General features: G+C 57.4%; 5 protein-coding genes and 1 long non-coding RNA gene across 9 annotated transcripts; 4 read left to right on the plus strand and 2 right to left on the minus strand.

The window, feature by feature from the left end:
- The first annotated feature begins 5286 nt into the window (after nt 1-5286).
- HIP1 (huntingtin interacting protein 1) lies at nt 5287-55888 on the plus strand. Of its 3 annotated transcripts, XM_074595872.1 has the most exons (32): nt 5287-5467; nt 36906-36969; nt 37633-37775; nt 38217-38273; nt 38774-38854; nt 41185-41261; nt 41523-41584; nt 42910-43050; nt 43577-43634; nt 46796-46871; nt 47260-47391; nt 48276-48373; nt 48578-48650; nt 49069-49252; nt 49351-49439; nt 49531-49647; nt 49732-49833; nt 50660-50854; nt 50979-51126; nt 51263-51349; nt 51469-51576; nt 52674-52810; nt 52916-53026; nt 53140-53198; nt 53332-53425; nt 53815-53915; nt 54024-54129; nt 54304-54427; nt 54631-54692; nt 55226-55337; nt 55653-55701; nt 55793-55866. In XM_074595872.1, the coding sequence occupies exons 1-31, from the start codon at nt 5351-5353 to the stop codon at nt 55661-55663; spliced, it is 3126 nt and encodes a 1041-aa protein (XP_074451973.1). In that variant the 5' UTR covers nt 5287-5350; the 3' UTR covers nt 55664-55701; nt 55793-55866. The 3 variants fall into 3 exon arrangements, with proteins under 3 accessions (XP_074451973.1, XP_074451972.1, XP_074451974.1); XM_074595871.1 differs by having other exon boundaries at nt 5288-5467; nt 55653-55888; XM_074595873.1 differs by lacking the exon at nt 5287-5467 and adding an exon at nt 28945-29121 and having other exon boundaries at nt 55653-55888.
- A 3275-nt stretch (nt 55889-59163) lies between these two features.
- On the plus strand, nt 59164-72380 carry LOC141746774 (nuclear envelope pore membrane protein POM 121-like). Its single transcript, XM_074595870.1, has 13 exons — nt 59164-59441; nt 59550-59744; nt 60128-60292; nt 62107-62187; nt 62505-62676; nt 63717-63808; nt 64662-64732; nt 65443-65567; nt 65968-66070; nt 66396-66569; nt 66900-68603; nt 69312-69440; nt 69666-72380. Exons 1-13 carry the CDS (start codon nt 59164-59166, stop codon nt 69758-69760), a joined length of 3384 nt encoding a protein of 1127 aa, XP_074451971.1. The 3' UTR covers nt 69761-72380.
- A 209-nt stretch (nt 72381-72589) lies between these two features.
- On the minus strand, nt 72590-76445 carry NSUN5 (NOP2/Sun RNA methyltransferase 5). The gene is made up of 10 exons (XM_074595875.1): nt 76311-76445; nt 75838-75960; nt 75587-75761; nt 75397-75505; nt 74973-75111; nt 74461-74576; nt 73871-74049; nt 73585-73789; nt 73358-73510; nt 72590-73121 (listed from the first exon to the last, which is right to left on the minus strand). Exons 1-10 carry the CDS (start codon nt 76401-76403, stop codon nt 73019-73021), a joined length of 1395 nt encoding a protein of 464 aa, XP_074451976.1. The 5' UTR covers nt 76404-76445; the 3' UTR covers nt 72590-73018.
- A 2524-nt stretch (nt 76446-78969) lies between these two features.
- Nucleotides 78970-83119, minus strand: TRIM50 (tripartite motif containing 50). Its single transcript, XM_074593500.1, has 6 exons — nt 82715-83119; nt 81736-81831; nt 80620-80850; nt 80271-80293; nt 79888-80012; nt 78970-79577 (listed from the first exon to the last, which is right to left on the minus strand). The coding sequence occupies exons 1-6, from the start codon at nt 83117-83119 to the stop codon at nt 78970-78972; spliced, it is 1488 nt and encodes a 495-aa protein (XP_074449601.1).
- A 3664-nt stretch (nt 83120-86783) lies between these two features.
- Nucleotides 86784-107113, plus strand: FKBP6 (FKBP prolyl isomerase family member 6 (inactive)). 2 transcript variants are annotated; one of them, XM_074594508.1, is made up of 8 exons: nt 86784-87067; nt 88385-88474; nt 88956-89158; nt 90320-90439; nt 91496-91690; nt 92021-92130; nt 94701-94792; nt 106690-107113. In XM_074594508.1, the coding sequence occupies exons 1-7, from the start codon at nt 86863-86865 to the stop codon at nt 94777-94779; spliced, it is 1002 nt and encodes a 333-aa protein (XP_074450609.1). In that variant the 5' UTR covers nt 86784-86862; the 3' UTR covers nt 94780-94792; nt 106690-107113. The 2 variants fall into 2 exon arrangements, with proteins under 2 accessions (XP_074450609.1, XP_074450610.1); XM_074594509.1 differs by lacking the exon at nt 90320-90439.
- Nucleotides 107114-108487: 1374 nt separating this feature from the next.
- Nucleotides 108488-115533, plus strand: LOC141746645 (uncharacterized). Its single transcript, XR_012588429.1, has 3 exons — nt 108488-109076; nt 112793-112916; nt 114952-115533. It is a non-coding gene; the product is annotated as an uncharacterized LOC141746645 (long non-coding RNA).
- Nucleotides 115534-116281: the final 748 nt, after the last annotated feature.

Below are 116281 nucleotides of genomic sequence, written 5' to 3' on the forward strand. Positions count from 1 at the left end.
TCCCTGGACTGAAATTTATATATCAGGACATGCCTCCAGATGAATATTTTTGGTAAATGTCAGCAGAAAGACACCAGCAGTTTCTAAGCACACAGCAAGGCAGAAATATATTGCTGCAGTTTGTGCAATTTTCCAAGACAAATTTGGGGTGCCTGGAAAAGCCTCACTTTTCATAGAATCATAGAATCATAGGGTTGGAAGGGACCTCTGGAGATCATCTCCTCCAACCCCCTGCCAGAGCAGGGTCACCCAGAGCAGGTGGCACAGGATCGCGTCCAGGTGGGTTTGGAATGTCTCCAGAGATGGAGACTCCACCACCTCTCTGGGCAGCCTGTGCCAGGGCTCTGCCACCCTCAAAGTAAAGAAGTTCCTCCTCATGTTTAGGTGGGACTTTTTGGACCAAGAGCCTGAAGAGCGGGAGGTGGCCAGCTGCCGTGTCAGGATGTGGCCCTCACAGAAATGTGGCAGCACTTCCAAGGACAGATGCTGGCTGCCTTTGCAAAATTACAGCCTCGCATATATACCTTTGTTTCCCTGAAGATGCCCTCAGCACCGAGCACCAGCCTGCCTGGAGCCGAGCAGGGTTTGCCCAGCAGCTCTAGCACTGCGCGGCTGTGTTAGCTACGGCAGCTGAGGTTCAGAGAAACTAAGAGAAAAACAGTTGGTTGTTGGGTTTGAGACACCCAGGACCTGACATTTCTGAGCACTTGGCATTACGCGGTACTTTGTACTTGCAAAGTCTGCCTCCTGTTGTCTTCAGCTGGAGGTACGTGTGACGCCTGCAAGCCAGACCGCAGGATTTCAGGACTCTAGAAAACAAAGACAATGCTCCACAAGAGCACTTAGTGAACGTTGGGTTATGCTCATATCATAAAGGGAAGACAGGCATAGACTGCATCTCCACGTCTACAGCCCGTGCCTTCCTGCCTCATTCCCTACCCATGCTCTTCTCCTACACACGCCAGGTCATACACAGAAAACCTTTCCTCGGTGATCACGTTCTGGCAGCCAAAGGCTGTCTCATAACACAGAGGCAAAGCAAGCTTGCCATGTGCAACCTTGGGGGAGGCCAGCCTTTCCCACCACCTGCTCCTGCCACAAGCAGCCAGCGCGAGGTGGTCACCCCCAGGGTCGCGTGTTGGGCTCGGTGCAATGCTCCAGCTGGACCTGCTGCCCCTGCAATGGGGAAGCTCTCCAGCAGATGGCAAACACTTCCCACCTCCAGGCCTTGCTCCGGAGCAAGTTTCTCACCTAGGCAGCCCCCCGGCAGAACCCAGCCCCAAGGTTGGGTTAGGGTCCTCTCCTGTAGATCCAGCTGGAAACCATGCTCAGCTTTGTTTTTGGATTCTTGGTCAAGTGCAGGCAGTTGCTGAAGCTTTATTGCAAAGAACACACCAGGTGGTTACATCCTTCCTCATAAAAACTGGGCAAGCAGGAGATCTTGTCAAGGACAGAGGTGAGGGCCCCATTTTGGCTCCTAAGATGTTTTTGTCCCAGGGTCTGAGCAAATAGCCCTGTCACCAGGTTGACAGGATTGCATTGGTGGAAGACTTGTCACGGCCACTGCCCTCCCGCTGCGTGGCTTTCCAGAAGATGTGCCCTCCAGGGACAGCTCATGAGATTGTGCCTTGGGGTGCCTAAAGGGGCGACTGAAGGGGGTCTATTTGGGAGCTCACCTCCGGCAGGGAAGAGTGCGGGATCTTTGCAGAGAGCCCTGTGCCCGCCTGCTCTGGTGCAGCCAGCTGGATAACAGAGAAGGACTGTGGCGCTCTCTGTGCCTCTATTTTCTCGCTGAAACAAGGGGTATTTGTGCTCTCCCTGAGCCTGGGCCAGGCCATGGGAGGGTGAGGAGTGTTGCAGTAGCCCCCGGGACTCTCCCGGGTCTGGCTGGGGAGGGGAGTTGGAGAGGGAGTCTCTAGCTCCCAGCCCCTGGGAAAAGAGCATCCCTCAGCGCCAGTCAGAGCCCACAGCCCCTGCAGCCCCTCTGGCCCCTCTCCTGACACTTCTTCTTCCCCTTTGCTTGCAGGTCCTTTGGGTTGAGACCAAGAGAAGAAATGTCCTGGCAGAGAGGGAGCAGGGCTATCAGGGGCAGGAGCCTTGGAGCATGTGAGTAGCAAAGGGAGGCTGCCCTATGGAGCCCCACAACAGGGGGAAGGACCAGCTCCAGTCCTCCCTGCCCAGCCTGAGACAGCGCTTGATGGGTGTCACATCCTGCGGAGCACTAGGCTGCCCGAAGGGAAGAAGAGAGGGGACACACCACTGTCTCTCCATGTCCCAGCGGACGCCAGCCCTGTGGTCTCCATCCTGCAGAAGATACTGGGGTGCAGACAACCCAGGTAGCTACTGAAAGCAAGTAGGGTGACCGTGCTCCACAGCCCAAGCCCAAGGTCTCCCATCACAGAAAGTGGCTGCACTGGGGTGAGTGGCACTGGAGAAGGCAGTTTCTGTCTCTGTACAGGCCAGACACCCCTATGACAGGCTCTCCCATCACCCTTTGCCTCCAGGCTGCAGTCCAGCCTCTTGGACAGAAGTGAGAGGAGCACAGAACAATCAAGCAGATGAAACCCAGCCATGGCTTCTGAAAAGGACCTGCTGGGTGAGAGAAGGGGTGCCTAACCCACCTTTCCTCTGCCCTGCACACCAGCCCTTCCCCATCATCTCCCCATGGAACCTTAGGCAGAGGAACAGACCCCACACAGTGTGCGTTCCCCACTTCCAGAGCATCTCTCAACCTGCCTAAAAGCAAGGCACCCTCTCCCACCAGAAAGCAGCCCCCCCAGACCCTACAGAGCAGCCAGAAAATTAAGCACATGGTCCCACCAGAAGGAGCCTCCCAAATCCCTGCAGATCAGCCGATCCTGGGCCAGAGCCCCACAGCACAATCCAGCAGAGCCCCTGGGCACATTGGGCCAGCCCAGGGTGGTCTGACTACCTGCCCATGGCCATGATCCTCGTTCCACCCTGTTACACCCCCTGTCTTGGAGGAGACAGGAGCAGCTGGCAGAAACAGCCTGTTCTGGCCCGCATCCAGCGCTCTCCTCTGCTCCCGCCCAGGCAGGAGTCTCCCAGTTGTCCAGCCCAAGTCCCAAAATGGGCACTCAGCCCTATCCGTGGGAGAATAGGATGTAACTCCGCTCTTCAGTAAGAGGCAGCAGATAATACAAGCCCCGTGGTCCCTCACCTTGGGGTCAGCCCTGCCAGCCCCAGGCCTGCACGCTGGAGAGGTCATGCAGGAGCAGGATGCTTTTAGCCAGGCGGAGGGGTGGGAGAGGTAGGCAGGTCACAAGGACCTTGCTGTCCTTTGTCGAATGCCCTCCTCTGTTCTTTCTTTCTTCCATCTCTATTTGGCAATTACTTCATTTCTTCAATTATTAATCACCTCGTTGCAATAGTGGCTGAATTAAACCCATTACGCCTCCTCTGGGACCAGCCCCAAGGAAGGAGGCAGGTTTCCAGAAAGTACATTAGAGAGAAGGCAGACAGGGAGTCGAGACAAGCTGGGGTGGGAGGAGATGGCCTTGCTGCACACGGTGTAGGCCATTTCCCAGCAGCTGTGAATCTGATATCCAAGGCAGCGAGACGGGTAAGGACTATCACACAAACAGCCTGTTCACACATCCCACCAGGCCGTGACAGGAGAGTGCCTGTGTGGCAATTGTTTCAGCTGAAAAATAAGCCACAAAAGTGAGTTATGCAGGCAGAATTGCTTGCACAAGATCTCCTGACATCCCACATCCTAAAGAGTTGTTCCCAGATTGCGCCATCACCCCTAGCAGTGGCAGACAGGATGGTTTTGCACAGCTACTCCCCACCTGAAGCAAAGACACAGATTTTGTGTGACTTGGTTTTAAGGATCCAGGAACCCAGCTAGCACGACCCAGCACAGCCCCCTTTGGCATCGCTGGGGACTCACCAGGGCAGCAGTCTTAGTGAGATTTCAGTCTCTTTGCAAAAATACTTATGTGTCTGAATTTTGCAGAAACGTTCAAGTTCTGTCAAAGGACCCAGTATGAAATTCACCGCCAGAGTGGGATGGGATTCCTGGTCAAATCCACAGGAGCCGGTCGCAGTCCAGCAACGTGCCGGTTGAGGGAGGGCAAAGTCTCTGACAAGTGAAGGGACCAGTGACATGAGCCCGGATCAGGTTATGCAAAACAGCATCTCAGCCATCAATCCGCCAGCTGTTCAGGGGACGTGAAAACCTTCTCCCACTTCTTTTTCCTTGTTTTTCAGACATCTGTAACCATTTTTTTGCCCCTCTGCGGATGCTACCAGAGAAATGACCTATCCTCCTTGCTCTGCTCGGCCGCTCGTGCCTGCGGCTGCCTCCTCAGCTCTCTCAGCCACCTCTCCACAGCTCCTCACCCGCCTGGATGACACAAAGGACACAGCACACACAGCCTCCCCACAGGCCACCGTCGCCCTCTCCACGCTGGCACCTTCTCCCCTGGCTCCAAGCAGAGCTGGGAAGCCCCGAATCCATCCCATGATCCGAGCGAAGCCTGACAAACGCTGCTCAGCAGGATACGGGAGCGGAGCTCGGCCCAGCCGCCGCGCAGCGGCCCTGGGGCGGAGGCTGGAGGGGAGGGGAGGGGACGGAGACCCGCAGCCGGCAGGGCCGCATGCCTCCCTGCTGCCCTGTGTATGGTTTGGGCCGAGCCGCGGGGCCGGGACAGGGCCTCAGCGCCGCGGGAGCCGCGCGGGCCGCACGCCCAGGCCTGCGGGACCCCCCGGGCCTGTCCGCCCGGGCCGGCGCGGAGCACCCTTCGGCACCGGGTCACCCGAGCACCGGGGGGGTCGCTCAGCCCCGTGGCCGGCGCGGGTCTCGCCGCCCACCCCGAGCCCCCGCTGCAGCCCCGGCCCCCAGCGGCCCCGCCCATCCCCGCCAGGGGGCGCCCCGCGGCACACGGGCGCGGCGCGGGGCGGGGCGGCCGGCTGTGAACGGCAGGCGCGGCGACCAATCAGCAGAGCGCGACGGCAGGGAGGCGTGACCAGAGCGCCGAGGTGGGCGGAGCTAAGGAGGGCGGGACCCAAAGGCGGGGCAGAGGGCGGGACTCCCGCGGGTGGGCGGGAGCTGGCGTAGAGTGACGGCCCGACAGACCAGTGAGCTTGGCGGGGGGCCGGCCTTCCCGGGGGCTCCTCCCGAGTGGCAGCGCGGGCGGCCAACGAGAGCGAGGGGGCGGGGACGGCGGGCGGAGCCGCCGGGGGGGAGGCCGTGCCGGTGGGGCGTGCCCGCGCGTGAGTGGCGGACGGGCGGGCCAATGGCGCGGGGTCCGGCCAGCGGCGGCGCCGGAGAGGAGCGGTGGCGAGGGCGCGGCGGGGCCGGGGCGGCGGCGGGAGCGTCGAGGCCATGGACCGCGTGAGCAGCTCCATGAAGCAGGTGTCCAACCCGCTGCCCAAGGTGCTCAGTCGGCGGGCGGGCGGCGGCGGCCCGGAGGCGGAGCGGGAGAGCTTCGAGCGTGCCCAGGTACGGGGCGGGACCGGCAGGTGATGCCGCCGGGTGGGGCGGGGCCCATCGGGGGGAGGGGCTTGTCGGGGAGGGGCCCGGCGTGTAGCGGGAGTTGGTTCAGCCGGGCAGGGCTGGCCAGCTTGGGCGGGGCTTACGTGAGTGGGGGCGGCCGGCCCAGGTGAGCTGGGCGGGCTCCAGTGGGCGGGGCTGCCCCGCCGGGGGGGGTAAGGGGGCGGGGCGGGGCTGGCTCCGCCCCCCGGCGTAGCTCCGCCCCGCGGGCGGGGGTCGCCATGGTGGGACCCCTCGGGCCTGGGCCCCAGCTGTGGCCAAGCCTGATGGAGGAGCCTGGTGGGTGTCCCCTGGGGACAGCGGGGCGTGGTGGCACCCGGGGCCCTGGGGACAGCGTGGTGTGATGGCACCCGGGGGCCTGGGCCCTCAGCCTGCCATTCCAGCTGGGCCCTCAGCCCTGGCCTTGGCTGCAGGCCGGGGACAAACCTAGCCCCACTGGGACCACTTACGCGCCGGCTTGGGTTGCTGGCGTGGTACGGCCTCCGAGCCCCAGCCAGGGCCCTCTGCCACGGGCACCATCTTGCACCCTCTCCTCAGAGGCGCCCTCAGGACAGGGCAGCCTCTGCCGTGTGGGCTGGAGGGGACACGGGGACGGTCACCCCCTCGGGTGCTCCCCCAGAGACCTCCCGTGCGCTCAGGGACACCAAGCAGGGCACGGGACTGTCCCTGTGGGAGGATTTTGGGAAGAGGCACCAACGCGGTGAAAAGCGGACACCATTTGCTCCCCAGCAGCATCCAGTGTGCGGATGGGGCCTTTCCGCCCTTCACCTGTGTTTCAGTGACAGCTCGATGTCCTGCGCAGAGGGGAAGGTGGCAGCAGAGCTGGGGAGGGCAGCAGGGGTGCTGTGGGGTAAAAAGCTGGTGAACTGAGGAAAGGACGTGCTTGGAAGCAGCTGGGGAGATGCCCGGACAAGCCATGGGGAAGGGAAGAGGAGCTGGGGACAGGGATGGAAAGGGAAGGCCAAGCAGTGCCGTCCTGACCTGCCAAGGGAAACTGAGGCAGGAGAAGTGGTGGCCGGCGGGATCAGCTGCTCTGGGAGCAGGACCTGGATGAGACCAGGAGGGGAACGGCATGTGGGCGATGAAAATAAAGACCAAGGACCAGTTCTGAGGGCTTCTTTTTTCTAGAAAGAGAAACATGAAGAGTTAAGGTTGGGTGTGAGATTATGCACAGGGAGTCTTCTTACCTTCCTCGCTCAAGTTACCTTAAAAATTCATTATTTATAGCACTAGAAGTGGAACTGGGACTAGTTTGCATATTGCCTGCCTGGTCCTGTGTGCCAGCAAACGACCCCACGGGGTCCCCGAAGCTCCCACGTGCTCCCCGAGAGCTGCCGCTCCCTCAGGAAGGGCAGCCAGGCTCGGCTTCAGGAGCGGCACAAGCGGCACCTGGCTCCGCCAGCCCTCGTGCTGCCACCGCGTCTGTATGAGCAGGATTTAATCTTCCTCGTCCGATTTGCAGACAAATAACACAGCATGTGTTTTTAGGAGTTCAGTCCCTGCTTGGCTTTTCATTCTTCTGTGTGTTCAGCTCTGTGCAATTTCCTTTCTTTTTTTTTTTAAAATCCCCCCTTTTTTTTTTTTTTGCATAATTCTCTTTCTCTCCAGTTTAGGGAACTTGCCAGACACCCCTCAGATCTTCCACACATTGGTCATGAACAGTTTTTGTCAAACTTCTTATTTCTGAGGTTTTTTATAGAAACTTTGTGGGCTTTGTGGGTTTGGGTTTGGTTTTTCTTTTTTTTTGAAAGTGACTCTTCTTAAGAAAAGTTTAATTTGTTAAATGGCCTTTAAAATGAAGATTTTTACCTGTGTTTCTGCACTTACAGGCTCATTCCCTCCTTGCCTCCAAACCTGCCTGTCTTGTGACAGCAGCACATTCACCAGAAAGACTATTCTGGGCTAAAAGAGCCCAAATGGGTAGAAAGTGTGTCAAAGTGGGCATTTGGTGAGCCTGAATAACACCTGCTTGGGTTTGGAACCACCTGATTTATGTGGTTTGAGACTCATCTTGGAAAAATAAGAGCACTCTGTGAAGGTCTGGTGATGGTGGTGGGACGTTATGGTAGTGGGACACTCGCATGGTGGTGGGAAACTGTGGTGGTGGGATGCTTTTGTGGTGGTCATCACATTGCACAACAGCTCTGCCCTGACAACGTCCATATGTTGGCTTGGCGACAAATGGGAATAAATTTCCCGGTGGCCTCTTTTCTTCTTCCATGATTGGTCAAGTGTCTCGGTTTTCCTGGTGATGCAAATGTGAGAAACACGAGGACATGCCAAAACACGGTGTCCCTGCCATTGTGTTGCTGCGCATGTCCTTGCTGCCTGCTGGGCGAGAGCAGCTCGGTGAGAACCGCAGAGATCGGGCCATCTGGTTTGGACCCACGCCCAAGAGCTCCCCTTTTCTTTTGCCATCAACGCTGATGGTTTTCACAGGAAGTTGAGCAACAGGGACACCAAATCCTGCAGTTCTGCTGCCCTGCAGATGCACGGCTGTATGGGGTGCATCACTGCTGTGGAGGGGGTGGGTGCTGTGACAACTGTCTCCCTTTCGCTGGTGTTTCGCTTGCTGTGATTCACCACTGCTCATTGCCTCAACCTCGGTAGAATAAATCGTTGGGCAAAACGAAGGTCACCAAGGGAGGAGAAAAACCACCAAGAGTGAAAATTCTGCCATATGTTGAGATAAATGTTTGTTTCACATGGTACCTGAGTCTGACGTTTGCATCCCCTGCAAGTTCTCCTGGTTGTACTGAGGAGCATGTTCTGGTGTCAGAGCTCTGCAGGGAAGGTCTGAAGACCTCATTTGTGTCGGTGCATTGGTGTCTTCCCTCCTTGGGTCTCCCTCCCCTTCTCCTCAACGCAGTGGTCCTCAGCGGGCATCATTGTGCCACGATGGTGCCAAGGAGCGAATCTCGTTCTACACCGACTCGCTTGGCTGGTTCAGTGAAGACAAGATGTTCAGGGCTTGGATGAACCAAGATCTTGAGGGTGAAAACGGAGTCAGAAGGACACCACTTTTGTGGAGCATGAAGGATGCACACTGGGGTGAGACATCAGGCTGGCTGCTTCTTCACTCGTGTTTCAGACTGCCATGGGGAATTTCCCTTCATTTCCAGCAGGGACGTGGCCAGCGAGGCCAGGCGCTGCTAGGCATCAGTGCAGGCAGAATTCCAGACTCACAGAGGTGGTGCATGGCATCCCCAAGCACCACAGCTGGCCCGTGGAAAGCTGAAGGCGTGGGAGGGTCTTCCTGAGCCCGTGTGATTCTGTTCAGCTGCTCCTGCACAGGCCACTTCCCCCTTTCGAGAAACCAAACACTAGAGAAGGACAAATGTGCTCAGAAAGTGAAGATGGGGAAAGTGTCCTTGGAGTCCCAGCAGGACGTGCACTGAGCTCCGGTCCTTGTTCCTGTCCCCGTGGCTTCTGGGTGGAAGGAAAGCGGTATATTGTGATTGCGTGTTGTGTTCTGGGCTGCAAAGATGATAACATAATTCTCCTATATTTCCCCCTGTCCTGAGTGTTGCTCGGCTGCCTTGGCCATGCTTCATCCTGAGCATGGGCTGCCCGGTCCAGAGGCGATGCTGGGTCCCGGCAGTGAGGACATCCATGTGGCACTGGTGGAGACGGTGTCTGAGGTTGCAGAGGGGGACAGAAGTTTTGTGCTTGTCCCCCAGAGCTCGTGCCTGCTGGGGCGTTGGGCCAGGAGATGAGGTGCTGCCTTGTACCAAGGTTACGCGCCCATCAGGGTCCCTGCGTACTTGCCCCAAGGGTGATAGTTCTGATAGTGGTGAATGTTGGGAGAAGACACTTCTTTAAAATTCCTCCAGAAAATCTAAAAACCTTGCACTTTATCTTCTCTGACTGCAGTTTTTTCCTGAGGAAGTCACCGAGCAGCAAAGAGAAATGTGGACCGCCTGGGTTGCCCACGGCCACCACCTTCTCTTGCATGTTTACACGCTGCATCCTTAGGACCAGCAATAAAAGCAATTTTATGACTCAGAAATTACCCTGGAAAGACATATTTGTGGCAGAAGGTGATTGCTGAGCTGTCTGCATCATTGCTCCTATCATAAGAGGTCCCCGACGGGGTGCAGAGGGGCGTCAAACCCTGCGGCTGGAGGCTTCCTGGCAGGGAAGTGCAACGTGCTGAACGCAGCCAATGCCACGTCTCCTCAGAAAGGTTTTTAAGGTCCCCAGCATCCATGAACCATCCCACCACCGTCTTGGAGGGGCCGGAAAGCTGTTTTCTTTCCTGCTCTGCTGCTGTAGGAGCCCTCTCAAAAACCTGGCGTGCAGAGACCATGTGGAAGAAGGAGGAAACGTATTGGGCACAAAGTGATGTCAAACGAAATGGGCTTTTTTTTTTTCTTTTCTCCCCCGGTGTTGGTGAGTAAATCCTTTTGATGTCAGAACCAGAACATTTCACAGCCAAATGCGGGTTGAAAGCAGCTCTGTGCGTGCTTCAGTCCTTGTGATGGGCTGTGCCACTCTGGGCACTGTTGCAGCCCGACCACTGCTATTAATGCAATTAATCCCTTTCCCCCATCATTTACATAATTGGGAATATGGCACTGTATCTCCCGTCCACAGCAGCCCTGTCAGTTTCAGACCAGACCCGGCTCAGTACAACTCACAGTCGCGGAGGAAATACCATTTTACTACTGAAAAAAAAACAATTTTTGTGGTTCGGATGCTGCAGCCGCCGGCAGCTTTGCCAAGAACTTCAGTTCTTACACAGGAAATGAGGCTCCTTTCAAAGCACCAGAGTGGGGCTATATATATAGCCTCTCTGAAAAGATATTTAAAGAAACATATTGACACTAGCAAGAACAGGAAAAAATAGCTCCTGGCTGCGGGGAGCGAGGGCTGAAGGCAGCTGAGCCCATCCTGGGGGAGTAGGTGATACAGGGGATTAATTCATGGCTCTTTCATCTCCAGGAAAATGAGCCCTTGTGCTTTGTGCGGTGTGAACCCCCATGCTTTCAGTCTCCTGTCTTTTAATCGGAATTAGAGGTGCTTGGGATTGAATACAGCTACAGCAGCAAAGAAATGAGTCATCTCATCTCTTTTCAGCAAGTCCGTCTTAGGAACTTATTTCCATCCCCAGGGAAAGAAAATAGTTTGTCTTTTACCAGATTAGGGGCTGCTTTTCTCTTTAGTGCAACCTGGGATGGAGGGGGTTGGGGCTTTTTTTTAAATATATGCAGAAATAATGGAGTTTTTTCCTGTGTTGATGGTCTTCAGAAGTGGCCGATGCTCAGGAGGATAAATAGGTTTGGTGATGGAAGTGGGGGCCATCTGCCACCGAGTCCAGGGGGCTGCGATGAACACGGACGTGATGTTTTTGGACCATCAAGTGACAAGGGGGGACCTTGCCCCAAATCCCGCCGGAGGCTGAGCAGGGATGACAAGGGGTGGGGGATGTTGCTGCCCCAAAAACCATTTGCCCTCACTCAGCATGTGCTGCCCTGATGGTTACAGGAGGCTCTTTAAAATCTGATCTTTGAAATACAGATCAGCAGGAACGATGAGGGCCGGGGCGGTTGTAATTCGGTGGCTCTGCAGTTAGGAGAGGGCTCCCGGCCGAGAGTGTCCTGCACTGAGGAGCATGGGGGCTTTTGCCCTCTGAACTTCAGCCTGTTTAACTCCATCCTCCTGCAAAGCTGGGGAGAAGCAGCCAGCCAGGTGGATTATTTTTACCAAATTCCCCATTCCCCATCAGAGGACTTTGAACTGAGTGCGATCCCCTTCGCCAGCACCAGCAGCGACCCTTGAGCCCAGGGAAGGGCAGGTAGGATGCGGGTGCCTGTACGCAGGGTGGCTCATCCCAGCTTGCTCTTCCCAGGGAAAAAGCCTCTGAAGCTGCAGGAGGGGCAATTTTGGCTGAAGACTGAGAAACCAAGGATGGGGAGAAGGTGCCTGTTGCAGCTCCCAGTGCGTCGTCCCATGGGTGCAATGAGGGAACAGGCTGAGCACCGCCTGCTCCGGCACCGTCCCAGCATGAGCCCCAGCACCCAAATGCCGTGGCCGTGCTCAGCCCATCACCCACCTCCGGCTGTGTAACTCACTCGCTTTTCTGGCTGGTGGGCTGAAACGACTGCCCCAGCCTTTGGACGGATCCTGAGCTCGACAGACGCCCGGGTCCTCGGACACGTGTATTTCTGAACCAGAAAACCGGATGTATTCCTAACTCCAAGCAGGCAAGAACAGGGGCAGTGGGTAGAGCCAGAGGTTGCCACGTCTTTGCAGGCTTGTTCTTGCGCGAGCCTGACACTTGAATTTTTTAAAAAAAGTTCTTATATACTAAAAAATTATTTTTCATTAAGAATATTGATAATTACGTTTAAAAAAAAACATACTCGGCACACAGCGAGCAATGCTGGGAAAGCTGGTGAGGACTGCCCCAGAGACACTCTGGTGCAGGCAGAAGAGGCTTTGCTGGCAGCCCCGTGGCTCACTACTGGCATGGGGTGCGGAGAATCGACTTAAAACCCCTCTGTCCTAACGAGATTTGGTCCCTCTCCGCTCTCCCCTGAGGCTGACCCACACCAGTGGTGGTGGGGGATGTAGGGCCAGCAACCAGACGGTCACGCAGCAGCAGGAGAGCTGGAGGAAGGGCCGGATCCTGGCCCTAATCTCTGCCACCAGCTTGGCTGATTTATTTCGCACAGTCACCAAATAAGAAAACTTCCTGGGGACAGACTGTTCCCCGGGTGACAGCAGAAACCAGCAGCGCAGCCGGTATTTTAGCCCGGATGCGCAAGTCCCAGCCCACGGCTGGACTAATTATACATTGTGTGTTGTTCCGGGCTAATCACGGTGGAAGGTAAATGATCCCTGGTCTACATGCAAAAGGTGAACTTACTTTGTCAGAGGCATATATAGACATTTAATATTTTATCATGGACTCACAGAGTGGTTTGGGTTGGAATGGAGCTTCAGAGATCACCCAGTGCCACCCCCTGCCCTGGGCAGGGACACCTCCCACCAGCCCAGGTTGCTCCAAGCCCCGTCCAACCTGGCCTTGAACCCCTCCAGGGATGGGGCAGCCACAGCTTCTCAGGCAACCTGGGCCAGGGTCCCACCACCCTCATGGTATAACATTTCTTCCTTATGTCCAGCCTGACCCCACCCTCATTCTGTTTAAAACTGTCCTAGCACACAGAGCTTCCTTTTGTAACTGCAGGATTTTGGTCCCTTCTTTGGTGGGTCACCTTGGCAGCTTGACAAGTCTCATGCCGATGGGAGAGCGTGTGGTGTAGGTTGGTTGTGGTCGTGGTGGCGGTGTACCGCAAGAACGGGATGCAGCAGGGTATGGCCCTGGCCATGGCTTCCGACAACATCTTCAGTCCAGCACAGAGGTGCTCCCAGGTGGTCCCAGTCCCCACCACAGGCTTTGAGGTGGGTATGCCCATCAGCTGTGTCTTGGAACCTGCGCTCTCCCACGGGGCTTGGCACATGCTTGCTGATTCCTTCTTGTCCTGCCTGGCCGTGCTGGTTTGGTGCTCAGGCAAGCAGACACCGTCGCATTCTTTGTTCCCACCAATGCAAAAGCACGGTGGCTGCAAAAGCTGTTTTACTGAGAAATGAGGTATCTCCAGAGCTCGTTCAGCTTTATACAGCTTATAGTGATTTTCCCAGGCTTTTTTATGGCTTTGTCATGAAACTCAAGTTGTGAGGTTGACTTGAGTTGCCCAGATCTGCCATCCTTTGAGTCCTGAGGTGGACAAGATTCTTTGTTTCTTGGCCGTTGAGAAAACGAACAAAACTCTGCTAGGCATGCTTGCAGATCAGATGGCTGAAGCTGTGGTTACTTTATTCCAGGACTTTCATAATTTCACATGCTATTTTTACCTAGGCTGACTGGTAGCCAGCTTGATGTGATTGCAATAAATCCCAATTTAACAGCATCAGCCTGTGCCCTTCCTGGGTGGGTTTTCGGTCCTGCTGCCCCAAATGCTGCATCGAAGGCTGTTGGCGTCTGGGTTTCTATTCCCTGGGGGTCTCCTGGGGTCCAGTCGTACCACCCAGACCATCCCCACATGCAGCGCTTTGCCAAGTGACCCAATTCCTGCATGGGATGGTGCAGCCCCTCGGCCAGCCCCACTGTGCTGCCGGAGATGAGCCCTCAAAGAGGGCACGTTAAATATTTACCATGCAGAAAAGGGGCAAGTTGCAGCAAAGAAAGGGTCCCTTTGGGAGAACAGGCTTCTCTCACGAGGGCCAGGCTGGAGACTTGCTGTTTGTTGTTACCATTTGTCGCTTCTATTCCGTGCAAGCAGCTCGGTGCTCCCTAGAGAGTGCATGGCATTGCTTTTTATTTTAATTAGCAAATGCTGGCTGGAAAATAGTATTTTCCAGTCATTGTGTTCACATGGAAGCGGACAAGAATGCAGGGTTTCTTAGGCGCAAATGGTGTTGCAAGGTGCTTGTGCCAGAACATAGAATCATAGAATCACAGAATGGTTTAGGTTGGAAGGGACCTTAAAGATCATCTAGTTCCAACCCCCCTGCCCTGGGCAGGGACACCTCCCACCAGACCAGGCTGCTCAAAGCCCCATCCAGCCTGGCCTTGCATCAACATCGGGAACACCTGGGAATTGTCCCTTCTCCTCCTCCTGAGAGCCCCAGAAAAGAGGTGATGGCATAAGTGCTTAACAGTGGACCTCACCAACTTGGTGATGTGTCCTGAGATACAGCTCCCACCAGGCAGCGTTCCTTCAGGATCAGGTGTCTGGGTGCAGGAGGGCTCTGGGTACAGTTGCAAAGAGCAATTTGTATCTCCTGCACAAGCAAAATGTGACCCTCAGGTCCCCAACCTGCTGCTGGTGAAGGTCACTGTTCATCCAGGCGGGGACTAAATGCAATCTCTGCGATCCACTGGATTGAGCGCTGATCAGCACTTCTACATCTCAGTGGGCTTGGCAGCAGGTCACACTGGTGCAGGCCCTCGCCCTTGCTGGTCCATGGGCGTCGTGGTTGTCCCTTTCCCCCTGAGCCACAGTTACTGCATGCAGCAAGCATGCCGACTTCAGGTTGCTCCTTGCGGGCCACCGAGTCCAGCTCTACAGCCCTCAGAACTGCTCACAATGAAAGTCCCACCCCACTAATTAGTGGTGTGTGAAGACTTTGCAAGGTTGTAAGGCAACACTGAAGTGAAGGCAGCAGAAGATGGAAGACTTTCACCACTTCTGTGTTGAAGAAGTCAATGTAGACTAGGAATGGCTCCACCAGAAGAGATGACTTCTTCCACATTTAATAAGTCAATTAAGTCATTGAAGAAGACATCTCTTCTGGTGGAGCTATTCCCAGTCTGTGACCTGGTGGAGACCTTGTGTTTTCCCAGCCAGAATGGTTTTGTGTGCTGCACAAATGGGAATGAAATGTTCTGACAGAGTCATCAAGGTTTGGCTGCTTCTGTGGAGGTAAATACTTGTCTGGAGAGTGCAAAGGTGGGTGTTTCTGAGTTTGCTGAATTTTATGGACTCATTCTGTTACCTGGAATTTGCACAGTCCGCACTGTCCTGCTGGGATCTGTGGAGCGGGTGTCAGGTGAGGCTGTTAACCCCTTCAGCAGCCAGCCTGGGGCACGGGGAGCTGCATTTTGGTGTGGCTCGTTCCTCCCAGTGGTCCCAGGGGACACTTCATGCCCTGTCTCTGCTCGCGTGGTACCTGCTGCAGATGTTGTCGGATGTACCTGTGCCTTCCCCCAAACACAGACCGTCTCATGGCTGCGGGGACCCAGGCTTGTGTTGGGGTGATGGGTGGGGAGGGTCACGCACAGCACGCACGAAGCTGGACCTTCACCTCCTCCCCTCACGCAGGAGTGGGGAGAGGTGGTGGGATGACTTGGGACACGATACAGCTAACGTTGCGGTGAGTGGGATCCGACCTGGAGTTTGCCGTGCCCCACAGCCATCCCTCCTTGTGGGCGCCCCAAAAGGTGACATTAGCTGAGGAGCTGGGTTGGGCAAGACCATCTCCTGGCTTCGCTCATCTCCTGGTGAGATGCTCTTGGCCTCCACGGGAGGACACGCTCCCCTCTTGTTTGTCTTCCCAACTATTGCAGTCCCGCTCCAGCTCTTTTTATAGCTCGGAAAGAAGTGCCTTGAGTTTCTGAGTCGTCTGGGAGGCCAAGCACACAGGGAGGAGTCGCAGCTAGAAATAGGGCTGCTCTCTGCTTCTGCATTCCAGTTTTATTATTTTTTTAGCTGAGATGTACAAATTTGAAGAGTCCCACTGCTGTGAGCACTGAGCTGGGAACCATGTCCTGCATTTTTTCCACTCGGATTGGGTCTTCTTTCTTCTTTGCCTTATTCCCAGTGCCCTCACACCGGCCGTCAAGCCTCTGCGAGATGGCTTTCCCAGGGGAATGAGGTCTTTCACCCCTGCCTGTATTTTCCGTAACCCCCGGAATTTGTGCCTCGGCACGGATGGTTTGGCAGAAGAGCTCCCTGTGGCTGGCAGCGTTGGGCAAAGCTGCTGAAATTAATAATGTCTGGTGGGTAGACAAGTGATCAGGTATTTGCTAAAGCTGCTGGGTGGTGAGGAAAGAGCTCAGCCAAAATGTCCAGCGATTTCTGCGCACTAGGAGGGAAGCGAAGCTTTGTCTGCTGCACGGACATGAATAAAGTGGAGCAAAAAGGAGAGGACACTTGGTTTGATAAAACCTGTGCTTTTCAGCCCCTTAAAATTAGCTAGGATTTCGTCTGCGGTGCAAAGCCAGGGCAGGAGCACGCGGGCACATCCCAGTGGGTCTGCTCCTCTCTGCCACGGGAGAGGGGTGTAATTAACTGTATCACCTCTAGACTTCTCCTTCAATCCCTTACTACTTGGATACCATCTGGGGGCATGCCATGGCTGCAATCTCCCCCTCCAAGGGTTTTTATCACACGGGAACCATTTCGGGTCCCTGCTGCCACTTGTCTGCTGGCCTCCGCGGTCCCATGTGAGCAAGGGACCGGCACCACTGCTCGCTGGGAATGGGACATACCTGGGAAAAAACTCATCTCAGGTCAAATCTGAACCAATTCATTCTTCTAATTGGCCATTGCGTGGAAATGGCAATCATCCAGACTGTCCCTGTTACATCTTGTATGATTTTAACCCTTTCTGCCTTTCTGCTGCATTCACTACCTCCAGGAGCAATTTGCTTTCTAGTTATCCAGCTTCTCTTCCCGTCAGCAGGGAAAAGAGATTTTTGCACGTTGTGGAAATGCTCAGAACTAGCACAATCTTCTTTATTTACCCAATAATGTAAAAAAATGTCCTGATTCCCCGAATGACATAGGAACACGGAGGTTTTTCTCTGCAGGAGCACTGGGTGAGGCTCCTGCGGTCCTCGGGCTGGTGCCTCGCTCAGCCATCTATCTGCCTTCACCCAAATAAGTCTGGTCCCCGTGGCTTTTGTGTCCAAGAAGCTGGCTGTCACCTGCCAGCTTTCATGGGAGCCCTTGTCCCCGCGTCACGCCGGCCAGCCCTGTCCGCTTCCAGCAGAGCATATCCCGTGCAGGATGATGTCCTGGGCGAGGTGAGGACCATGGTCCCCTGTGCTGGGCTGGCCTGGCAGCGTCTGACAACCGCTGTATTGCTGAAAAAGAATGAAATCGGGTGTGTTTAGTAGGATGGTGCCCAGCGGTTGCCTGGTATGTTGCCCAGAGAAGCTGTGGCTGCCCCATCCCTGGAGGGGTTCAAGGCCAGGTCGGACGGGGCTTGGAGCAACCTGGGCTGGTGGGAGGTGTCCCTGCCCAGGGCAGGGGGTGGCACTGGATGGGCTTTAAGGTCCCTTCCAACCCAAACCATTCTATGATTCTATGTTTGATTTTAAGTACTTGATAAACTTCAGGGCTTTGCTGCACCAGCGGGACCCCTTGTTGCTGTCTCCGGGAGTTGAGTTGCTGCACGTGGCTCCTTTGCCGGCACGAGCGCTGTATCACAGATGGGGGTGACGGGTGGTTTGGGAAGAAGTGCCTGCTTGCACTTCAGTTCCAGCTCGGCTGTCGATACACGGCCAGGAGCACACGTTTTGTCTCTCGGCACCGGTCCATTGTTGGTTTGGCGTCCCGTGTGCCCCTCTGCCAGCGATGCATGCCCAGCGTCGGGCGGGCAGGAGGTGGTTGGCAGCGATAGCATCGTCCATGCTACAGATGCTGTGATTTGCTTTTGACAGCAGAGTTACACCCTCTGATTTCCTGAAACAACATGGAAATACTGGGGCTGCCCTTTCCTCTGCCCTATTTAACTGTGGCAGGGGCATCCTCAGGGTGCAGAGCCCTTCGGCCACCCTGTCCTGCCCCGGGTTGGGGCTGTGCTGCTGCCTGCAGCTGCAGTGTGCCAGCAGGGCTGCGTCCAGGGCTCTCCTGCCCCCGGGAGCCATGGGGACATGCGCTGCATCCCCCCGAATGGAGGGAGACCAGTGACAAGTAGCGTTCTTCAGGGGTCGGTACGGGGACTGGTGTTGTTTAACATCTTTGTCCGCAACACGGATGTTGGGATTGAGTGCACCCTCAGCAAGTTTGCCAATGACACCAAGCTGTGTGGTGCGGTCGACACGCTGGAGGGACGGGATGCCACCCAGAGGGACCTGGACAGGCTGGAGAGGTGGGCCTGTGTGAACATCATGAGGTTCAACAAGGCCAAGTGCAAGGTCCTGCCCCTGAGTTGGGGCAATCCCAAGCACAAATGGATGGATAGCAGCCCTGAGGAGAAGGACTTGGGGGTGTTGGTGGATGAGAAGCTCAGTGTGATCCAGCAATGTGCACTCACAGCTCAGAAACCCCGCACAGCCTGGGCTGCATCCCCAGCAGCGTGGGCAGCAGGGCGAGGGGGGGGATTCTGTCCCTCTGCTCCGCTCTGTGAGACCCCCCTGCAATGCTGCCTCCAGCTCTGGGGTATCAACAGCAGAAGGACACGGAGCTGTTGGAGCGGGGCCAGAAGAGGCCCCGGAGATGCTGGGAGGGCTGGAGCCTCTCTGGTGTGAGGACAGGCTGAGAGAGCTGGGGGGGTTCAGCCTGGAGAAGAGAAGGCTCCAGGGAGACCTTCCAGCCCCTTCCAGTCCGTAAAGGGGCTCCAGGAAAGCTGGGGAGGGACTCTGGATCAGGGAGGGGAGCCATGGGATGAGGGGAATGGCTTTAAACTGAAAGAGGGGAGATTTAGATGAGATCCGAGGAAGAAACTCTTTGCTGTGAGGGTGGTGAGCCCCTGGCCCAGGTTGCCCAGAGAAGCTGTGGTTGCCCCATCCCTGGAGGGGTTCAAGGCCAGGTTGGACGGGGCTTGGAGCAACCTGGGCTGGTGGGAGATGTCCCTGCCCAGGGCAGGGGGTGGCACTGGGTGGTCTTTAAGGTCCCTCCCAACTCAAACCATTCTGTGATTCTGTGATTCTATGGTTCTAACTGCAACCTGCTGCGGAGGATGCATCATCCCGCTGACGGGGCTGGAGGAGGCAGGGAGCATGTTGGTGGGTGCAGCCCCGTGACCCCCCCCAAGCCCGGTCCATGTCCCCGTGGGATCTCCCGTGGGTGAGCCATGGCCCACCAGTGACTCCCAGCGTGGGGGCATCTCCTCCTGCTGCCAGAGAGGCTCACGACGGAGCCACCTCTCGCAGCCTGTGCCATGTCCAAGTGCCTCTCATCTGTGTTCCCCACCCTGCCAGGAGGCACAGCCGTGTTTTCCACACACGGAGCTGCGTTTTACGCTCTCCATTCCTCTCCAGCTGCAGTGCCGGGGCTGGCAGGAGTGGGACAGTGCAACCCTTTCTTCATGGGCCGGGGAGGCCGAAGGGCGTGTTTGTTTTTGAACAAGGAAAATGAGTAAAAACTAATATTTAGATCTCAGGAAGGGGTTTCGCAGCCTTTCACACGGAATCATGCCTGCCATTCCCCTCTTGGTAAGCGTCAGACACTGCAGCAATAACACATGAAACACAGTTTCCTTTATTCGCTGGGTTTTTTTCCACCTCGGGCTCCGCCCTGCATCCCAGCGGAGATCCCTGCTCCGGCTCCGCGTGCTCCCGGCCGCTTCCCACACCCAGCGAGCGGGCGGCACGCCAGATGCTCCCACCTGGCAAAGTCACGGAGCTCCTTGCGGGGAGCATCACCTGCGGTGGGGAGCATCACCTGCGGTGGGGAGCATCACCTGCGGTGGGGAGCATCCGCAGGCACCGGAGAGGTGTCGAACATGGGCAGCGCAGCCCGCCAGTACTTTTAAAAGAGCAGGAGGAAAGCTTGAGCTCACATACCAGAATGGGACTGGTTTATTTTCCAGTTATACATCCATCAGAGAACATCCCTCGTTCCTCCTCTGGCCCATCCTGCTCTTCTGCACGAGGAACGGACGCCCCATCGCTGGGTGCTGAGCTCCTGTTGCAGCCACCAGTGCGTGGTGGCCTGGGCACCGGGGGGGCTGCCAGGGGCCGGGGCTTGGGGACCGCAGTCGTGGCTTTAATGAAGCTGGACGCTCCTTTCTGAAGTCCTGGGAGATCCCAGAGGGATGCACACGGAGCTCCATCCTGCTCCAGTGCTGACAGCCCTCTGTTGCCTTCAGGCTTAGGCCCTATGTATTTATTAAATATCTGTAGGCTTAGTCCTGTGTATTTATTAAACCAGTATTTATTATTTCTAAAGGCCAAACCTTCCCAATGGCAGAGATTTGGATGCCGGGAGTGAGCTCTGTCCTTGTTGGGGGAGATAGGAGCAGGAATCAGCCAGGGGGTATCATCCCTGTGCTGGTCGCCTGCCGTATGTGGGGGGATGCTGAGCAGTGAATTAAAAAGGTCATTTTTATCCATCATTTGGACATGAGTTTGTTTGCTCTGCTGTTTTCCTCCTGGCCCGCAATGGGCACCGTGATCCCGCTGGGTCTGGTGGGAGGGAGATGAGCCGGCTGCCCCTTTGTAAGGCTGCAAACCCGCAGCTCATCGGAGCCCCTGGCACTTCTGGCAAGCGGCTCTCCGGGAGACAGGGAGGTGGACAGAGGTCTCGGCGGCCGGGTTGGGCAGCGGGAGAGCTGGGAAGTGGCTTGCAATGCCAAAGCAAGCAGAAAAACCTCCCGGAGCACTCGGAGGAGGAGGCGGCATTGCTGCGAGCTGGCATTGCCCGCTTTGCTCCGACCTCTCCCTGCGACCGCGCAGCGCTTAAATATGAATATAGCCAGAGCTGGAAGCTTTCCCGGGGCTGTAAATACGTTGCCTATTTCCTATAAATACTTCTGCTGCTGCCCGTTAGCTAGAGGCAGGCTCCGCGGCTGCAGCCCTCTGCGTCCCTCCAGCACGGCTTTGCGGAGCGCCGGCAGGGGCTGGCAGGGGCAGGCAGGGGCAGGCAGGGGCTGGCAGGATCTAGCAGGGGTCTCAGAGTATCTGGCCCTGCAGGGTGGGGTCCGGCCGCAAGGAAAACATTTGCTGTGGCATTTCCCAACCTATTGCATCAGGTGGTTTCATTTCCGAACGAGTCGGTTCCTCGTTCGTTGTGCGGTCGTGCTGAAGCTGTTAACAATTTAGGGCTCGTTGGAGGTGCTGAGGTGTGTGGACGCGTCGCAAGCCTGCTGGGAGCGTCCCCTCAGCCCCCTGCTCCCCCTTTACTCTGGGTCTGAGGCTGTGAGGCGTGAGAAGGTCCCCGGCGGTGGGTGTGCAAGTCCCGGCTGGGGATTCAGCTGAAGCATCACGCACGTGGCATTTCTACTGGCTCTGCAAGTCTCGATTCAAGGGACAAATGAAAGCAGATAATTAAAATGATTGATCTGATGGGGCAATTCAAAGGCCACCAAAGGCAGACGTTTGGAGACTACCCGAGGGAGGGGACTCCGTGTGCTTTGGGGAGAGGGAGGAAGTCACACGGGGACGGATGCTGAAGGTATTTTGGCATGGCTTTGTCTCCGGCCCCATGGGCACCGGCCGTGCTCCAGGTGAAGCCTCCAGCTCCCCAAACATGAAGCCACCAGGGCAGGACTTAGGAAATTGGTGGGGAGCCGTGTTTTATCGACCATCTCCTGAATCATTGCCGGCACTGATCCAGATACAGAGGGGCTGCAAAGTGGAGGAACGCAGGCAAAATCAGGGGCCATTGATTGGGGTAAATGGTCCCATCGACAGGGATTGATGCTGGGGGCATTTATCCCCACAGACCTCTGGGGCTTGCAGGGGGGTGGGTGACAGAGGAGCTCTGGGCGCTGGCAGCCCAGGGAGCAGCGAGGTGGCAAACAAATGCAGTGCTGACGGTCCGGTAGCGCGGTGGTGACCTTCGCTAACCCTGTTTCCTTCTTCTGGGCGTTTTGCTTATCTCAATGGTGTCAGCGTTAGGCTTACAAGAAGGAAGCGGCGAACTACAGTGGTGCATTGTGCATGTGTAAAGGAAAACTGAGCCTCAGCTGCAGTCGAGAAGGGATTCCAGATAATCTGCACATACGGATGGGGCTGCAGGGGCACAGAAGAGATCTGCGAGTGATGAACGAGTGGTCACGTACATATTAGCTGAGGTTAAACATGCAGGTTTACACACTCGCTCACACACAGTTGTTACTATGGCTGCTGAAGGCTGTCCTTTTTAATCAAGGGCTTCAGGTGGTGCCTTCCCCATCCATCAGGATCATGGTTTGGGTTGGAAGGGACCTTCAAAGACCATCCAGTCCAACCCTCCTGCCCTGGGCAGGGACAGCTTCCACCAGCCCAGTTTGCTGCAAGCCCCATCCAGCCTGGCCTTGAACCCCTCCAGGGATGGGGCAGCCACAGCTTCTCTGGGCAACCTGGGCCAGGGTCCCACCACCCTCCTGGTACAACGTTTCCTCCTTATGTCCGACCTAACCCCAGCCCCGTTCAGTTCAAAACCGCTGCCCCTTGTCCTGTCACTGCAGGCCCTGGTCAAAAGTCTCTCTCCCTCTTTCCTAGAAGCCCCTTTAAGTCCTGGGCGGCCGCAGGAAGGTCTCCCTGGAGCCGTGTCTTCTCCAGGTTGCAGAAGCCCAACTCTCTCAGGCTTTCTCCAGAGTAGAGGTGTTCCAGCCCTGGGAGCATGTTGGTGGCCTCCTGTGGAGCGTCTCTGCCAGGTCCATGTCTGCCTTGTGCTGGGGAGCCCAGAGCTGGAGGCTTGCGGGGAGTGTGAGGAGAGCGGAGCAGAGGGGGAGCATCCCCTCCCTGTCCCTGCTGGCCACGCTGCTGGGGATGCAGCCCAGGAGACGCTTGGCTTTCTGGGCTGCAAGCTCATGTTGCTGGCTTGCGTCCCATTTGTCACCTGCCAGTATCTCCTAGTCCTTCTCTGCAGGGTACTCTTCATCCATCCATCCATCCATCCATCCATCCATCCATCCATCCATCCATCCCCCAGTCTGTGCTGGTACTGGGGATTGCCCTGATCCAGGTGCAGGACCTTGCACTTGTCCTGGTTGAACTTCATGAGGTTCACACGGACCCACTCCTCCAGCCTGTCCAGGTCCCTCTGGATGCCACCCCTTCCCTCCAGTTGACACAACTGCCCCGCTCAGCTCGGTGTCATCCTTTCTGCGGTTTCCTAGCCCTCCACACCAAGTGGGGAACGGGAGTTTCTTCTGCTCCAGGTTTGGACGGGAGGATCTGCCTGGCTCCTTGCAACACCGGCAGGAGGATGAAGCAGCGAGTGGGGAGGATGCTGCTTAGCTGGTGTCTCTCTTTCCCTCTTGCATTTTTAATCCCGTTGGCTTTGCAGAGCTGCTCGCTGAGCTCCTGCTAACCTTGGACCAGCCCCAGCCGCCGGCATTGTCTGAGCGATGCTACACGAGGCTCGTGCAGTTGCTGTAACACCGACGGGTATGGATTGAACAAGGAGCTAAAAATAACACGCGATCGATAATGGCAGCATGAGCCCGGCTTTTTTTTTTTTTTTTTTAAAGAAAATCTGTATATTGACAACACAACAAAGCGGCTTCCTGTGAAGGCAGGAGGGATAATGGAGCTGGGCTCCCTGCGCCCTGGGGTTCTGCACCCCGGTAGCCCTGCATTTACCTTCTGCTGGGGGCATGTGGAAGGGCAGCGCTGCTCCCCGACCCCCCCGTGCTGGCCCAGCCGCTGCACCCACTGAAAGAACCCCCTCGCCGGGAGACCGGGGCTGCCTGCTCCTGCCTGCCCTGCCTGCTCCCTGCTCCTGCCTGCCCCTGCCTGCTCCGAGCTCCTGCCTGCTCCCTGCTCCTGCCTGCTCTGAGCTCCTGCCCATCCTGCCTGCACCCTGCTCCTGCCTGCTCCCTGCTCCTGCCCACCCTGCCTGCTCCAAGCTCCTGCCCGCCCTGCCTGCTCCCTGCTCCTGCCCACCCTGCCTGCACCCTGCTCCTGCCTGCTCCCTGCTCCTGCCTGCTCCAAGCTCCTGCCTGCCCTGCCTGCTCCCGGCCAGCACAAGCCCTCAGTGCAGCCGCCAGCCCTGGACCTGTGCCCGCTTCAGACTGATCTGCTTTTTCCTCTCGCTTTCACATGCCCAGGAAACTGCCGCATTACAAGGATTTGAAAATGGCCTTGAGCTTTTTAAGCACCGCTCTGGAGCGGATATTTTGCCTAAACCAAGATTTGCAAAGGCATTTGGGCATTAGTCAGCCAGGGGGATTTCCAGAAGTATCGGGGCCCCCAAACACCCTTTAAATCTGCCTCCCATGCCAGTGCAGATTCGGTACTGAAAAAGCAGCTGGTTCACCAAGACTGTGATGATTTTGGGGATATTTTTTTTACATCACAAGTGTTAGTGTTTTCTGAAGGTTGGTGGATCCTTTCTGAAAATCACAGTGGTGTGGGATCAGCCCGGAGGGGTTTGGCCGTATTGCAGTGTCTGAGTCCAGAGAAACTCATCACGCCTTCAGCTTCTGCCGATGCGGCTCCTCCATCCCTGCCTCCCAGCTAACCTGTGGTGCGATGCCGGCCGTGGGGAGGGTGCCCGGGGCAGGTCTCCGCTCTGTTTCAGCAGGACGTGGAGCAGCGCAGCGGGTCGGTCAGGAAAGCTGGTCAGGGTTATGGTCCTCTGACCTCCCAGCTCCATGGGGAAAAGAAAGCCATTGTCACAACCGGCGATGGCGAGGTGGGTTTTTCCTCTAAATCACGCTATTGCAAATACACCTGGTGCCCGGAATTCGCTCCCTTCTCCTAAAAACCAAAACTCCTCACACAGCCAGTGATGCTCACCCACCTCCATGGGCCAGAAATGAAATCCAGCCTAAGGAGTCCTCGAAAGCGCGTCCCCCGAACGAGTGCCCCAGATCTGGAGAGATGCTGAAAAGAGCCGAAACCCACAAAATAGAAAAGAAATAGATTTCTAAGCGCTCGGTGGTTTTCCGAATGAGCCTGCTATTCTGCTTTATACCTAGAGCTCTGAAAACCCCAGGATCCTGGAGATCCCATATCAGAAAGATGCTCCAGCAGCATTTTGCATGGTTAAGCCATGGGACAGGACTGGTTTATTGCGAGCTAAGAAAGCCGCTCGGGGAGGTGGGTTTAAACTGCTCCTGCACTGGAGCACCTGGAAAAAAATGCCGTTCCCAGAGGAAAATGAATTTAAGAGACTGTGAATCCGAGGGGTGGTTTGAGAGCGCGGCTCCTGTTTGGTTCCTTCCCTCGGGGAAGACTTGAGAAATGGAGAGAGATCAAGAGGGAGCAACAGATATTATTAGTCATCCAGGCGGGAGGCGGCTGCAGGGGAAGAGGGTTTAAAAGGCTTCGGAGTATTTTTAGACGTGGTAAAATGAACAGTAGGGGGGAAAAAAAGAGGCAAGGAGACCTTTGAGAGAGATGTAAATGCTTCACGGAGCAGAGTGGCCCGGGCTTTCTGCTCCATCCTGCCCCGAGCACCAGCTCCAGCGCAGATTTGCTCAAAGTAGGGGATGTAAAACCAATAAAGGAAAATGCCTTCAAGATCATTACCCGACGAACCTCGTCAAGCTGGCTGTAATGACAAAAGGCCACGTTTGCTGAGATGTTTTAGCCCTGATTCCCTTCATTTTAGCGGGAGTCAGCTGCTGAAATAGAGTTTAAAAGCTGCTTGCAGAGCCTCTGGCGGGCTCAGGGAAGATGCTGAACGTCTCTTCCTTCTTCATCCATCACAGTCTGGACCACATGTACCGTCCCGGCAGCTCGCAGGAGAATAATGGAGCTGCGGGAGGACGGAGGGTGTTTCCAGGGTGGCGTACAGGGTCCCAGAGCACAGCACCAGAGGAGGTTAAATACTGCCGGGGGAGAGGAGGGGGCTCTCCACCTCTCCGGATCAGCCGGGAGGATGATGAAGGTACTTGGGGGATGAGTTGAAGCAAGGGGCTGCCTCTCCCCTGGTTCTCCAGGGAAGCAGCCCTTGCATTGCCTTCCCCATTCCCTGCTGGGAAAGACCCCTTCCTACCCCCCCCCCGAGCCGGAGGGACTGGCAGAGGCAGCGCCTTTGATGCCCTGGGGTTTTGCAGCAGACCCAGCAGCATCCCACCTCCCCTCACTCCCTCCATCCCTACCGGAGTGCATCCAGCATCTCCGCCCGGAGAGGCCGGTCCTCCGCAAGCTCATCCCGAATCGTTGGGAAGGGATGCAGGACCCTGGGATGAAGCATGTGGGGTTGCACACCCCGCTGGGATGCTCTATATATCCCGCCCTGCTCCTGCCACAGCGGCACGGAGCTTTAGAGTAAGTTGTCTGACTGCACAGCCTTCGGTGGATTTGTGTGAGCAAGTTAAATATTTTTTATATATATATATATATGTGTGTGTGTGTGTGTGTGTATCTGTAGCAGTTGAAGGAAACGAGTGTGAAAGCAGAGCTGAGCTGATGCCAAGAGCAGCGGGTTGGTGCCTTTACGGGAGCCCCTGGGAATAACCCCAGAGCACCGCACGGCGCAGGAGCGGCTCTCTCTCCTGTGCCGGCACCAGCATTTCTCCACGGCGACGCGGTGAACCACAGCAGGGAACTCCCCTGGGCTCGCTAAAGAGAGAAGGAAATTCCTTTCAACCCGATGCACCCCCGAAGTGGTGGGATTTGTCCCCACACGTCACACTGGTCCCTCCCAAGCCATCCCCGCTCGGTGCTTTCAGCCTGGGGAGCGCAGCTTTGCTTGCCCCTGGGGAATTTGGGTTTCCCTTTGCCCCAGGAACCCTCTCCAAATTGCCTTTCAATTAATTTTCAGGTTTTCTTCTAAAGCCGCCTTTGGGTCCTGTTTTTGCCCTCTCGCTGATCCCCCCCTTGCTGTGAGGCCGGGTGCACCTGGAGCTCTCTGCCCTTCCTCGACGGCTTCCCGCTGGCCCACAAAATCCGGGCTTTGCGAGCCCAGAGCGGCTCGGCCACGAGGAGCCGGGCAGCAGCCGTGGCCGTGCCGCACCAGGCGGACACTGGCGTGTCCCGGCTCTGCAGCATTCCGTAGGAGACCAGCAATAACGGCAACAACCATCTACTCTCTCACCTGGCTTCAGCACCAGCTGAGGTGTTTGGTTCAGGGCTGAGCTTGCCTGAAAGCTCGATTTTTGGAAAAATAAGGTTAATGACGATGAGCTGACTTAATTTGTGGGATTAACGGAGGGATGTTGGGAGCACAAAGCCTGTACGCGGGCGGTGGGGAGCTCGGCCTGGCTGCACACAGGTTTTGATGGTAGTACAGGGTGTTGCCAGTAAATACGGCCACAGGATGGACCCTGTGTATTATTTCCCAAGCTCTCTATTTCCCACGCAGGTGGCATTGTAGGAAAAGTCACATCCCTCCTGTCGGGGAGGGATTTGGGTTTTGCTACAGAGGATGCTCTTTGTTTTCAGCTATGCCCATGCTCTTTGCAATACCTGCCTTCAGGTCTCTTCATGCAAATGAGCCATTAAAACCTGATCGCCAAGCGCTAATTGCAGCCTCTGGAGAGGGTGATCTGGGAAGCATGGATGGACGGCATCCGCGGGACATCCTGGGACAGCAAGGCATCAGGTTCAGAGCAATGCTAAAGCCAGCTAAAGGTGAATTCATTAATTCCAGGATCCCATTAAGCCGGGGGTAACACCAGGCTGGGGGCTGTGCGGCGAGGACCCGAGCTCCCACTTTTGATGCCGGGAGCGCGGCTGGGAATCACTCGCCGTGTGGGGAGAGCACAAACCCCATTGCCCCTTCCTGGTGCTCCATTGACCGGGTTTGTCCCCTCTGCTTCAGGGTCTGGGTGCCCTGTCCCCGAGTGCCGGGGTTGGTGCTGTGCCTCCTGTTCCTGCCACGCACACGTGCTGTCACGCCTGTCGTGACAGGGGCTGCTGAGCCCCGTCGTGCCTGGCCACGATAGGGGCAGATACCTACAATCGGGACAGGTGCCTGTCCCCAGAGCGCTGCCACCCCCGGGCTCAGAGCACGGAGCAGAGTCTGCTCCCGGAGAAATTCAGCTGCTGTTTAAAACCATCTGGTCCAGCAAAACACGTTTGGTCCAGTGAAAAAACGACGAGCCGTGCACCTGCAGCACTGCCGAGCCGTGTGGCTCTCCGTCCGTCCGTCCGTCCCAGGAATCGCAGCCACCCGAGGAAAACACGACCTGGGTCTTGGCCCTAAAAGCTGTCCCCCTCCTCCCCACCCCGGGGTTGGGATTCGGTGGTGGGTGCGGAGCTGGGTGCTGGCAGGGCGCGGGGGTGGCAGTGCTCTCCCGCAGGGATGCGGGATCCCATTATCTTATTAAGAGTGGCCAAGTCACCGTCCGGGAGTAAGTGGCTGAGCCGTGACTAGACTATGGTAATCCCGGGGGATTAGCGTGTTCGGCCAGGGCCAGCACTGCAGGAGCATTTTTTTCCTTAGAGCCGTGAAGCTTCTTCCTCCGCCTTCAGCCGAGGGGCGGCTGCGATGCTTTTCCTCCTCCCTGCTTTGGGGCTGCTTTTGGGGGGATCACAGAAGAATAGAATTGTTTGGGTTTCTTTTCGGAAGATGCTGAAGTGCTTCTTGAGCACGGGTAGGAGCTGGGAAAAACCAAACTCCCCGCCTGGGTGGTTGCCTGTCCCCCGGTGGGGCCGTGCCGAGCCTGCCCGAGGGCGGTGGACTGCGGCCGCGGGGGCTCGTTTACCACCACCGCCCCCAGTTTAATTGCCTTTGTTGTTGGAACCGAGATGGCGACGGCTGAGCGGGTTCCTGGGCGAGGGGAAACCCCGCGCAGGTCACCGGCCAGACCCTCCGCCACCCACCCCCCCCCCGGCAACCCCCGGGTGCAACTGCCCACCCCGCCCCCCCCGACCCAGAGATGGGGCAGGGGCTGGGACAGGTTGCCCGGGGGGGGGCGCGGACCCCGCACACCGCCGCTGCCCCGAGCCCACCCGCGGGGGGGGGGGGCGCTCCCGGGGGCGGGCGATTCGGTGTGGGCGGTGGCCTCGCCCCCCCGGCCCCCGCTCCCACGCGCGCCCCCGCGGGGCTCCTTTGTTATTCCGGCGGAGAGCGCGCCCCCCCGTCCCCTCCGCCCCTCCGCCCCCCAGCTCGGCTGTGCCGCCCCCCGCGGGAGCGCGCCCGTCCGCGGGAGCGCGCCCCCCCTCGCCGCTCCGCTCCGCTCCGCTCCGCCACCGCCGCCCGGCAGAACCTTCCAGCGCCGCCGCCCCGCGGGGCCGCCGCCATGGGCGCCTCCGCGCCGCGCTGAGCCGAGCCCTCCGCCGGCCCCCGCCGCCGCCCTCCGCCATGGAGCTGGGCAAGGTGGTAAGTGCGCGGCCGCGGGGATCCCCGCACCGCCCCCCCCCAACACCACCTCCGCGGACACCCCCTTGCCCCGGCACCTCGGCATCCAGGTTCGTTGCCGGAATAAGGGTTTGCATCCAGCGAAACTCGTTCCCCGGGGAAGTTTGGGAACCATCGGAGTCTCCGGGTGTAAAATCCGAGGGGAGCAGGGGCTGCGATTGGCGTGGCGGCGGGCGCCGGGAGCCCCCCTCCTTCGGTTACCGGGGGGCTCATCCCCGCGGTTAACGCCGATCCCCCACCCCCGGTGCTGCTGCTGCAGCCGGGGTCGGGGTTTGCTCCCGCCCACCCGGTTTCACTTGCTCTTCCCCGGTCTTCTACTCGGCTGGGCTCAGGTGGCACCACGAGCACCGGTGTCCCCACGCACCAGTGGCACCACTTGGGGGCAGCCCCTAACCCGGCCGTTAGGGATGGAAACACGTTTGGGGTGAAAAGTGGGGTTTTTAGGGTCCATTCGTGTAGTTCATCCCTTGCGCTGCTCTCCTGGGCACCAGCACAGCCGGGTTCGGTTTGGGACGGGGAAGGTCGCAGGGGTGCAACGAGGGACCCGTGGGGTCCTGGCTGTCTTCGGCTCCCTTACAGGATCCAGGCATCCTGGAGGGAAAAGGGGCAAGGGACCCCCCAGGCCTGCCGGCGGGAGCTGCCGCGCGGTGGGAGGCATTGCTTGGAAAGGTTTCCGCCAAAGCTACCTTGGCCACCCCCAGCCTCTGCATCCTCAGGGCATCCCGGCTCCGCAGAATTTGGGAGCATCCCACTGGGGCAATACCCCGCTGGGGTGACACTTCGGTCCTAGGATGGCAGCTGATGGAAATGTGCGTCCGGAGATGAACTCCTGGCGTCTGCTCCCCGCATCCTCCAGCCTCACTCCTCTGTTTCCTCTTGTTCTGAAAAATGCCTGAATGTTTGCGTTTGCTGGGAAGCAGAAGACTCTGGTTGGGACCATTTGGAATGTGGTCAGGCGTATTTGAAGGCGGTGGAGGACCTTCCTGAACCACTGACCCTGGAAAACACAGCCATCCTCCCTCCCCAGATAGAAATCACCGCTGCTGGAAGAGATTATCTTCGCATAAATCCCCACTTAAAATTAAAAGCCTGGCTAACGGGGCAGCCCGCGGGAAAGGCTCCGGCCGTGGCCCAGCTGGCTGGGCAACGTGGGGCAGGAATGACGGAGCGCCCATAGCAATAATTAAATGAGAAGAGTAACAAGTGGTTTTTTTTTTTTTTTTTGTGGGGAGCAGGCACGGAGGGGTGCAGGGATCCTGGAGAGCCTCCTGGTTTTCTGCTGCTCCTCGGATCCCACCACTCGTGCTGGGGGGGATCTCCGGTTGCGGCAGGTCAGAAGTGCCTGGCAGTGGGAGCTGGGGTCCATTCTGGCCCTTCATGGTGCCGGAGGAGACCAAAGCACTATCCAAGCTCTTCTGCAGCCTTGGATGACTTCTCTTTTGACTGTTATTTCAGCCGGAGGCTTCGAAGGGATCCGAGTTTTATGGCGTCGACTTCCCCAATGGTCATTGATGAGGTTTGGTTTCTTCTGTAGCCTCGCTTTTTGCCAGCTGTTATCCCCCAAAATCAGTTTTCTCTCTGTCCTTTTTTTTTTTTTTCCCCCAAAGGTTTATCTGTGTATTGGAGAAGTCCATATTCCTTAGACTGCATTTAAAAAACACATGTCCAAGTAATTAACCTGCATAAATTGTTTATGGCACTGGAGAAGCCCAGTGGCCCAACACTTTGGGTGCCAGTCCCCCGATGGTGGGCAGCGGTGTTCAATGTAGCAAGCTCTGGCCTCTGGTGTTTGATGGAACCAAACCCTTCCAACCGCTGGTGACCAGCCCAAGTCCTTGTCTCACTCGAGTCCATGGGACCCACCACAAGTCTGTTGGCTGGTTGTCTTCATTCTTTGCCTGCCTCGAAGACGGGGAAGTGATGGGATTGCACCATCTCATCCTGCCCCAGCTCTCACGATGGTGTTGAACTCATGATTTTTGCTGGAGGCTCTGGAAAGGCCAGGAGGAGCAGTGGGTTAAGTCCTTGCACATGCAGCTCATGGGCGCGTCGCCCTGTGGATCCCAGCCTCTGCTTTGATGCCACCCTGCTGCCGTCGGGAGGAGCTGGGAGCTGGTGGGGTGGTCTGTTCAGATACACTCAAAATGTCTATCCTTCAACCTTTTCTACCATGATAATGGTACTGCAGTTCACAAGGCGAAGGCCTTGGTGGGACTCAGGCAGCAGCTGCCGTCCTCTTGTGTCTCCTTGTGGAGTGGAAACCTCTGAACATCACATCACCCTTCCTGGCCTGGCCCAGGTGGTTTCTCCCCTGGAAGCACCATGTGTGCTGGAAGAGCTTCTCCATAACGTTCACATCGGGCTTTGCCGTGTGCCGGAGAGTGCTGACAGTGGGTAGACCAAGCGTGATGTCAATCTGAAGTCATCATCCTCCCACCCTCGGGCGAGCAGAACCGGAGGCACCGATGCCAGGGCAGGTCTCTGCCAAGAAGAGCCTGGTGGCAATGCCGTCAGCTTCCAATGCGGCTCGCAGAGCCCGTGGCCATCTTCCTGGTGACTCCGTTTTTGAGCGTCCCATGCGCCACGGGGTGGCAGGGAGAGAGCAGGGCAGGATGTGGGGCAAGGTGTCCCCAAACACCCCCCCCAAGAACCCCCATGCTGGTGTCACTTGGCTTTCAGGGCTGTCTCTGGTACACCTTGGTCCTCCTTCTCCTGCTGGCATCCCAGCTGGTGGCGTCGGCATCTCCTCCTAGAGAGGTACACCTCGAGCCACTGCCACTGGGACCAAACCCTGGTGGACACGGCGAGGTTTCGGGGTTTTTAAAGCTGGAGGCCAACGTTGCTTTGAGGGAAAAGTGGTTGTTTTTATCGCCCAGATGAAGGGAAGTCTGAGATTTGTGTGGTTTTGGGGAATTATTTCTCATCTGGCGGAAGCAGGAGGCAAGAAGGGCAGCAGCACCTTCAGGTGCTCACACAGCCCTGGTGCAGGTGCTTCATCTCGGTGTGTAGCCGGCCAGGCGAGGAGCGCTTTCTTTCTAAACTCACGTATCCAACAGCAGGTGCAGCCAAATAGGTGCTTGCCTCGGCATTTTGCAGGAGAAAAACCTTCCCCGAGTCCCGGCGAGGCGGTGATTTGCTTTTATCTGCCATTGGTGAGCGATGTCCAAAAGAGACGTGTGCCCTCGGAAGAGCTCACCCGCACCCCCGTGTCCTTCACACCTCCAGGGCCGGAGCGACACCTTGCTATGCTGAGATTTGCGTTTTAGTTAAGCTCACGGATATTTTTTTCTAGGCTTGTTGCGGTCAGGTCTCCTTGCTCGCTCACTTCCCCCGGAGCCCCTGTGTCCGCAGGGCTGGGTTGCGAGCGGTTTTCCGGAGGTATGGTTCGTCCCAGCTCTCCATTTATAGAAAGGAATTAAGGAGAAATGAGGGAGCATTACTAAGAGGATTTGCACTGCGACTTACTCTGTTTCTCCAAATAATTTGCAATAGCTCTGGATTCTTTAATCAACACTCATTTCCTTTTGGAAATAAGCGGGAAGGTGCCGTGCAGCTCCTGAGCAGAGCCAGGCTCTCTGCTGCCGGACGGGAGGTTTGCGGTTCAGAGGAGCCTGAGAGCGTAATTTGGGGAGATGTGGCGGGGGGGCGAGGGGGTGTCTGTGCGAGAGAGGAGTGTTTGTGGGTGCTCAGGAAGCCTCGGTCGCTCTGTCCCGCGTCCCTCCGTGCAGTTTTGGGCTCCTCTGTCCCTGTCCGGACCCTGCTCTCCGCACGCCTGAGGAGGTGTTTTAGTTGACGTGAGCCAGGTCGGGGCAGGGAGGGGTGGGGGGATCACCCCCGCGCAGAGCTGTGGGTGGCTCCGCTCTGGTGTTGCATCTCCCTGTGAGAGTCGGGAGTCGGGGGGATGCCATGGGATGTGGTCCAGCTTGCTCCTTGCCAGCGGGACTCCCGGAGTCCCGTGGGAACGGCGCTAAATTCCCCCGGCACGGGGCTGCGATGGCTGAAGCAGCCACAGCTCGGGCAGGTCCCGCTGCTCTGGGGCAGAGGTATTAGGTTGGATGGTCCCTGGTCTGCGATACCTGACTCTGCTCCTCCTGTGGGTGGCCTGAGCCTTTCCCAGCTAGTGGCAGCGGGGTGCCCTCGCCCCGACTCACGAGGTGTATGAAACGCTAACAATGATGCTCGCAGCGTTCCAGCCTCGGCTGAACGCCTGCAGCCCGGCGCTGCTCCGCCGAGCTCTCCCCAGCCCCGTGGCCCTGCTGGGGGGAGGCCGACATGGCAGTGTCACCCCCTCGCACCTCCCCTTGTGCAAACGGGGCCCCCCCACCCGGCCTCACCTGGTCCTGCCGCCGGCGTCGTTGCACAAGAGGAAACCGCGGGGTTTCCTTTCCCAGCATGGTGTCAGGGCTGTGGGGCCGGAGGAAGGGCCTGGCTGCCCCACGCTGGCTCCCTGCCCCACTGAGGTCCCGTGCCCAGCGCTGGTGGGGGGGCAGCAGGAGAGGAGCCCTTTGGGGACCGGAGGCCGGCATCCCTCCATGGGCAAGAAACGGGAGACGGGCCGGTGGCACTGCCGAGAATGCGCTCGTGGGCTGGCAGGTTAGAAACAGCCCTTGAGGTTTACAAGCTCGTAATAAAATGAAAATTAAAATCCCATCAGCTGGACGGTGTTGGGAAGCAGCTCCTGCGGGTCAGGGTGGAAGACCCTCTCAGTGGCAAAGAGGTTTCAGGTTTCTCTCCAGGCAGTCCCAAATTCCTCTTCTTGACCCGGTTTCACAGCCAAAACTCGTGGACAGGAGCGTATGCCGCTGTCACCCTCCCCGACCCGCCTCGTCCCTTGGAGGTGACACTCACAGCTTTGGTCCCTCACTGCTGCCCTACTCTCCTCCAGTTTGCTTGTGCGGGTGCCGGCAGCCGGTGGAGCGGCGGTTTGTGCATCTCCGGAGCCCCAGCGCCTGCCCCGAGCGGCTCCCGGGATGAGACCCTGCCCTCCCGGGGGATGCAGCGGGGAGGGGAGGTGCCCACGGCACCCAGCAGGACCAAAGTGTGAGATCCGTCTTTTCCTCGGAAAACCTTTCTGCCATCCACACAAACGTCACCCGTGCTTCAAAGGGAGTGGGGGGCTTGGGGATGGAGGCTCCTGGAGACCACCACCGCCTGTCACCCTCTCACTGTGTCTCCCCATGCTGGGGGGTCACTGCGGGCTTCTTCCTTTGGAAAAAAAGTGTCCTTGCTTTACCAGGAAAAGCCAGCAGGAAAGAACACTTAAACTGGGAGCTCAGTTTCCAGCTTTCCCGGGGATGCAGCAGCCCCCAGCACTGCTTCCCTCCAGAGACCACCCCTGTCCGGTCTTTCAAGGATGGCAGGAGCAGACACGTGCCGGGGTGAAGCCACCGGCTTTGGGACAGTGGTGGCCTCATCCTACCTCCGACTCCGAGCTTCCACTCGCCAGCTCCAGCTTTGCACTTGGCTGGTTACTTGTGGTCCAGGACTCCCATTTCAAGGCAGGGTGTGTGTTTAAACGCTGATCCAGGCGCTCCTCACCGTGCCGGGTGGCTCGTTGTGACCATCCTACCCATCTGCACCTTCATGGCTGTGGACTGGGATTTTGGAGGTGGACAAGCTGCACCTGGAGCCAGATCCATGGCGTGTGTCACTGATGGCTGGCTGGGATGTGGGCATCACCCTCCGGGCTGCCACTGCTGGCAGAGAGGTGCCTTCCTGAGGATTTTGTTGGAATTTTTAAAGAGGAAAATGAGCTGAATTTTATTTTATGGTTTCATGAATGACAAGGGGCTGCGGCCGTGGGGCCAGGCTGAGCTGCAGAGGTGGCTCCCACCTTGGTCCTCCTGTGTTGGGAACCTGCTTGTCTCCATCCATCCCCTTGGGAAGGGACGTCTGATGGGGTCATGTTTCTCCACTGCCAGTGTTTCTTTCAGCTCTTCTTAAAACCGAGCTAAGATGCAGGTTCTGGTCCATGTCCTCCCCGCTGCTGGACCAGGATGCTCGTGCCTTGCAGCTGGTGATCTGGGTCCCTTGCCACCCCGAAATGAGCCTCCTGCATCTTACTGATGACCTCCATGGTCACCTCCGGGGTCCTTACTGGTCACCTCCATGGTCACCAGTACGCAAGGGACCTGGTGGTGAGTGTGGTGAGCAGCTGGGAGCGGCTGGAGACTTGCCGTGGTCCCCGGCAGACCCAGTGCCCTGGGGTCGGGGCTGCAAACACCGCGGGGCTGCGTGGCCTGGCCCTGCTCGAGAGCGACCAGCGCGGCCGTGTCCCCGCAGCAGAACTGGTTCGTAGCGGGACATGAGGACCCAGCCCCTGTGTTTCAGCGGAGGGGGTGCTCGGCCCTGGGATGGGGGTGCAGATGGCAGCAGTCAGTGGACGAGATCAGAAGCCATCTCAGCCCTTCAGCACGTTGTCCCTGCTCCGGCTGGAGGATGCTTTGGTGGCAGAGGGACGTCCTGGGGAGGTGGCTTGGGCTCAACGCTGGGGATTCTGGGCCATGCCCAGCCATGCGTGGGGTGCCAGTGGCTGGTGCCCGTGGGTCCCCCAGCCCCGCTCAGCACAGAGTCATCGGGGTAGGCCATGATGAAGCCGCAGCGGGGCGGCCTTGGAGAAGGTGAGGAAACAGGGGTGCAAAAAGCATTGCAGTGAGGAAGACACTGGGATTAATCCCACTGCTTTAATTGATTTATATCAGTAATTAACTACTTCTGGCAGTGCTGAGCCACACAGTTTCTTCCCTCGGCAGTGGGATCCTCGCAGAGCAGGTGCCAGGCAAGCGCTCGGCATCACCATGAGTGATGCAGGAGCTTGGGGAGAGGGCGACCCTGTGCCAGCATCGCCGTGCTCCCCCCAAACCGCGACCAAATAGGAGCAGCCATGGTGTCCCCCCACCGCCGACACAGCTCCCCAAGGGGCAGGAATGGCGTAGGGTTAAAAAGCCTGCCCAGCAAATGCTTCCAGAGGCCGAATGGAGCGCTGGCTCTGCCTCAGTGTGGGCTTTCCGTGGTCCTCGATATCTGCATGGCGAGTCTTGCCTGTCCCGGCCCAGAGCAAAAGGGCGGCTCGTGGGCAGGGTTGTGCCAGGGAGAGGCCACCGGCCCCTCGAGGGGGTTGCGCGAGAGCTGCGGGCGGTGGGCAGCAGTGGTGCCGTGGCTTTTGTGCCCGTTGGTGGTGGGGTGGCAGTGGGCACCAGCCAGGGCAGCTGCCTGCACCGTGGGCAGCGTGTCCGTCTCCTGCTCCTCTGATCCTGCAGCTGGAGCCATGTCCTTTCCTGCCAGACCTCTGTGCAGTCCTCTGCAGCACGCGGTGGTCTCACCATCCTGCTGCCGAATTCCCCGTGCCCCCTGAAATGCCATCTCCACTCAGTTACCCCTGAAAGCAGAGCAGGAGCCGCCGGCTGCTGCCCCGTGATCCAGAGGGATTTGCCTTCCCTCTGCCCATCCCATCGCTCCAAGGGCAGGAGAGGGTCCTTTGTGGTCGCTGCTTTAATTGCAGCGTTATTATGCCGAGTAAATGAGTCCTGGCAGCAGCTGAACCTGACGGATGCCAACCACATCCCAGAAAGGCATCCGGCAACGGGCAGCATCCAGCTGGCACGAGCAGGGGCCAGGGACCTGGATGGGACCCAGCCACCCACAGGTGCCGGCAGAGCCGGGGGGTCCCAGCGGGTGAGGGGGGACCAAAGGGGGAGCTCGAACCCTTCCCATCTCACCCCCCTTCCACCGCTTCTCTTTTGCAGACTGTCAGCATCAATAAGGCTATTAATGCGCAGGAAGTGGCTGTCAAGGAGAAACACGCCAGAAATATCCTTCCCAAAGTTGGCCGTGGGACAAGTGAGCGTGGGAGCGGGGCTGGGGCTGCCCGGAAAAGGGGCAGCGGCGAGGCGGCGCGTGGGGAGAGGTGCTGGCACAGGCGGGCCAGCGCCGCACGCTGGCTATTGGGATGCCGGGGGCTGCTGGGTGGGACCCTGGGGGACTTAATGACGGTTGGGGGTTTTCCAGCACATCACGGGGTCCCTGCTCAAGCTGGAGCAGCCTTTGCTCATCGGTGGGGGCCCAGCCTTGTGCTCCTGGCGCTGCCATCCCACTGGAGGGCCGGAGGAGCAGATGCTTGCAGGAGGTTGTCTGCCTGGGGCAAGGATGCCTAATCCCCGAAGGTGCTTGTGTGAGCGTGCTGCCATTGAAAGCGGATCGTCAGCATCCAGCATCCCGGCAGGGCAGCCAGGAAGGCTCGGCGGAGGCACAGCCCCAGCCCTGAGCGTGTGCTCCCCGGAGCAGTGATGTGGGGCTGGAGGAGAGGGGATGGCGTGTGCCATCCTTGGGGACAGCGTGTACCCGGCTTTGGCAGCTTATCAGCTCCCCGCAGTGGCCCAGCTTCCCTCGGCTCTGCGGGTACGAGCCGCTTTGGGGTGGCCACTCTCCGTCACTGCCGAGGGGGAGAGGAGTGTTTCCTTGACCGGCCACCACCATGCATCCTGGGCACACACCACGAGAAGGGGGCACAGACCTTCTGGTCGGTGGTGAACCGCCTGCCGCTGTCAGGCAATGCCGTGCTCTGCTGGAAGTTCTGCCACGTCTTCCACAAACTCCTCCGGGATGGCCACTCGAATGTGAGTGCTACCAGCTCAGCTCAGCAGCTGTCCCGGGGCCAAATCCTTTCCATGGTGGGGTGCTCGGGGTGGTGGGAGATGCTGGCGGGTCGGTGCCCTCCTGGGTGGGGACTGGCGCAGGGACTGCTGACTCTGACTGACTTCCCCGCACTGCTCTGCTCACAAACCCCCCTGCGCTACAACCCCCGGTGCCGGAGGAAACGGCGGGGCATCGACATGGGTGCAGCAGCCATCAGCAAGGATCCTCCTGCCCCGTGTGCGGATGAGGAAACTGAGGCGCCCTGGGGCTGGCGGTAGTGACACCACTGGCAGGCTGCAGGGTCGGGAATGCGTCAAGACCTCCCATTCCTTACCCCAGTTTGCCGGTGCCAAGTTTAGCACGCCTTGCTCTGGTGCTGCTGTGCCTGCGCTTCCTGCTTATTTTCATTGTCGTTCCTCCAGGTCCTGAAAGATTCGGTGAGATACAAGAACGAGCTGAGCGACATGAGCAGGATGTGGGTAAGCGGACGATCCCACCAGCCATTGCGGTGGGGACACCCTGGGGGTCCCTCAGCGACACCTGGCGCCCTGGCTGGGCTGGGGGGTGCTGGGCCGGGACGGTGGGCTGGCCCAGGAGGAGCCAGGCTCCGAGGGCTGAGCAGATGCTCAGCTGTGGCTGACCCGTGACCACTGGGACCTCCCCCGGCAGGGTTTGCTGGTTGTGTTCGATATCCCCTACCATCAAAATCAAATGCCTCCTTCCTATTTCATGGCAAAACCCACAAAACTCATCTCTGGCAGTCAAACACAACATTGAAATCTGCAAAGAAGGTGATGAGAAGGTCTTGACCCAATCCTTTTGGCGCATTTCCTACAAGCCAGGTTGCAGCCCTTGTGTTGGCGAGGAGGGTTTTGGCTGTGTTTTTTGGGGAGCTGAGGGAGGGGTCGCTCACGCTGCAGGGGGAGAAGGCTTTTTCACAGCCTGCAACCAGGTCTCAAGAGCTTGTTGGTGTCCCCAGGGCCACTTGAGCGAGGGCTATGGACAGCTCTGCAGCATCTACCTCAAACTGCTTAGAACCAAGATGGAGTTTCACACCAAGGTGAGCATTGTCCTGTCCCTGTCCCTACGGCCACAGCAAGGGGTGGGTGATGGGGTGCTGGGGCAAAAGCGGTGTCAATGTTACGGTGCAGGACAGGGGCTGGCAGAGTGGTCCCAGTGCTGTCACCCCCGAGGGTCCTCTCCTCTGTCACAGCCACCCTGCTGCCTCCGTGCAACATGTCCCAGGCTGCCAGGGTCCATCCTTAGCCTGGTTAAAAAGTGGCCCAAGGACCAATGCCTCAGGGATGGATGGTTTCATGGTGGATCAGGGCTCCTTGGAGGCACCTGGGCTGGCTTGGGAGTTGGGGGGCTACAAGAAGCAGTAAGAGACCCCCCAGGTTTGGGGTGTGCGTCCCCTCCCAGGTATCCGGGATGGGCAGAGGTGGAAGAGGCCATGGGGTTCTGGAGCGAGGAGGGCTTGTGGGGGCCAAGCCGTGACGCACCATAGGAGGCAGGAGGCAGCGCAGGCAGGGCAGGGATCAATTCCGAGGTGTAAATCTCCCAGAAAACCCTTCGGCAGAGCCTGGCTTTTCTGCGTCGCCACAAGTTCGGCGGGGGAAGCTGGGGATTTGGGCTGGGGGGATGTCCCTGTTGGTGCCTGGAGAAGGATGAGCAGCAGCCCCTGCTCCGACGAGCGTGCGAGCATGGAGCATTATTTGCCATGGTCAGCAAAGGAGAAATGAAATAGATGTGTGTAGAAACCTGCCTTTGATCAGGACTAAAGTTTGGGTGTAGGGCACTCTAATGCCTTCTGAAATAAGGTTTTTATATGGGCAGGCAAAGTGGAGTGGGAGCAACAAATCAGCCTGGAAATTCAAGAATGATGGGGAAATAACAATTAACTTAATCTGAGCACTGCTGAGCATGCACAACTTAGTTCTTCTCAGCAGAACTTCAACAGAGTCACAGGTTTAAGGTTTCCTTATGAGCACCCAGTTCATCGCAGACTGTAAATCTCACCTTAACGTTTACCAGGAAGATCAGGACGAGGTAGCACAGAACGAACCTCTCGGTCCCCAGCAGCCTCAGTGCTGGGGAGGCTTCTGCCCTCCATCTCTTGCCCCACTTGGTAAACCTCACTGCACACTGCAGGGACGGTCCCAGCTGGAGTCAGCACAATGTCCCATCCTGTCCCACCCAGTGCTGTCCCCAGCTTGAAATAATCAGTGCTGGTCACCAAAATCCATTTTTAATCTCCTCCCTTTGGGCTCTTGGGCCATGGGTGCTGCTGGGCATGGGAGCATCCCGGGGAAATCCCATGGCACCATCCCAGAGTGGGTTTTCTCCCCATTACCAGGAGCTTGTTCCCAGCCTCTGGAACAGCGCTGCTGGGCAGGTCCCTTCTTTGGGCAGGCCAGGGGGTACCCTGGCTCCGGGTCTGCTCCATGCTGTGCCAGCTGCCAGGGTTGGTGGGGAGCATGTATGACAGAGAGGGAAAAGTGTTCCTCTCCTGCCTCAGGAAGCTGTGCTCGCAGCGATGGAGATTATTATCTAGGCAGATGGAATAGAAGGAAGGGAAGAGAGGAGGGAAGGGAATGGAGGGGAGGGGAGGGGAGGAGAAGGGAGAAGGGAAGAGAGGAGAAGGGAAGAGAGGAGAAGGGAAGAGAGGAGAAGGGAAGGCAAGGGAGGAGAAGAGAAGGGAAGAGAGGAGAAGGGAGGAGAAGGGAAGAGAGGAGAAGAGAAGAGGGAAGGGAAGGAAGGAGAAGGGAGGAGAAGAGAAGAGGAGAAGCTTGTGGCATTAAGATCACAGCATGCTGCCAGGAGGACAGTGGGAAGTCACTTGGAAGCCCTGCGCGGCGTCGAGGGCCCTCATCCTTATTGTCACCGTCTGCGGCAGGCTTGGTACCTGTGGTGTTTCCTTCCTTTCCGAGCTCTGCTGGCAAGAGGTGTTTTCTGAAGCCGGGCTGTACCCGTCATCCCCGATTTGTTTTGGAGCCGTGAGGTGACCTTCCCCGAAACCCCTGGGCAGCATGAAGAGGCTTTGTCCCCGGGAGCAGATATTGGCTCCTTCCCCGCAGCTCTCGGTGATGCCACGTGTGGGCTGGCAGCCCCGTCTCTTTCCACTTCAGCAGGTTTCTAAGCCCAGGGAGAGTTGTCTTTTCTTGCTGGGGAGAATACGGGCACCATGGATTGGGGATGCTGCGGTCACCGGGGACTCGTGTTAGCCCCCTTTCCTCCCCACATCACTCTCATCCAAAAGCACATCCAAAGAGCCGTCCCTGTCTCTAGCACTGAAGCTACTGGCCGGATGGGCAGCCCTGGTGCTCCTCGCACTGTGGCCGGAGCTGTGGTCCTCTGAAACCCTTCCGCAACTCTTGTTTCCCCACGCAGAATCCCCGCTTCCCCGGCAACCTCCAGATGTCCGACCGGCAGCTTGACGAGGCCGGGGAGAATGATGTCAATAATTTGTGAGTGCGGGGCAGAGGTGGGAGATGAGGCGGGGGGGAGGTGGGGGGGTGGATGCAGGCAGGGTGACACGGTGCTGCCCAGCCTCACCGGCAGCGCCACCGAGCTGGGGACAGAACCTTGCACCTTCTCCCCAGCCCTGCCGTGGGTGCTGGGAGCAGGCAGAGCCCCTGGGCAAGGCTCGTTCCTCTGGGGTGGCACCTGGCACAGGCTGAGGTGGCCATAAGGATGCTCTCCAACCATCTTCATCCCTTTTTCCTTAGTTTCCAGCTGACAGTGGAGATGTTTGACTACCTGGAGTGTGAGCTGAACCTCTTCCAGACAGGTAAGCTTCTGGCGGTCAGGTTGGGGGTCCACGGGGGCTGAGCCAGCTCCAGGGAGGATGCAGTTGGAGAGCATCATCACCTCATCTCTTTTTCTGGGTGCTTCACCCGAGTTATTATTAGCTCATGCTTTTATTAGTCCCTGTGTGCTAGAGTGATGCTGCTTCACGGCAGCACCGTGGGGCCGGCTGTACCGCACCACCCTGCTGCCCCTGGCGCGACACCCCTTCCACCGCCCCATCTTCGGGCTCTCCCGCTCCGGCAGTCTCCCCGGCCTGAATTTCTTCTCATCTTACTGGTGGGCTCGCGACAGGTTTTGGCTTTTATTAGCAGCAAACTCAAGCTGCCGTGGGTGTTTGCGGAGGTGCTGAAGCCAGGGGAGGCGTTGGGGCACCCTGTCGTCCTCCTGTGCGAGCGAGCCGGGGGGGTAAAAACAAGCCAGTGTCAGGACTGTCACGCACCTTTGCGCACTTGAGCAGGATCACGGTTGGGGTACGTTAAAGCAGTTGTGGGGTGAGCCTTCATCTGCAACAGGCCATGGGTGCTGGCGGGACGGGGTGGTTTGGAGGGCGCTGGAGCAGCGCCCTCGTCTTGGGGCCGTGTGCTGGCACAGTGAGGGGCTCAGCCCTTCCCGGGAGCGCTCCGGGGAGCTCTCACTGCTCTGCCTGTCGGAGGGGAGTTGCTGGATGGAGGGAGGTGGAGCCTCCATCTTCTCCAGCCGCCCTGCCTTTGAGGGCAGGCGGCCCATGGCTCAGGGGAGACCCGCGAGGCTGGACCATGAAGCAGTCACTTGGACACGGCTCCAGCAGCCCGGCATCCCGTGGCCCTGCCAGAAATGCCTTCATGGCCTGGAGTTGCGGGGCACATCCTGCACCCCCGGCACGAGATGCACTTCACCGTGATGCGGACAAAGGATCACGGATGCTGCCGGCTGCTCCCGGCTGTTTCTGGAGCGTCTCCCCGCCGGCACGCACAGCACACCCGAATGCCGGCGGGATGGCGGTGACGGGCATGGCACAGGGGCTGTGTGTCCTCGGGGACCGGGAGCTCTGCCCGGCGACCCGGCGAGGGCTCAGGACCAGGCGCCTCCAGCCCACAGTGCCAGGCTGAAGTGTTCCCATGCCTGCGGGGGAGTCCCGGGTGGGAATTCCCCCTTCCTGCTGGGCCAGCAAATGGCTACGGGGTGGTGGGCTGGGTCCCCGAGGGCCAGCGGGTGTCTTGCTCCCGGTGGATGTCTCTTGCTGCAGGTGATGTTTGCGGACGCGGCTGACACAGCGTGGCACCCTGCAGTGCTGCCAGAGCCTGATCCCGTGCTCCTTCCCCGCAGTGTTCAGCTCCCTGGACATGTCGCGCTCGGTGTCGGTGACGGCCGCGGGGCAGTGCCGCCTGGCCCCGCTCATCCAGGTCATCCTGGACTGCAGCCACCTCTACGACTACACCGTCAAGCTGCTCTTCAAGCTCCACTCCTGTGAGTGTCCCCGGCACCAGCTTGGGCTTAGAGGGGACACAGAGGAGGACACCGGGGGTCCCCACCCTGCTCAGCCTGGGCCGTTCACCCCCCCATCTCCTTCCCAGCCTTTTTGGGGGAGTGGAGGGAGTCACCAGGGCAGGGGACAAAGATGTGCAAGCACTGGGGGACCGAGCCTGCCCTGCCAAATGCCCCTCGGCCACAGGGACGGTGCCCACCAGGAGCTCCCCTGGCTTCAGACAGACACTGGCTGCAAAATCGCATTGCCCGGGACCTCAAATTGTGGTGGCAGCCACCTGAACACCAGCTCGCTGCCTTTCCCTGCCCTGGGGGTGTCTGGGGGAGGATGTGCTCCCCTCCTGCAGGGGAACCCTGAGCCCAGAGCGTTCAGACCCTGGGAGGAGGGTAACCATCTGTGGGAAAGGCCCATCCCCAGATGGCCATGCCAGTGGGTTGTTCCCCGATTTCGTGCTTCTGTACCAGCATGGAGATGCCCAGTGATGTTTCTACCTGCTGCTTCTTCCAGGTTTGCCAGCGGATACACTGCAGGGCCACCGGGATCGCTTCCTGGAGCAGTTCAGAAAGTAAGTGCCCAGACCCAGATGCTCAGGGGCTGCTCCCGGGGCGGAGGGAACGTGGGGGGGGCACCAGAGCCCCTGTGCCGGCGCTCAGCACAGTCGATCTTGCTTGGGGCTCTGAAATCCAGCCCACTTCGACCTCTCGGCTTTCCCTGGGGCTTCGTCCAGGACAGCCGCTCTGCTTGGTTAATCCGCAGCTATTGAATTACCAGATAACGGCGTTATTAATTCTAACGAGGCGTTCAGCCGCTGACAGCACATCTGACGATTTAAAACCCTCAAACCCTTTAATTGCAATTTTAAATGCAGTTGGTGTGCTGAGATGAAAGTCTGGGCAGGGGCTGAGAAGCCAAGTGTGAGGGGTTGCTGGTGGGGACACCCCGGGCCGGGTGTCGGGTAAGCAGGGTGCTCAGCACCCTTAGCAGCGTTTTCGGCTTGTGATGGGTCTGTCGGGAGAGGGATGCGTTGATAGGAGGAGTGGGGTGGGAGAACACAAGAATACAAGCAGCACACGGAGGCAATTTGAGGTGATGCTGCAGGAGGGAGGGCCTACAGAAGCCCTGGGGAGGACTCATGGTCATGGCGCTGGGGGCGCGGCATGGGGAAAAGAGATTTTCCACCCAATTCTGTTGAATTTCCAAAAAAAAAAAAAAAAAGCCAGTTGCACAAACCCAGGGGAGCTTGGTAAAAGGGGGGGCAACCAGAGGATGAAACCTTTGGGTGTTGCAAAGCTGAGGAGGGGTCCTTGAAGAGGCCTGTGGAGAGCCTGGGTGCCAGGGATGCTGCTGGGTGGCTTTTGGGTGGGAAAAGCCGTTCTTGGGTGGGGACAGGTGGAAATGGAAAGGGTAAAGCTCATTTCACCAGTGTCCCCGTGTCTGTCCTAAATTAAAATATCAGTAAGAGATTTTAAAAGCAGCAGATAAAAGGTGGAGGACGAGACAGACAGAACTGAGTCGTGGTCACCCAGTTACCCAAGACCTTGGACGCGAGGGTGGCTGTGACGCTGCTGGAGTATTGCCAGCGCCCAGGGTTGAGAAGTGTTGTGGTGCTGGTTGATAAAACGGGCTTCAGGGAGAGGGGAGGGAGGAGGCACAGGGGCTGACCCAGTGCCTGGCACTGCAGGGAAAAAATGAGGAGTGGGAGAAGGTCTTCATGAAAAAGACAGGATGGGGTGGGTGCTGCCGCCTGCAGGAAGTGGGCATTGGGTTTGTGGGAGGCCATGAGCTGCTGCAGGGTGATGCTCAGTGGGAGCAAGGACATTTATTTCCAAAAGCTCTGGGAAAAAATGGAACTGTCCTGCGAAATGTGGGTGACACCGAGCTGAGTGGAGCGGTCAATATGCTGCAGGGAAGGGGTGGCATCCAGAGGGACCTGGACAGGCTGGAGGAGTGGGTCCATGTGAACCTCGTGAAGTTCAACCAGGACAAGTGCAAGGTCCTGCACCTGGATCAGGGCAATCCCCAGTACCAGCACAGACTGGGGGATGGAGGGAGGGAGAGAGGGAGGGAGGGAGGGATGGATGAAGAGCACCCTGCAGAGAAGGACTAGGAGATACTGGCGGGTGACAAATGGGACATCAGCCAGCAATGTGCGCTTGCAGCCCAGAAAGCCAAGCGTCTCCTGGGCTGCATCCCCAGCAGCATGGCCAGCAGGGACAGGGAGGGGATGCTCCCCCTCTGCTCTGCTCTCCTCACCCCCCCCCAGGAGCCTCCAGCTCTGGGCTCCCCAGCACAAGGCAGACACGGACCTGGCAGAGACGCTCCACAAGAGGCCACCAACATGCTCCCAGGGCTGGAACACCTCTGCTCTGGAGAAAGGCTGAGAGAGTTTTGAACTGAACGGGGGCAGGGTTAGGTCAGATGTAAGGAAGAAACGTTGTACCGTGAGGGTGGTGGGACCCTGGCCCAGGTTGCCCAGAGAAGCTGTGGCTGCCCCATCCCTGGAGGGGTTCAAGGCCAGGTTGGACGGGGCTTGGAGCAACCTGGTCTGGTGGGAGGTGTCCCTGCCCAGGGCAGGGGGTGGCACTGGATGGGCTTTAAGGTCCCTTCCAACCCAAATCATTCTGTGAGTCCATGGTCCTATGAGATGTGAGGGCAGGTCTCCCCTGCATTAGTAACTGCACAGAGGAGAGGAGACAAATGATGGCGTTTTGTACCAGGAAGTGTCTCGGGGTGATCCCAGTGACAGTGCCGGAACCAGTCCTCTCGATGTATTTTAAATGAGATTGAAAAAGGGCGAGCAGTGAAGTACAGTGGCCACTGGTACACCATTATTTAGGGTAGTCAAAATGAAAACTGGCTGCCAAGAGCAGTGGGATGGTGTAACGGCACTGAGGGACAGCTCAAGTCAAGGTCACAAACTGCAAACCAGCGCCTGTGGGGAAAACACCAGACAGGGACGTCAGCAGATAGCAGGGCTGTCCCTGGGCTCTGACCACCCAGGGCAGAGGCCCTGGGGCAGGTATTGGCAGCGCTGGGCTACCAACTGGGATGCCGGGGTTGACTGGAAGGGAGCGGAGCCGCGAGCGGCGCGGCTGGGCACAGTCGCTCCTCCCCAAAACTGGAAATCCTGAAGGGTAGCCCTCCTTCTGGGGAAGACATTCCCTCAAAGAACTGAAGGATGCTGCAGATGTGGCCTCCAGGCTGGAAGCCCCCAACCCACTGATGGCCGGGGCAATTACGATGTTTCGCAGCTGTCCCTTCAAGTCTTGGCTGTGGTGAGGACGGCACGGAGAGGTGGCTGGATCTTGGCGCGACTCAGTGCAGCCATTCTACTGCGGTTCATGGTTTCATAAGCTCACAGAGTGGCTTGGATTGGAAGGAACCTTTAAAGGTCATCTAGTCCAACCCATCTGCCATGGGCAGGGACACCTTCCCCTAGATCAGATTGCTCAAGTTTCAGGTCCTACTCTCTGCTCATCGGGTCCTGGGTTTATGGGAAAAAGCCTCTAGCAGGCGGTTTTTGCTAGAAGTGGGAGGCTGGTGATGGGGTCTCCTCAGGATCTGCCATGGGTTTGGTGGCAGCACACACCACCCTCCCCTCAGGCGCAGCACGGTGCCCTGGTGACACCCCCCTGGAGCCAGGCGAGGGGTTGGAGCTCCCCGCCTTCGGGGTGGGGTGTTTGTGTTGGGCAAGAGCCATCCCTAACCATTCCCTGTCCCTTGCAGGCTGAAGGACCTTTTCTACCGCTCCAGCAACCTGCAGTACTTCAAGCGGCTGATTCAGATCCCGCAGCTGCCAGAGGTGAGACCCCACTGGTCCCCACACTCACTGTCCCCGTGGCTGGGGTTGGTGGTTGTGGGAGATGATTGTCCCAAAAGGATCACGCACTGCCTTGCCCAGCATCCAGGGGCCAGTGTAATGTGGGGCTCGTGGAGCCTGAGGCTCATCCTGCATCCCTCCCTGGGTGAGATGCTGCAGGATGGAGCTGCCCCTCCAGCCAGGAGCTGAGATCCTCTGCTCTCATTGACCCTCAGCCCTTGCTGGGATCCATCCCCGTGGGTCCTTGCTCCATCCCCGTGGGTCTGGGCATGGCCAGCTCAGTGCTGGGGCAGGATTTTGACCAACTGTGCCCAAAGCCCTGCAGCAGTGCCAAGCCTCTCCACCCAGCCGTGCTCCCCTCCCTCCCCAGAACCCTCCCAATTTCCTGCGCGCCTCGGCACTATCAGAGCACATCAGCCCCGTGGTGGTCATCCCTGCCGAGGCGTCCTCACCCGACAGCGAGCCCATCACAGACCTGGTGGAGATGGACACAGCATCGCAGGTGAGCTGCCGCGGCACTGCCCATGCCCCTCGGGATGCAGAGGGGGCAGAGGGTGCCCTTCGACTCCAAGACCAGGGTTGTTTCTCCAAAACCGTGCCGTGGTGGAGGCTGAGACAGCGGGATGGCCTTGCGTGCTGAGGAGCATCGCTGCCGGGTGTGGTGTGGGTGCTGTGTGTCGCATGTGGGTGCTCCTAGGTCTGAGCCAGGCTGAGTTAGAATCATACAATCCCAGAATGGCCCATCCAGTGCCACCCCCTGCCCTGGGCAGGGACACCTCCCACCAGACCAGGTTGCTCCAAGCCCCATTCAACCTGGCCTTGAACCTCTCCAGGTATGGGGCAGCCACAGCTTCTCTGGGCAACCTGGGCCAGGGGCTCACCACCCTCACAGCCAATAATTTCTTCCTCAGATCTTATCTCAATCTCCCCTCTTTCAGTGTAAAACTGTTCCTCCTCATCCTATCACTTCATCTCATGGTACTTCTCTCAGTAGTTTGCTGCCCTCCAGTGATGGCCAGCTAGAGATGTCTGGCTTCCCAGCGTTGCCCCTCAGCTCTGTGCGCTTGCCTTAGATCTTCACCCCACCCTCTCCACCAAGGGTTGTCCCCAGGCGCTGAGTGTTTCTGGAGGGGAAGGGGCATGTGGTGACATAGCTTTGGCGATCTTCCGTCCCTGGCAGTTAGGTGAGGACGGACCAGAGATGCTTCACGTTCAACATGTTCAATGCCCTGGGAGCAGCAGGGGGGATCCAGCCCCGGCAGCAGGAGCAGGCAGAGCCCTGCTGGCATGTGGGCTGGCTCGGCGGTGCCGCAGGGGGACGTGGAGGGGACGAGGGCTCCCGGGTGGTGGTGGGTTCACTCCAGGTCCGTGCTGCTCTCCCCACAGAGCCTGTTTGACAATAAGTTTGATGACATCTTCGGCAGCGCTTTCAGCAGTGACCCCTTCAACTTCAACAGCCAGAACGGGATGAACAAGGATGACAAGTGAGCAGTCCCAGTGATGCCGTGGAGGCAGCCAAGATGGGACCGGGAACTCCCTCCCTGGCGCAGCACTGCAGCCACCTGCCAGGCTGCCGCGGCACAGCAGCCGTGGTGGCACAGGGGACACCTCCTCTCCCAGGATGCGTCCCCACAGCACCGACGCAGCTGGTGGCACTGAGGATGGTACCCTGTGTCTGTCCTTCCCAGGGACCGGTTAATCGAGCAGCTTTATGGGGAGATCGCAGCCCTGAAGGAGGAGCTGGAGAACTTCAAGGCCGAGGTGGGTGACAACCATCCGGTGGTGTCACGTGGTAAGCGCTCACATGGCAGTTCAGGGGCAGGATGAGACCCGGCAGCTCACACTGGGAATGGGGCTGGCGGGGTGCTGGCTGTGTCCCTGGCAAGGCGGTGACCTTGTCTGTCTCTCTCTCCTGCCCCGTCCCCGTTGGCTTCTGCATCCCTGGTGCAGCCATCCCTGCCCATATGGGGGGTTCCCAGCTGTGCCAGGGGGGTGCATCCCTGCCAGGGGGGACCAGGCTCACTCCCACTGCACAGCATCCTTAGTGTTTCACCCCACCGCTGTTGGGGCTCTGCGGGATGCTACCCACCGGGTGGCTGCCGGATGGTACCAGTGGGCATCGGCCGGTGCCGGCAGCCACCGAACGGTGCCGGGAGCTGCCCACCTGCCGTCCCCGCAGAGCGGCCGGGGTGCGGTGCAGCTGCGCGGCCGCGCCAGCGAGCTGGAGGCCGAGCTGGCCGAGCAGCGGCACCTGAAGCAGCAGGCACAGGACGAGAGCGAGTTCCTGCGCACGGAGCTGGAGGAGCTGAAGAAGCAGCGGGAGGACACCGAGAAGGCGCAGAGGAGCCTGACGGAGATCGAAAGTGAGCGGGGAGAGCCAGTACCCGGCTCAGGGAGGGAGGTGAGCCCTGGGGCTGGGGTCTCTCGGGTGCTCACCTCGGCATCCCTGAATGTGTGGCAGGGCGGGCGCAAGCCAATGAGCAACGGTACAGCAAGCTGAAGGAGAAGTACAGCGAGCTCGTGCAGAACCACGCCGACCTGCTGCGGAAGGTGAGCTTCCCCAAAACCTCCCCGGCATCCCCTTTCCCAGCCGTGCCCCCCGATACCGGGGGTCGCTGAACTTCCTCTCTGCCATCCCCAGAACGCGGAGGTGACCAAGCAGGTGACCGTGGCCAGGCAGGCCCAGGGGGACGTGGAGCGGGAGAAGAAGGAGCTGGAGGACTCCTTCCAGCGGGTGAGCGAGCAGGCTCAGAGGAAGGTGAGTGGGGACGGGGGGGACATGCTGGGGTGTAGTAGGGGGACTCCCCCATGGGGCGCTGGCAATATCTCTCCTTGCCCACAGTCTCAGGAGCAGGCAGAGGTGCTGGACACGCTGAAGCGGGAGCTGGCAGCCAGCAGACAGGAGCTGCAGGTCCTGCAGGGCACCCTGGAGTCCAGCACACAGGTGAGAGCCCATGGGTGGCCCCCGCCAACCCCCCCGCCGCCCCGGGATGGGCAGCCCGGGCCAGGGGGAGATCTGCTCGCTGTCAGGGTGCTCGGGTGAGGTGTTACCCATCCAGGCGTTACCCACTGTTGGCCTGATAACCAGCTCCCCGTCTTCTTCCTCCCCACCTCTGGATGGGTGTAGCCATTGTACCAGGGGGTTTAACGCTCCTAGGTGCAAGAGCGTGCAGAGCAATGGCCTCCAGCAGCAGGGATCGTTGAACAAAATCCCTGCAAGGGCATAGTCAGGCTGGGCAGCTCTGCCTGCTGTAAAACCCAGGCAGGGAGCGTGCCATCACGTCACAAGCCTTCATATGGGCTTGCAGCCCTACCAGAGGGTCTTTCATGCGTGTGAGGCTGTGGAGGACAGCAGGCGTTTCCAGGCTCGTTGGTGAAGGCAGAAGCTGGCAGGAAAATGGAGCTTCCTGTCCCCAGGGTGGGCAGACATGCCGCAGCAGGACAGAGATGGGGCAGAGCCGTCCCTGGGGACGGCAGCCAGCGCCCTTCATCTGCTTCTCCATCAGGATTATAAACAGTGATAACAAAAGTCAATTTTCGCCGATAAAAGTGAAAGGGCCTCCCCAGGGAGCCTCAGCCGGCCTCAGGCGAGGCCATCAGTGCTGCAAGGATGCTGCCGGGCAGCGGGCGATGAAGGGCTGTGACCTGTGTGGGTGCAGTGCACCGAGCAGGGTCGGTCAGGGTGGCTCAAGCTTGGACCCATGAGCAAATCCCCAAACCAAAGGGTTCCACCTCGGCACAGCCCCAACCGCTGTTTTGTGCCCACCCAGGCAGGAGCGCAGCAGAGCACCCGGATCGCCAGCCTGGAGCAGGAGAGGGACAGCCTGAGCCAGGCAGCGGAGCGGCACGGGGAGGAGATGGCTGCCCTGCGGGCCGAGCTGCAACAGCTGCGGGACACGTTCAGCCACGAGCAGGAGAGCAGCAAGATGGAGCTGGAGACGCTGCGGATCCAGCTGAGAGACAAGGTACCGCGGGGGCATCCCAGCATCCCCCACCCTGCAGAGCTGGGGACAGCGGTGACGAGGTGAGGTGCGGGGGTGATTCCCAGCTGGCATGGCAGGGGCTGTGACACCTGCACCGGCTTGGCAGGAGAGCAAGGAGCAGGCACTGCAGCGGCGCCTGGCCGAGGAGCAGTTTGCCCTGCTGCAGGGCACCGCGCGGGAGGCGGAGCAGATGGTGCAGGATGCCCTCGGTCGCCTGGAGGATCCTGCTCACATGGGCTGCACCGGCTCGGCGGGTGAGTTCCCCGGTGCTCACCAAACCCAGTGTTATCCCAACCTGCCACCGCGCCAAGCCCCGTTCCCCTCTGTCCTCTGGGTGGTGGAGAGCGGCTGTGCCACCGTGTTTGAGTCCTGCTCACTGTCTGCCTGCAGATTGCCTCCTCTCCAGGACGCTGGCAGCCTTCGAGTGCGTGGAGCGGCTGCGGGACGCACACAGCAAATACCTTTCCGATCGCGCAGGTGGGAGCTGGCAGACCCGGGCAGGGGCTGGGCTGAGGGAAAAGGGCAGCTCGGGCACCTGTGGGCCAGGTGAGCATCTCTCACTGGGGCTGAGGCTGGTGCCTGCTCTCCCGCCACAGCTGTGGGCTCCCTGCTGCCCTGCCTGGCCCTCTTCGCCCACCTCGTCAGTGACACCCTCCTGCAGGGCAGCGCTACCTCACACGTGGCCCCCATGGAGCCCGCCGACCGTGAGTGCCACCCCACGGGGCAGGCAGGGGCTGGGGCGGGCAGGGGTTACGGAATCACGGAATTTCAGAGTTGGAAGGGACCTCTAGAGATCATCCGGTCCATCTCCCCTGCTGAAGCAGGATTGCCCAGAGCACATCACTCAGGACTGCATCCAGGTGGGGCTTGAAAGTCTCCAGAGAAGGGGACTCCACACCCTCCCTGGGCAGCCTGTTCCAGTGCTCCGTCACCCTCACCGTAAAGAAGTTTTTTCTCATATTTGATCGGAACTTCCTATGTTCCAGCTTGTGCCCGTTGCCCCTCGTCCTGTCACTGGGAACCACTGAAAAGAGTCTGGCTCCATCCTTAAACCCACCCTTTAGATACTTGTCAACATTAATAAGGTCCCCCCTCAGCCTTCTCTTCTCCATCCCAGCTCTCTCAGCCTTTCCTCATAAGAGAGATGCTCCAATCCCTCCATCATCTTTGTTGCCCTACGCTGGACTCTCTCCAGCAGTTCCCTGTCTCTCTTGAACTGGGGAGCCCAGAACTGGACACAGTATTCCAGTTGTGGCCTCACCAGGGCAGAGCAGAGGGGGAGAATGACCTCCCTCCACGTGCTGGACACACTCTTCCCTATGCAGCCTTCTTGGCGACAAGGGCACATTTCTGGCTCATGGATAATTTACTGTCTACCAAGACCCCCCACATTCTCTTCTTCAGAGCTGCTTTCCAGCAGGTCCCCCCCTAACCTATACTGGTGCCTGACATTCTTCCTCCCCAGGTGCAGGACCCTACACTCGGCCTTGTTGAACCTCATGAGGGTCTTCTCTGCCCAGCTCTCCAGAGCTGGGGGGGTCAGGGCAGGGTCAGGGCAGATGGTGGCTGGGGCAGACAGGGTGCTTGGGGCAGGCAGGGGGCTGGGGTGGGCAGCGGTTGCTGTGGGCAGGATTCTGGGCTGAGCAGAGGCTGGCACAGGCAAGATGCTGGGGTGGGCTGGGTCTGGGGCAGGCAGGGGTCGGGTGGGCAGGGTGCTGGGGTGGGCAGGGGTGGACAGGGCAGGGGCCGGGGGTCTCTGTGCCCGTGTGCGGCACCCTCAGCTTCTCATGTTGCCCCGCAGGTCTGCTGGAGATGTGCAAGCAGTGCGGCAGCGAGGCCGTAAGCTACCTCAGTGCCCTGCAAGACCCGGGGACGGTGGAAGGCGCCGACTGCAGCCCGGTGACAACCTGCCTGGGCCGGATCAGCGCCATCGGGGAGGTGGGTGCCCTGGGAGGGCTGGCAGAACAGGGTCGGGCCATGGCGGGAACTGCCAGAGGAGCTGTGCCGCCCCTGGACGGTCCCTTTCATCCCGTCCCCTCCCAGGAGCTGCGGCCCAGAGGGCTGGACGTCAAGCAGGAGGAGCTGGGTGACCTGGTGGACAAAGAGATGGCGGCAACGGCAGCAGCCATTGAAACAGCAGCTGCCCGCATTGAGGTGAGGGTCACCGTGTGCCGCATGGCACCCATGGGTGTCGTGCATGCTGGGACCACCGGCACGAGGCCAGGATGGCACGCGGGGCTCAGTGCAGCCTCTCCATCCTCCACCAGGAGATGCTGAGCAAGGCACGGGCTGGTGACACTGGGGTCAAACTGGAAGTGAATGAGAGGTGAGTGGTGGCCGGGGCGCTGGAGAGAGCTGGGCAGGTGGGAGGAAACCCGGTGCCATGGGCAGAGCGGCTGCCCCACAGCTCTGGGGTCTCCCTGCCCCGCAAGCAGGGCTCAGTGGGGTTTGTCTTGCAGGATCCTGGGCTCCTGCACGGGCCTCATGCAGGCCATCCACGTCCTGGTCCTGGCCTCTAAGGACCTCCAGAGAGAGATCGTGGAGAGCGGACGGGTGAGCTGGGGGCAGGGGTGCAGGCGGGGTGCAGGCAGGACACGGAGCAGCGGGTGCTTGGCCAGCTGGGGGTCAGAGCACGCTCGCTGGGGACGTGCTGCTCCAAGAATTGTCCCGTTGGGGCATCAATACCAGCTGCCAAGAGCTCCTGCCCCATCCCTGGGGTCTCACCCTGGCTGTGGTCCCCAGGGTGTCACGGAGGTCCCTGATCTCCCTTCCCATGTGGGGGACACCATGGCCCCCCGCCCCGGGTTCAGTGTCCCCAGCTCCCACATGCATCCGAAATGAAACCCTGACTTGCTCCATTCCCCTGCAAGCCGGGGCTTAGCGGTCCCAGACCCTGCCGCCCCCCTGTCCCCAAGGCGTGACTGTGCCTTTCCCGGTGGCAGGGTGCGGCGTCCCCCAAGGAGTTTTACGCCAAGAATTCCCGCTGGACGGAGGGTCTCATCTCCGCCTCCAAGGCTGTCGGCTGGGGTGCCACCGTCATGGTGTAAGTGCCACCGTTACTGGAGTGGGATGGCAGGGTCCTGTTGTCCCCACAAGGAGGGCCCGTGGGGTAGTGGGAGGATGCTCCAGCCCCTTTTCTGCCCTCCCACAGCGACGCTGCCGACCTGGTGGTCCAAGGCAAGGGGACGTTCGAGGAGCTGATGGTCTGTTCCCGGGAGATTGCGGCCAGCACTGCCCAGCTGGTAGCAGCCTCCAAGGTAGGAGCCCAGCACCTCAGGAGGCTCTGTCCCCAGGCAGGCAGCAGCGAGGCTGCTCCCCTGGCCATGGTTTTGGGGTGACCTTGGGGCACCGTGTGGTCAACCCAAACCGTGGGACTGGTCTTCTGCTCGCCTGGTGGGGTATAAGCGCAGCCCTCTTCGCTGCTCCGGCAGGTAAAGGCGGACAAAGACAGCGTCAACCTTTGCAAGCTCCAACAAGCATCCCGGGGAGTCAACCAGGCCACAGCCGGCGTGGTGGCCTCCACCAAGGCCGGGAAGTCGCAGGTGGAGGAGAAAGGTAAGCATGGGGCTGCGGGAGCCCCGAAACCTCTGTTCTTCACGCTCGCCGTCTTCGGTGGGCTCTGCCCTGGTGGTCGCTGCCTGCGCTGCCCCTCGCTGCCTGCGCTGCCCCTCAGTGCCTGCGCGTCGCATGGGAACCCGTTGGGGGCTCTGAGCTGGGAAGCAGAACTTGAGGGGGGCCGGTGGTGTCTTTCTTCACAGACAGCATGGACTTCTCCAGCATGACGCTCACCCAGATCAAGCGTCAGGAGATGGACTCGCAGGTAGGAGGTTCCCCTGTGTTTTGGGAAGCACGCGTGGTGCGTGGGGGGGCACCCTGCCCCGCTGTCTGACCCCAGGCAGCACCAGCTGATGCGGAGAACCCAAGGTGTGAAGGCAACAGATGGGTTTGCCCAGGAGCCCTGTGCAGTTGGTCCTTGAGCCTTCCCCGACGCTGTCCCCATCATGCCACAACAGCCCATGACCTCGCCCTGCTCCTGCGTGCCCCCCCGGGCTGCCCCACAGCACCCACCTCCACCTGGCATGGGGCAGCCCCGGGGCCTTCCTCTGCCCTGGCTGCCCACAAGGGTCACTCTGCCTTCCCCTGCCTGCACAGGCAGCGCCCACCTGAGCTCAGTCCCCTGCCCAGGCCATGGGAGCACTCATGGGATGTACCTTGATGGTCTGCAGGCTCAATATCGGGGAGATGATGAGTGTGATAGGGGGGTGCCCAGCCCAGCACAGCTCCGTGCCAGCTGGAGCACGTGGGTGCTGTGCCAGGTTGGGGGGTGGCCATGGCGTGCGTGATGTCCTTCAGGTGCGGGTGCTGGAGCTGGAAAACCAGCTGCAGAAGGAGCGGCAGAAGCTGGGGGAGCTGCGCAAGAAGCACTACGAGCTGGCAGGAGTGGCGGAGGGCTGGGAGGAGGATGGTGAGTGGATCCCAGTCCTGCTCCGGCTGGGAAGGTGCACCGGGCAGGAGTGGGGCAGGAAGGATGGGGAAGCCCTGACTGCAGTCCAGGCAACGCGCTCTAGCTGGCACAAGCAGAGCCTGGGGACAGTTGTCACATGCGAACAAAGCCACGGGGCTCCTGACCTGTGCAAGAGCCTGTGGCACCCGCATCGCCCCTGGGCTGCTGGGGCTCTGCTGCCCTGCGAAGCCCTGGGGTCCCGGGGGGGATGGGGCGGAGGGGCGCTGGGAGGCACTGCATTGCTCTGCGCCTCCTGACCCTCTCTCCTGCTTCCAGCTGCAGATTAACGCCCGCGGCAGAAGCAGCCCGCAGGGGACACCCCCATGGTGGGCTGCGACCCAGCTCGATGCAGCCTTTTGGGTTAAACTGGTGCAAAAGTCACCCCGAAGCACATGTTTCCTCCGTGTCCCCCCCCCGCCAAGAGCCGCCTCCAGCACCGCAGCACCGAGAGCTGCCTGGTGAAAGCCCAGGGCCGGGAGCGAGGCCCCACTGGCCTGACGCCAGCCGCAAACCGCACGTGTATTTATTAGAGCTGCTTGGGGTTAGGGGGGGGTCTCTGGGAGGGGGGTCTTTAACCCTTTAGTTTTGTTTTTGCACAGATTTTCGGAACTCTTTGAGCCGGCTCTGGCTGAGCGAGAGCGGTCGGGTTTCTTTTCGCCTCTTGCTGCTTCTCCAGCCTTAACCCGGTCCCTGGCTCGGTGTGAACTTCCCCCCCTGCCACGGTGCCAAGGGCCCCGGGGGTGCCACCGGGTCGGGAGCCAGCTTTTGGGGTGCTGCTGGGCTTGGTGCTAGGTGTGCTCCCCGCTCCGGCAGGGGCACCGAGTGCCTTTGGCTGCTGCAGGGTGGCGGGGAACGTTCCTGTGGGACAACGCAGCAGGTGACACCAGGGTGCCGGCAGCGGTGCCAGGAGCAGCTGGTGGTGAGGAGGGGAGTGGGGCGGGCAGTGGGAGGGATGCTGCCATGGGTGCCTGCCCCCAACCCCGGGTCCCCAAAATGCCCCCTCCCCCCGCAGGAGCTGGGCTGCCCTGCCCCGACAGATCACTGTGTTCATGCCAGCAATAAACCCTCCACAAGGTGCTGGGCGTGGGTTTGGGCAACTGTGGTGCCACCGCACAAGCCACCGGCTCCTGGGGACGGGGAGTGGCTCTAAGGGCAGCAGCACAGAGGGCTTGGGGGCAGCCGGGGTGCCCTAAAACCAGAGCACCCCCAAGCCAGAGCGAGCAGCTCCCTGTACCCGCTTGCTCCAGGCTGGTGTCACCCCTGCGTCCTCGCCATCCTCTTTGGTGCATGGGGGATCAGTGCTGGCGTCGCCATGGGCAGGGGTGGCCATGGGACTGGCACTGGCCAGGGAACCTTTGTGCCTTGGAGCAGGGGGCTCGGAGGGCAGGGGGGTGTCTGCCAGCTCTGGGTCCCCCAGCTCATCTCGCTGCAGTGGGGATGGTGACGTCAGACCACGCAGCAATGTCCCCATTCCCCGTGGTCCTGCTGGTGCCCCTTGCAGGGCCAGGGTGTCCTTCCCAGCCCGGCAGCGTCGCTGCCTGCACCCTGCCTTCAGGCTGCCGCTCCCTGGGGGGGAGACAGCCAGCCTGGCCCCCTCAGGGTGCTGGGGGTGCAGGATTTGGCCTTTCTCCCTTTAGGAAGTGGTGGCATCGCCCAGAGTGGCTGGGCTGTCACCGCGTGCTTTCCCAGTGATGTCCATCAGCCCTTGGCTGGCGCTCGGAGCAGTGGGACCCGCCTGCATCCCCCTGCCCCACCGGGCCCATCACCATGGCCTCCGGGCTGCCCCCTCGGTGCAACCATCCACCGTGCAGGGACCCAGTGTCCCCGCGTCCCCCAGCCAGCCCTGCTGCCAACGCACCTGCTCCGTGCCCCCAGCCTGCCAGGGGGACCTTGGGGACCTCGAGGCTCCCCCCTGGGCCTCCCACTGCGTCCCCACGCCCTGCCGCCACTGTACCCCGACCCATGCCGGCTCCCCTCCGGATGCAATACCAACCATCCCCTTCCTGCAGCACACAGGGAGCCCCAAAACCCTCCCTGCTCTTTTGGCGGGGGGGGGGGTCTTGCCTGCACGGGGTACCCCCAACTACCTCAGGCCTCCAGGTTGGGTCGGGGCCAGGGGGCGGCAAGGGGGTGGCGGTGGCGGCGGGGGCTTGGGGACAGCAGCACCACTCTCGGCTGAAACACTTCTCCTTTTTGTATTTCGTCCGGGCGCTGGTGGGGAAAAATGTCCCCCCCGCGGTCCCTGGCACTGGCGGCTGGTGACAGGGATGGCAGGGGTGCCTCTCCGCTGCAGGTTGGATTGATTTTTTTTTTTTTTCATTGTATAATAATAATTACTATGTTGTGTGTTTTCGATTTTTCAATAAAGCCTTCAGCCCAGCTCTGCCAGCTCCAGTGTGGGTGGCAGGGGACCTGTGTCACCACAGGGGTCCTGGGGCTCTGCCCTGCTGGTGTGTACCCCCAGAAAAATAACTTGAGGAGATGCTGTCGAGATGACCTGTGTGATGTTCTGGCGATGGTGTCCCCCTCCCAGCTCTGTCCCCAGGGCCACCCTACATGTCACGTCTGTTGGTCCTCGGGAGGGGACCAGGACCTGGTCCCTGCTCAGCTCCAAGGAGCAGGGGTGGGTGTGGGCTCCCCACCACCCCGGTGCCTTCCTGGGTGAGGGACACTACAGTGGCGGGGCTGTGCAGAGCACCCTGCCCTCCCTGGCAGGGCCATGGCACGGGGTCCTGCTGCTGGGTGGCCTGTGGGAGCCGTGGACAGAGGGATGCTCAGGGGAATGTCCCCTCCCTGGTGTGATGCTTCAGCAGGATGTCACCTTCCCGGGGTACCCTCCCACCCTGGGCAGCACCCAGCCTCCCCCAGCCCTGCCAGTGCCACCTGGCACCCTTGGGCTGCAAAAGGCCCTGTGACAGCCTGTCCCCACAGCCGTGTTCTGCATGGTCTGTGCCATCATCCCTGCTGCGGTCCCTGCCATGGTTCCCCGCTCTGCAGGACACAGCGGGGCCTCAGAAGCTGGATCCCCATGTCCCCCAGGAACCCAGCAGTGCAGCCAGGCAGAGTGGCTTTCCCACGGTCCCCGGCACTGCGTGGGGTGGCTCGTCTCCAGCCCTGCCCCACAGAGCGGGCTGGTGGCGGTGGCAGCCTCTAGCCAGGGCAGGGGAACAAGGGCTGGCCGTGCAGGTGACCGGGAACAGGCAGATGCCAGACGGTGCCTATGGGTCCCAGCAGCATTGGGTCACACGTGGGCAGGGATGGGGTGGGGTCAGGATGGGCGACACGCGGGTGACCGTAGGGGCTGGGACAGGGGGGGCACAGAGGCTGGGAGGAGGCAGGGGGCTGCAGCGGGGGACACAGAGGCTGGGAGGGTGTGGGGGGGCTGCAAGGGACAGGATGGGGATGGCGACGTAGGGGTGGGGAGAGCGGGGACAGGGGGGTTGGGGTGGCAATAGGGGCACTGCGGGGGACGACGACGGGGAAATGGGAATCTGGGTGGGGGAGGGGCGGGGACGGGGTCTGGGGACAGGAGGACCCGGACGGGGGGGGGCGGGAGGGTCAGAGTGGGGACATGGGCAGGTGGGCTGGGGCCGGAGGTGGGCGACACTAGTGGGGATGGGACGGGGACGACGCCGGGGTCCGGGTGGGGTCCCGCGTGGGTCGGGGCCGGGGCCACCAGGGGCCACCCAGGGGCCGCGGGGTGGGGGGCGGGACGGGAGGCTCCGCCCCAGCGGCGGGCAGGCCCCGCCCCGCGGCGCGCAGTGCATGCCGGGCGGGCGGCGCGGGGATGGCGGGGGCCGTGCCGGGCGCGGGGCGCGGGCGGCGGCGGGGCGCGGCGGCCATGGCGGCGGCAGCGGCGGCGCTGGCCCTGGCGTTGGCCCTGGCTTGCCTGCTGCTGCGGGGCGCGCTGCTGGGAGCGGCGGCGCTGGGCGCGGCGGGGGCCTGGTGCGCCATGCGGCCCGGCCCGCCCGCGCCGCGCCCGCCCGGTAAAGCCGCCGCTAACGGTGGTCCGGCCGCCGCCTCGGGCCGGCCCGTTAGGGCCCCGCTGCGCCGCCTGGGCCTCGGGTAAGCGATGGGGAGGGAGGGCGAGAAAGAGGGAGGGAGGGAGGGAGGGAGGGCGGCCGGAGGAGCCCCGCGGCGCGGCGGCGCTGACCTCTCTGTCCCCCCCCGCAGGACCCCGCCGGCCGTCCCCCGCCGCCGGTACCCGCTGCCGCAGCCCCGCAGCGCGGTGCCGGTCGGTCTGCCCGCCGCTCGCTGGGAGGGCTACTCGCCACGGAGCGCGCCTTGGGCTCGCCGGGCCGCCCCCCTCCGTAGCCCCGTCACCGTGAGGATCGCCCCGCCGGCCGCCGGCGTGGCCCGCTCCCCAGCGTGAGTACCAGAGTGGCGACCGGGCCCAGCTTCGGCCTGGCCTCGGGCGTGGGCAGTCCCCCCCGTGATGGGACTGCACGGGGAGAAGGGAAGGGAGGGAGAGGGTGAGGGGAGGGCGCTGGTTACCTGGCCCTCAGCCAGCCGTGCTGTCCCGTGCGGTGCCCCGGGGAGCACACAGGGGTCCCGGTCTGGCAGTGACATCTCCATCCCCATCCTGAGCCTTGCGGGAAGGATTGCGGGATCCACACCGCCCGGAGAGGCTTTATGAGAGAGCCCTTCCCCCCCACTGCTGGGGGGGACAGCCAGGACACCAGGTTTGGGGGGGCAGGTCTCGCTTTGGGGTTCCCCATGTTCCTAACACTGTGGTTCGCTTTGCATCGCAGCCTGGAGCAGCTGATCTCGCCCCTGGCCTTTCCGGCCAGCAGCAGCCCGGACCCATGTGCGAAAGAGACCGTGCTAAATGCCATCAGGGAGAGCAGGAAGAGGGCTGTGGTGGAAGAGGAGGATGAGGACCAGGCATTTGGGAATGATCAAGAGAACAAGAGAAGGTAATAAGCCAGCAGTCCAGGTTGCTGCCAGGGTGTTGGGAAGGTCGTAAACGGGGCTCCCGTTTCAGTGGTGACAAATAGGATGTGTCCCAGAGAGCACGCTGGGCCCGGTGTGACCAGGAGTGTGGGCTGGAGAAGTGCTGTGGGAAGTGAGCCGCAAAGAGGAAGCACAGCCCATCACCCGGCCCTCTGGGCTGTGTCGGAAAGTCCTCCGAGACTTCGTTTTGTCCTTGAGATCAAAGGGATGTGGCTTATGTTTTTGTCCGGGCAACCTCCTGGGTCAAGTGTGTTCCCCTGCGTTGCTGGGGTTGGGAGAGGCTGGGATGTGGGTTGGGGAATCTTGGCAGGAAAGTGGCTTCTGTCATCACGGGGGTTCGCAGACTTGGGGAAGCGTGGTGGGAAATGCTGGTATCTGCTGTAGGTTTATCAGCTCTGTCCTTCGGTCAGCCCCAGGAGAGACGGGATCCCCAAGTCTTACAGCCCCAGTGGAAGCATCGCGCTTAAAAAGATCTGCGTGCTTCCTTCGTGCGCTGTAGCTAGCAAAAGGAGGTGAAGCACAAGGGTAAACAAGAGAGACTATCTTTTGCTTTTGTTAGTCAAGGTCAGCGATTTCCAGCTCTGAGCTCGAAGAAATGAGGATGCAGTGTCTTTGCCAGCGCTCTGGGAAGGACAAGGCATAAATCCTGGGTGCCGAGGTCTGCCGGAGCCTTTCTGACTTCCCGGGCACAGTGCTGCCTTGCCGTTCTTCCCTCCTATTTTTTGTCCTTCCCACTTGTGTGTACGTGGAGGCCATTTGCCTCGCGCCCCTCTGCCCAGTGTGTGCCGGGGCTGCCTGCCTGGGCTTGAGCGGGAGCCGAGAGACCACAGAAGAGCAGTTTGGGCAGTGCCCGGGCGCTTTGCCCCAGGTGCCGCACTGGGGCTGCTGCTGGATGGAGGTGGCCTGGAGGGCACAGTGGGATGAGCGGCAGTTTGCAGGGAGCCGCCGGCTGCCTTCCTGCTGCGGCAGGGCATGCCGTCCTCTCCGCCGCCTTTGCTTCGGCTTGGTGAGTCTGAGCCCCATAAGATCAGAGCAGGACAGCAACAGGATGGGTGCAGAGAGAATCAGCTTGGGTTTTTTTTCTTTATTCTATTTTTTTAACATGCCGATACCCAGCTCTGCCCCGAAAGCCAATTTTCAAGGTATTAAAGCCTGGCAAGCACAAAGAATGCTTGTAGGCAGAAAATCCTGCGACCTTTGAGCGCAGAAAGGAGCCTGCATCAGCTGGAGAGCGCTGGATCGCCTGTGTGGTGGGGTCAGCGGGCTTGAGCTTGAGGGACGTGTCTGGGCTAAGTGACAGGCTGATCGTACACCTCGAGCTCGTGCTTCACAGCAGCGTTTGCTTGAAGACGTTCAGACTTCAGATCTTCGTGAATCATTGTGGGAAGGGGCATTTGGTTTCGGACTCAAACAGTCCAGGGCACTGGCTAGGAAGAGGTAGGAGAGCTGAGTTTCGGAGCTCAGGTCTGTTTCAGAAGTGAGCTGCTGAGGCTCTGAAATGTTTTGGCTTAGAATAATGGATTTGAGCAAAGATTTTGTTACGTCAAAACTACTCTGCCCAGCTCGGGGAGGATGGGACTGGGCGGAGGGAAAATCCACAGCAGCATATGGATGGGGAAAACCTCTGTCCGCGGGTACTGGGTGACAAGAAAAATGCAAGGTTTGTGCTTTCTCAGTGCTGAGCCCACCTGGAAGGGGTCTTCTCCCAAGGCTGGGAGGACAGCCCCTGCCTCTGCCGCCCCCACACTTCCACAGGCTTCTGCTCTCTCTCCTGCAGGCGCCATGACAGCAGTGGAAGTGGGCAGTCGGCATTTGAGCCCCTGGTAGCCAATGGTGCTCCTGCCTCTCTCGTACCCAAGTAAGTGCCCGTCGGGCCAAAGGAACTGCTGTGAGCTGGGAGGGGAGTCCAAAAGCCTGCAGGCTCTGGAAAAGGTGCTTGGCTTTTGCTTGCAGAGCCCAGCTTCAGGGGAGAGCAAGAGAGGCTGTGCCCATGCCTTCAGGCTGTCACCCTGAGCGCAGGCTGGTGGCCGTAAGGGCTGTGCCACTGCTGAGGCCTCGTTCCAAGCCCTGCGCTGTGAGAAAGAGCAGGGTTGCTTTCCTCCACCAGCCCTGCATTTAAAGGACTTGTGGGCAGAGTGGTGGGGAGCTCATAAAATCTTCTTTAATCTCCTCTAGGCCTGGCTCTCTGAAGAGGAGCCTTGTCTCGCACTGCTTGGATGACTGCTCAAACAAGAGGTCACGTACCTCTTCCATGAGCTCCCTCAACAATACGTACGCTGGTGGGATTCCCAGCTCCATCCGCAATGCCATCGCCAGCTCCTATAGCTCCAGCCGGGGCCTCTCACAGGTAGGAAACACCCTGCCGAAGGCAGCGCCGGAGCGCAGTGTGGCGTGGCTCCACCTTCCGCTGGGATTGCCCCGTGTAACTCAAACCGCAGGCTCGGAAGAAGAGAGCAGTGTCGCTGGGTGCCTGGCCGCGATCACTGCGGGGCATCCCCGGCACAGCTCAGCCGGACAGTTTCGTCTCCCAGAGGGTTAGGCAGGCTGCTGGGCTGGCAGCGATGTTTTCTTGCCCTTCGGTGCACGCTGCTGGGGCAGTCCCCAGGCTGAGCTGTCCCGCTTTTTTTACACCAAAGAAAGGAGGAGGTTCTTTTCCCCTCCCAATTCAGCCTTGGCCGAATCTATCTGTTAGAGCAGATAGATCCTGGTGAAAGGAAAAAAAAAAAAAAAAAAAAAATCACTTTGCTACGCTGCCACCTTTTCAGTTAGAGTCAGCAAGTATTGGAGCTGTGCACTCCCACTTTGACCCAGGTCCCCTCAGCAGCCGCTGAGCTGTAATAAAACACTGCGCGCATCCCGGGTCAGGCTTGCAGATGTGACGATGGGACGTAGCTGTGGCTAGTGGAGCTCTGTGGTCTGTGTGGGGAATGGTTTCCTCCAGGATATATCGGTAGGGAAAGGTTTCCTCTGGCTGAGGTGAGTCTAAAATCCTTGAGATGGGCCCCATCCACTCTGAGCTCTCGGTGAGGAGGTGGTCTGCTCCTGCCAGAGCAGCAGCACGTGAGGGTGTCTGAGACAGCTGGGCGGCCTCGTCCTGTGCCGCACGAAGTCAGGAGCCGGCATCTGACAGCAGCGTTCTCCCTCCCTGTCCTTTCAGCTAGGCTGAAACGAGCCTGGGGGCTGCTTGCTCCCAGAAGAGATTTGCTTTTGGGGTGGCCAGACTTTGTGCTCCATGGAATGTGGAGGAGGGGGTTAAGGAGTGCTGAAGCCAGAGAGGCTCTGGGCTCATTAGCCACGGCCGTGGGGGATGGGATTTAATCTGTGGGCAAGCAGGAGGATGGGAGGCTATGCTCCCTGAGTTACTGCTGGTCTCTCTCTTTGTTCCAGCTGTGGAAGAGAAGTGGTGTGAGCGTGTCCCCGCTCTCCAGCCCAGCATCATCCCGCTCTCAGACACCGGAGTGGCCTCTCAAGAAAGCCAGGTAACCAGCTGCTCGCCCAGCGAGTGCCCGCTTGTCGATGCCAGCCGGGAAGAGAGCAGTCGCCTTCCCAACCATCCCAGTGCCTGAGTCCTGCTCTCTACCGGAGCCAGGACAGTCCAGGCCCCTTTCTGAGACGTGGCTGCTGGGTCACCCACTGGTGTGGAAACCCCCTGGCGTCCCTGCCGCCTTGTTACACTGTGGTCCTGCCGGCAACACTGAGCTGCACCGTCTCTGCCCTGCTCCCAGGCCGCGTTAGAGAGTTAAGGGCTCAGATTGCCACAGAGGCAACATTGCCTTGTGGCGTTGGTGTGGCCTGAGTTGCTGGTTGCCAAAACATTGGGAAGAAACAGGCCCCGATTTTTTTTTTCCATTTCCTCAAAAACAATTCACAGGAGCTACAGTAGGGTTGTATTTTAGCACCTGCCTTGGAGCGCAGGCCCTTGTTCTCCTCTCCCGGCTCAGAGGAGGACCTGAGCTCATGTCAGAACTAAAACCAACACAACAGCTCTGGTGACAGGGTGGGTCCAGGCCAGGGACCTGTGAGGGGCAGTGGCTCCTGTCTGGGACCCCCAGCTGCCGCCCTGATGCCGACTTCTCCTGCGGAGGGTGCACAGGCTCTGCAGCCCGGCTGAGCTGGGGTCCTGAGGAGGGGAGCAGCTCTGCTGCCTGGAGCCGCGTTCAGGCTGGTGCAGTGAGGGCAAGGCTGTTGTCCTGACGTCTGTTGTTTGGTGGAGGCAAAGAAACACACCGGGGATGTTGGTGGGAGTCCTTGGTGGTTTTGGTCTCATCCTGCTCCGTGGGGTTGGAGCCAAGCCTGGGGTTGACCCTAACTGACGCTCTCCCACTTGCGCAGGGAGGAGGAGTTGCATCGCTCCAACGCTTCCACTCCAGTGAAATCGGACAAGGAACTGCAGACAGAGAAAGGTGAGCGTAGGTGGGCCCCAGCTCTGTGCGCAGGTTGGATGGGCCAGCGGCACAAGCCAGCAGCAGGACTGGAGGTAGCCGAGGTCTGCAGGTGGGATTGGCTTGAGGAGTCACAAGGAAACTAGGAATGTGCTGGTCCCAAGGCAGTGGTACTTCTGCTGGCCTCAGCGGCTGCCCTAGAGGATTTCGAGGTGATAAGCAAGGGGTGCTGACAGTGGCGGTGTGCTAGCGCCTGCCTGGAAGTTGGCTTGCAAGGGGTCGGGTGTCAGCCTTGGGGCAAGACCCGCTGTGGTACAGGTAGCACCCTGATTCCAGGCTGAGCTAATTCCAATGCTTCCTCAGCTAAAATGGAGAGGAAACCCTTTGTGCCCATTGCAGATAAGGTCCTGTGGCACAGCACTAGATGTGGCTCACACAGTTGGCGTGGTTTGTGGTTTGGGTAGGCAGCGTGTGAGGCCCATCCATGGAGATGGGAAGGGGCTGCTGCCGTGCGGAGCCTCAGTAGGCCCTTGTAACAACAGACTGCCCTGGGATGTGTTGCGGCCAACTGCTCTTCCAGGGCATTGCAGCTTTGTCCTCAGCTTAAAGCTGTGCTCCTGGCTCGGCCCTCTGAGATGGGTCATCAAGAGGGGTCAGAAGGGACAACCCTGTTGGTACAAGCCAAACGCCTCCTCTGCCCAGAGCCCGTCCTGACTTGTTTCCTTCTGTAGCGGTGGAGACGCCGGTGCGGAAGAAGCAGAATTCCCTGAGCCCGCCATCTGCGTCTGGGAGCAGCGGGAAGCGCAAGCGGAAGATCCCGTTGCTGTCGTCTCGCCGGGGGGACCAGCTGGCGCTGGTACGTCGCTGTCTCGCAGCCCCTTTTGCCCTCCTCTGGCGATAGAATGTGCTCACTGCAATTTCTGCAGGGCTGGGGGGAGACTGACCTGCCTGCCCTCAGGAAGGAGGCCCCGTCCTTGGCCGAGTGGGAAGTGACGCTATCCCCAGCCCCAGTGTCTGGTGGGCTGTGCGTGATTGTGCTGCCTGCTGCCGGACCAGGTAATGGCCTGGGGAAGGTCTGCCGTGCCCTCAGCGCCAAGCCGGGGGCCAAAATGAATGGGAATCGGAGCTCCGCGGTAGCGTGCTGTGGCAGAACCACCTGCTTCACGGGTCTTGCGACGGCCAGCCTTCACCATACGTTCAGAGAGGCTCTGCCGGCTTCCCTGAGAAGGAGCTAAGCTGCTGCTCTCTCTTGGCAGCCCCCGCCACCTCAGCTGGGCTACTCCATCACGTCGGAGGACCTGGATGCGGAGAAGAAGGCAACGTTGCAGTGGTTCAACAAAGTCTTGGAGGATAAGGCTGGTAAGGATGGATGGGGAATATGGAGGGAATGGCAAGGAGTAGAAACCCAGGGCCAGGGCTGGCGGGGCAGTGGCATGTCTGCGTAGCACAGGCTGGGGAGGCTCCTGGGCCACACTCCCACCTGGTCCTGACATCTGGGGAAGCTCTTGGTGCCTTCAGACTTAGCAGAGCTCATGCCCTGGGGTCCCCAGGGTGATGGGTGAGGTTCCTAGGGGCCAGAGCTGTGGGTTGTTCATGCGGTTGCTGTACGCACTGGGGAAGCTCTGCTAAGGGGTAGTCCCCTGCAGTGAGCTGCAGATCCTGATTTCTTGCTCCTTCTGAGTAGATACGGTCCCCAGCACCACTGCAGAGACTACGCCCGTGTCCAAGCCGCTGGCATTCACCGTGACCTCCCCAGGGCCTGTGCCTACCTCGACAGCTCCTGCCCTGGCCAGCACCAACTCGCTCCTGGACAGCCTGAAGAAGATGCAGAGCAGCCAGCCTGCGCCCACAGTGGCAGGTGAGGAGGAGGAGGGTCAGCAGAGCCGGACTTTGGCAGAGCAAGGCAGGTGCAGTGGGTGCTCTGCGTTGCCTCTGCGGGATGCAGGTAGCAAAACTCCCTGTTCAGATGCTCTGTTGGCAGTGGAGCTGGCAGGCAGGTCTTTGAGGGGCGAGTTTGGGGACACTGAGGCCTGTCGGGAGCTGCAGTAAGCGGGGAGGGCTGGGTCTGTCTGTTATGGGCAGGTGCTGCTCCGGGAGCCTTTGCAGCAGCAGGGTGGGAGCCTGGCAGGAGGGCTGGCTGGCTGTAGGTGACCCCCTGTCCCTCAATAAGCTCTCTGCCCCTTTCCAGATTCCACTGGAGCTGCGGTAGCGTCCCAGCCGCCTTCATCAGCCGCACAGCCACCCGCTCCTGTTGTATCACTGGAGTCAAGTTCTCTGCCGGCCACCTCTGCTGACACCAAGCCTGCGCCTGTGTTGAGTGTGCCTGCCCCTGCTGCCCCCCCTGCCTTGGGGGTGCAGGCCCCCAGCAGCCTGGCATCTCCTGCATTCACGGAGCTGGGCCAAACCCCCAGCAAGCCTCCCTCCTTCCCGAAGCCAAACATCCTCTTCGGGATGCTGAACACCCCTCCAGCCAGCCAGCCTGCAATGACCACGGCTACTGCGGTGCCCACCACAACCACTGCTGTGCCCACCACGACCCCGGTCTTCAAACCCATCTTTGGCGCTTTGCCGAAAAGCGAGAGCGCAGCACCCTCTACAGCTGTCGTCTCCGCTACAGTCACCGTGTCTGCGAGCTCAGGCCCTTCCTTAACATCCTCCACCACCACCATGTTCAAGCCCATCTTCGGCAGCGTCACCACAGCTTCATCTCCAGCGAAGGCCTCTCCTTTTGCCTTCAAACCAACGTCCCAGCCGGCCTCGGCCGTAGATCTGTCAGCAGCCTCCACGACTACCGTGGCAGGATTCACAGGTCTCCCTAACGTCATCTTCACCACTGCAGCTACGACTGCCACCACACAGAGTTCCTCCACAGATGCCACCGTTAAACCTGTCTTCAGCTTTGGACTCAACCCGCCTGCCTCCACCGGTCCCACCACCAGCCTGACCGTCACTGCTGCCACGTCTACCAGCACGTCACAGCCCTTTGTGTTTGGGGGCTCGGCCAGCTCAGCTCCCAGCACAGAAACCAGCTTTGCCACCCCAGGGCCCGTGTTCCAATTTGGAAAGCCACCTCCAGCAACAGTCACTGCCACCACCAGTGTCCCAGGAGGCCCTGCCTTTGGCCAAGCACCTTCAAACTCAATGGCTCCTACCACCACTGTGGGCTTTAGCATATTTGGGGGCACCACGCTGACCTCTTCTACCCCAGCCACCACGGGTCAAGCAACGTTGACGTTTGGCTCCTCCGTTTCAGCTTTTGGCAGTTCATTCAGCACAAGCGCGAAGCCGCCGCCACCGTATCCTGGTGCAGTGAGTCAGCCTGCCTTCAGCGCCGGTGCCGCGGAGAGCCAGCCGCCTGCCAGCAAGCCCGCTGCTGGCCCCATCAACTTTGCCCCCCCGTTCAGTTTTGGAGCCCCTGTGGCACAGTCCGCAGCTCAGCCGGCGTTTGGCAGCGGTGCTCAGCCAGCCTTTGGCACAGCCGGCGCCCAGGGCTCCTTCGGCACCAGCAGCACCCAGGCGGCGTTCGGAACCACCACGTCGGTCTTCTCTTTTGGGACAGCCACCTCCACCACCGCCAGCTTCGGTTCCACCACGCAGACCACGAGCAGCAGCACCGGCACTGCCGTCTTCGGCACCACCCCTTCTCCTTTCACCTTCGGGGCGACTGCCCAGCCAGGCCCCTCTGCCGGCGCCTTTGGGATCGGCACTCCTGCCCTGAGCACTGGCTCTCCCACCGTGGCATTCAGCTTTGGGGCTGGGCAGAGCGGGGCGGCCCCAGCGGCAGCGCCGTTTGGCTCTTCCCTGACGCAGAGCACTCTGGGCGCGCAGAATCAGAGCACGCCCTTTGCCTTCACCGTGCCCAGCACGCCCAACAACAAGCCCGTGTTTGGAGGTAAATCAGGGCGGATGGACCTTCTCGGGGGGGGGTGAAAGGCCAGGGCTCGGTTTGGGCAGCAGCTTTCCTACCAGACCTTGCTGGGCTCCCCAGGCTCAGCAGCCCGGGAGGGGCTGGTGCTCTTGCCGTGCAGGACCTTGTCATGCGAAGGCGCTTCTGTCACTCTCTGGGTCCCCAGCCCTCAGTGGTGGAGGGGAATCCTTAAATTCTGCTCCTTGGCCCCTCTGAATGCACCAGCTCCATGTGGGTGCTGAGCCCAGCCGGGTGCCCTGCAAGGTCTCGACAGCGCTTAAAAGCGATCTAGAGCTTCTTGGCGAGTAGAAACGCTGCCAGCCAGCCATCACCATCACTTTTTTGCTCATTCTCTGAGGTTTTGCCTACTGCTTTGCGCCCTCGCTGGGCCGTCTCGCCTCCCACAGAGCTGAAACCCACATGCTGAGCAACTACTTGATCTAGAAAGAGAGAGGCCTTTGTTTTTCCCTGGCCTGCAAATCCTCCTGTGCTGCCCTGCTGGCAGGAGAGTGCAGGGATTGCCATGAGTGTGCAACTTCTTGCATCAAAAGGGTTTCTCAGGCTGGTTCCGGGGGACTTGGTGCTTCAGCCCCCAGAGGGAGATCTGTGTCTCCTGCAGGTGCCGCTGGCTCCCGAAGGCCAGGCTCTTCCTCCTTTGCTGACCCCAGCTCATCATGGTGTGTTGCTTTCCAGGAACTCCTGCGCCTACCTTCGGGCAAAGCACGCCCGTCCCGGGAGCAGTGGGGAGCGGAAGCAGTAGCCTTTCGTTTGGGACGCCCAGCACTCCTGCCTCGGGCTTCGGAGGAGTCGGTACTTCCTTCGGTAAGGATTTGGTGCTTCAGCCTTGGGAAGCTGATGGGTCATGTTGTCCCCTCGGGTTGGGGATGGCAGAAGGGCCAGGCTGTGCTCTGGGAGCCGGCTCGGGTGGTACCTGCTGGGCTCCAGGGGGCGCGAAACCTTCCTTTCCCCCCAGGACAGGGATTACGCTACCCTCCATGCCAGCCCTGAGTGAGGCTGCAGAGACCTGAGCAACCTTTCTGCTTCCAGGTTCCTCCACCCCTGCCTTTTCCATCGGGGCAGGATCCAAGATGGGCGCTCGCCAGCGGCTGCAGGCACGGAGACAGCACATCCGCAAAAAGTAACCTCCGGTGCTGCTGGCCCCCGCTGCCGGCCTGCGCAGGGAGCCCCTGCGCGCGCCTTGCGGGGGCTCCGGGCCAGAGCAGTCCCCATGGCGGGGACCAGTGGTGACGGGGCCAGGCCCCTGTCTGATGCCAGCCAGAGACCATGCTGGGTGGCATTAACCAGGGTGGCATGGATTAAACCAAACTCCTTACTTGAACAGTTCCACAGTCAAGGCTGGATGAACCTCTGTACATATCTGCCACGTTTCCTCCCCCACTTTATTTTGCCATGTTTCAAAACGTGTAAATTTTTCCCCTTTTGCTGCTTCTAGCTGTTCCCGTGTCCTCCTCCTCCCCAGCACTCAGCCCCCTGCCCCGCAGTGTGGCAGCCGGCAGAGCCACGTGTTCCTGCTTGGAGCCTGGCCGTGCTTCCCGGGCTGATGAGGGATGCCGTCTTCACCGGGTCCCAAAATCTTTCCCCGTTAGTTTCATCCTGTGGCCTGGTGAACACGCTCCCTCCGGAGGGCTCTGCTTCGTTGCCGTCCCTGCAGAACACGAGCTGGGGTTAGCACCAGCCTGGTGCGGGGCGTCTCGGTGCCATGGGTGACCAGCCCGGCTTCTGCAGCTGGGTGACGACCCCAACGCTGTGACTTAAATCTCTCATCGGACCTCCAGCTGAGGATGCGCCATAGGCTGGGCCCCCAGGCGGAGGTGTGGGGTGGGGGTCCCTCCACCCCTCTCCTGGGCACCGAGCTGCTCCCCACCAGGCCACGGGTTCCCCCTGCCCTGCTCGTGTAAAATCCCCCCCCCTCTGTTTTGCTTTATTCGTGCTCCCGTTTCCATGCGCTCATTGAATCGAGTTTGGAGGAAGAACTGAACCGTGTGCGTGGCGGCATGTTGGTTATGCCGGATTTGCTGTTTGGAGTTTTTTTTTTTTTTGGGGGGGGTTGCCCGTCCCTTCGCGGGCGATGCGCCCTGGCTAATTGGGTGTTGACAGTAGCATCACTGCGTGGCTACTCGCGCTGGGGGAGTTCTCTTGTTGCCGTTGTAACTGAAAAGCAGGCAGCCGGGTCGGGGGGCACGGACTCCAGCCCTGGCAGTTTCTCCCCTCCCTTCCCCTCTCTCCTGGTGTCCCCTCCCCACCTCAGAGGGCTCTGGAGCCGCTAACAGAAGGAATCCAGAGCAGATGGGTTTTCGCCCCCCCCCCCCCCCCGCCCCTAAATCCAAATTATTTTTTTTTTTTTTTTTTTCATTTTTAGCTCATCCCCCTCCTTTTTGGGTTTTACCGGCTCTTAGGAGCTATGGTGCTGCCTCCCCTCTTCCCATCCAGCCGGGAGCGGGGCCCTTCCTCTGCCTGAGTGAGGGCTCCTAGGAGAAGAGACTGCCAGAGCTGGGGGTCATCCGAGAGCTGCCCCCCACCCTGCCCCCGGGCAAGGGACAGGCACCCCTGCCCGCAGGCTCCCCACCACTTCCAGGAGTGTTTTGCTGCCGGGTTTTTTACTCTCCGAGCCGTGTGAGTGTGTGTGTCTGCTGAAATCTAAATTAAAAAAAAAAAAAAGATAATAAAAAAAAAAATAATAATCACAAACAAATATTTAAACGTTTTTTAACAAAATAAAAATTTATTTTTATATTTAAGCTAAATTGCCTTTGAATTCCTTCAAGCTTGGTTCAGTGAGGTTGCCAGACCCCGCAGCGCTGTCGGTAGAGTTGAGCTGCGCCGTCGCAGCCCAGTGAGGAGCAGCCCCTGCCCCGGCTCTGCCCCCCGGGAACGAGCTGTACCGGGGAAAGGCAGCTCTGTCCCGCGGGCTTTGCCGCTGCGCCGCTCCTCCCGGCCGGTGACATCAGCTCCTTAATTTTAAAATGTGATGTACGTGGATGTGATTAAAACTTTTTTTTTTTTTTTTTTTAATTCTTTCTCTGGGCATGAGGAGCAGGAGCTCTTGTGCGTTATGGTGCCGAGTCATTTTCCAGGAAGAAGGTATCTCTCCCAGCAGGCGGAAGGAGCGGGGCAGGTGACCGAGCTCTGTGTGGCACACAGGGGACACAGCCCCTTAGCGAGTGGGGACAGAGGTTGTGCAAGCAGGCACTGGTGCTGGCAGGGGATTTCTAGCCTTCCCCTCCCAGCAGGCTGTTAAGAGCAGGAGGAGCCAGCCTGGGCAAACCTGTCTGCAGGGTTTGAGAAAGGAGCTGAAAAGCTCCCCAGCCCTCCCGGGCAGCGGTGACACAAGGCAGGACAGTGGCTGTGGGGGCGCAGCGGCCAGGGCTGGGGTTTGGCCAGGTCAACTCCAGCAAGACCAGTGTGGCAGAGGGTGGTGAGGACGAGCAGGTGAGGTGCGCCTTGTGGAGCAACTGGCTGTCGGTGCTGCCCCCCCCCCACCCCCCCATAGCTGCCCCATTTCGGTGGCAAGTGAGGAGCCGGGCTGTGTCCCCTCCCTGCCCCACAGACCCTGCTGGGAGAGAGCCCTGGGCCTGGGCGGCCGTGTGTGGCCGGGGTGGGGGAAGGCTGAGTTTTAACTCAAACTGAAGACTTGGATCATTCCTGGTGTGGCTGATGAGGATTTTAGTGTGAATGTGCAATTTATTTTTTTTTTCCTTGCTTCTTATGTCCCTGGTTTAAAATAAAAAGACTGTGTTCACATCTGCCTGGACCGTGTTTGATTCCTGGGCCCGATGCTGGTGCAGTACACATCACCCCTTTCAAACCCCCTCCGGCGTGTGTGTTCCCCTGTTCATAGGCAGGACGAGATCATCGTTATTATTTCGCTTCTCCCCCCGCGCCCCTCACCGCCTTTGCCTCAGCTATGAGCTATGCAATTTCAGGGCAAAACTACACAAACATGCTGGAAATGACAGAAGAAAGAGAAACTTTAATCCGTTTTCATCGTTACAAAGGCTTTTCTGAAACCCCGCACCAGGCCCGGGTAAGGATTTTTAAGGAAACAAGGTAAAGTAACACCCTTAATCCAGCTGGAGCACTCCAGCCCTGCAGGGGGCACACGGGGGCGGGGGGTGGGTTATGCTGAACACTGGCACTGCCTGCAGCCCTCCCGAGGCCGCCCTGGGTGAGGTGTTCCCCCTCCCTGGCACGAGGGCTGTCCCAGGGGTTGGCACTCGGTCCCAGGGGAGCAGGGTGTCACAGAATTCCACTATGGCTGCAGCTGGCGCAGAGGCTTTACTTGTGTTCGGAGGCCCCGCTGTCCTTGGGGCCACAGTGGCACTGGAGGAGTGTTCCCTGCCAGCCCCAGCTGGGCACCGTGCAGTCCTAAAAATGTTATTTCACTCCTTCACCCGCTGCTTTTTCCTCTTCCTCTTCTTGGGAGCTGTTCCTGGTGCCGTTCCCTCACCGTGCTCTGGGTTCTCAGCTGCTGCAGGCAGGGAGCTGCGGACAAGAGCCAACAGCCTGAGCCACGCACCCGAGGTCCCCCTCCCCACACGACTGCAGCTCCTGCCCTCTACCCACACCCGCTACAGCCAGAGCCCTCCATCTCCCCTCCTCCTCCTCGCTCCAGGAATGCAGTATTCTCCCCCCCAACTCCCCCTGCAGCCCTACACCCGGCCATGGGCCCCCCAAAGCAGCTGGAGGCAGGCAAAGCCCCCCCGCGGCCCTGCTCTCACCTGGGAGCAGCAGCTCCTTCCCCGTACCGCTCCAGGACGGCCACAAAGAAGCCGTGGGTGAGTGTGTCTGCAGGAGAGGCACGGAGGCAGCACTCGGCTCCGGGGAAGGCAGCGAGTCCTCGGCAAGGCCAGGAAGGGAAGGCGTTCACCAGTCTGTGACGTGGGACAAGAGTTAGTGCCGAGCCCTGCAGCGTGTCCCGGCCCTGCGCCCCCCGAGGCCAGCAAACCTGAAGGCCGAGCCCCACTCCTGCAGCACGGCCTGCACCACATCCTCGTTCTCCTCCCGGTGCAGCGAGCAGGTGGAGTACACCAGGCGCTGGAGAGCCGGGAAGCTCAGGGCATGGCTCAAGACCTTGCGCTGGAAGCCGGCCAGCGCCTGCAGCCGCTCAGGGCTCGGGGCAGCCTCCTCCCTCGGCAGCCGGTTCACCATCCCTGCGGGGAGAGCAGCCGTCACCTGGGGTCCACGCACCCAGAGACGGCTCCAGGTGGGGCGGATGGAGCCCCGCACGTTACCTGAGCCGCTGCAGGACGGGTCGAGGAGGATGTAGGTCACCTTGCTGTACTTGGGGTCTCCGGGATCCACCGTCAGGAAGTCCTGCTGGGCCAGCTGGAAGCCAGTGACCCCAGCCCGCATCAGCATGGTGTTCATGGTGGCCAGGCGTTTGGTGTCCACATCAAAGGCAAAGATCTGTCTGAAGGCAGAGCCCAGTGCCCAAGAGAGGCATGAAGATCCCACCCGGCCCCAGGAATCGTACCGACAGCAGCAGGCTGCCCCAGCAGGCCTGAACACCGGCCATCTGCTGGGCAGGCAGAGCTCGGGAGCTGCTCCCCCAGGCAGGAGTTGGCCTTGGGAAGAGAGCCGGGGTCAGGGGCTGGGAAGTGAACCCCAACACAACTTCACGTCCCCTCAGGCCCTTCCAATGGCATGGCCCAGCGCTACAGAGCCCCCAGCCCACAAAGGGAGAAGCAGGCATCGGCCTGAGTTAGTGGGGCGGGGTGACAGGCTGCTTCCTGCCACCTTCTCCTTGTGCTCTCTGTGGACTCAGGGGGACCAGGGCCACTTGCACCCCCTCCGACCCCCCAGCACACAAACCTGCCCTCACCCCTTGTTCTTCAGGATGGCAGCCAGGTGGCTGGTCTTGTTGCCTGGGGCAGCACAGGCATCAATGACGTGGGAGCCGGCGGCAGGGTCGAGGAGGAAGGCAGGGAGGCAGCTGGCCTGCAAGAGGGCAAAGCCCTGTGAGAGGAGCGGGCAGCAAGCACTCCAGGTCCCTCCTTGACATGGGGATTATGTGACCCCATCACCACCACCATCCACCACTGGAAGTCTCTGGCGGCCCACAGCCCCATACCCCTCCCAGCTGTGGGTCCCCAGCTCCTACAAGGGCGTTTTTACAACCCGGTTCAGAGCAATTCATCCTGTACCTACAAGCTACAGAAGCAAAGTCGCAGGGGAGCCCCACAGCTGCAGGCTGCATTAACAACTTCTGCTTAGAGTTCAAGTGCTGCAGCAAAGCTGGCCCAAGCCCGGCCCTTGGAATGTAGGAGGGGGACAACCCTCCACCTGTCAGTGGTTTTCCTGTCCCTGCAGCCATCTGCTCCCCAGCTCCCCCACCTTATCCTGTAGAATTATGTGTCCTGAAGTGTACAGCAGGTTGTCGTGGAAGTCTGTCTGCGGAGGGAAAACCAGTAGCTCCGGGAGATGAAGATCCAGCAAGAATTTCTTCCCGGAGAGGGCTCTCAGTTCCTCCACGCTGTCCACGAGGCACAGGGAGGATGAACACACAGTGCCGCTTCACGGTGCCCACACCAGAGCCCAGGCAGAGAACCCTTTTTGTCCCAGGCCTCCTCTCCACTTTGGCACCAGGCAGCACCCGGAGAGGTGGAAAGTAACAGTGGGGAATGACGGAGACCCCAACCTGCCCTCCACAAGCACCAAGACCAACAACGCCTCAACCTCAACCCACAGGACCTCACCCCAAGCCCTTGCCACTCGCTGACATCCCAGAGAAGGTGGGACGGTGCAAGGAATCACTTACCTGGCTGCCTTGCCCAGGTAGGAGTAGCCCTGGCGCTTGAAGAAGTCAATCACATCATCCACACAAGTCTTCAGGGTGTTGACTCGGACATAGCGCGGCACCTGGGAGGCTGGAGAAGTTGTTCAGGTCAGACACAACCCGCCACTGCCACCCGCGACTGGGAGAGCACCCAACCCCGAGGCCCACTCACCGCCAGGGCTTGCTGCCTGCACCGGGGCCAGGAGGTCCTCGTTGCGGCTTACTTTCTGCTGCACCTTCAGACGGGCCAGCTCAGCCTCCAGCCGGGCCCGGTGCCGCCGGGCCAGCGCCTTCCAACGGCCCCCGCACTTCAGGCCCTTGCCAAAGAGCAGGTCGTACACCAGCACCTGCGGGGATGCGGGTGAGCCCAGCCGTGCCACCCTGGTCCCCGCCACCCAGGAGCGGCTCCCAGGCCCGCCCTACCTTTGCCAGCTGCGGGGGCAGCTTCTTCTCGGCCTGCAGCAGCGCGGCGCCAGCCAGCAGCTTCTCCAGCACCGGGGAGTAGCGGAGGGTCTCAGACACCAGGGCATACAGCTGCCGGATGTGCTGTGGGGCAGTCAGGGGCTACCCGGGGATGGGAACAGGGCCTGCCGCCGGCGCCCCCGGGCCTCCCTCCCCTCGGAGCTCCCCACGTCGGGGCTAACCCCCCCCCGGGCCTCCCCGCCTTGGGCCTCCCTCCCCTCGGAGCTCCCCACGTCGGGGCTAACACTCCCCAGGCCTCCCCGCCTTGGGCCTGCCCCTCCTCGGGCCTAACTCCCCCTTGGGCCTCCCCACGTTGGGCCTAACCCCCTCGGGCCTTCCCGCTTCGGGCCCAACCGCCCCGTGCCCACCCTGCCTTTGGCCCACGCCACCTCGGGCCTCCCCTCCCCAGGCCGCCGCCCTCCCCGGCCCCGCACCGGGAAGCGGCTGTTGTACACCAGGCTTTTGATGCCGCCATCGCCGCGCTCCAGCCCCTGCAAGACGGCGGCGGCCGCGCTGTACAGCGCCATGTTCCCGCTGCCGCTTCCGGCCGTGCGACCTCCCGGCCGGCAGGGGGCGGGCGGCGGCGCCCGGAGCGGCCCGAGGCGGGAACGGCGGCTCCATCGGCGCGGAGCCTGTATATTAACGTTAATTAATTAATATGGGTTAGTGACGCACCGCGATGGGGCTTTACCGGGGGCTCCGGCGTTGTTCATGCTGAAGTAAAGCAAGGTAAAGTGCGGCCCGGGCCTGGTAAAAAAGGGCTTTGCTTCGGAGCAGCTCCAAGCTGCCGTGAGGGAGAAGGGGGACCTGTCAGCTGAGGTAGCGCCAGTGTCCCAGGCTGGTGTCCCGCGCCGGTGTCCCAGCCCCTCTGACACGTCTTGGAAACCCTCCCAGCAGCCTCTGGCATCCCAGGTCGGTGTCTCCAGCCAGACCGACTCCAGGGACACCCGGCTGAGCAGGCATGCAGCGGGAGTGCCACAGACGGCGTGCTGCTTGCTGGGGAAGTTTCGCTGATGACACCAAACGGAGTGGGGAAGCGGACACCTTGGGAAGGCAGAGCCACCCTGCAGGAAGACCTGGACAGGCTGGAAGAGTAGGCTAACAACATGAGGAGGAACTTCTTTCCTTTGGGGGTGGCAGAGCCCTGGCACAGGCTGCCCAGAGAGGTGGTGGAGTCTCCGTCTCTGGAGACATTCCAAACCCGCCTGGAGGCGTTCCTGTGCCACCTGCTCTGGGTGACCCTGCTCTGGCAGGGGGTTGGACTGGATGATCTCCAGAGGTCCCTTCCAACCCTATGATTCTATGATTCTAACAAGAACTTTATGAAGTTCGGCAAGGACTGGTGTAAGGTCTTGCACCTGGGAAAACATCACGCAGGAGTGCAGCACAGGCTGGGATCTACCCGGCCGGGGAGCCTGGGGGTCCTGGTGGACAGTAAGCTCAATGTGAGTGAACACTGTGCTGCTGCGGCAAAGAAAGCCAACAGGATCTGGGGTGCAGCAACATGGGCATCACCAGCAGAGATACAGAAGTCATTATGCCACTCTACTCAGTGCTTGTCAGGCCACACCTGGATTACGGTGTTCAGCTTTGGTCCCCGCTATACAAAAAAGCTGTGGACAGGCTGGAGAGGGTCCAGAGAAAGAAAGGCCACCAAGATGACCCAAGGACAGGGAAGCCTGCCATGTGAGGAAAGGCTGAGAGAACCGAGTGTGTTCAGCCCTGAGAAAAGAAGGCTTAGGGGAGACCTGATCACCACGTTCCAGTATTTAAAGGGTGGCTTCAAAGAAGATGGAGAGTCCCTTTTTACAAGGAATCACTTGGGGTGATGGGGTTCAAGTTATTCCAGGGGAGATTCTGATTGGACACAAGAGGAAAATTTTCCACAATGAGAACAATCAGCCATTGGAATAATCTCCCTAGGGAAGTGGTGGATTCCCCAACATTGGACATGTCTAAGATTTGGCAGGGTGCTGGGCCAGCTTGTCTGGACCATGCTTTTGCCAAGAAAGATTGGACCAGATGATCCTTGAGGTTCCTTCCAACCTGGGATTCTATGATTCTGTGAAATACCGCTGCTTTGCAAAGTTTTACTCTGATTAGTAATAGGTGGTGCCAGTTTTAGGGATGATCCAATTGTGTTGTACTCGAACAACTGAAGGGTGTAAGAACCCCATGTAAAACCACATTCAGGTGCCCCAATTTGGTGGGGATGCCTCATGCGCAGGAATAGTCATGGTATATTTTGTGTCCTAGCCTCTCCTCAGTCGGCACAGGCCAGTTGTAACTTTTGGTGACAAGCCCTAGGAACGGATCCCCGGTGACTCTGCAATTAGGGGTAACACCAACTCACCGAGGGGCGGCTGGGGAGCTGCCCCTAGGCTGTGCGCAGTGTGGCCGAGCCAGTCAGGCCGTGCTCCCTGCTGTGTGCGGGTGCCCGGCCCTGCTCCCCTCACACTGCCTCAGCCCATGTCCCCAGGCACAGTGTCCCACCCGAGCAGGCTGTGCGCATGGTTCCCTGTGCCAGCTCACATCCCTGAGCCGCTGGAAGAGGCGCGGAAGAAGTGCTGCCCCGGGCAGGCAGTATCCTCCCACCGGGGGCTGAGGAGACAAATCACGCTCCGCCACTACTTTTTTGGCTCCCATTTTCCCCTCCCGGCAGCCCCCCTGCAGAGCATGCCTGCTTAGCCCTGGCTGCAGTGGGTTCCTCAGAGGCAGTACGCATGTTAGCCAGCAACCAGCTCACCTAACACAAACTCTGTTTATTCAGACATGTGAACAAAGACCCCTGGACACTCACAGCTCATGCTTTTCAGGCAGGCGCTCCTTTCCATAGGGAGATCTTCGCAGGCCAGCCATGATTTAGGCTTTTGGGTCAGCCTGCTATACTGGGGACAGGGATTCACAGATTGAGGCTGATATTTTATGCTTTTGGAGGTGAGCGGAAGGACCCTCCTGTGCTGCTAAAGCTCACTGCAGTACCACAGCTTCCACCAGAGGACAACTCTGCATGCAGCCTGACTCTCTGCTGCTGCCGGCTCTCAGGACTCGGCCACAGCCCTCTCAGGCCACAGCTTCATCCAGCCGGCCAGGCTATGGCTTCATGGGTTCCTCTGGGGCAGGATGGTTGTATGGTGCCCAGGGGTGCTGGCTTGTGGCAGGCGCGGGCAGGATGATGGGGGGGGAGTAGGGCCCTCTGTCTGGCCAGCACAGGTCCACAATGGGGTAGAGCTGGCCCTGGAACTCTGCCTGGAAGGTGTAGATGTGTCTGAGCTCGTCAGGGCTGTCAGCATTGTAGAAGGTCAGCTCACCCTTCTCATAGTGCAGGTAGATGCCGATGCGCTGGGGCCGGGTGGTCAGTGGCAGGGTGGCCCGTGGGGTGCTGAAGGCCTCGTAGACCTTCCCTTCCTTCAGGCCGATGAGCCAAACGCCGTTCTCGGGAGACTTGCTCAGCTTCCCTTTGCGGCTGACTGTGCCCTTGATGATGCCCACGCGCCAGTGGTTCCTGGTGCCCACAATCACCTCCCAGTAGTGCTGGCCACAGGAGAAGCCCTTGCAGGTAAGGATGCAGTTGCTGGAGTTGAAACGCTTGGGGTTGCTGTCCCGGCGCTGGTAGAGCCCGCACTGCACCACCGTGTCACCTTTGAAGAGCTCCAGGAGGGGATGTGCTGTTACCGGGTCCAGCTTCAGTGTCTCTGGAGCTAGAAGGAAAGCAGGCAGGCTCCAGGCACACTAGCAGGCAGGGCTCTGTCTCCGGGCAACCCCGGGGGCTGGCACTGCTCGACAAGCTGGCACTGGCTGAGCTTTAAGCAACTGGAGTGTTATGCCAGAGCAGGCTGCCATTGGCACAAGACACAGCCAGCCACTGCTCCAGGAGCTCTCCTGGGGGTGAGGAGCGCACAAGCAGAGGGCAAGACAGAGGCTGGGGCAGCACAACGCTGGCTGGGCAGCCTGTCCCACGCGCTGGTGAGCCAGGGCACCCGGCACACTGCCAACAGGGCGGGTTGGTACCTGGCAGGACACGGCGGTGCAGGCGCTTCCACACAGTCATCTTGATGTCGTCTTGGTGGAAACATGGTTTGAAGGTCACGGGGCTGAAGATGCCATCGCTTGGGTGCAGGCTGGAGAGCTCTGACCTGGAAAGATACAGGCAGCCGTGACACAGGTGACAGGGACAATGTGTGACCAGCTCTCACCTGGCTGCTGCATATGATGGAGCCACTAGTGTCTTGCTAGCTGCTCTTGCCCTCTTCTGGGGCTGAATGCATGGCCCTGGGCCATCCATCACAACAGCAGTGTCCATACGAGGCTGCCCCAGCAATGTGGGGCTGTCTGCTGGCCTGGAACCTGCAGAGGCACTGCCATCCCCATTGCTGCTGGGTCCCACCGCTCACCTGAACTGGGAGGAGCCATATTTCTGGAAAACACAAGAGAAGAAGAGAGTCAGTGGGTGGGAGACTGAGAGACCAGCAGCTCCTCTGCATGGTCACAGCTCTACACATCCATGCTCTGGGCTGGAGAGGCCAGGGCTCTCCTCTCCTGGGAGAGCTAAGGGCATTGCCTCTTGCAGAAGGCAGGTCTCTCCCAACAGGGGAAGCCCTGGCAGGACAGAGGGCACCTACATCTCACTTCTCATGGTGTTCCATTTGTGCTGCCCAGGGCAGGGCTCAGGCCTATGAGCAGCAGGCTCAGTGCTGGAGAGCCTGGCTGACCCTTGCTGCCTTAACTAGCAAGTGCACTCACACGGATGAAATCAAGCTGGTTTTCGTTGCCGAGTGCCTCCAGAGAGCTCTGCATCTCCTTAAGCCTCTGCAGGGCGTCTGATGTCTGCTTGACCTGGGACTCAATGGAGGTGATGAGCTGGGCTGCCTTCCCCTCGATGCTCTCCAAGAAGGTGGCCTTCTCCTCGTCAATGTACCTGTGCAGCTCCTGGAACTCCTTCCGGATCACCCACTTGAAGACATCCGCCTCATTCTGCCGAGAGACAGCAAGCAGTTGTGCAGGACTGCCTTGCTCCATCCCCTTCACCCGCTTTTTAGTTTCAGAGATGCCACCAGCAATGTAAACATGTCCCACCAAGCCACGCCCCACTGGCTTTCCAAACAAAGAGCAGTTCTGTATAGCAGGCTAGATGTTGTTTCATCCTGCTGTCCTCAGCAGCTCACCGCCACGGCACCCCTGCCTTAGACCTCTCCTGCCCCAGATTTTGATTTCCTGATGTCCCAACCAGCTTCCTCAGGGCTTTGAAAGAGCTCTTGGATCCCTCTGCTCCCAGGGAACAACCTGTATCCTGGGCTAAGGGGCAGAAAGTGCAGCTCCGGTCGCATTTGCATTGAGCCCTTCTGAGGAGCCCCACTGTGAAGCTTTAGCCACAGAAGGGATGCCACAAGGTCCCTTGGAGACGTCTGCTGCGTGGGAAATGGACACACAGCTAAACCAGGCATAAACTCAATGTGAAACCACCAGCGTTGCTCTGGGAAGCCTGCTCTGAGTGGGGTCTTTTCCACCTGTTACCTCCCCACCTCCAAGGACATTCGGTCAAACCAGCTCCGAGTGGTGCCCCTGCCAGGGTGCTCGGTAAGGGTTACATCACCCCTTCTGAAAATAGGGCTGTGCCACCAGACAGGGCTACGTCACCCTTCCCGAAAACAGGTCTATGTTTCATCCCTGAGTTTCATGGAGAACACAAACCTTAGGGAACAGGGTGGAAGATAAGCCCTGTCTGCTATCCCAGGGAAAGGGGAAGAGGAGAGGAGGAGAGGAGTGAGCTGGGGAGACCCAGAAGCAGAGGTTGCTCCAGGGGCACTGTGGGACACAGAGGACTTGGGGACACGGGCTCCCTTGGGATGTGACACTTACTGCGATGCGGCTTTTGTTGTTGATGAGCTTGCTGAAGTGTTCATCCAGGTTCTTCTTGTACTGGTGGACATCGGTCAGCAGCACAGACTGCTCCTCCTGAAAAGACACCACCTCTGGAGGAGAGACCTCTGTGGCAGCCTCCTCTATCGCAGGCAGTGCTTGTCAGCCCCTCGAGGAGCACGTGGCCCTCAGAAGCCATGTTCTCCTAAGCTTTCTCTAAGCTTTCTGGGGCCCTGCACATCCTGCTGATCCTTACCCTCTTGATCTAGAGGATTTGGGGTTGCCAGAGGCAGGAGAGCGCTCAGAGCATGGCCCCGATCTGGACGCTGCTGACCAACTACTCTTGCCAGGGACACCATGTCTCTGCTCCCATTCGCAGCCCTCCGTATCTCATACCCTGTGGCAGCTCTGCACTGGGTGAGCAGCACCCTCCCAGTGCTGGTGCCGGGAACCTGGCTGGGGAAGGAGTGTTTCTGGTGCCTCCTGCTCTTATCTTGCCGGTGTCAGGAGCAGAGGGGACGGGTGGCCTTGTGCTTTTCCATTCCTGGGGCTTTCATGTGATGCTGGGCAGGGGACACCAGTTGTTTACTCTACCTGGCTGGGGCTCCTGTTTCCCTGCCTCCCTGCTCTCCTGTGGCACCTCGCCTCAGCCCTTATCTCCAGACTCTGTTTGATGCTATTTGGAAACAGTCTTGAAAGGCCCCGCCAGCACTCCCCAGTCCCTGGCTCTCTCCATCCCAGTTCAGCCACCAAAACCATGAGACCGCTCAGCCAGGGATGTGCTCAGCCTGAGAAATGGCTGCCCCCCCCTCCCCAGCCCAGGGACCCTGCCCCACATCTGTCTGTGCCATGGGTCCGTGCTTCCCACGCTGGCATCATTTCCAGCCTGTCCCTTGTAGGAGAAGGGACATTTGGCCAGCAAGCACTGCAGGTGCCCTCACCCCCACCCCTGGAGCCCTGGCCGGCTCTGCCTGCCAACCTTCATCCGGCAGTACGTGGTAGAGATGGGGACAATCTTGTGCTGGCGATGGTTGCCAATGGTGCCGCACAGCCCGCAGATCACCTCTTGGTCGGCCTCGCAGAAGAGGCTGAGGGGGTTGTGGTGCGTTGGGCAGGACTCTGGGGTGGGCTCTGCCTCACCCCAGCTCTGCAGCGCCTCAATGACGCGGGCCAGCGTGACGTTGGGTGGCGAGGCACTGCAGTCCACGGTTTGGCGGCACACGGGGCACAGGAACTGCCCGTCCAGCTCTCCGGAGAGTGACACCACGCAGGACTTGCAGTACGAATGCCCACACTGCAGCATCAGGGGCTCCTTGAAGACCTCCAAGCAGATGGGACAGAGGAGCTGGTCCTCCAGCTCGTTGATGCTCATCCTCCGAGCCATCCTGCCACCTTCCCATGCAGCCGCACAGACCTGGCCTGGGAAACACGGGTGGGAGATGAGTTCTGTTCCAAGAGCAAGATAAGCAGAGATGAGCAAAGACAGAGTGAAGGTGAAATGGAGAGATACCTCCATTCCCCCAGCAGCAGCGCGGACAGTTGCAAACTCATCATTAAGCTCTGGGCAAAGTCTGAGATGCTTGTTTTAACCTGTGATGGGTTTGGGCTCTGGAGACATGAGACCGCACCTGGACACGCCTGCTGGATCTGCCTAAGGTGTCAGCAGGGACCAGCAAGCTGTTCCCCATCTTGGGCCTTTGCCTGGCAGGGGCGTCAGACTGCAGCCCACCTCAGTGCAGACCTGCCTGTGCGTCAGGGCTGGAGACAGAGCCGAGAGGGATTTTCTGCTGAAAAATCCCAGTATTGACCCTGACCTGTATGAATTCCTACACATCTATTTGGGCTCATTGTCTCAGTCATAGACATTCCTCAGAAGGATTGGCATTAGCTCAAGTGATGCATCGAAGCAAAAACAGATGCTCCCTGTCTCCCTGTCTGCCTAGGAGACAGGGACAACCACCATGCAGTAAACACGCAGGAGGCTGGATTTGACTGATAGGAGGGTTGGGAAGCTGAGGCACTGTGAGCAGGGCTGTGACTGCAGCTCACCCCCTTGAAACACACTGCGGTCTCTGGTGCCCGCAGCGCTCCACATTCCTGGCCAGCACTCCCAAGAGAAGGAGCCCAAGTCCCTGCCTCTGCCGCCAGCCCTGCACGTGGCCAGCCTGTTGAACACCTATAAGGTTCGTGCAGCATTGCCTCCTCTGCTCTTCCCAGCACTGTGGGATACAACTTCCAAGATCCTGAGCAAGTCAAAGACATGACCTGAAGTTAAGGAAAATAAACCTTAAGTCAGAGACTTAGTAGTTTCTCAGGGGAAAAGGGAGGCTGCGACCTAAGCTCAGCTTTTATCATACATTGCTATAGGAGCTTGGTGAATCAAGGAAAGTTTGAACATCAGCCTGTGACCCATCAGACACCATAGGACCCTGTACAGGGGAACCAGCTTAGGCTGCTCCCTCTGCTCACACAGGAACACCTCCCGGAGACCCGAATGACAGCCTCCCGCTTGCCACACCACTCACGTGTCCTGCGCTGCTTCCACCCAGACCCGGCTTGGGCTCTGCTCGTCCTAGCGCACCAAGTCTGATGGACATCACTCGGCTTCTCTCGACCAAGCTGAAGATTTCCACCCCATTGGAGGGGTGGATGAGGCAGGTGGTGGGACCAGTGTCCCCTTGGCAGGACGGGGAGCTGAGCCGCTCCCCTCCTGCACCCTCAGCCCAGGCAGGGATGTCCCTGCTTGCTGGAGAGAGCCCAGGCAGCCTCTTGTTGTCCCCTTCTGCTCTGAGGACAGTGACACACCCCCACGAAGGGCTGCCCACCGCCCTGCCTCACGGGTACAGGTACACACATGATATGACTGGAGCCTTGATAAGAGCTGGCAGTGTTTGCCTCTGTGAGTGGCTGTCTCCCTGAGTCACACTGGGGTTTCACTCATCCGCACTGCTTGGGTCAGCAGAAATGTTCTCAGCAAATGCACAAATCCAGGCTGGGCAGAGAATGGATGGAGAGTAGCCCTGAGGAGAAGGACTTGGGGGTGTTGGTGGATGAGAAGCTCAATGTGACCCAGCAATGTGCACTCACAGCCCAGAAACTCCGCACAGCCTGGGCTGCATCCCCAGCAGCGTGGGCAGCAGGGTGACGGGGGGATTCTGCCCCTCTGCTCCGCTCTGTGAGACCCCCCCGCAGTGCTGCCTCCAGCTCTGGGGCACCAACAGCAGAAGGACACGGAGCTGTTGGAGCGGGGCCAGAGGAGGCCCCGGAGATGCTGGGAGGGCTGGAGCCCCTCTGCTGTGAGGACAGGCTGAGAGAGCTGGGCGGGTTCAGCCTGGAGAAGGCTCCGGGGAGACTTTAGAGCCCCTTCCAGTCCCTAAAGGGGCTCCAGGAAAGCTGGGGAGGGACTCTGGATCAGGGAGGGGAGCCATGAGGCGAGGGGGAAGGGTTTTACACTGAAAGAGGGGAGATTGAGATCAGATGTGAGGAAGAAATTCTTGTCTGTGAGGGTGGTGAGCCCCTGGCCCAGGTTGCCCAGAGAAGCTGTGGCTGCCCCATCCCTGGAGGGGTTCAAGGCCAGGTTGGACGGGGCTTGGAGCAACCTGGTCTGGTGGGAGGTGTCCCTGCCCAGGGCAGGGGGTGGCACTGGGTGATCTTGAAGGTCCCTTCCAACCCAAACCATTCTGTGATTCTATGAAAACACTTTCTTATCATCTAAAGCTCTTTTTCGGTTGAAACAGTGGGGTTTTTTGTTGTTCGGAGAAAACCTTTCATTCTTTTGGAAAAGACCAGAAGGAAAGCCAAAGCGTCGCTGGTCCAGTATGGGGCAGGGCACGAGCATGTTTTTGTCTGACTGTGCAAAGAATGGTTTCGTGTAATTACTCTTGTTCTGGACTTACAGCCAGCCCACAGCTTCCATCTCAGCATCGCCCAGGGGAGCTGGGGCCCAGGAAGGTTTCTCAGACAGGAGGGTCCAGCCATGGGGGAGGACAGAGGTTTGGGGACTGGCCTGGGGCGCACCCCTCAGCCTTCAGGCTGCAGGTCTTCGGGCCGTGTTATAGATTGAGGCCCAATAATTGACAGGAACCAGTCCAATTAATCAAATTAGTTTATTAAGCAAGCGGCAACAAGCAAAACAGCGCTGGGCGGCCGGGGAGTCTTTGCTCCGCCAACGGCGCACACCCACTTCCCGAAAGTAGTTGATTATATACTCTTCTGGTTCCCGTATATGTGTCAATCCTGGTATATTCCGTGTCTGAGCGACGTGTTGCTAGGGGGTCGGTCTTGTCCCGCCTCCTGATGGTCGTGAGGCTGAAGGCTCCTCATCTTTATCAGTGTCCTTGGGGAGACTCTTTTCAGCTTATCTCACAACTTAGCTCTTCCCTTTGAAGTGTTAAAACACACCAGATGCCTGTGATTTAGGCCTTTAGGTGTCAAAGTGCCCCAGACAGCACACCGGATGCCTGTGATTTAGGCCTTGAGGTATCAAAGTGCACCAGATAACACGCTGGATGCCTGCGATTTAAGTATGTGAAGAGTCGAAACAGTGTAAGTTTTCACCAGCCTTTAAGAAAGCCTGATTTGATTCACAAACATGATTCTATTTATTACAGGCCGCAGTAAGGCGCGGGTGCTCCGCTGCGAGGGCTGCCAGGGGAGGACGGGGACGTCCCTCCCTCGAGGGGGCCTTTCCTGCGGCCGCGGGAGGGCCCGAGCCCAGGCCCCAGGCGCAGGCCCAGCTCGGGGGAGCAGGCCCAGGCCCGCGGGTGCGGTGCTGGGGCTGCTACCAGCGCCCCGCGGGGAGAACCCGGCCCCGGCCTGCGAGGCGCCACGCCCGGCGGGACCCTCCGGGTGTCCCTGAGGGAAACAATGCCCGGAGGAGGCCGCTCAGCCCCGCGGGCCCGGCAGAACGGACTACATCCCCCAGGGTGCTGTGCGCAGCGCCGGGCCGCCGCCGTCACCCATTGGCCGGTGGCTGCGCAGAGACACGTCATCCCCGAGCGGCGCCGGCGCGTGGCTCTTAAGCAGCTTGTTGGGACGCTGTCGCTCCTCGGAGCGTGATTGGCTGAAAGCGCAGCGCGGGGCGGGCTGTGATTGGTGCAGAGGGCGCGCGGCGCGGGGCGGCAGGCGATGGCGGGGGGCGGCGGGGCGGAGGGCGAGGTTTGGCCCCGGCCTGGTCCCGAGAGCGGGCCGCAGCCGGCGGGGCGGGCAGCGGCCGTGTTCCCCTTCCAGTGGCTGTCACGGGCCTGCGACCTGAGCAGCGATGGCGGGGTGCGCAAGGAGGAGCTGCGACCTGGCAGCGGGCAGGCCGTACCCCCGGGCGCCTCCTTGGCAGGTAGTGCTGGGCCTGCGCGGCCTGTGGTGCTGGGCAGACTCAGGGGCCCTGCTCGCCCGTGGGCTGTGGGGGGCCGTGTGGCAGCAGCTGGGCATCCCCCTGTCATAGGGCCTGGCCTGGTTTTCACACCTTCCCCAGGGCCCTGTGCCCACTGTGTCTGCCGCCAGCCAGGCCTCCTGCAGCGAGTGCTGCGTGATCTCACAGCTCTGCTCCCTGTGGGTTTGGCTGCACTCAGGGGTAACGTCATGTCCTGCCTCATGGGTATAAGTCTGCAGGCTCCACTGGCAATTTCCTGAGCAGCTTTCTTTATAAATGGCAACTGTTAAACTTAATCTGTGGCTAGCAGGACTAAGAAAACCTAAAATCTTTGGAAGCATAGACTGCAATCAGGGTCTCGTGCTCCTCTATGTCATTTACGTCTCAGTGCAAGGTCCTTGCTTTGCTCTGTGTGGCTGCGCCTGAAATGTGTGCTGGGGGAAACCTGTTGTAAAAGATCCCCTGAACCTCTAATGTTGAGATACTGGTGGCTGGCCAATCTGTGTGTTTTGGGCTTCAGTGTGAGATCAGAACGAGAACTTAAAAGTACTTATATAGTAGTATGTCTTTCAGTTTCAGACACTGCTCTCCCTTATCAGTGTTCTAGCACTTGGGATACTCTGTTTAACTTTTTGTGGCTGACAGATTAAATGAAAGGGCATCCCGACCTTGAGAAAAGCAGGATTTCCCGGTCTCGCCTGTGTTCACCGTACAGAAGTTTGAAGCTGAAAGTGGTTCACGAAGTGCAAGGGCCTGGTGCTGTGTCAAGGGAAGGCCATTACAGTGGGTTTTGTAACTGAGTGAGCACTGGGGTTACCTGTACAGCTCTCTGGCGAGTGGCCAAGCTTGGAGGCGTACATTTCCCTTTTGTTTCTCTTTCTAGGGCTCCAGCTTTGGTTGGGAAAGGCTTGATTACGCATTTCTGTAGATAATTGGGGCATTTTAATTTCTACAGCTGAAGTTTCCATTCCAGTTCTTAGAAATACAAAATCACATCTCTTGATTAAAAAGGCATGAACACTGTGAAGTGGCTGGTTTATTTTGTGTTGATGTTAAAACACGATGAACACCAATTGGCTGCTTGGATATGACCAGGTTTTTGGTACAAAGACAAGGCAGTTTCTGCTGCCTCTGCTGTTTTGCAGCAGAAGCAAGAAAGAAAAGCAGGATAAAAGGATGATATTCCTGTTGCAAAACAAACTCCCAGTGTGGTTCCAATGGTACTGTTACTGGTATGAAATCATACTCTTGCTTTTCTCTTCTCCTCGGTTTGGGCTGCAGTGAAGTACTCCGGGTACCTGGAACACTGTGATGAGCCCTTCTGCACAAACTGCTACAACAAGTCTCTTAGGCTGATGAAACTTGGAAAAGGTAGGTTTGAGCCAAAAAGTTTGTGGTTGGACTCGGGGTTATAAAGACCAGGCCATTAACATATGTCAATTTAAATGCTTTTTAGTGTTTTTAGGTTAGTTGAAACCTTTAAAACTTATTAATTGAGTCGAAAAGCCTCCCGCTTCACACAGGTGATGGTGAGTCTGGAACTGATCACCCTCTGCCTCTCTTGACTGTGGGAGTGAGCAGCGGTGCCCGTGCTGTTGGTGGCAGCGGGGGTGCTTGCTGCCTGCCCTGAAGCAGCTGCTTGTCTTGGTGTTTTTTAAATCACCTGAGAGATGTCACTGTTTACTGTGTGCTTGGTCCCAGCAGCAGACTGCCTTGATAAGCCATAACAGGGCAGTTGACCCTTGTAGTTGCTGAGATATGAGGTACCAAGCACTTTTTCCTCCAGGCTTCTGCAGAAATTGTTGTTTCCAGGTTTGTGATTCTTATGACCTTCCATTTCTTGTTGCGACAGATATTACGCTGCTGGGCCTGGAAATTGGCCTGCTGACAATGAAGAAGGGAGAGGTGGCAAGATTTGTCTTCACGCCAGATTATGCCTATGGGCAGCAGGGCTGTCCTCCTCTTATTCCCCCAAACGCCACAGTCATGTTTGAAGTGGAGGTGCTGGATTTCCTAGACTCGGATGAATCTGACGCATTCTTTGAATTGACTGCTGTGAGTTGCCTTAATAAGGTTTGAGACCTAAATCTGGAGGCCAAACCTTTGTTGTCTTTTCCTTCCAGTTGCTGTTGCTCATGTGTTACGTATGTTTAGCTTAATTGCAGGTGCGGTTATCCAGACCCTGGGCTGTTAGCTCCACGCTGATATAAATGTATACCCTCTAACGCTGCCCCTGCATGCCTTGCTCTGTTTGCAGTCCTGTGCAGAGGGAGAAGTTGGGTGCTGCCTTTGTTTTCTCCTGTGTGCTTGAGTCAGTGGAATGATTTCCATTTATTTTTAGCTTTACAAGAAACCTCACGCTTTCACTAGAGGGCACCAGCTTCCAGGAATTTTTCTGAAGGAACAGTAATGAGCTATATGTAAAAACCCTGTTCAGTACACAGCGTTCAAGTGCCACCCCCCTCACCTCCCACCCTTTGTCTCTGCTTCTTGGCTGCTCTCCCAAGTGCTTCTTCACTGTTCACTTTCCTCCCTGGTGAGTTACAGTGTTATTGTTAATTCCCCCTTTTCATGTAAAGGGCTTTGGACTGTGGTTGTGGGTCAGTGAGTGGGGCACAGGCAGCAGCACTGGTGGGGGAGGTCCTCCTCATTCCCTCCCGCTGCTGCACAGGCCACTTTGTCCGCACGTAGCCCTGCGAGCAAACCACACTTGTTGCAAGAGAGCTTAGTCCCCTTCTTGCCAGTTGCCTGCCCTTTTTGTCTAGCTGACCTCTCTGTGAGCTGGTTCAGACTTGGAAACCCAGAAGAAAACCTGTCCCTGGATTTTTATCTTTTTTATTATTGTTGGGCGTTTTTTGTTATTTGGTTTTTTTTCGTTGATACCTCATGTGGGTGTCAGGCTGGTTCCAGAGCTGGCCTGAGGCAGCCACCTTGGGTGATTCTGAGCCATTTAGAGCGATGGAGCCTTTCAATCAGCTTCACCTGACCGGGTTGGTAGTACTCTTCAGCAGGAGTTATCAGCACAAGAATGGTGTCATGTTTCAGCCTGGCGAAGGGAAATGCCATGTCGTGGTGGCCTGGCTGGACACTGCAGGGGCCTTGGAACGGCCTGGCTCCTCCTCTGTGAATAGAAGGGGACTCTGCAAGACTTTCCTATCTGAGCTTTCTGCTTGCTTGCTTTTGTTTGAGCTGAAGTTCAGGTGTTTCTTTACACAGGAGCAGCAGGATACATTTCCGCTACAAAAGGTGTTGAAAGTGGCAGACACGGAGAGAGAGTTTGGCAACTACCTCTACCGTAAGCAGCAGTTTGAGGGTGCTAAAGAGAGATACAAAAGGGTATGACACCAGAAAAAAAAATGTGTTTTCCATTGTGAAAAGCTGTGAAAGCAGCGATTATTAAGTGCTAGCTCACCACAACAAGTACAAGTTAGAGATCGAATAACTTCATTATATTTTCCAGGCATAATTTGTTATTTAAGAACAGATCTTAAACACCTGCTTTTGTGTGAGCAACAATGGTAAATGAAGGAGGAGAAGGGTTAGCAGAAATAGGCAGAACCCTTTTCTTTCAAGCTTGCTCCCTCTGGGCTCTAGCTGAGATGGAAGGGTACATCTCGGGGGCTCTGCGAGCCCCGAGTGATTTATGTGGCTGGCTGCTGAACTGGAGCCTTTCAGGTCACTTTCTGCTGGGAAATGGTATAATGCAGCATGGCCTTGCATTGCAGCAGCATGCTGGTTAATGCTTTGAGGAATAGCCTAGAATCCCTGCAATCTGGAAACAGAGATATTGCTGTCATCCTGGGCACCCTACTTTTAGCCTTCCCGTTGGGAATCGCACAGTACTTGTGGATGATGGGAACCGCTGGAGGTTGTCTAGTCCAGTCCCCTGCTGAAGGAAGGTCAGCCACAGCAGCAGGCTTGCCAGGACTCTGTCTGTTCAGGTTTTGAACGTCTCCAAGGACAGAGACTCTGCTGCCTCTCTCAGTAGGAAAATACTCAGTTGTTCCTAAACTCGAATGCATCTGCCTTCATTTCAGAATCACAGAAGTAGTGAGGTTTTGTGAGATTTTTCTTGGTGTTTCTTTGTAACAAAAATAATGTAAATTTCTTTTCTCTCCGTAAGATTTCTCTTCTGTCTTTGGCCTTAAAATCTGGACGTAGTATTTTTGTTCTGCTGCTTTCAAGTCCCTTGATAGGTTCTTCAACCTGTAGTCTTATGGCTGAGCTGGTATCATGCTGATAATGCCATGCAGTATATTTAGAGTTTCGCTTATTACTATTTTTAACTGACGTAGGTAAACAGAAACATGGGTGTAGCTGGCTGATGAGATGGATTTCTCACTTTCCATAACAGATTTGTTGTGCACTAGTACTTTTTTCCTGTCTGCTCAGGCCTTCTTGATCCTCGGTCGCAGCCCTTCCAGCGAGGCAGAGCAGTGTCAGATTGATACTTCCAAGTTGCTGGTGCTTCTGAATCTCTCGCTTACTTACCTGAAACTGGAACGTCCTGCCCAAGCTTTGGCATACGGGGAGAAGGCCTTGGAGATTGACCAAAAAAACGCCAAAGCGCTGTTCAGGTGTGGCCAGGTGGGTGAAAATAAATTCCTCTGGTAGCCACATCAAGGAATACCCTGCTCTGACTGTGGCTGTGGAGAGAGCCTCGAATGAACCGAGGAGAACCACTAAATTCTGGGCCAGGCCTCCTAAGCTGTTGCAGCAGTCAAGGTGGTTTGTCTGTGTCTGACCTGTTGGAAAATCTGTCGCTCTGTAAATCTGTCACACAGATCTTTTCATGGGGGATTCCCGAGCTACCTGAATCTGTCTCGGAAATGTTTGTGGCTGCACGTGTTTCAGGCCTGAAGAATGGCGGTGAGGCTGTATTTATCTTACAATGCATCTGTCTTCTTTCAATGGCAGGCTTGTCTGTGCATGACAGAATACGAAAAAGCACGGGATTTCCTGGTCCGAGCTCAGCACATACAGCCATTTAACCACGATATTAACAATGAGCTGAAAAAGTTGGCAAGGTGAGAGACCTCCTTTCCATCCCAGTGGAAGAAAGAGTGCCTAGACAGGCTGGAACACCCACTCAAAAAATATTTAATATGTTTTAAAAAAAAAAAAAAACAAAAAAACAAAAAACAAAATACAAGACTTCTGGGTTAGTAAGCAACTTGGGGAAAATACAGAAGGTTTCTCTTAGTGTGGAGACAGCTGATTCAAACATTTTGCAGACACAGGGGTTACAAGTGGTAGGTGAGAAGCTGAGAGCACCCACTCTTTCCATACAGTTTCTCTGGGGGGCTGTGGGTGCTCTGCTCACTGTGAGGAGGTAGGTCAGGGTGATGACAGGGAGACGGGGGCTGCTGAAATGCCTCGAAACCAATGAAATGCAGTAGGCTAGTGTTCAAGCTGGTAATGTTCTGGATTAATAAGTGTGACTTTCATTCCCTTTAAGATGCATCGATTAATTACAACAGCATTTCTGCACAGCGAGTACTTCAGTGTACAATGCTACAAATACTAACGTTCGTTAAAAGTGAATTTCATGCTGTCTTGGAGGTAATAACTTTGCCTTCAGGATTGCTCACTTTCCTTGCGCCCACAGGCTGAGTACAGCACAATCCTGCCAGCTTCAGTCATGCCCTAGCCCCACCAAAACATGACTAACGCCAGCCTCTGCCCTCGTTCTGTTCTTCCCTTTGAAGCCGGCAAAAGCGCTAGCTGGTTCCCCAAAGCGTGTGCTGTACTTCTGGCACTGCTCACAGACGCAGAAAAGGCGATGCAGTCTCCAGCTTCAGAGATCACAAAGCAGCCCTTGAATATGAGCCCTCTTCTTTTGTGTCGCTGCTAGGCATTTGCAAAAAGGCTTGTAGGCAGCAGTAATGTCTCTTGTTAGAGTAGTGGGTGCAGCTGGAAAAGCTGGTCTCGTGAGCTGGGTGTCTTCACCAGGTAGTGTTTTGGTAGGGGGTTGTCCTTGCACGTCGGTGTCCTATATATCCACCTTGTCTTTAATAGTCTGAGGTAACACCAAGTCTTCAGACTTGTTCTGTTACTTCTGAAGCACTAAGAACTTGAAGGCAGTATTAGCTGTTGGTCTGGAAATCTGAAATAAACCTCTTCTATTCATCCTGATTTGCCTCTGGGTACGTAGCTACCAAATTGTTAGGTAAGCGCAAGTAGTTATGAAATAGGTCTGGATGGCTGGCAAGCTGCTCTCGGGGGCTTGGTACGTGGGTAGTGTCAAAGATCCTGGTACAGTGCTAGAAGTCCTGATTCTGGTAGGCTCGTGTGTTTTCTTAGACTCGTTTGAAATACGTTGGCAGGTAAAAGAGAAATCTTGCTAATAATGTTGAGGTTGTGCTGCCAGGAAGCAACAAGGCATTCCGCCTTCGGGGAAGCAGCGGGCAGGCTCGTCATCTCTGACTGGAGATAGCAGCACGTACAGCTAACGCATGTGTCAGTAAGCTGAATATGCGCTAAACCACTGTTTTGGAGTTTCTGTTTCAGTGCCAGTTAAAATTGGTGTATTTTTTGCTTTGACTCTGACAAAGAGTGGAATTAGTATAAAATAGACGAAGACAACGTTATTGGGTGGTGTTGATTATGCCATACCTCAGTCTAGATCCAGTAATGCTGCCAAACTGCCTTGCCTGAGAAAACTCGTAATGTGATCTGGTAAATGCTTCGGAAATGGAATATTCACTGAAAGGTGAAATAGTTGTGAAATATAAAATTTCACACTTTGAGGTTCTGGACCCAGGAGTGCCGATGGTAGGGGGGCTGAGAGAGCATCAGCCAGTGTCACATGTGTGCTGTTTCTGGTGTGGTGCACCAAAACCCTTGGCTTTTGACCTTATATGGTAGCAAATGCAGGAAAGCTGACCATGTGGGCAGCCATTGATCCCTGAGACGGTGCCCAAAATGAATCACCCTCTGGCTCAGGGATTCCTCACCAGTGAGACCTCATCGCTGGTGAGGTGAGAGCAGAGGGTGCAGAGGACGCTGTGCTTGGAGAAGCAGCGATTCAAATGGAGCAGTCTGGGAAGCTGTTGCCATGCTAACGTGACACTGCAGGGAAGTGAGAATGGAGGAACCATCTGCCCTGTTGTCCACTTAGTCCGGACACAAATCACTGCTGTCTCTTACCCTTCCTCTGCCTGGATTTGGTGTCAGAGGTAGATGTCCTGGAGTAGGGTGCTTGGACGATGTCTCTTGCTAGGTGTTGAAGGAGCTTACATAAGGAGTGGCACAAATGAGGAAACACAGAACTAGATGGCAGGATACAGGTGGGGGTTTCTTTGCATCGTTACGCGCTTGCAAAACTGGTGTAGAAAGCATCTGAACATCTACTTCACTAATAGTCGGCAGTGGAGCAGAGACCCAAGGTCTGGGGATGACGCCCAGGGTTTCCAGCTCTCCTTCCCTGACAAGGCAGAAAGAAAGGCTTGGAGGAGCTGCCTCTTTGCTACCAGCACACTCTTATGTTAGGCTAATGTAGTTATGTAGAAAAAAAAAAATTATTTTCTGTTTGTGGCACTGATGGTTGGGTGGGCAGTCCGCAGCCTGTGATGCCATGCTCTGCTCTAATTTCCAGCTGCTACAGGGACTACATGGAAAAGGAGAAAGAAATGTGCTGCCGAATGTTTGCCCCTCTCAACTCTTCTTCTGGCTAACCAGAGAAAAAAGGTAATCAAGTTGTGACAAAGGCTGAGGTTTCTCAAAACCTCTGCCATGTATGAACTGTGTTTTCAGGTGGGGAACAAAATGTAAGATAATGGGAGTGGGTGGAGGGGAAGGGGTGGGATGGTGGGGTGAAACACTGCTGCACTGTTGGCTTGGGGAATCTTTCCTACGAGGCGTGCTGGTGTGGGACAGGAACCTGAAACTGGCAGCACTTGAGTACGTTTGGTTTTGTTGTTTCCTGTGCTGCTCATCCCAGCTATTCCTTGTCAGACTCAGGGGGAGAAATAGCTGTGGAGTCTTGCTTCTCTGCCAATTAAAAGAAACAAACAAAAAAAAATTGTTCCTGTCAAACTTAAGAATTGGATTTCCTCCTCCCCTCCAGCGCTCCTGTCTGGAGCTGTTGGAGTGCCTCACTTCAGAAAAATCTAAATATTTTATTTCTGGGTTTTTTTTAAATATTAAAAAACCTGTTTGTATAGAAAATTTCAAATAGATGTTTTGGACTCTTTAAAGCCTTAAATCTTCTAGCAAAGTTGACAGATTTATAAATGCACAAAGGCTCTTTCATCATTTTTTTTTTTTTTTTTTTCTCAAAACCTTCAGGGGGTGTAAGGGGGAGTGGAAGTCTTTGCTGGTCTCTTGCCTCAGGGTAAACCCTAGGGATAGAGTTGCAGAAAATGACAGCAGCCTTCTGTCAGAAAGCATCACCAGCACAGGGCTGTCAGAGTTTGCTGCTGTTCCCTCTCACGCAGTACAGGCAGTACTTCTACCTGTAGAAGATGAGGATTAGCAGCCTTTCCGTCATCAGCAGTGCAGGGTGCAGGTCGGTTATTTTAAGGTTGGCTCTTTTGTCTGTGCTTGTGAGGAAGCTCGGGTGGTATTAGAGGAGGAGGTTTGACTGAAGTGCTGCTTCCTAATGCGACGCAACCCTCTTCTGGCTGGATGTGCCTCCCTGCTGTAGCCTTCACCCCTGTGCCCCGCTCTGAGCTGGGCGTGTTGTTAAACTGTCTCGGAGCAGAAATTCTTCTGCCCTGGGTTCAGGATGATGCTGATCACATCGGTGAGCAGGTGCCTACCCCCAGGCAAGTAGCTGTGAAAGGGGATTTAAAAGTGATGTGTGATCTTGCCAGCATGGGCAGGAAGTCCACAGCTCCGGACTTGGCAAGGAGGCTTCAATTCTTCACTTGCTGAATTTCAGAGACTTGCAGTTTGGAAGCCTGTAGGACTTGGCTCTTGTGTCTGATGATAGTACATAGCAGTGCCTGACCTGAGACGCTTCTTGTGTTGATCTGTGCATCAGTTGGCCCTGCTTTGTGGTGGGAACGCTGAAGGAATGTGCTGGTCTGCTGGTTCACCAGACAGGTCCTCCACTGGCAAGGTTGCGTGGCCTCTTGTTTCCCAAAAAGTGGCTTGCAAAGATGCTGATTTCCACACAGTTGGTGTGATGGCACGTAGCTGCTGTTGTAAGTAAAACAGTGTCTTCAGTTAGTAGGAGACTGAGAAGTGCAAAGGGGAAGAGAAAAAGAGAAACAAGGCAAGTTTAAAGATTGAGCTGAACTGTTCATCAGCCAGAGTTTCTCCACTGACTCCTACCGATGCACGTGTACAGCGCTTTCCTGGAGTTCTCCTGCCTTACACAGCTGAGGGACAGTTGTCAGCCAAAAAGATTTCTAACCTCCTTTGAAGTTGATTTTAGTTACAGCATTAAAATAAACTAAGTGTTCCAGACAAACATAAATCACTGAGACCTACACGAGAATCTACTATTAATTCATGGCAAGAAAAATCCCTTGCAGGAGGAGGTTCTTGCAGGGCAGAGCCTTGTGCTAGCTGGAGGTTGGTTTGCTGCTGCGTCTTGCTTAAAAACTTCATTACATATTTTGAGAGGAGCAAAGCAGTTCCAACTGGAGCTCCTGCTCTCTATCAAAGGCGCTGCTGATGAGTCAGACTTGAGGCAGAGCATTCTTTGGTGTTTTCTGACAACTTTGTACAAGTTCAGTTCAGGCTGTACTTGGTCAGCGTGACAGACCTGCTTCATCCTTTCTGTCTTACGCATTTAGTGAGTAGGTGGCCTGTGAACGCTGCCTGTAGCTCATGTTTAATGATCCGGTGGAATCACAACAGCTATGGAAAACTTTCCTGTATACCAGCTGGCAGGCGCTTGTTAAGCGTTGACCTGACCCGTTGTCCAGCTTACCAGCTAAATGACTGGGAGCTGTAGTCGTGGCATTTTTCATCCTCCTGGCACACTGCGACATCCATCCCGCTGCTTCAGAGCTCCTTCCCAGGTGGGTTTGCTCTGTCTTTTGGTGAGTTCTGCAGTGGTTGCTCCGTCACAGGGACAAATGCTTCACTTCTCTGTACTTAATAGTCCAGGGCTGTGTTGTATGTTTCGCATAATGACACTCAAACCCAGACACACTTGAATATCTTCATTCTGCCTGGCGTTTCTGTATCCCTCTCGCTGTAGAGTCTGACCACAAACAATGTCTTGTTCGGAACAAATTGTCTTCCTTTTTAACAGAGTTTCAGGTCAGAATAAGTCTTCTTTTTAGTGAAATGCAAGGCCACTTATGATGCTTCCCAGAGGAATTCAGAAATACTCAGAGGGAGGGAACAGAAGTACAGACACTTTCTTAAATCCATCCTGTTGCAGTTCCTTCCAAAACCAGTGGCTTGAATCTTGTGCTTACCCCTCGTTGGGTTTGGGTTATTTGTCTGACTTTGTACGCTTTGTGTGGTGCAGACACGTCAAGCCAGGTTACCTGGGATGTGCATAGCTGAAAGTCCTCCTCTGTGTACCCTAAATTGCAGGATGGATGGGCTGAGGACTGTGGGCTTATTGGATCTTTATGTTCTTTCTTGTTTGAAAGACCTGGAAGAAAAAAAAAAAAAGGAATTTCATATTGTTGTGGTCCTCCATGACCAAGAGAGTGGGGATAAATTCCCTAGAAATGTCTGGATTCTAGTAGAGGGTCCTTGGTGATGGTTTTGTCCTGGAAAGATAAGTCTCTGAGGTTTTTTTTATTAAAGGTGGGACAAAGTTGAAAGCTTGCCTCTAACGTGTATCTCAGCTCAATACACAGGAGAAGTGGTCTCAGTAGTCGAGAGCATACAGGGAGGTGTTCCAGTGAAAACAAACAATACTTAAATTACGACAGGAAACTATGACTCTGAGGTCAAACTTGAGATTGCTACGAATAGCAGGGTCTAGGAATTCTGAAGCCATTAATTGGTGAGAACTGGCTGCGGAACTGGGGCTGTGTCACCAGGTAGAAGGGACTATAATTGGGCTTAAAATCAGCAGCGGTTGCCAGTTAAACTGACCTAATAAGCTGAAAGAGACTTGCAAATAAACTGAGAAGTATGTGCATAACACAGTCAAAACTCCTGCCTTGGGAAGGCTCCAGACTTTGATTCAACAGCAACTTGCTCCTTCCCCTCCTGCTCTCCCTTATTATTGAGCAGATCTAAAATGTGCCTCCTGCTGATGCTGTCCCTACCCACTGTGTTAAAGCTGAGCAACAGAGAACCGGCAATTTCACTTCTTCCTTTAGAATATTCAAATTATTGTACCACCGAGATGTCCTGTGCTGCGAAGGAGATTGTGAAGTATCTGCTTTATGCTGAGCATTGCTGTAGCGAGCGGGAAGCCTTGAAGGATGACTTAATTAAGCATTCTCCTTGCTAGGCAGAGGAAGGAGAAAAGCTTTAATAAGGTTGGGTTGTTGGGTTGTTGGTTTGTTGTTTGTTTTTTTTTTTTTAGTTTTCCCTCCAGATATCTCCTCTCCTAGCATCTTCCTTTCTTTTAGAGGAGTTCTGCAGTTCATGCCTGTGGTAGTACCTGTAATACCTCTCTGGAAGACTGGTAGGTTCTGGTCTCTTCTAGACACTGTCAATGGAGAAATGATGGCACCATCTCTGCTTAGGGATGCCCTGCCACACGTGCCTCCTGATCAGGTGTACAGGACACATATCCTTGGTTTGAATGCACTAGAAGTGGCTTTTCCCAGACCAGGAGGTCCAGCCTGGGCTTAGAAGTGAAAAGACGATGTGAAATGGATAGGAGTGAGACCCATGCAATATCTCAGTGCCCTACCGTGCCCATCCTCCAAGGCGTCAGTGAAGTGAGGGTTCTCCAGCCTCATCAGAGGACTGCCGTGGGGCCCAGCTTGGAGCCATCCTCTCTAAGACTTAGCAAGTGTCTAAAGTCTGGGGTTCTCCTTTGCGTGCTCAAACACGAAGCTCCCAGATAAGGTGGGAGCAGGTTCCTGGCTGTGTTTCTCCTCAAGCTCCTTTCTGCCTGCCCGAGGCCACCCAGCACACTTGTCCTGGAAAGGACGGGCTGAGCCCCCGGTGAATACCCTTGTGTGGGCTTTTATTTCTCAGAGCTTTCGGCAGAAGCAGGAAGATAAAACATGCTGCTGTTACAAATAAGCAGAGAGTGAAAAAGATGCTGGTCTCTTTTCATTCCCATGATAATACTTAGTTTGTTGTGCAGGTAGAGCTTAAAGAGAATGGTCTGTTTGTAAGATGTGAATTTCTTTAAGAAGAAAGTTTTAGTTTTGCACAACGTTCAGAGTTACTGGTCTTCGCTTCCAGCAGCAAGGAGACGCATGGTTATTTTAAGGTTTTCTCTGAAGTACCATTTTTAAAGTCTCCTTTCTTCAACCGTCATGTTTCAGTTGTGATAAGCTGTATGAAGTGTAAGTAAAAATGTTTTGTTACCTTGATGGGTAAAAAGGCAAATTGGATAAACCTACACCCAAGTAGGTGGTGACCAAACCGATTTTGGATGGGAGCCGGCTGCAGGTGCCTGTGACTCATATGCCTGCGATCAGGTTACAGTGGGCCTGTGCTGGTAGCTGGGGCACAGAAGTCCCCAGTGCCACTTTTGGTCCTTGTGGCATTACAGACAGTGGTAAGCAGCTCTCCCTGCTGACCCAGGCAGAACTGGCACACCTGGCCACCAGTCCTGCTGCTCTGGGGTGCTCCAGGCTTTCTCTCTGACCTAGCAGGAGAAATGTCTTTAGCCTGTCTATTTCTTAGTCTTAAATCTGAGGATTTTAAAAGATCATTCCTTACTCAGCGAAACAAAGGGCCTTTTTCCGTACTTTACTGTTGTGTGCTGGGTCTTCTAGTCCAGTTTCTCGAAGGAGTGTTGAGTGTAGAGGACTGTTACTGTGCCTGTGTGAAGAATCCCGTATCCTCTTGGGCTTGGAGGACATTGCCACCTCCAGAGAGTGAAGGATGTTTTTCACTGCCTGATTTCAGAGACATCTTATCCTGAGCAGATAATCTAAATTATCTGCTGAGCTCAATAATCTAAATCACTGTGCATGGATGTGGGCCAGCTGTGGCCTGGCTGGTGTACCCATGTATCCTGCCACACTGGGGTCAGTGTCACCGAACATGGGTGTCCCTGTGTCTTGCCGCTTCAGCGTGGCACTGCACTGAGGACTCTGCTGCTGGAACCAGGTGTCAGAGCTGATAGCAGCGTTCAGAGCAAAGGGGAGCTGACGCAAGCAGAAGGCAACTTCAATACACACTTGGGAAGAAAAAAACTTCAGGTGATGGTGGTGCGAACCGTGCCCTCATGGCTGTTTTTTTTTTTTTGGGGGGGGGGGCCTTCCATGGGCTTTTTTTTTTTCTTATTCCATAGTCTCCACTTTTTTTTTTTTTTTCAAATGAAACTACAAAATTTGAATGACTTGATACCATAGGCTTCAGGTGAGATCCTCTCCTGATTACGAGAGGGTGCTGGTCCTGGTCAGGGTCTCATGAGCACTGCCAGCTTTCCGCTCCAGCAGAGTGAGCGGTGAAACTCTTGACAAACTTCGGAAGAGTTTAAAATGCTCTAACTGGACATTGCAGTAGCTGTGGTGATACAGAGACAGCCGAGGTTACCAAAAAGAGTGCTAAGTGCCCTGAACAGTGTTCATTGTGGTTTTGGGAAATCCTCCTCTGCGCTGCTTGTGAGGTACCAAGCATTATTGGCCAAGTGCAGCCCTGCCATGGGGTGTCCTTTCCGTCAGCAGCGACACAGAGCAGCTGACAGGGGACCGGGAGCTGCATCACCGCTTGAACAGCACTGGGGCATTGAGTGCTATGTCTGACATTGTGGCAACATCACTTCTCAAAAACACAGTGTTATGGTTGTCAGCACCAGGAGGCAGGAGATACTAACGAGGGCTTCAGATTTGGGGAATGCTGCTTTTGGAAAGGCTTTTTGCTTAAGATGCGGGGAGTGTCTTGGCACTGCTGTGAGTGGGTTTGCAGAACTGCAGAGTTATTTCCAGGAAGGGTAGACATGACCTTCACGTGCCTCTCCCACTGCCCACCCTGCTTTATCGGGGACCTGTTGATTTGACAGAATGCTGAGTATTATTGACGTGAAAGTTATCTGAGCTCTTGAAGGACTGGGAGCTGCTGTAAGGATCAGTTTCATCCCAGACTTGCTGGATGAAGTCCTTTCTGAGTCAGAAAGTGTGTGTTGAAGAGTTCATCCTTTCTTTCACCTTCCCATAATTGTGCCTCTTCTGAGACCTCTTGCTCTCTGAACAAGTTGTTTTGTTGCTTTGTCTGGGTGCTGGTCTAAGGGGCTTTTTTTGGAAATGGTTGGGAAAGAGCTCTGCTTTCTGTTTTTCCTTTTTTGCTTTAGGTATCCTTGTCCCATCAGAGATCTGAGCAGGCTTGACAGATCCTTCTTCCATCAGCTCAGGTTGAGGATCGTAGTGCGTGTCATCAGCATTCAGGGTCTTTGGAGTTGAGACTTGTTAAAGATCTCCAGAGAATTCATCCTGCCGCCGAGCTGTCTGTCTAGCTTACAGGCAGTGCTTGAAATTCGCTGAGGATCATGACAAATTGACTTACAAAAAAAAAAAAAAAATCCTGAGAAAAAAGCACGTAAGTGCAGATCTTCAGATGGCAATGGATGTTCATATAGCTTGGTGTTATAAATGAGGAGTAGTGCATCTGCTCCTTGCACCGTCATCTGAATTTGGATGCCTAGTGCACCTGTGATGGGAGAAAGCTCGAGCTTTCAGCCACGGGGAGTCTCTGAGCGTCTGTGTGTTTGTGTGCTGCTGCACTCAGAAGATAGCTTCACAGCCATCTTGGCCATAAAAGCGAGACACTTGAACCACAAACAGCTGGACATCCCCAAACAACACGTTCGAGAAAGAAATGAGGGTATGGTTGACTGCAGAACTGCTTCCCTAGAGAGCAGATAAGTGGTACCCTAATCAGGCAATTTTCTGAAGGCACGTCGCGTTCTCAGAGACAGGCTCCCTGGGATGGCGATACGTTGCGTTCCCTCTAATAGTTGTCCAGATAAAACCATGATAGCCTGGTGTCGTAAATAGCTGTTTCTTCTCCTTGTATCAGGGTGGCTTGCCCAGCACATCTCATTATCAGCTAGCTGATAGCACCCTAGCTGTCGCTGGGCTTTCTTCTTGCCATTCGGGAGAGCTGGAGCCTGTCAGTAACCTCTCGTGGCACCCACGTGGTGCGCTTCAGAAGGAGCTTGGTCACCTCCTGGTAGTGGTGGTTTTTCTCCAAGCTGTCGTTTCGGAGTGGCAATTTCTTTTGGACTTGTCGGGGTTTGAGTGAAGAGCACTTCTTGGGCAATTGCTGTTCGAGGATGTTTTAGCTCCTCTGCTGATCCATGCTCCAGATGCCTGCACGTAACATCTCCTTTTCCGAGTGTGCTCATCTGGAGCTGTGGTGTGAGATGGACCATATGCTTCTGACTGCCAAGTCAGAACTTTCCTTCCATTCTTCTCCATGGTCAGTGAGAATCCTATTTAGATTTGAGCAGAAGTGTTGGAAAAAAAGGCATTCTGTCTCCCGTAAGAGACATGTGGAAGCTACGTTTCCCTGAACAACCTTTAAAGGCACATCTCTGGGATGGAACAGCCAGGCTGAGCCTTGCAGGCTGCCCTCCACGAAGCCGATGACTGGATTGCTTCTCTTGAGGAGTTCTCTTCTCACTGGGGGTTATCTCAGTGCCGCTTCAGAGCGTGGGTTTAATGAGGGCTGAACTGGCAGGAGCGGTGCTTTAAGTGCATGCTTCTTACTTTCCAGTTTTCCCAAGCTTCGGCAAAAATCTTGCCTGCTGTGTTTGGTGCCTACATGACACTTCCCTGCAGCCCTGCTAGAGATGGAGGCAGGAAAGGGGGAGCCGGGGAAGATGCGGCAACAGTTCTTTATGCAAGAAAGCAGCTTAAACAAATTTTAAAGCTGTAGTTAAACATTAACTGTTAATTATGGCTTTAATGCAGAGTAAAGGTGACTGTGATTATAAATGACCTGTGACCTGGCATGTTGCTTACTGTAAATTGATGATTGACTGCCTCGTCTTTCTGAAGCATGAATTAACATAGCGGGTACCGACAGACTTCTGTCTGAACTTCAAAGCGAGCGTGTGCCTCGCTGGTTTTGGTGGCTGAGCTGCTGCCAACCTGCTGTTAAGGGAAGGAAACAAATATTGGAGCGGAGTCCTGGTTGGAGCACGCTGTTCTCCTACCTGCAAGGAGCAGCGAACACTTTGAACGCGATCCAACTCTCTGCGTCTTCAGGGCCGTGTGTTTCCCCTCCACTTCTCTTTTGATTGTGTAGCCATTAGCTGGAAATGAAAGAGATGAACTGATCAAACACTCCTTGAAATGGCTTTAGGGTTTCGGTTTGAATATTTTTTTAATTAGCTTCATGTAAAGACTTTATTACTTCAAATAGCAGCCATGAAACCAGAAGACTCACAGTTTGATCCTTTGTTTTTATGGTGCACGAGAAGTCTCAGTAGCTGTAGGTTTTATACCCAGCTAGACACCCCAAACCACAACTAACAGCCGGTGGAAACATCAAGTGATTATCTTTTAAGTATGCCTATCAGGGACACATAAAAGGAAGTGTTGTGTGGGGATAATATTAGACTGACAAGAAGCAGAGTAGAAGTCAGTTGCATTTTTAACAGGGGCAAAGATGCTTTTCTCTAATAACGCGTGGAACACTACAGCGCATCAAGCGTAATTATTTTTTTCCACCGTAGAAACCTTTCTTTCCTTGTCCTAGTTGCTAGAACTTTTATGCCGTGAACTGGAAAAATGATTTAAGCATTTCTACCTCTGATCCGTTTTCAAAGAGAAGAGACCAGCTGAAGTGTCCTCCAGTAGTTTTCCTTCTTTAGGGACTTCATCTCCCCCTTCTCCTGGTCAGGGTAGGTGTTAGAAAGCGCTGCCAGCCTGAAGCTGACTGGGACTGTCTTGCATTACAGTGAACCTCGTTAACTCCCAGGTTTGGAAGATTTGGCAATAAAAGGCGGCCTGTTAAATGAGACTGTAACACAGGATTTCGTGAGTCTGGGTGAACCGGGACAGTGACTCTGCACTGACTTGGTGCTGTCAGTCCTAGTTTGTGCTAGGGAAGGAGTCTTCACTTATGTGTTTCTGGCAATCTTTAAAGTTGCTCCACTGTTTTGTGCCTTTATTATCCCGTGCTTTAAATTGGGGGCAGCCCTTGAGAGAGGGACATTGTCCTGATTCAGGCTCAGTTTTCTGGCAGGGTGGCGTTGGAGTCACGGGTTTCGTGTGGCTCTGAGCATACAGACCGACTAAAACCTGGCTGCTTTGGGGTCATTGGGGGAGGATGAGTAATCTGGTCGACCTCGTAGCTAACCCTGCTCTGAGCAGGAGGTTGGACTAGAGACCTGCTGATGTTCCTTGCAGCCCTAATTATCCCGTGATCCTGTGGTGCCTTTCAAGGATATATAATGAATGAGGTGTGGATTTTGAGCATCATGTGATGCTTCATCTCCTCATCCTTTAGTCTGCAAACCGTCTGTTTTCCCTCACAATTACTGCTTTTTTGCCTTCTGGTTAGCAGTCTGTAAATTGATATCCTCTAAGGAGCAGGCTTCCCTATTTTGCTACTACTAATCGGACTTAACATTTGCAGAGATTGCCACGGCAGCCGAGCCGGCTGAGTGAGCTGTAGTGGCTATGGCTGCTGAAGGAGTATCAAAAATTGGCTTGAGCTCCTGGTATTCTTGAGCTGAGAGGAGATAGGGCATCTTTCGAATGTACCTCCTTTGATCCTCAGAACTTCTGTAGGAGACAGATAATGGGTTATCTTGTGGAAAGGTTTTGTTTTGTTTTTCCTTCTGCTGTTTATCCTGTGGATGATGGAGGGACGAGGCTGACTTTTTCAGTAGTGTTTCGGTGCCATCTGCGCTCTGACCAACTGGGGAAATACCCCCCGTATCAGTATTCCTCTGTGAGTATTTCAGGTGCCAGTTGCAGCAACGTTGCGAGCAGCAGGATGTTGAAATACGCAACAGGCACATCGGAGAGCAGTGGGAATGTGTGCGGAGTGTGTTTTATCTCAGGTGCTTAATGGCTTTGGGGACAAGAGGGAACTCCACGTTATGCTTGCGTGGACCACAGCTCCGCCGCAGATCTTGCAGTGTTTGACCAGCACTTGAAAACCAACTCAAACAGCTTGTTGGGGACAGGAAGGAGAAGGTGCTGTTTCTGTCTGCAGGTGGAGGGGCAGAGGGGAAGCACAGCTCGGAGAGGCACTGGAGGAGCAGGCGAGCTTTTGGCAGCAAGGTTAGCGTAGCCATGTAGAAGGTGAGGCAGGTGAACCAAGTCAGGGTTGGAAAAGCGCGAGTGCTGGGAAGCGTGGGGTGGACCTGCTAGTTTTGAGTTCCTAAAATTATGGAATGGTTTAGGTTGGAAGGGACCTTAAAGATTATCCAGTGCCACCCCCTGCCCTGGGCAGGGACACCTCCCACCAGCCCAGGCTGCTCCAAGCCCCGTCCAACCTGACCTTGAACCCCTCCAGGGCTGGGGCAGCCACAGCTTCTCTGGGCAACCTGGGCCAGGGGCTCACCACCCTCACAGCAAAGAGTTTCTTCCCCATCTCATCTAAATCTCCTCTCTTTCAATTTAAAACCATTCCCCTCATCCCATGGCTCCCCTCCCTGATCCAGAGTCCCTCCCCAGCTTTCCTGGAGCCCCTTTACGGACTGGAAGGGGCTGGAAGGTCTCCCTTGAGCCTTCTCTTCTCCAGGCTGAACCCGCCCAGCTCTCTCAGCCTGTCCTCACAGCAGAGGGGCTCCAGCCCTCCCAGCGTCTCCAGGGCCTCCTCTGTCCCCGCTCCAACAGCTCCGTGTCCTTCTGCTGTTGGTGCCCCAGAGCTGGAGGCAGCACTGCAGGGGGGTCTCACAGAGCGGAGCAGAGGGGCAGAATCCCCCCCCTCGCCCTGCTGCCCACGCTGCTGGGGATGCAGCCCAGGCTGCGGGGCGTTTCTGGGCTGTGAGTGCACATTGCTGTGTCACGTTGAGCTTCTCATCCACCAGCACCCCCAAGTCCTTCTCCTTGGGGCTGCTCTCCATCCATTCTCTGCTCAGCCTGGATTTGTGCTTGGGATTGCCCCAACCCAGGGGCAGAACCTCGCACTTGGCCTGGTTGAACCTCATGAAGCTGGCATGGTCCCACCTCTCCAGCCTGTCCAGGTCCCTCTGGGTGGCATCCCGTCCCTCCAGCGCGTCGACCGCACCACACAGCTTGCTGTCATTGGCAAACTTGCTGAGGGTGCCCTTGATCCCACTGTCCATGCCGCCAACAAAGATTTTAAACAGCACCGGTCCCTGTACCAACCCCTGAGGAGCACCACTTGTCTCTTAATACTCAGTTTCCTCCAAGTCCTATGTGAGGAAGCTGAATGAATTTACGGGGATTTCACTGCACCTGTTCCACTCGTGATAATCCATAAGATTCTGGGTGTTTCAGGGCCACCGCAGACGTGTGCTAGTAATGAATGACCATTTAATGCTAAAATGGAATAAAATCTACAGGTGATCCCTGTGGGACACTGACTGTGTTATTTTGTTATCCTAGGACCTCACCAGCTGACAAAAAGAGTGGATCTTGGACAGGATGGAAACCTACCTCTGGGCACACGGAGATCTTGGCATCGCGTCTATGTTTTGGGAAGAGGTGCAAGAGCACTGTTTTGTTTTGAGAGCGTGAAATGGAGGTTCTGTGGTTATACACAACCTATTTTCTAGACTTTGGTTTGTTTGCCATATTCTGAGGCTGTTGCCGGAAGAACCAAGTCCTGCTGCAGAAGGGAAGAAGGTGTTCCCCCTCCCTTGCGTACTCTTTGAAGAAAACTTTCCTGACACCCTACCTCTTGCTTTTACAGGATCTGTAAACGGGAGTAGGATGCTGTGAAGTTCTGTATTGTTTATACAGGTTGTTCTTTAAAAAATTATGTTTGATATTTTTGTTCTGAGAAAATAAACTAACCTGAGAACTAACACTGGCAGGACTCATGCCGATTTATTGTGCAAGAGTCCTTTCGGTGTACGGAGCTGGAATTTGGAAATAGGGTCTGGTTTGTTGCTGTATAGGTAGCTCCCTTCTTGGGCGACAGCATGTTATGCTCTTTGATTTGGGTGAAGGTTCCTGTGAATCTGGATACTAAATTTCAAATTAAGAATACCAGCTTTATCCCCTGCAAATATTGCTGACTCCTCTCTGGCTTCTGTCAAGTTGGTTTCCTTTTGGAGCAAAATCCACTCTGTATCGCCCATGCCTCTCTGAACATACACCTTTATTAAACGCAAAAATCAAATGCTTCTTCGTGAGACAGTGGCAGGTAGCTACAAAACTAGCAAGAGGCCCTGGAGGAGGAGGAGGAACCTGGTAACATGAAACGATGTTTTCATGGCATTTGTCCTGCACGTATTTGACTAGGATGGATAATGTCTTCTAAACATGATTCAGTGCCTTGTTGACTTGCTGGGCAGGGAGGGTTGCCTGTAGTCACTGCGCGATCCAAGGCGGCTGCTTGCCAGGAGAGAAATGTCTGAAGCATTCTTGTTCTGCCAGCGTCTTTATGGCTTTTGGATTCCATACCAACACGCTCTGACTGTGTCTTAAAATAAAATGCCCTCTCGGTAGGATGTCCCAGAGAGGAGGGCGGGCTGGGGAAAGGTTAGGAAAGCTTTGGGTTGGCAGCACCTTGCAAGCACGCTTCTGGACCCCACTACTTGTTCTGGTCCTCTGTGCTTTTGGAGAAAGGATGGCTTGCTCTCCGAGAGGAAGTCAAATCCTGCTGTGCTACTTAGTTTGAAGAAGAGAGACCTAAAGGGAGTGTAGGGTTTGGGTTTTGTCATCTGTCCCCTAAGAACAATTCCAGTGATTATTTTTTCCCAGATCTACTTTTTCCCAGAAGACTCCCTGAGTCTTCCTGATGATCAGAAAGGAAGAAATGGAGTTACATGATACTAATTATCTTAATTGTACACTGGTGGTGCTTCATCCCGATGAATAGCATCCAGCGATACTACGCACCTGAAACACAAGTGTTGCGTGGAAAGTTGTCGGTGAGACTTTTAACTGAGCTGAACAGGCAGCTCAAATCGCTCGCTCTGATTTAAATATCCCAAGCTTGGGCCCTCGCGTGTCCAGCGGCTGGCTTCTTGGGTTTGGACTTCCACTGCCATTGCGGCCAGGGCTTCCCAGCTGTCCTCCTGTCACAGGCAGCCTTGTCCTGTCTGCTTGGCATTGCTCTTCTCCCAGGAGGGTGTTAAAACTGTCCCCCCCACCAGTCCCCGTTGGGCTGGCGACAAGGGGAGGTGGGTGTCTGGCCGAGTCCTTTCTCCTGGGTCGACACTAGATGGCAACGCCTCCCTCGTAATGCGTTGCCGAAGGCAAGTGCTTCAAGGATTCGTTGCTGATGGGCTTTAAATCTGGATATTGGTCTTTTTCTACCCAGATTGTTCTGATAACCTGCTTTTATCGGAAGCTGATACCTCTTCCCTACAAGCAACGGAGAACTTTGTGCTTCCTGACTGTTGGGATAAGATAGTTCTGAAGACATAAGCGGGGCCCGGTTTCCCAGCAGGAGATGGCTGTGCCTTTCATGGAGCCTCCTCAGGCTCTGCTCTGACGCGGGGCGTGCTGGCATTTCTCTGACAGCCTTTAGGTGCTGGGGTTGAGCGAGCACAGGCAGCTGGATCAGCTAATGGAAACTTGGTGCATCCGTGGCCATCGATGACCTTGCAAAGGCCGGAGTTTCTGCTCTCCAAGCTGCAGGGACGAAACTCATTGCGAAGGGCGTTGCACCTGCTCAATCTGAAACATAGAAATACATGTCAGTGGGATGGCTCGCTGTGGCACATTGTAAGCCTCTGGAAGGTCTGCTCCTGTCGTCCGCTGCCAGCGGTGCACGCTGCAGGAACAGCAACTGCCCTCCCCTCAGCTGTCGCCCAGTCCAGGTCAGTAACTTGTATTTGACCTAGAGTCTGCCTCCAGGTTGATGGCCAGTTTACTGCTGCGTGAGAGCCTTCCTGTGGTTAACTAGACTTTGATGATGTGCGTTTTTCAATTTTTTCTTGCCAAATAATGGTGAAAAATTACTTTCCTGATTTTTTTTTTTTTTTTTTTAATTAAAGGAAGAAATACAAACTTTCAGCCTCTGGGCAAAATCAAAGATGTGCTTGGATCTTGACTAGGCATCAAAACAGAAATACAAGTCCTTGAGCAAAACAGACAAAAATCTCTGCAGGGAACTTCACTTTCTGATTGTTAATTAAAAAAAAAAAAAGTGTACCTTTGAGACGTTTGCTACTGGAATTTTTATTTTTGGCCAAAATGCCTCTTCTTCACCCCCCCTTCCCCTCCATTAAATAGTTTGAGGAACACCTTCAGGGTGTTCACTGGGAGAAACTGTTGCAAAGGTTGGTTACAGCTCAGAAGTGGTCTTGGTCTTGTATTTCCAGTTTGGGTTTATCAAATGTCAACTTGCAGCTCCTGAGCTTTGCCGAGTGTTTGCTCAATTAAAGTGTTATCTGCTATCATATGATGTTTTCCTGGCATCGGTGTTTAAGCGAGAGCCTGAGATGTTGTGTACCCTCAGCCCACCTTGCTCCTTGGGCTGCAAGACAAAGATAAAGCCTGTGTGAAACATGAATCACAGCCCCTGGGTGTCAAGCTGGGTGTCAGGTCTCCCAGCTCATTGCCCTCCCCTTGCAGCTCTCCTCCATACCGGCGAGCCCCCAGAGGACATGGTGAAGGAGACCCTGTTCAGCGCCTGTCCCCTCCGGTGGCAGCTGATGCAGGAACCCTGGAGAGCATTGATGAGCGTTGATGTCCCCAGCGTGTTGTGGGCTGTGCTCTCCTGGGGCGAGGGTAGGCTGAGATCGCCAGCAGGTAACCAAAACACATGGGACGGCAAAGCTAAAGGTGGGACGAGATGTCCCGGGCACATGGGAACCCCGCAGCGGGGATGGGCATGCTGGAAGGTGCTCCAGGTTTTGGCACCTCTGCTTACCATCCAAGCTCGGCCCCGCAGGCTGGCCATGGCTCTCCTGCCCCCGGCACAGGCTGTTGGGGTGGGAGGTGCAGCTTCCCCCCCTCTCAGCCTTCAGGAGATGTGTCGGGCAGCCAAACCTGGGCTCCCGTCAGCTCAGCCTGGCTGGGTGGCTCAGCACCCTCCCACCACAGCCAGGAGCAATCCTGCTGGTCCCTTGGGCTGGGTGCTTGGCGGTTCCTACCACCTGCCCTGTCCCCTCTGCTGGTGGCAGTGTCCTGGTGCAGAGCAGAGGAGAGGCAGGACCAGTCTCTGCGGGCAGGGATGGAGGACCCCCGTGGTGCTGGAGCCACTTGCCTCTGCCCGGCACCCCGTGCAGGGACAGCCAGGGACAGGGGACTCGCACCTTTTTATTTCGACGGCTGGCTTTGAAAGTCGGCAGAGCGGACACCCCTCGGTGCCGCCAGCCGCGGTTGAGCCCAACCGAATGCGCTGGCTCCGGCGTGCTCCGCTCCCCTGGCCCCTCGTTTGTGTTGGCACGGGCTGCCGAACGAAGCCAGTTTAATTGGCAGTTGTGTTTGTGGCCAGGGTGTTATGAAAAGGTTTTCTGTCTCCCTCTGTAAGTTACCCTGAATATGTTTTCACTCTTAATATAATATTCACTTCATTATTAGCTGAAAGAGGCTCTTTTCAGAGAGGGTGTGTTTTTTTTTTTTTTTTTCCCCTTCTTCCAAAAATATATTAAACAGCCCCTTCATGCAGCGCTGCGCTGAGGGCCGGGATTGTCTGCTGGAGGGGAAGTGAGAAACCCGATGGTAAATGGGATTTACACAGAAATTCCTTTCTTCCCCAGCGTGCCGGTGGTGTGGGCTGCAGCGGCCCAGCAGCGCCCGGCTGCGCGGCTGCGGGTGATGGAGGAGGCGTCCATTGCTTAGGGAGTAACTGGGGGTGCAGTTACCTCCCTCCCCGCCTTGCAATGTGGTCACTAAGGGTTTTTTCCCCACCCCCGGCAGCTTGGGCTGGTGTTTCCAGACACAAACCCACCCGACAGAGGCAGGGAACTCCGCATGCGCTGCGCCAGCTGCTTGGGTCATGCCGGTGTCCAGTAGGGAAGGTGTTTTCACCATCTGCAAGGTTTCAGGAGCTTGTTCTGTGTTGGGTGGATTCTGGGACATGGGGTGCAGCTGGACACCCGTGTCGTCATCTCGCTGCACCGCTGCTCTTCTGGGCTTTGCGAAATCCATAAGGTTTTGTCTCCAGCTTTGGGAAAAACCCCGTGAGCTGCAGGAGCAGGGAGCTGCTCCTGAGGATGGTATCACACACAGAGCATCCAGCCCAGCTCAGCCTTCGTGGTTCTGGGGCAACAGCTCTGCTTCCCCCTTGCCTGAGCTCCTCAAAGGGCATCCACAGCCCAGGCAAGCTCTTTTTTTGGTTGTTTGACACATTTGGGTGGTTTTGCAGGGCCACAGCCCCCAAGCCAAGTGGGGCAGAAGCAAGCAGCTGTGCAGCCCCTAGTGCCCCCTCTCGGGTGTCCTCCTGGCCGGGGAGATCCCGTGGCCAGGTGAGGCTGGTGCTGCCCTTGGGCTTGTGCTGTCCCTGCAGCCCCGGCTCCAGGAGCTGCTGGCCTGTGGGGCTGCCCAAAGGCAGGTGGTGACAGTGGGGGCGTGACTGCCTGGGCTGGAGCAGGAGGGACCCCTGGGCTGGCACTTGTGCTGCTGCTGCTGAGGGGTGCTGGGGTCCCTCGGGACCCCCGCCCCATCCCTCAAGGAGCTGCCGTGAAAGCCTGGAGGAGCCCGGAGCATGTTTTCCTTTTCCCTGAAAGCAGCATAAATACAAATCCCTTCCTCCGCAGGGCAGGCGGCGGCAGTGGGACGCCTGCTCCGCTGCCACCATTCCTCACTGTGCTGCTAAACGCATTAGGGCGGGTGCCACGCGCTGATGAGTATTCAAGACCTGGCCCTAATTGGGAACAATTAGCAGTTGTTTCAGTGAACTTACGTCTGTTTGCTGTGGCTCCCGGGGCCAAGCGCTGTCTGTCGGCTGACACAAGCATCCCCATTCGGAGCAGGGGCCACGGCCAAGGGAGGTCCCTACGGATGATGCAGCTCTCAGTTAAAGATGCTCTTGGGAGGAGTCCAGCTTAAGCGAGGCTGAGCATCCCCAGCCCCTCAGCTGGCTCTGCTTGTCCCTCTCCAGCTTGGTGGCTGTCCCTGCTGCAGATGCCAGCAGGTCCCTCCTCTGTGACTTGCTCAGATCAGGCTGTGGAGAGAGGTCACGGAAACACTGCTGGAGCTGGGCCCAGCTGATGCCATGCCGGACCCTTGGCACCTCTCCTCCCTCCTGAGTTCCCGTTGCAGCTCTGCTGTGCGGGAGTTTAACCCACGTAAGATGCTGCTCTGAGTCAACTAGATGCCAAGGACCAGTCTCTTAGCTAGGGCGGGGGACAACAACGCTTTGGGTGGTGGGGAGCTCATACCCTGGTCACCAACCTGCGCCCTGCCCTGTGGGGCAGCCCCCCAGCCCAGCGCCCCCAGCGGCTGGGGGGCTGTTCCCCTGCCACAGCACGGGGCTGCCCTGGTTCGCCCCGGCACCGGCAGGGAAGTGGGAACTCTCTGATGTTCCTGGACTTCTTTTTTTGCAGCTTTTGGGAAAAGGTAAATCAGGTTTGAACTCTTTTTCCAGGGTCTTGTTGGCCTGTCCTCCCCGTTTCCCATGTGTCCAGTGTACCCCAACGTCTCCCCTGCCTCTCCCCCAGTAAGGACCATCCTCTTGCGTAAAGCCAGACAGGAACTGCACCCGCTAGAAGGTAGGTAGAGGAGGTTGTGGGGGGAGGTGGACAAAAGGAGACTCCGAATTTGCTTTCAAATAGGACCGAAAGCTGAGGGTGGGATCCTGACCCAACTGGGGATTGAGAAGCGCGGGGTGCGCTGCGCGGGGTGGTGGGGAAAGGGCCATTCCCAGCAGGGAGGCCGGAGGGGAGAGATGCTGGTGCTTCCCTGGCCTGGCGTGCACCAGGGATGCTGCAGGCTGGTGGGGCCAGGTCCTGGCTGTGGAGGTCACGAAGGCTGGAGCTGATGTGCCTACAAAGGACCTGCGCTTGGAGCAACACAGGGAAGGGCGGATGGGGAAACCACGGGGGCTTTGCCAGCAGCACCAAGCCTTTGTTCATAGACTCATAGAATGGTTTGGGTGGGAAGGGACCTTTAAAGGTCTCTACTCCAGCCCCGCTGCCATGAGCAGGGACATCTTCAACTCAATCAGGTTTCTCAGAGCCCCGCCGTCCAACCTGGCCTGGAATGTTTCCAGGGATGGGGCACCTCCGACTTCTCTGGGCAACCTGGGCCAGGGGCTCACCACCCTCTGAGTCAAAAATTGCTTCCTTGTGTCTAGTCTAAATCTTCCCTCTTTTAGTTTCAAGCCATTACCCGTTGTCCTATCCCTACAGGCCCTGCGAAAAAGTTTGTCCCCAGCTTTCCTGGAGCCCCTTCAGGGACTGGAAGGGGCTGGAAGGTCTCCCCGGCGCCTTCTCCAGGCTGAACCCCCCCAACTCTCTCAGCCTGTCCTCACAGCAGAGGGGCTCCGGCCCCCTGATCATTCCTGAGCACTGAGCACTCTCTCCTTTTGAGCTCTGGCTGCTCCACAAAACCCTCAGCGAGCCCCAAAACCATCTTTCTGCAGCTTGGGGAGCTTGGGGTCACCCCTGCTGCGGCGTGGGGGGAGCAGACAGCCCGGCTGGGGTGGGACGCCGGAGGTGCCGGGAGCTGGGCAACCTGTGGTCTGCAAGACAAGGGGGCTGAGGAGGAGGAAGGTGGCCCGGCTGACGGGGACCAGCTTGGTTTTCCATGTCCTCACATTTTCCTGTGCTAGAGAGTTTGCAGCGAGGACGGAAAATGCAGCAGCCGGGGAGGGGGAGAGAGGGTGGGAGGGGAGCGGGGCCGGCGGGGAAGGGTTTGCTTGGCCAGGGTGTTTGGGAAGTTACGTGTCTGCCAGGGCAGAGTCCGTGCCCCGAGGGTGGGTCGGGGAGGGGGTTTGGTGGGAGGCAGGGCAGCACCGCAGGCAGAGCGCCGCCTTCCCATCCCGGCTCCCGTGGGACGCGGGCTGGGGATGCTCGGAGGGTGCTGGGGGACCCCCAAGGGCAGGGAGCATGGGGCTGGGCGCAGGTTTGCTGCTGTGCGGCAGCTCCAAGCTGCGTGTCTCGGCAAGGAGAAGCTGGGGCAGCGCCCCTTCTGCCACCTGAGGCCATGCAGACGTGCGGACAACCCCAATCCTGCTTGGGCACCGTGTTGCTGCTTCCAGGGGGGGTTCCAGCAAACCCAGCTCTGCTGGGCGCCGTCAGCTGGCTGCAGAGTGGCTCGAAGCCATCCAAGAAGGTAGCCAGCTTCTGCCCTCGGCACGGCCGGCGCGACGTGCGGGCGGCCACAGGGGTGTGATGGGACGTGGTGGTCCCTCAGGCCGGTCTCTGCTGCGTACCTGGAGACATGTTTGTTTTCCAGTCCTGGTTCTCAGAAGGAGTGAGAGCTGGTGGGGCCTGCCAGCTCTGCCTGCCGTCACCACCTCCCTGCCCTTGGTTCTCTGCCCGTTGGACAGGATTAGGGACGGAGAGGGGAAAAAAGATAACTCAGGGATACGCCAGGACAAGGCAGAGAGCAGGAACCAAAGAGAGAGTTCAGCCGAACATCAGGGGAAGAAACACAGCTCAGTTTTCATCCTCTGCCATGAGGAGATGGACTCCTCTTGTCACGATCTTTGTGCAGTGCAAGGGATCGCCTCGTCTTTAACCCTCTTGTTCTTCCCTCTCCTGTCCCGGCCCTGCGGCCGTCTCCATCTCTTCCCTCCTCCAGAGCTGCGGTCACGCCTGGGCATGGCTCTCCTGCCTTCACCGTGTCCGGCAGAAGCGGGCGTTTCACACTGGCTTGGGGAGACCCATCAGCACCCAGGGAGCTGGGACCCGTGGTCCGGGACAACGTGTCATCTCCAGAAGTGGACCCCCCCAATAACAGCGAATGAAACTTCGCTCTTCCCCATCTCCTCCAGCGACCCAGCACGTGCCCGGAGGGTTGGTGCCATTGGCAGGGGCGGGAGAGGGGCTGGGGACAGGGACAGAGCAGAGCCATCCCGCAGCCCAGCCCTGGCGCAGCTGGAAGAGCCCGGGGTGGGGGGGGGGGGTGACCCACCTCACAGCCTCGGGGACACATCAAAAAAGCACCTTTTCCTAGCTCAGGTTGTCAGCTGGAGCGAGAGCCTTCGCTGCGGTTGCCTGACCTTTAAAGAAGGGGGCTTGGAGAGGTGGAAGGAGCAGAAATCCCTGAAAGATTATTTGTTTCTCATGAACTATATTTAGGCGCCATTGGCAAAACCAAAAAAGTGCTGAGTTCTGCTAAATAAATACGGGAGCTTTGTGGTTTTTTTCCCCCAGAGGAGAACAGGATTAGTAAGCGAACGGTAAATAGTATTTTTGTTTGACATACCTGAGGGTTTCCATTCTGCGTTGCCGTCTTGAGCTCTTGATGCCGCGATGCTGATGGTGGACCTGAAGCGGCACTGCCCCATCTTGTGAAAATATTTTTTGGAAAAGAGGAGGCAGCCGGCTTACCCACCATGGTGCTGCTTTCTTTTTTTTGGGGGGGGGGTGGGGGTCATTTTTTGGGGGGTTAAACTTTGCGTTCTTGAGTAATTTTCATAAAAGTTTGCACATTAGGATGTTTTTAAGCTAGGAGTAGGTCGCGCTGGTGCAACTCTGGCAGCAAAGTCGTTCCCCGGTGGGACGCACCCCCACCGGGCTCCCTGCCTGCCCCCACCCACCAGTGCTGCCCTGGAGGGACGGGGTGCCCGGGCAGCCCTGGGTGTTGGGGTGGTCCTTGGCTGGTCCGAGCCCGGCTGCAGGGGGTGGCGAGGAGGTCACCTCGCTTGTCTGGAACACACTTGGGTCATCTTGGGTTTAATTCTTGGCTGTTTTGGATTCCCTGTGCTTGAAGCCCGTCTCCCCCAGGGGTCCCCACTGCGATGGGGTCCAGACCTCCCGGTGGAGGGTTTGCGGGTGGGCTGCGGGGCTGTGGGGGGGTGCCAGGCAGGGGAGGGACTGATTGCTCTGGGGTGTAAGAGCCCGTCTGACCGGCCGAGCGTGCTGAGGAGCACAGTGACCCATCAGGAAACACCCATTTAGATGAGAAT

Source organism: Larus michahellis, chromosome 7, assembly GCF_964199755.1.
Source record: "Larus michahellis chromosome 7, bLarMic1.1, whole genome shotgun sequence".
NCBI lineage: Eukaryota > Metazoa > Chordata > Aves > Charadriiformes > Laridae > Larus > Larus michahellis.

Excerpts from the sequence above, each read along its gene's own strand:
- TRIM50 (XM_074593500.1), bottom strand. The coding sequence starts at position 83,119 with ATGGCTCGGAGGATGAGCATCAACGAGCTGGAGGACCAGCTCCTCTGT. Across the intron at positions 80,013-80,270 it reads TATGGCTCCTCCCAGTTCAG|GTCAGAGCTCTCCAGCCTGC; the intron begins GTGAGCGGTGGG and ends GTATCTTTCCAG. Across the intron at positions 79,578-79,887 it reads GCACCGCCGTGTCCTGCCAG|CTCCAGAGACACTGAAGCTG; the intron begins GTACCAACCCGC and ends CTTTCCTTCTAG.
- LOC141746774 (XM_074595870.1), top strand. The coding sequence starts at position 59,164 with ATGGCGGGGGCCGTGCCGGGCGCGGGGCGCGGGCGGCGGCGGGGCGCG. Across the intron at positions 63,809-64,661 it reads TGGCCTCTCAAGAAAGCCAG|GGAGGAGGAGTTGCATCGCT; the intron begins GTAACCAGCTGC and ends CCACTTGCGCAG. Across the intron at positions 66,570-66,899 it reads GCCTGCGCCCACAGTGGCAG|ATTCCACTGGAGCTGCGGTA; the intron begins GTGAGGAGGAGG and ends GCCCCTTTCCAG.
- HIP1 (XM_074595872.1), top strand. The coding sequence starts at position 5,351 with ATGGACCGCGTGAGCAGCTCCATGAAGCAGGTGTCCAACCCGCTGCCC. Across the intron at positions 51,350-51,468 it reads ATACCTTTCCGATCGCGCAG|CTGTGGGCTCCCTGCTGCCC; the intron begins GTGGGAGCTGGC and ends CTCCCGCCACAG. Across the intron at positions 54,130-54,303 it reads AGCTGGTAGCAGCCTCCAAG|GTAAAGGCGGACAAAGACAG; the intron begins GTAGGAGCCCAG and ends CTGCTCCGGCAG.
- NSUN5 (XM_074595875.1), bottom strand. The coding sequence starts at position 76,403 with ATGGCGCTGTACAGCGCGGCCGCCGCCGTCTTGCAGGGGCTGGAGCGC. Across the intron at positions 74,577-74,972 it reads ACATAATTCTACAGGATAAG|GCCAGCTGCCTCCCTGCCTT; the intron begins GTGGGGGAGCTG and ends GCCCTCTTGCAG. Across the intron at positions 73,511-73,584 it reads GAGTGGGGCTCGGCCTTCAG|ACTGGTGAACGCCTTCCCTT; the intron begins GTTTGCTGGCCT and ends CCCACGTCACAG.
- FKBP6 (XM_074594508.1), top strand. The coding sequence starts at position 86,863 with ATGGCGGGGGGCGGCGGGGCGGAGGGCGAGGTTTGGCCCCGGCCTGGT. Across the intron at positions 87,068-88,384 it reads CCCGGGCGCCTCCTTGGCAG|TGAAGTACTCCGGGTACCTG; the intron begins GTAGTGCTGGGC and ends TTTGGGCTGCAG. Across the intron at positions 88,475-88,955 it reads GCTGATGAAACTTGGAAAAG|ATATTACGCTGCTGGGCCTG; the intron begins GTAGGTTTGAGC and ends TTGTTGCGACAG.